The 144,179-nt window shown below is 42.2% G+C and overlaps 1 protein-coding gene, 1 long non-coding RNA gene and 1 pseudogene across 2 annotated transcripts; 1 reads left to right on the top strand and 2 right to left on the bottom strand.

Moving 5' to 3' along the window:
- Nucleotides 1–41,965: 41,965 nt before the first annotated feature.
- On the bottom strand, nt 41,966–88,171 carry LOC126204451 (uncharacterized). Its single transcript, XR_007540511.1, has 2 exons — nt 87,885–88,171; nt 41,966–43,190 (listed from the first exon to the last, which is right to left on the bottom strand). It is a non-coding gene; the product is annotated as an uncharacterized LOC126204451 (long non-coding RNA).
- A 65-nt stretch (nt 88,172–88,236) lies between these two features.
- LOC126204450 (uncharacterized) lies at nt 88,237–127,695 on the top strand. Its single transcript, XM_049938837.1, has 3 exons — nt 88,237–88,383; nt 96,704–96,827; nt 125,872–127,695. Exons 2-3 carry the CDS (start codon nt 96,707–96,709, stop codon nt 126,186–126,188), a joined length of 438 nt encoding a protein of 145 aa, XP_049794794.1. The 5' UTR covers nt 88,237–88,383; nt 96,704–96,706; the 3' UTR covers nt 126,189–127,695.
- Nucleotides 101,179–101,296, bottom strand: LOC126204782 (5S ribosomal RNA; annotated as a pseudogene).
- Nucleotides 127,696–144,179: the final 16,484 nt, after the last annotated feature.

Here is a 144,179-nt window from a genome sequence, read left to right as displayed (position 1 = left end):
CTTAGAGGTGTCCAAATGTGAGGTGATCGTTGTGTGATGACTAATTTTGGAGGCAGCAATCTGGAGAAGAACTGCAGGATGTGGCATTTACTGCAGCTTGCTCTGCTATTTTTCGGCTAACGTTACGAGTGACGTCCCCGAATTCCATTTGGTACCACCATAGCGGGTAGCCGGAGTGAGGAGCAGGATGTGAAGTCCCGATGCCTGTCATAACATTTTTCTACGAGCATCTTGTGATGTGAAAGGTCTTCCCCGACCTCTTGCGAGACGTACTGCGGCTGGTTGAGGAGGCGAGGCAGCCATATCCAAGCAGAACTGCCAAATAGGTAGCACAATCCGTTCTTGCAGAACTGATGAGCTTGAGATGCTGTAAAAATTGATACATGCGATTCACATGCCAAAGTCTATGTTACAAATGTTCTGTAGCAAAGATAAGGGCTGAAACTGGGTGTCATATGGAAACCCGACGATCCAAATGGCCCACAAGGCAGCGTCTGGCAGGATGTTAGGATCGAAAACGACATGTAGGTGACGCCAGAGTTGAGAGGGAGTTCTGTCGCTGATTTTTACCACATGAATTAACTGATGAAGCGCTTCCTCTAGTGAGCGAGAAAGGCGGTCAACAACAATCTGCTTCGAATTGAGGTATCTGGTGGGAGGGGGTGGAATCAGGATGATATCACTGATAATTTCAGGTCGGCGTGTAAGTGCCCAATGAGGCATACAAAGCATGCATCGTCAATGGCGATGCCGCTAACATCCAGAATAGAGTCCACCAGGGTGAACCATGTGAGAGGGTTATCCTTGTTGAGAGAAGGCAGCTTAGTGAAGCAGCCAGGGGCGTGGGGATGGCCTGAGCCAGCACCGGAGCACAAAACAATGTACCAAACAAGGGCAGTATGCTCGACGGACGACATGCAACAACGGTATGGTGCCCAATGTCTCTGCAGTTGAAAATCTTGTTGCTGTCCATATGAATAAGACGAAAATCACATTCAACAACCCAGTCTATGTTGGTATGAATATAACTGATTTACATAAAGATTTTCACTGTAGAGTTGTGAAACCAAGATGCAGTGAAAATGTTAAGCTTTGCTATGGAGATATAAACAGCTATATCTGCAACATACAAACTGAAGATTCTATTAGGACATGAAATCAACAACCGATGGCCTTTGTAGTCTGGACCCTTCAACCCCCACAAACCAACCTATCATGAAATCAATGATTGACGAATTTAATAGTATTGACTACCCAACTGATAATATACCCAATATTCCACAAATAAACAAGAAAGATTTAGGAGAAATCAAAGATGAATGTAATGAAAAAACAGTGGAATAATTTTGTGGTTTGATAGCAAAATATATGCCCATAAAGTTGATGACAAATTCGAAAGGTATCAACAAATGTGTTATTAAAAATAAAATAAGCTGAGAAGATAATGAAGATTGTTTGTTCAACAATAAAGAGCAAAGCAGAATTATGAAATTGATAAAAAGCATAAAAAATGAAATTTATTCATTTGAGGTAAAAAAAGACATTGAGTACTCTTAATGATAAAATATGTGTTTTAAAAATCAATACAGATGTATTGCCATATGGATATTTTCCATTGTTATCACATTCATGATCAAAGACTTTAATTCACATGTATTATGTATAATTTCTGCTATCTCTTCAACAGTACATGATATATAAAATTTAATAGAAAAATAAAAAATAAAATTCTAATAAACTTTTTCCTATATAAATCGAGTCCTTAGTCAAGAAGCTCAATAATGCAAGCAAAGCTAACTTGTTTAAGAAATTATTGAGCTATAGGTAAGTGTTTTTATAACATTGCTGGATGCAAATATTTTAATATCTGATATGGAGGAAAAAATTGTATGGAGCTTAACAACGAGTTTAAGGTTGTTTTGTTGGATAGATATTTGAAATTAATAACTTACTTAGTTTTTTAATTTTTGAGGAAGTATAGATTCAGTTGAGATAAAATGGATGAAAGAAAATGAAAAACTATAATGAATTTCATGATTTGGAATTTTTAGCTTTATTAATTTTTTAATATTATTACTCTTACTTCCAGCTGTGCTGCGCCATTTACTACTCTAGACAGATATTTTTGCTCAAATGAGTCAGATCTCGTTAGTTTCTTATAAATTCCTGATTTATGCTGCAATTATTTTTCTTAAAAATAAAATGATTAAACATTTATATATAAAAGCTCTTTTTACTATAAAAGAACTATTTTCCTTTATTTTCTTAAGTTGGTTTTTTAGGAAAATGGAATGAGAGAAACAATGTAAAATCATGAAAATTTAGCTGATTTTGTACATAATTTTGCTAAGATGGGCAGTAAGTAGAATTGGGACAGTACTTATAATTTGTTTGTTCTGAGTCATCTATTCAAAATAATACAGCATATAAGTTTTAAACAAGAATAGCTGAATTTTAAATATTTGGAGAGCATTCATAAAAAAATTGAAACTTATATAATGTTGAGTATATGAATCAGAGATTCTGCACATCCAAAGAAGTTCAAAACAGAAAGATCAGCAGACAAGATGCTTGCATCTGCCTTTTGGAATTAACTTGGAACCCTCCTTGTTGACTACTCAATGTGGTAAAACCATTTTGACAAATACTATGTTGAACGTCTCAACAAACTGAGGCAATAATAGGTTTCCAAATGTCGAGGAAAGCTGAGAAAAAGTATCTTGTTTGTGCAAGACAATAATCTTTCTCACAATACAGCCATCACACACTCAAAACTGGCATATCTGCACTCTGAAATCCTCAAACATCCCCCCTGTTCAACTGAATTTACCTTTCACACTACTATCTGCTCCGAAAACTCAAGGAGCATGTCAAGAGAACACTATTTCTGAACACTGAGGAATCCAGAAAAGCTCAATTGCAACACACTCGAAATCTTTTTCCTTAGAGGAGTTAAAGAGGCTGGAATAAAGATGCAATAAATGTGTTGAGCTCAAAAGAGTATAGATTGAGATTATAATTTTTTTCAAGCCCATAATAGCGTTTTTTCTTTATAAAGCCAAAGACTTATCAGCACTTTTTAGTATATATTGTTTAAAACGTTGTCTCACATTTGCAGCCTCATTATAGAGAGGTGGACACTTTCCCTGAATAAAACAATGTAAAGGTCCTATACAGTTTTAACGTAAGAGAATTTGTTTTTTGAACAGGAAATACAGTTTCATCTGAATACACAACGAGGCGCTCTCAACTGAAATGCAAACGGTCTCGAAAACAATTCAAAACCAGATGTAAGACTGACAGTGTCATCACACCTTTTAGAAAACTGTTCTTTTAATTGTTTCAACGCCACAACAAATTGTTCAAAATTCACTTTTTTTTAAACGCCAGTTAACTTAGGGAAGTGGACGGTGTGTTTTGTCAGAAGTTATCCCTTCCACACTCCGATTTTGTTTTTAAGTACGTCCTCATCAAATCAGAAATAAGTTTTTCTCACCTTGCAACGTCTTAGTGAGCAGTTTGTGGTGAAGTCTCAATCTATTCCAGACGTTTATCATGCTATAAGTCTATTTTTTTTATAATTATATGTTTTATGATTTTGGTTGGGGTGGCTTTAAATATTGTGGGTTAGCATGAGACTTTTAATTAACTTACACTGCGATTACACTCGTAAGGACATCGGCTGCCCCGAAGTACGCACGATATAATATTTTTTAAACACAGCGTGTGACTCACCGCCTTCTAATAAATAGTTTGTGTGAGCACTGCTATTCAGGAAAGAAAATATGCGCATTCTTATGCAAACTGTAATCATTAGTATGGGTCTCAGGGGCTACTGGTTATTCATGTACCACATTACACAAAGATTAACTGAGATATTGTGGAATGTAATGCTTTTCAATATTTCTTTTTCATTATTTGCAAGGCATAACTGGAGAGAATCTCGTCTGCCATTAGGTGGCCAAAATGAAACATACTGAACTCACTCAGTATTCTAAATATTAATAAATCAAATCTATTTTGACTCTTTTTAACTTTGAAATAAATGAAGGATCAAAATTGAGAAGTCTCTCGCATTTACATTTAATATTATGACATGATATTTTAATTAAATAATACTGTCAGCATAATGGCCGACTAAATCCTGCTAGGGGAGATGAGCTCCTGCATTATGAAGTCCCGTAAAAAACTTTGTTAATTATAATTAATGGTTGCAATCATGAGAGGTGACAACTAAGTCAATAATACACACTTTCTAATGACAATTTCTATTACATTTTTCAAAATACAGATAAAACTTACGTTAATTATCAGACAGCACTACAATGGGGGCCTACCGCTAGACGAAACAAAACAGGAGAGCTAGTTCAGTCAAAGCATTGTCTCTGATCTTCATGGCCTATGTTAGACAGAGATTATACAAAAAAACTGTGTTTTGTTAATTACATCGATATTTGTGTTTTGATGATAATAAGTTACATTCTTTACTATTTGTTATACATTGTGCACACGTACATAGTCTTGCCGGCCGAAGTGGCCGTGCGGTTAAAGGCGCTGCAGTCTGGAACCGCAAGACCGCTACGGTCGCAGGTTCGAATCCTGCCTCGGGCATGGATGTTTGTGATGTCCTTAGGTTAGTTAGGTTTAACTAGTTCTAAGTTCTAGGGGACTAATGACCTCAGCAGTTGAGTCCCATAGTGCTCAGAGCCATTTGAACCATTTTACATAGTCTTGAAATAATTTATAACTCACATGTCTCATAACAAAAACTTCCTTTCCCTTTCTCCAAATGTCCATTTATGTGACGTACCGTCACATGAGCCCCCTAGTGAGGGTGTACTTAACATGGTTTACTACTTTATATAGAGACTCACTACCACGTTACATCATTATTTAAGTCTTCATTTTTCCATGAGTAAGGTAGGTACATTTGTGTTAAAGTCACAGTTAAATGAATGGTTATATTCATACTCTATCGTTCGTATGTTTCAGATATGTTTCGATCTCATTGTTACAGGTGAGTTCATCTACTGGTTCCAACTCTATTTTTCATCAGCAATGTGAACAATCCGGAATCCTACAGACCCAGTACAAATTTGCTTACGCTCCCCCATTTGGGTCACAGGCGTAAGGAAAAACGGGTCAAAAACCTCACCCGGAGCCTTCAGATTGTTGACATTCAGTCTCTCTTTATATTATTTATGCTGATAATATGTCCATTGAATTAATCAACAAAGAAAAATATATATCTATATATACATATAACAAGAAATAGATGTTAAATTGAAATTATGTACACAGTACGTTTGTCTTGAACTATTAAGTTATCTTTGCGCAAAATGTCTGTCTGTGCTTTCACGTACACATCAGGAAAACAAGACAAATACACATATCGCAAGTGCTGAAAGAAATGTTATTAGTTTTCAAGCACTCCACAGTCATTCGTGTTTACTGTTTTTGAATGCACTGGTATAATGTACGAACATATGAGTCCAGTTCTTTAAATATGTTTCTGGCCCGAACTCACACATTTCACTACTCGGATTTAATCATTGTTTTCTTCTAAGTGATCACTACTCAGCACTCCACATTGTAACTGTGGTGTTTAAAAAATTTATATCGTGCATACTTCGGGGCAGCCGATGTCTGTATGAGTGTTATCGCCGTATAAGTTAATTAAATGTCTCCTGCTAGCCCACTATATTTAAAGCCACCCCAACCGAAATCATAAAATATATAATTATAAAAATAAAGAATATACACTTATACCGTGGCCCCCAGCAACATGAGGGCCCAAAATTTTATCTACCAATATTAAGTACACAGAAAATGACTGAGATATGGTTGTCTGTCTAGAAAACTATATTTAAAAGGAAATTTTATATGTACGTTATTATATATATGGGAAATTATTGCCATATATGTAATCTATTTCCATGTACCACAAAATACAAAGCTTGTACGAGATCCAACCAGTGAAGATATTTGGACATGAAGCTGACTAGATGCATACCATTCTCTAGACTGAGATAAAAACAACACCAAGCAACAATAACTAATAATGGTAAGGGTGTATATGCATGCGCTTCTGGGCTGGAAACTAAAGGAAGAAAGGATCCGGGGTTCATGCACTGTATTTATCTTCTTGAGTTAAAATTTGTTTTAACGTCAGCAGATAGGGAAAATTTGGTCAGATTCATTTACTATAACTTAGCACTAGTGAGTAAATCAGTGATAGAATTCTGAAACAGTGATTAGTGTTCTGGATTTGAGGTCACACAATCAGCTGTGTGAATCAAATAAATGCTAGTGCAGTTGATTGCCAAAGTAATGTTTTAGCAGAAGTAAAATTTTTCACAGTGCAACGGAAATATTACGAGTGCGAAAGTGTAACTATTAGTTTCAGTAGTAATAGTAGTAGGTAGCTTCTCTGCTTTACTTGATTTCAGTGTTTTGTATGTGCTTTGTGTAGTGTCATTTTTGGGGGAAAATAGATTTTGTGTGTAATCGTGTCTTACCAGTCAGGATTAATACTAGTCGAAATGGTGAAGACACGCAAGGACAAACGGTTAGAGGGGGAAGATCTGTCGGGCTATGACACAGACGAAAATATACAAGTTTCCAATGAGGAACCCATCCACAATGACAGGTTCTCAACTTCCAAAACCGGAAGCTGAGCAACCTGAAACGGACAAAATATTAGGCACTTATCAGGATCAAGCTCAATTGAGCAAAGAAATCAACTCGATTACTGATACAGGGAAGGAGGATGCTACTGCGTCGACAGCGAATGTTGTACAAGTACCTGTACCAACGACTGATTTTCTAACGGTGCTGATGGCACAATTAGACATGAGAGACAAGCAACGGGATCAGGCATTAATTAACCAAGTTAAGGACATTTTCGCGGAAGAACGTCTCGAATGTGAGGAAAAGGAAAGACAGGAACACCTTCAACGCGAACGCAGGGATCAGGATCGTCATGCTCAGTTCCTGGAAAAAAATGAATGTAATAGTCGAACAACGTGACAAGGCGCTAGTGTCATATTTGTCAGAGAAGATCGATGTAGTAAAACAGCAAGTGGCTGAGTTCGTAGACCAGAACAAAGACATTCCACAAAAGGTCACGCAATTGGACGAGCGCGTGAGTCAATTAGACAAAGCTCACACTGTGTTGGAAAAGCAAGTGAAATGAAAGACATTGTTAAAGCCATTGATGAAATATCCAACTCACTCGAGCAGCGAGTCGACGACTGCGTAACACAGGCGGTAGCTCGATGAGAGCAGGCCGGACGGTCACCGATTCCTGCGACACCCAATAGCAAACACAGTACGGATATGTGTCGATAAATGTATGCCGAGTGGAAAAAGCTGACTGCGAGAAAGTGCAACCGTACCCGCCAGTCAATTGTTCAGGCGTTGTCACCGCGAACGGAGAGGTAGCGGTACCAACTGTAGCGCAAGCAAAGCACGGGGAATCACTATTAAAACACAGGCAGTTCCAGACGTTTAATGATGAGAAAAAGAATGTCCATCCGGTAATATTTATAAAAAGTTTCCGGAATGTACTCCCGGCATCATGAACTGAGCACCGAAAGGTTCAGTTTGTGATCTCTTTCATCACAGGCGACGCGGCCCTGTGGGCGATGGAAATCGCGGAGCAGTGTCCGTCGTTGTCTGAATTCGAAAATAGATTTCTTGCCAGATACTGGTCCAGGTCTGTTCAGGAGCGTCTCCGCAAACAAGTGTATAACCCGGAACCATTCAATGCCCGTTCAGGTAACTTGAGAAAATATTTTGAAAGATACCTGAACAAGATACTGGGACGAACCCATGCTTGCCAGGAACGTTCTAAGAATTTTGAAGGGTAATCTGCCTATAACGATAAGAAGGGTAATCTGCCTATAACGATAAACTCGTACACATCCCTGACACGGACTTGGAGTTGTTCATGGCAACCATAGACTCCCTCGATTTAATACACGAGGATGCCAGGCAGGGAGATCAGGGGAGTACAAACAACGGACAAGCGAACGGTAAAGGAAAAAAGCAATCCAATAATAGCCCTCGTAAGAGCGGGTATTCAAAGAGTGACGCATATTCGCAATGGGAAAACTTAACTAAGAAAGGTACAATATGTACGAGCATGGCCAGTCAAACTCGTCTTCACCAAAAAGAGGTGGAGAAAACTACAATCGAAAGAGACGAGGCAAAGGGGGAGGAAACTCCAACGGGCAGGGCCAGCAAGCTGGCAGGCACATCAAAACATGCCGTCAGGTCATGTGCCTGTTAATCACATCAATGTCATCCCGATGCCACCGCCTCCACCTCAGCCTCCGAACAATCAGTCACACGTGTACGCACCGCAGTGCACGTCACCAATTGTGACAATGTTCGGATAACCGATGTGTCTGATCACGTGTCGGCAGGGTGCGACAGGCTGTCAAACTGTGGCCGACCTCTGTAGGCCCCCAGACGGTCGGCAAGATGAAAGAGGGGGGCCGACAGAATGTGGGGGTGAATATGCTGGCCATAGTGACGGATGCGAGATGAAAGATGAACTGACAGTTGATCTGCGATCTGCGGACCAACAAGAAATAGAACATGTGTAGGCTGCCTTTGTGGCAAAGATAAATGGGGTCGAAGTAATAATAATATTGGATACAGGGGCGAGTGCTTCTTGTATTGACGAGCAGTTATTCAAGTGCTTGGATCGTGTGAAAAAGTTACCAAGCCTGCCAGTAGAAAATTGTAGGAGAACCAGGTGCAGGCAGAGATTGCCCTGGAAAACTAAGCCATACTGTGCTCATTCCTGGTGGTCAAAAATCTCACAGTACATTGCATCCTGGGCCTAGACGCGCTTAGGGAATTGAAGGCAAAAATTGACCTCTCCCGAGCCAGATGCACCTTAACCTATCCAAACTGACAAATTGATCTGGCATTAATGAGGACTCTGGACGCGTATGTGAACTACTGCCGGAACGTCCGGGTAACTTTACAGGATCCTGAGGCGTTCAATCACAACGACTGTGTTGTAAATCAAGACAGCAGCGAACAGGAACCCGGTTGGGAACGGGAAAATGCTATTATTAAGCAACGTATTGAATCAAAAGTAGCCGAATCTTCGTACCTGAGCCTGTCACAGCAATCTGATTTGAGTCAAGTGCTGAACCAATTTGTACAAGTGTTTTCAGAAAAACCGAGGATAATAAAAGACTATGAGTTCGACATGCAAGTAAAACCTCATCAAACTTTCTGCCGTGCCTCCTATTCAGTACCGTGGTCGAAAAGACAAACCGTGAGGAGAGAAATTCAGAGAATGCTGCAGTCGCAAATAATACAACCGTCAACATCACCATACAGTAGTCCGCTGTTAGCGGTTACAAAAACAGACGGCAGCGTTCGGCTGGTGCTGGACGCGCGGGATATTAATAATATAATAATACCTGTTCAGACCCGGTCGGAAAATATAGAGGAACAAATTCAGAAATTTCAAGGTGTTAAGTACTTAACAAGCCTGGATTTAAAAAGATCGTACTGGCAGGTGCCGTTAACGTCAAATTCAAGAAACAAGAAAATATACTGCGTTTATATTCGCCGGTACAAGCTATCAGTTTCGAGTTATACCGCTTGGGCTAAACATAAGTGCGGGCGTGTTCATTGCAGCTCTGGACACCGTGTTAGGACCTGACCTTCTTGAAAGGGTAACGGTGTATGTCGATGACATTCTCATGGCCACAGAAACCTGGTCTGAGCACATCGAGATTTTATACCGTGTGCTGGCAAGATTTGCAGCCGTCAGGGGTACTGCCAACCTCGAAAAGTCAAAATTTGGCCGGCAAGAAATAAAGTTCTTATGACATATTATTTCTCCGGTGGGGATTCTACCTAGCTCAAGAGTCATCCCAAGTCATCGAGTATCAAAAAAGTCAACAGAAAGTGGCAACTCTTGTATACACGACCACATAGGATTTTAGAGATACCACATGACGGGTGTTACCTGTTGGCACACCCGGACACAGGAAAGATAAGAGGGTTGTTCCCGCACAAGGACTTAAAACCGTTTGTATACTTAAGGGTTTAAGTCTAAAATGTGTAGTGTGTAAAGGTAGATGCAAGTTGTATGCCTAGTTAGTAAGATTTATTTAATGTTTATTTCATTTTATACTTGTGCTTGTTAGATATGGAGTGGTTGCTAAGTGTATGTATGAGTGAGTTGTGACAGAAGGAGAATACTACACTTAAACAAGTGCCGTGACAGAAAAGAGATTAGCAAATGAATCTGCGTAAGGACGCTCTGTACATGATAAACCTTGAAAAGGGAAGAAGCATTGTGCATGGTCGTCGGACGCGCAAATTAACAGCGAATCGCTGTACAAACGCGAGAATTCGCGTAATAAAAAATTTCAAACAGAATATGTCTTAACTTCCACACTGATTCTAGCTTGAAGGCGCTTGCAGGTACACCCGAGCGTAAGCAAGGCAGCTGCAAACGCAACAATGACAAAAGTTTCTGAATCAGTGTTGAATGAATATAAAGAATATATGTAAAAAACCTACTGAACTCACGAGTCCAGAAAGACCAATTGGTCCACACTTTAAATAACAGGTGCCAACTAGATCAATCACTTAGTACAGAGTGATAAGACATATCTAGAAGGAACTCTGATTTGTGTCACGTATGAAATACGATTGTGTAAAGTGAGAGCCATATTTCTTATGTAGCTCAATTAATAGGTGTTAAAATATGTTCCAATTTATAAGTGAGACTATCCGGACGCTTAGTTAGTCCAAGATGGATAAACTGAATCACTAACTGGAATGTGATGGAAAAAGTGAACAGTAAACTGTGTGATAACACAGTAAGTGTTGACTGTATTTAGCAGTGAAAAACTGTTGTTTGAGTACAGTGAACTAAGATAAATGAAATTAACAGTAGACATGGTGGTGCCTTGTGCAAGAAACAATTTAATATGCGAAATAATACTGACATCCATAGTGTGGAAAAATGTTTCTGTGAACGGAATACTCACAGTGGACTGTGAATGGACGCTATGGGTAGCGCACAGCGAACTGCGGATTGCGGGGCCGACAAACGCACGCTAGAAGCGACGCACGCCAAGCATAGTCATGTGAAAAGTGTCACAGTAAGGTACTCGCATGAACACTCACAACAGTGACAATGTGAAGTGCTGAGTAGTGATCACTTACAAAAAAACAATGATTAAATCCGAGTAGTGAAATGTGTGAGTTCGGGCCAGAAACTTATTTAAAGAACTGGACTCACATGTTCGTACATTATACCAGTGCATTCAAAAACAGTAAACACGAATGACTGTGGAGTGCTTGAAAACTAATAACATTTCTTTCAGCACTTGCGATATGTGTATTTGTCTTGTTTTGCTGATGAACTGATACGCAGTCAAATGTTTTCAAGTTACGCGAGGCGAGCGGCCGGCAGATGTTCGTGACTGCACAGCTGATGCGCCGCGCCTGTCGACTGATTCTCAGCTGTTTGAGCGGACGTCACAGCGGAGGTCAACGAACTGTCGCTAACAGTGGCAGGGTGCCGCACATGCTTCTGTCGTCGCCAACAACGATCCACCGACAGTTCAACAATACACCAGCGTCGACAACTCTTACTTCGATGACATTTCGAAATGTATTTACGGTTGACGAAGTATTAATAAATACCGACTAGAATGTAAATTTGTAACAGACATAATGTGCAAAGGACACAGAAATTAAATACAGTGACTATATGTCTCTTATTGTAATGTATATGTGTACGTGAAAGCACAGACAGACATTTTGCGCAAAGATGACTTAATAGTTCAAGACAAACGTACTGTGTACGTAATTTCAATTTAACATCTATTTCTTGTTATATATATATATATATATATATATATATATATATATATATATATATATACTCCTGGAAATGGAAAAAAGAACACATTGACACCGGTGTGTCAGACCCACCATACTTGCTCCGGACACTGCGAGAGGGCTGTACAAGCAATGATCACACGCACGGCACAGCGGACACACCAGGAACCGCGGTGTTGGCCGTCGAATGGCGCTAGCTACGCAGCATTTGTGCACCGCCGCCATCAGTGTCAGCCACTTTGCCGTGGCATACGGAGCTCCATCGCAGTCTTTAACACTGGTAGCATGCTGCGACAGCGTGGACGTGAACCGTATGTGCAGTTGACGGACTTTGAGCGAGGGCGTATAGTGGGCATGCGGGAGGCCGGGTGGACGTACCGCCGAATTGCTCAACACGTGGGGCGTGAGGTCTCCACAGTACATCGATGTTGTCGCCAGTGGTCGGCGGAAGGTGCACGTGCCCGTCGACCTGGGACCGGACCGCAGCGACGCACGGATCCACGCCAAGACCGTAGGATCCTACGCAGTGCCGTAGGGGACCGCACCGCCACTTCCCAGCAAATTAGGGACACTGTTGCTCCTGGGGTATCGGCGAGGACCATTCGCAACCGTCTCCATGAAGCTGGGCTACGGTCCCGCACACCGTTAGGCCGTCTTCCGCTCACGCCCCAACATCGTGCAGCCCGCCTCCAGTGGTGTCGCGACAGGCGTGAATGGAGGGACGAATGGAGACGTGTCGTCTTCAGCGATGAGAGTCGCTTCTGCCTTGGTGCCAATGATGGTCGTATGCGTGTTTGGCGCCGTGCAAGTGAGCGCCACAATCAGGACTGCATACGACCGAGGCACACAGGGCCAACACCCGGCATCATGGTGTGGGGAGCGATCTCCTACACTGGCCGTACACCACTGGTGATCGTTGAGGGGACACTGAATAGTGCACGGTACATCCAAACCGTCATCGAACCCATCGTTCTACCATTCCTAGACCGGCAAGGGAACTTGCTGTTCCAACAGGACAATGCACGTCCGCATGTATCCCGTGCCACCCAACGTGCTCTAGAAGGTGTAAGTCAACTACCCTGGCGAGCAAGATCTCCGGATCTGTCCCCCATTGAGCATGTTTGGGACTGGATGAAGCGTCGTCTCACGCGGTCTGCCCATCCAGCACGAACGCTGGTCGAACTGAGGCGCCAGGTGGAAATGGCATGGCAAGCCGTTCCACAGGACTACATCCAGCATCTCTACGATCGTCTCCATGGGAGAATAGCAGCCTGCATTGCTGCGAAAGGTGGATATACACTGTACTAGTGCCGACATTGTGCATGCTCTGTTGCCTGTGTCTATGTGCCTGTGGTTCTGTCAGTGTGATCATGTGATGTATCTGACCCCAGGAATGTGTCAATAAAGTTTCCCCTTCCTGGGACAATGAATTCACGGTGTTCTTATTTCAATTTCCAGGAGTGTATATATTCTTTGATGATTAATTCAATGGACATATTATCAGCATAAATAATATAAAGAGAAACTAAATGTCAACAATCCGATTGCTCTGGGCGAGGTTTTTGACCCGTTTTTCCTTACGCCTGTGACCCAAATGGGAGAGCATAAGCAAATTTGTACCGGGTCTGTAGGATTCCGGATTGTTCACATTCCTGACGAAAAATAGAGTTGGAACTAATAGATGAACTCACCTGTAACAATGAGATCGAAACATATCTGAAACATACGAACAATAGAGTATGAATATAACCATTCATTTAACTGGGGACGTGAACACAAATGTACCTACCTTAATCATGAAAAAATGAACACTTAAATAATTATGTAACACGATAGTGAGTCTGTACATAAAGTAGTAAACCGCATTAAGTACACCCTCACTAGGGGGCCCATGTCACGGTACGTCACATAAATGGACATTTGAAGAAAGGGAAAGGAAGTTTTTGTTTTGAGAAGTGTGAATTATAAATTATTTCAAGACTGTGTACGTGTGCACAATGTATAACAAATAGTAAAGAACGTAAGTTATTATCATCAAAACACAAATATCGATGTAATTAACAAAACACAGTTTTTTTGTATAATCTCTGTGTAACATAGACCATGAAGATCAGAGACAATGCTTTGACTGAACTAGCTCTCCTGTTTTGTTTCATCTAGCGGTAGGCAGCCATTGTAGTGTTGTCTGATAATTAACGCAAGTTTTATCTGTATTTTGAAAAATATAATAGAAATTGTTATTAGAAAGTGTGTATTATTGATTTAGTTGTCACCGCTCATGATCACAACCATTAATTATAATTAACAAAGTTTTTACAGAACTTCACAGTACAGGGAGCTCATCTCCCCTAGCAGGATTTAGTCGGCCATTACGCTGACTGTATTATTTAATTAAAATATCATGTCATAATATTAAATGTAAATGCAAGAGACTTCTCAATTTTGATCCTTCATTAATTTCAAAGTTAAAAAGAGTCAAAATAGATTTGGTTTATTAATATTTAGAATACTGAGTGAGTTCAGTATGTTTCATTTTGGCCACCTAATGGCAGACGAGATCCTCTCCAGTTTTGCCTTGCAAATAATGAAAAAGAAATATTAAAAAATCATTACATTACGCAATATCTCAGTTAATCTTTGTGTAATTTGGTACATGAATAACCAGTAGCCCCTGAGACCCATATTAATAATTACAGTTTGCATAAGAATACACATATTTTCTTTTCTAAATAGCAACGCTCACGCAAACTATTTATTAGAAGGCAGTGAGTCACACGCTGTGTTTAAAAAATATTATATCGTGCGTACTTCGGGGCAGCCGATGTCGGTATGAGTGTTATCGCGGTATAAGTTAATTAAAGGTCTCATGCTAGCCCACAATATTTACAGCCACCCCAACCACGTTGGGCGCCACTTATCACGGTATAAGTGTATATTTTTTTATTTTTATAATTATATATTTTATGATTTTGGTTGGGGTGGCTTTAAATATTGTGGGCTAGCATGAGACCTTTAATTAACTTATATCGCGATAACACTGGCACAGACATCGGCTGCCCCGAAGTAGGCACGATATAATATTTTTGAAACACAGCGCTTCACTCACCGCCTTCTAATAAATAGTGTGTGTGAGTGAATCTCGTCTGCCGTTAGGTGGCCAAAATGAAACATACTGAACTCACTCAGTATTCTACATATTAATAAACCAAATCTGTTTTGACTCTTTTTAATTTTGAAATTAATGAAAGATCAAATTTCAAAGGTCTCTCGCATTTACATTTAATATTATGACATGATATTTTAATTAAATAATACAGTCAGCGTAATGGCCGACTAAATCCCGCTACGGGAGATGAGCTCCCTGCATTACGTAGTCCTGTAAAAAACTTTGTTGATAATAATTAACGGTTGCAATCATGAGAGGTGACAACTAAGTCAATAATACAAACTTTCTAATGACAATTTCTATTATATTTTTCAAAATACAGATAAAACTTACGTTAATTATCAGACAGCACTGCAATGGTGGCCTACTGCTAGACGAAATAAAACAGAAGAGCTAGTTCAATCAAAGCATTGTCGCTGATCTTCATGGCCTATGTTACACAGAGATTATACCAAAAAAACTGTTTTGTTAATTACATGGATATTTGTGTTTTGATAATAATTACTTACGTTCTTTACTGTTTGTTATACATTGCACACACGTACACAGTCTTGAAATAATTTATAATTCACACGTCTCATAACAAAAACTTCCTTTCCCTTTCTCCAAATGTCCATTTATGTGGCGTACCGGTACACGGTCTAATTTTTATTTCTGCTTTCCTTTTTCTTTTAGAAATGCAACAACTGCGGCACTTATATCGAAAATTTCGCTCTAGGTATGCCCTCTGATTCAACAAATGTACTTAGTTACATATTATACCTCCATACTCTTCATTCAGTTTCATCAAAAATTGTTGCAGCTGACGTTATAGTAATGGGTATGACTTCAGAAAATTTAGTATTCGTACCACTAATTCCATCTTGTGCTCCATGCCTGCAAATTTAGCACAAAGTGCTTCTTGATGTACAAAACAATGTATCCTGTAAAAATCGTCTGGTCGATCTTTGTAATTTTCTGTTGGTTCATCGCCAACTAAGTCTTAAATTGCTCTCTACATTGTTTCCATAGGAAATTTGCGGTATCCCTCGATTATGCGACTGCATAATACGTATTGAGAATTCCATCCTTCTTTTCAGTGACAACCTTTTAATTTTTAAAGCGTTGTGACACTAGATCGCTAGACTGCCCCTTTTAGCGAAAGCAGCCACTGGACCTGTGAACTTCCTTTACATCACGAAGAAACAGCGAAATACAAACAGTGATGACGTCACGTATTGCCGAACTGAAGAAAGTCATGCCGGCCGAAAAAGTCTGCACCATATTCCGAAAGAAACAGTGTCTTATTGCGCTGTTAAATGAAATGTCGCGTTGTACTGGGCAGTTTCGAAAAGTACTGACTAAAGCCGAGACGAACCGAATAGTGTCGAGACAGGCTGAGGCTTGGACCACACGTTTCCATCTGGGGCCCACGAGAAATATGGGCCCAGCAACGAACATGTAATGTCACACTAACTGCCTCGCCCAACGTACACTGTGAACACTTAGCTTCGTCTGGGGCCAGGAAGTAAATCAGTATGTGAATAAAAAGTACCCCTAAAGTCCTTACCTTTGTCGTTTGTCATCGATAGCTTGACTGTAATTAAACACACAGCTATGAAGAACTAAAATGGTGCGAAATAATAATAACTTGTTTCCCGCCAGAGATGTCACTGTTGTTGATAACATCTGTACCGTCATGTGCTATGACGCACGCCACAGGTCTCGTATATCTCGTTGGAAGGCACATTCTGCAGATACGTATTTTTGTCTGTCTTGCTATCTCTAGTGCAAACATTTTTCTGTTATGCTTATAAACCAGCGCAAGGATTGTAGATTCATTTCACCTGAAAAAGTGAATTGTGTACATTATTTCCTCTTCTGTGCTTCCTTTTGTTTGAGCATTTCGTATTTCTTGACACTTTCACGTAGCATAGCACCCAGCTCTTCACTGGCTCATTCTGCTACAGCATTCCTCTGTTTACATAAGAAATTTTCATTATTATGTATTTACCGAGACTGCTTCTTTCTCAACAAAGGGACTTTAGTATTCCTGTTCCCTTTTAATGAGGTATTTTATACTTTCTCCAGTATATGTAAAAATAAGCTTCTCAGATCTGTAAAGTCTTGCAGCAGAGCATATGAAATTATGTGTAGCAGTGCAAGTAAGCATATTACTAGTAAAAGCTATATTGAAGAAAAATATGAATGGAAAGAAAATTTTCTGAGCCTCACATAAAGAGTCCTAAAGAAATACCTGCTCGTAATGCTTGAGAAAGGAGACCCACAGAAATATAGAAGGCAAAGTAGTGAAGTCGGAACAGGGTATTATGGCCTAAACCATTCACCTCCAAAGAATAAGATACAAGAACACTTATGAGAATGATTAAATTTTTGATACAAATTTATTATTCTGAGTTTCTAGCCAGATTGACTATTCCACATAACATCAGCAACGTCGAGATATTTAAATGCTGTGATGAGTAATTGATTGGAGTGGCAAGTGGGAGTAGTAGAACAAAGTTCGTTTCAGCGCATTTTGTTAGTAGGGGTTGCCTACATCAGGGGCAGGAATGTACTCAGGGGCAAACCTAACGATCTCCTTTGACTGACAGGTACTTAACCTATTGCTCTCCTTTGAATGACAGGTACTTAACCTATTGCTCTGATAAAAGGATCTTTCGTTTTGGTTGACAGGTCCTAAACCTATTTCCCCTCCACCAGGAAATCTCCAACCCACCCCCCTCACCCTCACTACTACAGGTAAACTTTTGATATCAATTTGATTGACTATTTAATTAAACTTAACCTCCTCCCGTCCCCTCCTGCCACCCCTCACCAAGAAAATGACATTCAAATTTTGGTGGGAAAAAATGTTACTTGGGCTACCTACACTAACCTAAGAAAATGGCGGGAAAAAGGTCATTTGGGCTACCTCCACTAACCTAAGGGATCTGGCTGCCACCTCTTCCTTGGAACTGGTGGGGAAAGGACTAAGCCTGTGGTGGGCTGCTGGATAGGATGGATGTAAATCTTTATTTTGCATGCAATGTTTATTTAAACAATTTGAGGTAGTAGCTCCATTCAGTGTGACCACCATGAGGTCTGGAGTCCATCTGACCTAGTATGCAGTACCGCCACCAGAGGGCGCCATCGCCCCTCCCTTGATGTAATCGAGCATGGCGGTCTGGAGGGAAAAATGGCAGTAAAAGGACTCAGCCGGCTCTGTGCTGCTGCAGAGAGGAATGAATCTACTTTATTTATTTTGGAACAATTTATTTCAGGACAGATACCATACTGGTACAAAACTCTTTCTCTGACATGCTTGGGGTCACAAAACACAGTTAACAAACCTGCAAACTGCTCCTAAATAATGCAGTACACTGATGTACAGAAAAGCAAACAACTCATAAATTGTGAATCTTCAGGTTTTGGCGGCGCAAAGACTGTTCCATTAAGTTTCGGGTGTGCAGCCGCAAGAAATCTCCTTCTTCTTCTAATATTTCGGCTGTATAACGTTCAGCCATCTTCAGAGTGAGCCGCAAGACTGTCGCTCTAGTGCTCGCTTCGTCCCTTTATACTGTTGTACCGCGCGACTGCGCATGCGGCCACAGATGCAAATGCGCCAGACACGTTGGTCGGCGGCAGAGACGTGCATAATTTGCGAGTTGTATCTATGACTCTGCAGTTGATCTGTGTTGGCATATCGATATATCATTGTGAGCTGCACTATGACGACGTCTTTGCGAGTTTATTACAGCAAGTGCCGGATTCCATGATTTATCAAGATTGAAACCACTATCTCTGTTAATTAAATTCGCCGTCAAGCGAATTTCAATTGCCTCCTTCATTATCGAGTCCCAAAAGGATGATGTAGTTGCCAAAATTTCGACATTGTCATACAACATACTGTGACCGTGGTCAATACAGTGCTCTGCCACTGCCGACTTGTTAGGTTGTAAAAGTCGTGTGTACCTCCGGTGTTCTGTACATCTTTCTTGGACAGTACAAGTTGTTTGTCCGATGTAAGAAAGGCCACATTCACATGGAATTTTGTAAACTCCAGATTTTCGGAGCAGCAAATTATCTTTGACGGAGCCCACGAGTGCAGCTGTCTTGGGTGGAGGACGAAAAATCACTTTTACTTTGTGTCTGCCGAGAATGTGTCCTATTTTTGATGAGAGGCTACCCACATATGGCAGGAAGGCCATCGATTTATAGGTTTCTTCATCTTCTGCTTTCTTTGTGGCCTCTTTCGGTTTCATTTTCAGTGCCCTCTGTATTTGTTGTGGAGAGTACCCATTGTCTTCAAACACTCTTTGTAAGTGGGGAAGTTCATCTTGCAGACTGCTTTCGTCAGAAATGATATGCGCTCTGTGAGTCAAAGTTCGGAGAACACTCATTGTCTGGGCAGGATGGTGGCAGCTATTTGCACGTAAATACAGATCGGTGTGCGTCGGCTTCCTATACACTTCATGTCCCAAAGTGCCATCCTCTCTGCGCCGAACCAAAACATCCAAGAATGGAAGGCATCCCTCCTTTTCAATTTCCATTGTGAACTTTATTTGATCGTGCAGGGAGTTCAGATGTCTTAAGAAGTCTTACAAGTTGTCTTCACCATGGGGCCAAACTACAAAGATGTCATCAACATACCTCCAGAATACCGTGGGTTTCAAGTCAGCAGATTCAAGCGCCTTCTCCTCGAAGTCCTCCATAAATAAATTGGCCACAAGAGGGGATAAGGGACCACCCAAGGCGACTCCGTCCGTCTGTTCAAAAAATTCGTTGTGCCACTGAGGACGGGAGCTTGAATATTAGAGCGTGAAATCGATTTCCAACCAAGCAAAATCTCACCGAGTGCCATGTCGATGTAGTAAATGCACAATTAGTATCCTGCGCCATACAAAATGGGCCCTTTTGCATCATTCATATAGCTATTGACTGTTAGACAATCGAACATATACCGTGGAGATTGACAGCATAAGCACATGCACCGTAGGACCCAATAACACTGTTCTGCCACTGAGAACGGAAGCTTGAATATTAGAGCTTGAAACCGATCTTCGCTGGTTGCGGTGGTGGAGCAGTTCAAGGTGCTTCAGTCCAAAACCACGGAGCTGCTACAGTCGCAGGTGCGAATCCTGCCTCAGGCATGGATGTGTGTGATGTCCTTAGGTTAGTTAAGTTTAAGTAGGTCTAAGTCTAGGAGACTGATGTCCTCAGATGTGCTTAGAGCCATTTGAACCATTTGAAACCGATCTCTAACCTGGCAATATAACCATGTCGATTTGGTAAACATACAGTTCGTGTCCTCCACCATACAAAATCGCCCCTTTTGCATCATTCATAGAGCTATCAACAGCCAGACACTCGTACATATACCACAAAGATAGACAGCACTGTATATAGTCCTCACAGCACTAGATAGTTTCTCACAGCCTACAGTCACAAGTCACACACCTCCAATACATGATCAGAGTGCCCTCGGCAGATTGAAGTAACTCTCTGAACTGTTGTTCAAAGACGGGCTCATTTCTACACCAATCTCCAGACTCTGGGGATTACAAGATCACATGTATTTTCACACATGGCTTGTCATAATATTATACCACTTACTTGATACTTCTATATATCACTCACATGGCAGTATCATTTGCATAGCAGAATTGCTCACATAACATAATTCGAAGATATAGACTGGAAATTATTTCTCCCGAAACTCGAAACTTTAGCTAGGTGTAGCGTGCTGTAAACCACTAACTAGAAACTTATCTTGTCTGCAAAAACCTTTACGTGAAAACTCGACAAAAATAGAGGATACTGATATTTCCGCTCGCGATTACCGATGTCAGTGATGTAACAGATTCCTATTCATCCCTACAATTTACAAAGTCAACTAAGGTGTTTCTCATGTTCAGAGAACCAGCAAACAGGTCTTCCATCTGTCTTTCACCTGCTAGATGCGCAAACAAGAGCCGATGTTCTCTCAACTAAATAAAGGCACATTATGTGCAATCACACGTCTTTACATGACCAACATCGGTATTCGTGAGTGGAAATACCAGTTTCCTTTATTTCTTTCGAGTTTTCATGTAAAGGCCTTTGCAGACGAGATACGTTTCGGTAATATACGAGTTGCTTGCTTGTCTGTACATCAATGTACTGAATTATTTCGGTGATTTACGAGTAGTTTGCCGGTCTGTTTGCTTTGTACTACATTATTTCGGTAATTTACGAGTTGTTTGCGTCTCTATACGTCAGTGTACTGTATTATTTACGAGTAGTTTGCAGTTCTGTAAACTGTGTATTGTGGCCCAAAGCATTCAAAGCGAGTATTTTGTATCAGTGTGCTAAATATACTATGACAAATCCGTCCTGAAGTAAATTGCTCCAAAGAAATAAAATAGACTAATTCCTCTCTCCTGCAGCCCTGCTCAGGCTGAGTCCTTTTCTGGCCATTTTACCCCTCCAGACCGCCATCTTGGATTACTTCACGGAAGGGGCGATGGCGCCCTCTGGTGACGGTACTGTGTACTAGGTCAGTTGGACTCTGGACCTCATAGTGGACACACTGGATGGAGCTACTGCCTCAAATTGTTTAAATAAAAACCGCATGCAAAATAAAGACTTATGCCCATCCTATCCAGCAGCCCAGCACAGGCTGAGTCCTTTCGCCACCAGTTACAAGGAAGAGGTGGTGGTCGGACGACTTGGGTTGGTGGAGGTAGCCCAGGTGACCTATTTTCCCGCATTTTATTATGATATTGGAGGTTGCCCAAGCGACCTTATTTTCCTGCCAAAATTTGAACTTACTGCCATTTTTTTTTGGAGAGGTGAGGTGAGAGGGGAGAGAGGAGGTTAGGTTTAATAAAATTGTTAATCAAATTGATATCAAAAGTGTACCTGTAGCAGCGAGCGGTTGGGATGAGGCGTCCTGGGGGAGGGGAGTGGGAGGGGGTGGGGAGACAATAGGATAAAGACCTATTAATCAAAAGGAAGCGTCCTTTTAGCAGAACACTAGGTTAAGGACCTGTCAGTCAAAGGAGAATAATAGGTTAAGTACCTATCAATCAAAGGAGAACAAAAGGTTTGCCCCTGAGTGCATACCTGCCACTGATGTGAACAGTGGATGCTATACATATCTGGAAAGCTATATTGTGCATCTATCACACAGAGCCACTCTTTTAAGGAAGTAGTTTTTCATTTTATTGTTTGTTACAATAGTTTAACATAGAGAAACCTGCGAGATGAATATGTCATGCACTGGAAATATATTTCTTACACTGGAATATTAACAGCGTTGCATTCCACATGACATAGTTCGGAAGCTCAAGCATCTAACATTATAGCCTGTTTTAAGTGCAGAAACGTGTAGCCTTAGGAGTGCTTGTGTTCATGTTCTCTCTTACCAATACCCTCCTGGTACTGATCCCTGACACAAGAACAATACATTAAAATTGATAGTGTAGTTGATTTACATAAAATCTACATCTACATCTACATCCATACTCCGCAAGCCTCCTGAAGATGTGTGGCGGAGGGTACCTTGAGTACCTCTATCGGTTCTCCCTTCTATTGCAGTCTCGTTCGTGGAAAGAAGAATTGTTGGTATGCCTCTGTGTGGGCTCTAATCTCTCTGATTTTATCCTCATGGTCTCTTCGCGAGATATACGTAGGAAGGAGCAATATACTGCTTGACTCCTCGGTGAAGGTATGTTCTCAAAACTTCAACAAAAGCCTGTACCAAGCTACTGAGCGTCTCTCCTGCAGAAACTTCCATTGGAGTTTATCTATCTCCCCGTAATGCTTTCGCGATTACTAAAGGATCCTGTAACGAAGCGCGCTGCTCTCCGTTGGATCTTCTCTATCTCTTCTATCAACCCTATCTGGTACGAATCCCACTCTGTTGAGCAGTATTCAAGCAGTGGGCGAACAAGCATACTGTAACCTACTTCATTGTTGTTGGATTGCATTTGCTTAGGATTCTTCCAATGAATCTCAGTCTGGCATCTGCTTTACTGACGATCAACTTTATATGATCATTCCATTTTAGATCACTCCTAATGCGTACTCCCAGATAATTTATGGAATTAACTGCTTCCAGTTGCTGACCTGCTATATTGTAGCTAAATGATAAGGGATCCTTCTTTCTATGTATTCGCAGCACATTACACTTGTCTACATTGAGATTCAATTGCCATTCCCTGCACCATGCGTCAATTTGCTGCAGATCCTCCTGCATTTCAGTACAAAAAATTGGCTCTGAGCACTGTGGGACTTAACTTCTGAGGTCATCAGTCCCCTAGAACTTAGAACTACTTAAACCTAACTAACCAAAGGACATCACACACATCCATGACCGAGGCAGGATTCGAACCTGCGACCGTAGCGGTCACGTGGTTCCAGACTGACGCGCCTACAACCGCACGGCCACACCGGCCAGCTTTCAGTACAATTTTCCATTCTTACAACCTCTCGATATACCAGAGCATTAACCGCAAAAAGCCTCAGTGAACTTCCAATGTCATCCACAAGGTCATTTATGTATATTGTGAATAGCAACGGTCCTGCAACACTCCCCTGCGGCACACTCTTACTTCGGAAGACTTCTCTCCATTGAGAATGACATGTTGCATTCTGTTTCTAACTCCATCTGTCTGGAACTCCATCATGCATAAAAATCACCCATTTCTTGTTCTTCTTCACCATCTGCTATGGCATCACAACACTTTCAAATCTGTTACTATACATCGATAAGGAGTGCTAACCTCTTTGGTATGGGCGCATCCAGAGAAATCTTGGATGGGCGAGGACTCAGCATACTCCATTCATTCACGAGACGTGGAATGTAGCGGTGTACTTCTGGTCGGCTGCAGATTAAATCGGCAACCGTGCTGCAGGGTGGGCTGGTCAATAACAGTTCGAGGAGGTCTTTAAGTCTCTAATTTTATCAGAACACTGTGAGAATGCTGTGTGACTCCCATACGCATTGATATAGACCATAAATTATGCAGTATGCTCGAGGTTTTAGAAATATGTAGAGCACTGCCTGGTATACTTTCATGATGTATGTGTTCGAGAATTAATAATGAGTGGACGTACTGCATGGTCATCTATCTACATTCGCAACAATACTCGCAAAGTAGAGAAGGGGTGGTTTAGCTATGATACTGAAATTGGGGAAACATGCTGTCGCATCATTGGTTAGTGTTGAAATTACTGTAAAATTGCTAAAATTCTTTGCACTATCAACTGTAATGCTTATTATTACAGTACATCGATGGTGTCTTTCCCATCACATCCGTCCACTGGCACATTGTTGGTTATCACACAATGATTGACTGACATCGCTTGTTTGAGTTGGAGGAAGAGGTTTGGTGGAGGGGCACCACCTTCTGGAGATGACTAACACCTAAACAGTGATCACATACATGACTGCAATATGAGGAATCAGTCATAATGGAACACAGACCCATCAGCTATTCAGTTACTGTGACAGATGAGTTTAAATTTAGAGGTCATCAATCACCTTTGGACTGCAGTTTGGAAACTCTCCACAACGCCGCCAGACTCTTTCATTTTCTTTAAGTTGTAACTGTCTTTTACTTAAAATCATCCAGCGTGTGTGGTATGTTATGGTAGCAGCAGTAACAACATGAGTTTTACTGTGCAACGTCTAGTTTTCTGTGAGAAACAATGGATCAGAACGTGTTAATGTCAGTTTAGAACCTGACACAGACCTAGAAGTCATGGCAGAAAAAACAAAATGTATGGCAATGTACAAAGCGTGTTACAGTAGAAAAAACAATGGTTCAAACAACGATACAGTGTCACAGGGAGGGTCTCTTCGACTTATAGTATAGTTTGTGGAATATGGTCATCCTCCTACAGTACATGTGATGAAACTTTAAACTGGTCTGTTAAGTGGATCAATACTTGTATATTTAGTATGATCGTCACATGTGCTCGATGCCAGCACGTAGATGGTGTTTGTTTTCGACATGTGGGTGGGGAGAGATGCTGTAAAAGTCTTATTGAGTTCTCTATGGGATGAAGTTAGTGGAGCTTTTATAGTTCGTAATTTTTCTCAGTTGAATGGTTCAGAATAATGAAGATAGCATGTTGGGCTGATAGACGTGAATGGGCCCTGAGGAACGCGGATCTGCTTCGAACTGTAATATTTGTATGTAGGTTGGGGATGCACCACTGTGCAGTAGTAAAATCCTCGTCATTCTCCCAGTTCCCATATTGTCTTTTATACTATCTAGTGCTGCAGAAGCAGGCTTGGTTTTGCGCTGACCTTACACATCGTATACTGTTGGCAGAACTGCGACAACTTGTTCCCATTTCCACAGAATGGTCAAACCATGGACCTGTCGCACTAACTCAGATCACTCTGTTTCTACAGGGCTCGCAGAAGGTAGTGGATATGGCTCTTTCCAACTTCTGCTCAGTTCTGACTTAAACTGGAACAATCTCATGCACAAAGCTTCAGAAATGGCAGCAGTTGCAAGATGCATTGGGACTGCCTAAAACCACATTGGAATTCTACTGTAGCGAACAGGTTCGAGAAAGGTGACTCATTTCGAGATATGAGAGTGCCAGAAATATGATTCACTAGTGGCTGTAATCATTAAAGGACTTCTCCATAGGATCCAACGCAGGTATGTGGCTGAATGGAAAGACTTGATTCCAAATCATAGACATCATTTCTAGCGGATAGCGTAACACTAGAGATCTGAGGATTCTGTGTGTATTTCTTACAACCTCAGTCAGCACACCATATACTGTTTGTAATCCTTCTCAGTCAGCCATCGCCTAAAATCCAATCGATATTTTGTGGAACCTCTGACATGGTATCGAGACAGTATACTTAACAAATACTGGAGAAATATCTACTGGTGGCATGAGGGAGTTGCAAATAGCGGTTTCATACCACATTCCTTAGCCGAATCACTTTAAAAATTCATTGATTTTATCACGACGTCGCATCGTGGGCTACATATAACCGCACTGCTTGTTTGATAATATACACTCCTATGATCATTGTCTATATTCAGTGTCGCGGTATTTGTCTGGAAAAACCAATTCATTCCAAGGTAATGCCATACCTGGATTTATAAAGCCAGTATAGCTTTTACATGGATACCTGTGTGCTTCTGTAAACCATGACCGCTTGTGATCGCAATATGGTCTTGTTTTTTAACATCTGGCGGTTTGTAAGACGATTACATCCCTCTTTCTAAGACACAGTAGTACCACTCGCAAGAAAAATTATGAGACATGTCCATCCGTCATTGATTATTGGTCAGTATTATTTTGTATCACCAGCAATCAGTTACTGGCGAAGTATTATACTTAGTAGTAGGGGATGCGTGATAGGTTTGCCTTGAGCATCAGGCTTATAAAGTATCTGTGTTCTGACATGTGCGAAGGAAATGACTATTTCCAGTCATAAGGAGGGTATAGACTTGACGTGTAATATTGTGATAGCAACGGAAAGAATGTGTCAAGTCATAAGGAAGGTACAGATATTTCTATTTCCAGAGCCACAGCCCTCAGTAGGGTGTATTTCCAATACTTCACTCACCATCGAATGTCGTTAAGCTGAGACCATCATCGTAATATTTAATTGTAAGTACAGTGATAAAACATATATGTGAGTGGTTTCCTTGAAAGACTCTCTGATTGTGGGTGCGTGTTGTGCAGCGCTGGTGGCCTGTGTCGGAAATTATTCACGTTTCTGGCTAACGGTGCAGAGACCTGTTTTGATGCAGGAAAGTAGCTGAGTTAACCGTGTCGTACTCTAGACAGCCGAATAGCGAACTAATACGTAGTATGTGTTGGACAGCTTTCGTGATCACGTGGAAATTTGAGAAGATTCAATATGGACGTGTGTTTGCTCTGGGCCATTATTCCTTCCAATGTAAATTGTCCGATTGAAGGCTTCGTCACATTTCCCATCTTTATCTATTTGAGTGAACATCCATTGTGGTGTGCACATCTAGCATGTAAAAGACAGGTGGAAGGTACGTGTGCTGGTTCTCTAAACATGAGAAACACCTTACTTGACTTTGTAAACTGTAGGGATGATTTGGAATCTGTTACATCACCGACGTCAGTATTCAAGAGTGGAAATATCAGTTTCCTCTATTTTTTTCGAGTTTTCACGAAAAGGTCTTCGTAGATGGGATACGTTTATAGTTACTCAGTGGTTTCCAGCACACTACACCTAGCTGAAGTTTCGGGTTCCTAGAGAAATAATTTCTAGTCTGTATCTTTGGAATTATGTTGTGCGAGTGATACTGCTATGCAAACGATATTGCCATGCGCCTGATATAGAGAAGTATAATATTCTGGCAAACCATGTGTGAAAATACATGTGTTCTTGTTATCCCCAGAGTCTAGAGATTGGTGTAGAAACGAGCCCGTATTTCTACAACAGCCGGCCGCTGGTGGCCGAGCGGTTCTGGCGCTACAGTGTGGAACCGCGTGACCGCTACGGTCGCAGGTTCGAATCCTGCCTCGGGCATGGATGTGTGTGTTGTCCTTAGGTTAGTTAGGTTTAAGTAGTTCTAAGTTCTAGGGGACTTATGACCTCAGCAGTTGAGTCCCATAGTGCTCAGAGCCATTTGTACAACAGTTCAGAGAGTGATTTCGATCCGCCAAGGGCGCTCTGGTCACGCATCGGAGGCGTGTGACTTGTGAACGTTAGCTGCGGGAAAAATCTCATGCTGTGAGGACTATATATGGTGCTGTCTGTCTTCGTGGTATATGTACGAGTGTCTGGTGGTTAATAGCTCTATGAATGAATGATGCAAAAGTGGCGATTTTGTATGGTGCAGGATACGAATTGTATGTTTACTACATCGACATGGTACGTGGTGATATATTGCAAGGTTGGAGATGAGTTTCACACTCTAATATTCAAGCTTCCGTTCACAGTGACAGAGCAGTTTAATTGAGTCCTATGGTGCATGTGCTTACGCTATCTGTCTTCACAGTATCAGTACGATTGTCTGGCAGTCGATAGCTATATAAATGATGAAAAAGGGACCACTTTGCACGGTGCAGGATACGAATTGTATGTTTACTACATCGACATGGTACGCGGTGATATATTGCCAGGTTGGAGATCGATTTCAAGCTCTAATATTCAAGCTCTCATTCTCAGTATTACAGCAGTGTAACTGAGTAAGAGTCTTTCTGTATTTGACGATATGTAGGGCACTTTAGCAGGGTTTAACTGTCAGTGCAATATGGGGATTTGCAGAAAATAGTCTTTTGCCGCTGATAGTCTTGTCTGCAGACACATTGGCAGCAGTCTGATGGGTAAATTCAGTGATGAATGGGCTGGCTCATTATTCTGGAACAGATTTCTATAGTGGGTCCAAAGGTCGGACTTACCTGTTATTTACATAGTGACATCAGTATAATCCGCACCAGCAACACTGTCTAGGTGAACACGTGTTTCGACAGGAATTTCTCAAGTGTCAAGTATGAAATGGACACCACCTGATGCTTGAAGGACCCGAGCAGACACCTGTGCGAGTTTCGGCAGCTAATGGCCTAGTCGTCACTTCGCAGGAGCCGCCAGTGCATCCCAACTCCTGGGAGTTTGTGCGGTAGTATCCTATACTTCCAATGGACAGGAGACAGTGGTCGGTGCGTGCATACTTGGGAATTCTGTGACGTCGATGTTACACTCGAGTAACTCTAACTGTAGAAGCAACTTCCACCTGCTGGCTGCTGTTAGCAGCGGTGGTGCCTCGCAGCAGCGTCGACACTTGTGCGCATTGGAGCCTCTGATACATCGTGGTTGATGATAGCTTGAAAGTGTTTTTTACGTGCAATGAGTGTTTCTGTACTGCATTAGTTTCGGCTGTTTAAGCGTGGTGAGCATGTTTGTATAGCATTACACATGCATTATTTTTTTACATTTTACGATTTGCTTGCATGTCTGTATGCTGTGTATTGCGTTATTTCGGTAATTTAGGAGTTTTTTGCTTGTCTTTACATCCGTGTACTGCGTTATTTCGGTGATTTAGGTGTAGTTTGCTGGCTGTACGCTGTGTATGGCACTATTTAGGTAATTTACGGGTTGTTTGTGTGTCTGTACATCAGTCTACTGCATTATTTATGATTGGTTGCAGGCCTGTAAACTGTGTATTGTGACCCCAAGCAAAGTCAAAGTGAGTGTTTTGTATCAGTGTAATAAATATACTATGTCAAATCCGTCCCTAAGTAAATTGTTCCAAAATATGTATGTAATGTTGACTCGTTCCTCTCTCCAGCAGCCCAGCACAGGCTGAGTCCTTTCCCCGCCAGTTTATCCTCCAGACCGCCACCTTGGATTATATCAAGGGAGGGGCGATGGCGCCCTCTGGTGGCAGTACTGTGTACTAGGTCAGTTGGACTCCGGACGTCATGGTGGACACAGCTGATGGAGCCACTGCCTCAAATTTTTAAAATAAACACTGTATGCAAAATAAAGACACACCCAGCCTATCCAGCAGCCCAGCACAGGCTGTGTCCTTTCTCCATCAATTCCAAGGAAGAGGTGGCGGTCGGACGACTTAGATTAGTGGAGATAGCCCAAGTGAAAATAGGTCTATTTTCCCAGTTTTTCTTAGGTTAGTGGAGATAGGCCAAGTGACCTTTTTTCCCACCAGAATTTGAACTCCCATCATTATCTTCAGGACGGTAGGGGGTGGGAAGGGGAGGAGGTTAGGTTTAGTTAAAAAGTTAATCAAATTGATATAAAAAGTGTACCTGTAGGAGCAAGGGGGGTGGTTGGAGGTTTCCTGGGGCAGGGGGTTAGGGCACAATAGGTTAAGGACCTGTCAAACAAAGGAGAACAGTAGATTATGTACCTGTCAATCAAAGGAGAACAATAGGTTAAGTACCTGTTAATCGAACAGTACGTTTGCCCCTCAGTGCATACCTGCCACTGATATAGGCAACCCGCACTAACTAAATGCATCAGAACGAATTTTGTTATACTACTAGTGGGTAGGAGGTTGTGTTGAGCCAACTTCTTAAGCTAAGGTTATTACGTTTATTGGCAAATGTGAACAATCCAGAGTACTTGAAGAATAAGCAACAGTCAAAGAACTCGTAAAAGAACTTACGAACGACTATGGATAATGTACTTTTAATTAACTTACCCCAGTAGAATTAATTAGCTTTACAACACAGAGATAGAAAAGGAAAATAAAATTTAATAGCTGACTAGTACCTAATACAATAAATGGTTCCCTGGTAATTCATTCAGGCAGCAACACAATGGCAGATACACAGACATCAACGCACAGTGAAAAAAATCAAAACACTTAATACAACTTCACACCCCAAACCAAAAATGAGCAAAGCTGACATCTTATGTAATACTTAACAGACAATACAAGAAATACAAAATTCACATTGGAATCAACTTTCTATGTTCTCTGTGCAACAGAGAATATACGAACAGCGAACCAATGAAGTCTAACAGGAATTTAATTTTCGCTAGGTACAGGACCAACAGCTTCCTCTTTTTATTTCACCAATTAATCAACAAGCAAATTTAAATGGGCCAGCCTTGTGTCACTCATATCCATTACAGTGAGCACTTATTACAGCAGACACACACTCCTCTAACTGCTGTGCCCAGAAACACGGCATAATATTGAGCTCTTCACCCCTGGCTGCGCTGCATTCCTTGTATTTGCAAAGCCCAACACCATCCGCTGCTCCAGGTGGAACAACACCCTGCGTCGACATAAAAGTGTATCAGCCTCAACCATCTGTCTGCCAGGCTGCCCCGCTGCTTGGCCACACCCTTTTGTGCTTCATCTGCCCAGGAGGCGCTCCTCGATTTCAACACTACTAGTAGTGTTTCCTTTTGTGCGCCGATTCTCATCTGTCTCCACTCCACAGTTGCTGCCTGTTGCTGTGTCGCAATCTCCTCATGGCCTCTCACATGATCAGTTTGAACACATACTACCAGTCTTTGGAAAGATGGGTGTCCCACTGTTCATGGTCTGGTATCGTAGCCTGTCTTCGGCGCTCTTAGTAGTGGTTCCGCTGTTGTCCGACAGTGTCAGTGACAGCGACGTGTGTCACCAAAGGCTGGCCACACAAGTGCCACGACTTCGAGGTGAGACGCCACCAGCACCATGGATCACGTGTTTAAGACGTCACCCGACCGCAGATATTTCCAGTTGGGTAGCTCCAGTCTGGCAGCAGTCAAATATCGTCGTAGTTGCTGTCGCAACTTTCCTTATAGTTTAGTCCAACAGAATTGGTATCAAGAATTATGTTTAGTTCTGTGGATTGCAACCCAGACGTGAATTATAAACTGCTTTGGTGTTTATCTTGTACTGCCATTGAGCAAGGACACGTGTAAGAATTTCTATGATGATTTTTAGCGCTTAGTTTAGTATACTACAATATTTATTACAGTGATTGTGTTCCCTCATTCTTTTCATTTCTGCCTCAGAAAACCACACATTATCCCAATGAGACACATCATAATTTTGGCAATGACACATTAGTTGAAATGCTTACATACACAATGCCATATTGTGCTTACTATTACACTGATATTTGAAATATACGAGAGATGACGAAATTATTGAGGTTTATACACATTTATTCTGCCATTGACAAATTTATGAGAACATTTCAGACTGTAGCATTATGACACTGCACGTTGTGCACCCAGTGGCATGGTTGAATCAGGGTACATTGTGAAATGTTCTCATAAATTTGTCGATGACAAATGACAGAAACGAAAAAAAAATGAAATAAGACAATCATGATCTGCTAATTTTACACTCTAAAATCCAGGAGTTTCATAACTAACACACACACAATTTGCTTTCACAGAAGCATTGGCAACGTTCCTACAAACTAGTTCACAGCTATACAGTGTAGAATATCTTAAATTTCGTGTTGAATTTATGAGTTGGAACTCATATGTTTTATGATGTTAGTACAAATGAAGATTACTCTCAGTAAGAAAACTCAGGTTATCAGAATTTTCTTTGTCACAGGCGTTAAGCCCTTAATCCCTTTATTGCATTCATTGCCATATCCCCAAGTACAGTACATTCTCGTAATATGAGATTCGTTGCATTCTATAACTTTTTGCAAATTCTATAACTTTTTAATGTACTACAGTCTGTACCCATGAGGTATTTTTAGAAAATCTTTCACAAGTTTCCTAAGTTTTGGCTTTGATACATTCAAGAAGTTTGCGTGAAGCAGGTTCTGATTGTTATCGAAATTTATAGTTCGTAGACTGTCCAGAAATGATTTATTGACTTGATATTGTTTAACTGTTCTTTTATATTTTTTGTTTTCCACTCACATCGGTAGAAAATATAAGTATTTCTTTTAATGGTTTATCTTCACTAATTTTAAAAGTTTCATCTTCATTTTCAATTGCAGAAACAGGTAATTGTTTAAACTGTTTACGAAGATTTTCACTGAAATAAAAATGTAATGGGTTAAAATAAAACATGTTCATGAGTCTTCAGGCTGCAGCCATATTTCTTATTTTTGAATGTACGTCTTTACATTATAGCTTTAAATAAAAGCAATCTAAGTCTTTAATTTCTTCATAAGTGATACATTTTTCTTGCATTATCACATCCAGTTTGTTGTTCATCTTTTCTCATCAGCAACAATTTCTTTGAATATCCTTTGCTTTGAACTGGTTTCAAATGATTTACATAGTAATATACAGAAACGATTTTTTCCACACCGACAAGTAATTCATTTACTATTCTCCAATGTTTTATTATATTCAATTACACATACCTACACATTGTCCTATAACTATCTTTCATGTATTTCTGTGAAATAAAATCATCAATTGACTTCTCAGTTTTGCAATATTTACACATTCAGGATGGGACACAATCTGAAGACTACTTCAAGTGTTGCTTGATATAGCTTGATGCTTACATTTAAGTAGAAAAAAGTTCAATAGGAAAGTTAAAAAATTTATATGGTCTAGTTTCTGTAACATATCTTTTAATGTATTTATTAAATCAATACCAAATAAAGTTACATCGCCTATACCAGCTCTAACACTTTTTTGTGCACTCATTGTATTCATAGGATGTACTATCCCTGAAACATACAATGTCACATTAATGTAGCGAACCACAGCATTTATTCCTGCAAGATATGTAGAATATTTACTTTAAATAATTCCTCATACACTAAATTTAAAATTACACTCATCCAATTATGCAAAGAAAAAATAATTAAAGAATAATAATGTTCTACCAGAATATGTGTAGTCTGCACCATTTAATTTAAAATTTTGATATAATCCTGTACATGATAGTGGTTTTGGATATCCTGAGGTTAGTTTTAATTAATGTAAATTTGTGATATCTATTATACTGCCAACAAATAACACAACTACACCACTTGGTCTTTTCATATACTCCATTTATTTTTTGTAAAATTTGTGGTAAAAATGTTAACCAATCAGTTTTTAACCATGATTTCACACCATTACCTATCCAGACCACTTCTGATAAGAAATATACGATATATGCATATAATAAATCACATAACTTTTTAATTTGACATAATAACTCAATTGGATCTATTGATGTGAATAGTCGGTCAAGTTGATGTTTTACCATACAAGCTTTGAATAGCATCAGTATAATTTTAAGATAATTCAGAATTAGAACCTTGTAATATGGAGACAGTATTGCTCTATGATTATCAATATATTCTTACCATGAACAAAATGCTGCCACTGTTACTTCTAATAATCTATGTTTGCCCCTTTACAATTCCATTTCACACTTTTATTATTCCATTTATGTATAGTAGTTCTATAGCTACCAAATGTATCTTTTACATCGAGTCCTATACATAGATTTTTAATGTCTCTTCACTTAACTCACATTTCTCTTCAGATTATCTGTTAGTTGGAATAACATTAATTTTTTTTTTAATTTTGCATCACTCGCTGAAGTTACTTCACCTGTCGATGGAAAATCAAAATAACCAAAATCATTCAAATATTTTACTGCTTTATTCCTGTTGTCTGATATTACTATTTTCTCAAACAACAACCATAGAAGTGCCTCCATTTATACACACTTAAAATATTATAAGGTGTGTTGATTCTAAATAACATGTCTAATCAAAAAGTTTTCTATTAAATGAAGTCATTTCTGGACAAGGGCCTAGTCTAAAGGCTGCTTCCTCATCAACAAGCTTGTGTACAATGGTAACCAAGTATTTGTGATTCCTGATGAATAGGATAATCTATGGTTTTATGGAAATCAAGCTGCTGATTTTTAGAATAAACACACTCCAGGAAAGCAATTCAAGACCATATTAAACAAAAATATTTTAAAAGGTTATGAACATTTCAGTAGCATGGTGTTGCAAAGATATTCATCCTCATGCAAAACTTAGCAATGAACCTAGTATTTATTATTTAGTTTTGACTTTGATGATGCCTTTTGCAGAAAATTTGCAAGATTTTCTTTATGAAGAGGTTTTACCATCTATTGAACAACATGCAGAACATAAGATTCAAAATGAACTGAAAGAAATATGTCAAGGTCAAATAACTTACCTGGAAAATTTAAATAAAATTCGAGAAGATCACCTACAAAACATATGTGGAATAGTTGATAATGGTAGAGAAATGGTATGTAAAAGAAACAGAGACATGATTGGAATTTTAGATCAACTTCTGTTCTTTTAAGATTATTTGAGGATAATTCTGGATACAATTATTATCTCATTAGATAACAAAAAAGAGGCCTACAAAAACAATTGTGTAATATTAGAGGGATACATTCAGTTTTTGAAGAATTGTGAACACTTAATTAAGCTCCTAATTGAGAGAATCATAGAACATTTGCACATTGGTTACTTTTGTAATTATTTTAATATTTTGAATGAGTACATAAAATAAGAATTGATTAATAATATATTTAGTCTTCATCTGATTACATAAAAGAAGAATTGATAAACAATATATTTAATCTTCATCAAATTGAGGTACGATAAATTTTTTAATAACATATTCACAAAATGGACAAGGAGAATAATTTTCTAACCATTTATTGAGACATTCTTTATGAAACACATGATTACATTCAGTTTTTTGCAAACGGATGAATTTGATTAGTTAAGCATATAAAGCAGTCATTGCCTTCAGGCTGCTCCATTATTTCATAACTTGTTGTTATTCTCCTTCGTTTGGAAAATTCAGATAAGTTTGGACAGACCAAAATTACACCACAGCTAGATTTATCTTTAAATTCTATCATAAATCTTGGTACAATGCTTCATTACTTGAGATGTCCTCTCAGTTTAACTTATCTGGAAATTGTCTCATAAAATCCTCAGATAAATCTTGCATTACTGGTATAGCACTACAATTTAGTCTGCAATCTTGCAATCGTCTCCTAATATCTTCTGATAATTCTTGTTCTCTTGAAGAATCATTCCAATCTAATTTGTCTTGAAGTTCTTTAATAAATTCCTCAGCTAGCATTTGATTAAATTGTATATTTTTCCAATCTATTTTAACCCAGTATTCTCTCATAATGTCTTCAGACAATTTTCAATTCCTTGATGTGTGTGTGAGTGTGTGTGTGTATGCGCAATCTAATTTACGTTGAATTCTCTTATGGAATTTTTAGTTAAGTTTCACTGAGATATCATATCTCAATTACTTTTATCTTGAAATTCGGTTATGAAAACCTCTGTTAAGTTTTTATGTTGTAGCGTATTCCAATTTATTTTGCCTTGAAATTCTCTTATAAAGTCTACATACAATTTTGTTTACTTTATATAATATTCCAATAATTTCATACTAAAATTCTCATGTAAAATCTTCAGACAATGTACAATGTCGTGATATAAAATTCCATTGAGCTTCATCATATAGATGATCATCCTTTTTAATATAATCAGCAACTTTATTTTTATATATCTCAGTTTTTGAACACAATGTACAGAATTGTTCAAAACACATATTTGCAAATTCATATTCAATTCATACATTAAGTTCTATTCTTAAGTGTCTTTTGCAATAGCTATTAGATCTTTTACAGTAGAATTAGCCTGTTCATCATAGTTGATAAGATCAATAAGTTGTCGTTACTCTCATTTTAGAATATCTTCTGTGTCCTAAATCTCTTGGTCCAGCTTTTAATTCGTTATCTTTCAGTGCTTATAGGTTAATCATTTATAAAATTTATTTTTAATAAAATAATGAAAACCTTGTATTTCCAGGAATTAATACAGAAGACGAAATATCTGTTGTTGTTGTTTGTGTCTTCAGTCCTGAGACAGGTTTGATGCAGCTCTCCATGCTACTCTATCCTGTGCAAGCTTCTTCATCTCCCACATACGTACTGCAACCTACATCCTTCTGAATCTGCTTAGTGTATTCATCTCTTGGTCTCCCTCTACGATTTTTTCCCTCCACGCTGCCCTCCAATGCTAAATTTGTGATCCCTTGATGTCTCAGAACATGTCCTACCAACCGGTCCCTTCTTCTTGTCAAGTTGTGCCACAAACTCCACTTCTCCCCAATTCTATTCAATACCTCCTCAATAGTTATATGATCTACCCATCTAATCTTCAGCATTCTTCTGTAGAACCAAATTTCGAAAGCTTCTATTCTCTTCTTGTCCAAACTATTTATCGTCCATGTTTCACTTCCATACATGGCTACACTCCATACAAATACTTTCAGAAACAGCTTCCTGACACTTAAATCTGAACTCGATGTTAACAAATTCCTCTTCTTCAGAAACGCTTTCCTTGCCATTGCCAGTCTACATTTTATATCCTCTCTACTTCGACCATCATCAGTTATTTTGCTCCCCAAAGAGAAAAATTCCTTTACTACTTTCAGCCTCTCATTTCCTAATCAAATTCCCTCAGCATCACTGGACTTAATTCGACTACATTCCATTATCCTCGTTTTGCTTTTGTTGATGTTCATCTTATACCCTCCTTCCAAGACACTGTCCATTCCATTCAACTGCTCTTCCAAGTCCTTTGCTGTCTCTGACAGAATTACAATGTCATCAGCGAACCTCAACGTTTTTATTTCTTCCCCATGGATTTTAATTCCTACTCCGAATTTTTCTTTTTTTTCCTTTACTGCTTGCTCAATATACAGATTGAATAACATCGGGGACAGGCTGCAACCCTGTCTCACTCCCTTCCCAACCACTGCTTCCCTTTCATGCCCCTCGACTCTTATAACTTCCATCTAGTTTCTGTACAAATTGTAAATAGCCTTTCGCTCCCTGTATTTTACCCCTGCCACCTTTAGAATTTGAAAGAGAGTACTCCAGTCAACATTGTCAAAAGCTTTCTCTAAGTCTACAAATGCTAGAAATGTAGATTTGCCTTCCTTAATCTATTTTCTAAGATAAGTCATAGGGTCAGTATTGCCTCATGTGTTCCAACATTTCTGTGGAATGCAAATTGATCTTCGCCGAGGTCGGCTTCTACCAGATTTTCCATTCGTCTGTAAAGAATTCACGTTAGTATTTTGCAGCTGTGACTTATTAAACTGATAGTTCGGTAATTTTCACATCTGTCAACACCTGCTTTCCTTGCGATTGGAATTATTATATTCTTCTTGAAGTCTGAGGGTATTTCGCCTGTCTCATACATCTTGCTCACCAGATGGTGGAGTTTGGTCAGGACTGGCTCTCCCAAGGCCTTCAGTAGTTCCAATGGAATGTTGTCTACTCCCAGGCCTTGTTTCGACTCAGGTCTTTCAGTGCTCTGTCAAACTCTTCACGCAGTATCGTATCTCCCATTTCATCTTCATCTACATCCTGTTCCATAATGTTGTCCTCAAGAACATCGCCCTTGTATAGATCCTCTATATACTCGTTCCACCTTTCTGCTTACCCTTCTTTGCTTAGATATGGGTTTCCATCTGAGCTCTTGATATTCATACAAGTGGTTCTCTTTTCTCCAAAGGTCTCTTTAATTTTCCTGTAGGGGGTATCTATCTTCCCCTAGTGAGATAAGCCTCTACATCCTTACATTTGTCCTCTAGCCATCCCTGCTTAGCCATTTTGCACTTCCTGTCGATCTCATTTTTGAGAAGTTTGTATTCCTTTTTGCCTGCTTCATTTACTGCAATTTTGTATTTTCTCCTTTCATCAATTAAATTCAATATTTCTTCTGTTACCCAAGGATTTCTACTAGCCCTCGTCTTTTTACCTACTTGATCATCTGCTGCCTTCACTACTTCATCCCTCAAAGCTACCCATTCTTCTTCTACTGTATTTCTTTCCCCCATTCCTGTCAATTGTTCCCTTATGCTCTCCCTGAAACTCTCTACAACCTCTGGTTCTTTCAGTTTATCCAGGTCCCATCTCCTTAAATTCCCACCTTTTTGCAGTTTCTTCAGTTTTAATCTACAGTTTCTAACCAATAGATTGTGGTCAGAGTCCACATCTGCCCCTGGAAATGTCTTACAATTTAAAACCTGGTTCCTAAATCTCTGTCTTACCATTATATAATCTGATACCTTCTAGTATCTCCAGGATTCTTCCATGTATACAACCTTCTTTTATGATTCTTGAACCAAGTGTTAGCTATGATTGAGTTATGCTCTGTGCAAAATTCTACCAGACAGCTTCCTCTTTCATTTCTCTCCCCCAATCCATATTCACCCACTATATTTCCTTCTCTCCCTTTTCCTACTCTCGAATTCCAGTCACCCATGACTATTAAATTTTCATCTCCCTTCACTACCTGAATAATTTCTTTTATCTCATCATACATTTCATCAATTTCTTCATCATCTGCAGAGTTAGTTGGCATATAAACTTGTACTACTGTAGTAGGCATGGACTTCGTGTCTATCTTGGCCACAGTAATGCGTTCACTACGCTGTTGGTAGTAACTTACCTGCACTCCTATTTTTTACTCATTATTAAACCTACTCCTGCATTACCCCTATTTGATTTTGTATTTATAACCCTGTATTCACCTGACCAAAAGTCTTGTTCCTCCTGCCACCGAACTTCACTAATTCCCACTATATCTAACTTCAACCTATCTATTTCCCTTTTTAAATTTTCTAACCTACCTGCCCGATTAAGGGATCTGACATTCCACACTCTGATCTGTAGAAAGCCTGTTTTCTTTCTCTTGATAACGACGTCCTCTTGAGTAGTCTCCGCCCAGAGATCCGAATGGGGGACTATTTTACCTCCGGAATATTTTACCCAAGAGGACGCCATCATCATTTAACCATACAGTAAAGCTGGATGCCCTCGGGAAAAATTATGGCTGTAATTTCCCCTTGCTTTCAGCCGTTCGCAGTACCAGCACAGCAAGGCCATTTTGGTTAGTGTTGCAAGGCCAGATTAGTCAATCATCCAGACTGTTGCCCCTGCAACTACTGAAAAGGCCGCTGCCCCTCTCCAGGAACCACACGTTTGTCTGGCCTCTCAACAGATACCCCTCCGTTGTGGTTGCACCTATGGTACGGCTATCTGTATCGCTGAGGCACGAAAGCATCCCCACCAACGGCTAGGTCCATGGTTCATGGGGGTAGGACGAAATATCTACTTGGTTCAAATATATTAGAGCAGAAAAATGTATTGATCACAAATTATGTTATTTTGCTTTATTTATTCAGATTTAAAAGGGGACAAACATTAGCCCTTTTACAATGATATAGATTTTCAGAGTCATAAAAGACATTATAAGACTTTTCTACAGAAAAATGGTATTCATTTCTTTAGTTATGGATGAGAACATCCAAAGGGATGCACTGAAAACATTAAAGTTATTATGATGAATTTCATCAAACCCTTAAAAAACTGCAATCCAGATTACACTGAAATTGGATATAATGATCCTCTTCTTTTGGAAAACGAATACATTCAAAATATGTTTTGCTATTATATTGTATTTCTTTATAAATTGACCAAATTCCTGTTTTAGAATTTAGGAATACAAGAGAAGCAATATTAGATCCTGTGAGACAAAGTTAGAGAAAAAGTTATAAAGATACAGGTAGTAGCAATTTGCTGTCCCTGTCGAACATACAGCCACATACTATTCATTAATGAATCAGGATTATATTCATTATTTATGAAGTCAAAAATGAGATTTCCTGAACAATTCCACTACTAGCTTTATCAACAAATTTTGCCATCCATTAGCCAACATGTTGAATATAAATTACAACAAACTACTGAAAACTTAATTTCAGGCATATGTTTGTTATTTTAGAATTATTTGTTGGGTACTGTGGATATGGTTATTGTGTCATTAGAATACAAAGAATAAATCTGCAAAAACCATTGCTCATTATTCAAGATAGACATCCAGACTGTGAAGAAACATAAAGAATTAATTGTGATCCCAGTTCAGTGAACTTGTACCAGAGAATGGATGAAAATTTGAGGACTCTCTACTATCACACTTATTTCAGTATTTTAGATGTCTGCACACAAGAACAATTGATTAATGATAAATGGGTCTCTGGCATAATATAAGGCTGTTTTTGCTGCAGCTTCATCAGGTTGATATAGCATACAAATTTGATTCCAAAGAACAAAGATTCGTACCCTGCGTTTTTTTATAAGTTCTTGAAATTCTTTATTGTAGAATTCTGTACCATTATCTGTCTGTAGGTTTGTTGGCATTCTCTATCTAAATATTTTTTTCAAAAGTATCAGCTACATTTTACCTATCTCATCATTAACTAGAATAGCCCAGCAAATTTTGAAAAAAATATCAATAACAGTTAATAAATTTTTAAATCTTTTATATATTTTTGAAATTCCTTTTAAGCTGCCTGACTTCATTTCTACTACATTGGCTTGTCATAAATAATCTATATGAAAAGAAACAACATTTATTTTTTAAAGGTTTTTTCTTATTGGTTTATGTAATTCATTAATAATTTCTTGTCGAATATTTATGGTTTTCATGTTGCCGTTTGCTCCCTGCACTGCACTAGCTGATGGTACTCCATGACCTGTAACCATCCATCATCGTGCTTGGGATCACAGCACAAAGTTACCATACCTGATGATGGGCTTGTAAGCGCCTGAAGCTGGTCACGGTTCAAGCATTGGACAATAAAAAGAATCTTACAAATAAAAGCATTTTCAACCTTGACTATAAAGTGCTGTTGTGGATGTTCCTGAAGATTGCTTATACTTTTTTTAAAAATCCTAATCTAATTAATTGTTCACATTCATATTAAATGTTGTTTACAATTAGTCTCTTCTGAAAAAACGGAGTAATGTAAAGAAAATAAGGTATTTTCTTCTGAAATAAATAGATGAAAATGTCTCAACCTGAATGAAATTTATCAACCAAATACCAACTATACATACAAGCTTGGACACACTTTATTCTGTGGAACTCTATGTTTGACAGTATGTTGACTAAAGGATTTTGGTGATTATCTGATAGTCTTAAGTGCATCAGATGTGGAGAGAATTTCACAAAATATTTTGTACCCTTGCTTCTGTATAACTCATTGTCATCCCTTGGTGGGCTTGATATGTGTCCTAAAGATGGGATGGCATGTGTCAGGCCAAAGTAAAGGAGCACTCCTGTTAATTCAGAAGTTAGACCCAGTGATGCATAAATGTATAGGAGGTCAGAGGCTAGAAGCTCAGTCTATAGATATCACCGAGTTCAAGGTGTTCATTCGGAAATGTCTTGCACTTTTTTAGTGTGTGACATGCCACAGTCTGAATAAAATTCTCTCTATATAAATGAACCCTTCTACTCAAAAAGCTCAGTAATGTAAGCAATGTTAATTCGTTTAAAAAATCAGTAAACTGGAAGTAAATGTTTTGTATAGCGCTACTGGATGCAAATATTTTAAAACTAGATATGGGGAAAAAATTGTGTTGAGCTTAATAATGAGTTTAAGAATATTTTGCCAAACATATATTTGAAATTAATAACTAATGGGGATTTTCAAATTTTTTGATGCAGAGCAGATTAAAATGAGATGAAATGGATTAAAGAAAATGAAAAATAATAACAATGAATTTCAAGATTTGGAATTTTCAGCTTAATATATTCTTTTAGTATTATTACTTCTAATCTCTGCTCCACTGGAGCCCTATCCCCACTTGCTACTCCAGACAGATAGTTTTCTCAAATGAGTCAGCTCTCATTAGAGCCTTACAAAATCTTGATTAATATCCAAATTATTTTTTGAAATAAAAATATTAAAAATGTATACACAAAAATTGATTTTATAATAGAAGAATTCGTTTCCTTAATTTTATTAGGCTAATTTAGGAAAGGAGAATGTGAGAAAGGTATAACAAATTGAAAATGTAGCTATTTCACACATAATTTTGATAATGTGAGCGAGGAATAGAACTGGGACAGGAGATATAATTTGTCTGTTCTGAGTCACCTAGTCAGAATTATATGTAAATCATGTATAAACATATATGATTTTTATTCTTGAAAAAAATTAAAATTTAGCTCTTTTTAGATATAATTTATACATAATTTTGAGTAGGTGACTCAGAACTGACAAATTATATCTACTGTGACTCGATTCTTTGGGCTGTTCTTCGGTCTCTGGATCGTAAGTGTATATCCATGTTTCGTCCATGATCACTAGAGACTCCAAAACTCTCGCTGGATTCCGACGAAACTGGACCAAAATGAACAATGAAGCAACCACTCATTGATGCTTTAGCTCTGCATTGACATATTTGGGAACCTGTTTCACTGAGAGCTTTCTCATGTCCAAAATCTCATAAATAATATGATCCACATGTTCTTAGGATAATCCCAGGGCCTCTACAATGTTTTTAGAAGTTACTATTTGATCTTCCAGGATCACAGAATCAACATCTTCCATGGTTTCTGCAACTATGACTTGAGTTGGCCTTCCAGGGTGGTCTTCATCTTCAGTGCCGAAATGCACTGTTTTAAATGCATCAACTCAATTCTTAATAGTGGAGTAGGAAGAGCAGTTAGAACCAGTGTACTAGACACACCATCCAAAATTTGTTTGATTGTGTGTTTTCTTGAAAAAAAATGAAAATAAAAAACAACAGAATAGGTACCTAATCACAGCGCGAATCTTGCCACTGTGAATTATCTTTATTCTTGCGCCATTTTCACTTGAAACCTGCACAGAAAAATAAAAACCAATATTACTGCTATGCAATTACAATTATATATATATATATTGTTTTGGTTTTATGCGAAAACATCAGAATAAATCCACATCAGCTCTGACTAGGAAAAGCCAAGGACTAATCAGCAATCAGCATTCTGTCGTCTGTGTGTGAAATACATTTTTAGATTATTAAATTAAATAAGACAGGATTATGTGGGAACCTGAATGCCGAAAACCTGTGAAACTGATAGCATATGTTCGTATGCCGACAGTCGGTAACAGATATAAATTTATATTCCATCTTCAGTGCGCCAAAAATAATTAAATAATAATGAAATATTTTTGTGATCTGTGTTATTGAGAATAAAATATGAACCCAAACCACACGCAAGCCATTCAGTGTTCCTAGTGCAACTGTATCGCCATGACGAACGTTCCAGTTTCACTCTCTCTTTCTTCTGTTTGTCCTCTTCCCATGCATGGAGTGGTAGATGGGGAAGTGTGTATTTGGGCGACAAGGAATCGCGCATATGCAAGAACTGCACACATGTGCAGAATTTTTTGTTATCTTTGTTGTAGACAGTTACGGTATATGGAAGATGTGAAAGATGCAATGCATTTCGATAATTTAGATGCACTAGGTAGCAGAAAGATGCGGAATTCAGCCACTGAATTGTCATAGTCAAACAACAAGTTGGCTCTAGGTGTAGGAGGAGTTGTTAAACTTGTGATTAGCAAGAGTCTTGAAAGAACTCTGACAGACGCCCGAACAACAGGGAACTGACATGCGTTGATAGTATGAAATAATGCACTGGTAATGTCTAGGCACTAGCCGAAATCTAGATTTGCCAAATAAACCCGCAAGAAAAGACGACTGATTGCTGTACTCTATCATTTGTAAATCTCACTGCGTCTTAAGAAGGTCACGTAGCAGGGCTACGAGAAGCTGGATGTTCCTTCAGTGATATTGCAGACAGACTTGGCAGGAATGTACCCACTGCACACGATTCCTGGCAGCCGTGGTTACGAGAATGTACGGCTCCCGACAGCCACGTGGCACTACCGGGAGGGAAGACTATCGCGCTGGGCGTATGTCTCTGGCGCATCGTTCTGTATCTACAGCAGCAATGTGACCAGCAGTTTGCACCACAGTGACAAAACTAACTGGCACAAATCGGTTACTTAGCCGGCCGCGGTGGCCGACCGGTTCTAGGCGTTTCAGTCCAGAACCGCGCGACTGCTACGGTCGCAGGTTCGAATCCTGCCTCGGGCATGGATGTGTGTAATGTCCTTAGGTTAGTTTGGTGTAAGTAGTTCTGAGTTCTAGGGGACTGATGATTTCAGATGTTTAGTCCCATAGTGCTTAGAGCCATTTGAGCCAAATCGGTTACTTCAAGGATAGCTCCGAGCCAGACGCCCTATAGCATACATGCCACTTACCCCAAACCACCGCTATTTACGGCTTCAGTGGTGTGAAGCGTAAGGGAAGAGGTCTGTTGTCCTTTCTGAAGAAAGCTGGTTCTGTCTCGGTGCCAGCGATGACTGTGTGTTGCTTACAAGGGAACCTCCCCATCGCATCCCCCTCAGATTTAGTTATAAGTTGGCACAGTGGATAGGCCTTGAAAAACTGAACACAGATCAATCGAGAAAATAGGAAGAAGTTGTGTGGAACTATGAAAAAAATAAGCAAAATATACAAACTGAGTAGTCCACGCGCAAGATATGCAACATCAAGGATAAACTAAGCGCAGTAGCGCCGTGGTCCCGTGGTTAGCGCGAGCGGCTGTGGAACGACAGCTCCTTGCTTCAAATCTTCCCTCGAGTGAAAATTTTAATTTTTTTGTTTTCAGACAATTATTATCTGTCCGTCCATCCGTCCGATGCGAGGTAACTGCGCCGTAGTATGGGGACGCTACACCTAAACGGAAAAATTTGAAAACGTTAAAAACATATGTTTTGACAGAGCACAGGAAAAACTGTGCGACTGTTAAATTGTTGCATTCATTTGTTGCAGTTTATGTGACAAACTCTTATGTTTTCATCACTTTTTGGGGAGTGATTATCACATCGACAAGAAAGCCTAAATCGGGCAAGGTAGAAGAATCTTTTTACCCATTCGCCAAGTGTACAAGTTAGGTGGGTCGACAACATATTCCTGTCATGTAACGCACATGCCGGCGCCAGTGTATAGAATATATCAGACGTGTTTTCCTGTGGAGGAATCGGTTGACCTATGACCTTGCGATCAAATGTTTTCGGTTCCCATTGGAGAGGCACGTCCTTTCGTCTGCTAATCGCACGGTTTTGCGGTGCGGTCACAAAACACAGACACTAAACTTATTACAGTGAAGAGAGACGTCAATGAACGAACGGACAGATCATAACTTTGCGAAAATAAAAAAAGGGAAGTTTTCACTCGAGGTAATTACTTGAACCAAGGACCTCTCCTTCCGCAGCTACTCATGCTAACCACGGAACCACGGCGCTACTTCGCTGAGATTATCCTTGATGTTGCCTATCTTGCGCATGGACTACTCAGTTTGTATATTTTGCTTATTTTTTCATAGTTCCATACAACTTCTTCCTGTTTTCTCGATTGATCTGTGTTCAGTTTTTCAAGGCCTATCGACTGTGCCAACTTATAACTAAATCTGAGGGGGGTGCGATGGGGAGGTCCGCTTGTTAGAAAGATGCCAGTTGAGAGCCTTTGAACAACCTGTCTGCGTCCTCGAAGCACTTGACCAACACCTGGAGATATGGTCTGAGATGCGATTTCGTATGAATCTGTTGATTCGACCTGTTGTGTTGCCACTCACGAACGGTATTCCAGGGAGTGTTTTCCAACAGGATAACTCTCGCCCACATTCAGCTGTTGTACCCCACATGCTCTACAGAATATCAGCATGTTGCCTTGACCTTCTCGATCACCAAATTTGTCTCCAATCGAGCACGTATGGGACGTCATTGGACAACAATTCTAGCTTCATCCGCAAACAGCATTAACCGTCCCTGTACCGACTGACCAAGTGCATCAGGCGTGGAACTCCATCACACAACCTGACATCCTGTACCTGTACTACACAATGCATGCACGTTTGCATGTTTGCATCCAATGTTCCGGTGGTTTCACAGGTTATTAACGTACCAGTATTTCACATTTGCAATCGTTTAGCTCGCGCTTACATTAACCTGTGACATTGCAATGTTAATCACTTAAATACACTCCTGGAAATGGAAAAAAGAACACATTGACACCGGTGTGTCAGACCCACCATACTTGCTCCGGACACTGCGAGAGGGCTGTACAAGCAATGATCACACGCACGGCACAGCGGACACACCAGGAACCGCGGTGTTGGCCGTCGAATGGCGCTAGCTGCGCAGCATTTGTGCACCGCACCGCCGCCGTCAGTGTCAGCCAGTTTGCCGTGGCATACGGAGCTCCATCGCAGTCTTTAACACTGGTAGCATGCCGCGACAGCGTGGACGTGAACCGTATGTGCAGTTGACGGACTTTGAGCGAGGGCGTATAGTGGGCATGCGGGAGGCCGGGTGGACGTACCGCCGAATTGCTCAACACGTGGGGCGTGAGGTCTCCACAGTACATCGATGTTGTCGCCAGTGGTCGGCGGAAGGTGCACGTGCCCGTCGACCTGGGACCGGACCGCAGCGACGCACGGATGCACGCCAAGACCGTAGGATCCTACGCAGTGCCGTAGGGGACCGCACCGCCACTTCCCAGCAAATTAGGGACACTGTTGCTCCTGGGGTATCGGCGAGGACCATTCGCAACCGTCTCCATGAAGCTGGGCTACGGTCCCGCACACCGTTAGGCCGTCTTCCGCTCACGCCCCAACATCGTGCAGCCCGCCTCCAGTGGTGTCGCGACAGGCGTGAATGGAGGGACGAATGGAGACGTGTCGTCTTCAGCGATGAGAGTCGCTTCTGCCTTGGTGCCAGTGATGGTCGTATGCGTGTTTGGCGCCGTGCAGGTGAGCGCCACAATCAGGACTGCATACGACCGAGGCACACAGGGCCAACACCCGGCATCATGGTGTGGGGAGCGATCTCCTACACTGGCCGTACACCACTGGTGATCGTCGAGGGGACACTGAATAGTGCACGGTACATCCAAACCGTCATCGAACCCATCGTTCTACCATTCCTAGACCGGCAAGGGAACGTGCTGTTCCAACAGGACAATGCACGTCCGCATGTATCCCGTGCCACCCAACGTGCTCTAGAAGGTGTAAGTCAACTACCCTGGCCAGCAAGATCTCCGGATCTGTCCCCCATTGAGCATGTTTGGGACTGGATGAAGCGTCGTCTCACGCGGTCTGCACGTCCAGCACGAACGCTGGTCCAACTGAGGCGCCAGGTGGAAATGGCATGGCAAGCCGTTCCACAGGACTACATCCAGCATCTCTACGATCGTCTCCATGGGAGAATAGCAGCCTGCATTGCTGCGAAAGGTGGATATACACTGTACTAGTGCCGACATTGTGCGTGCTCTGTTGCCTGTGTCTATGTGCCTGTGGTTCTGTCAGTGTGATCATGTGATGTATCTGACCCCAGGAATGTGTCAATAAAGTTTCCCCTTCCTGGGACAATGAATTCACGGTGTTCTTATTTCAATTTCCAGGAGTGTATATTCGCTAGACAAATGTATTCCCGAAATTTCATTACTCTAATTATTTTTTGGTGTTGCGGCTTTTTTTCCGTCAGTGTATGTGAAGTCACATATCGTTTCCATGTGAATGTGTAGAACAAATACAATCCAGTAGTGCACTAGATTACGTCCATTAGTAATGGTAGTAACAGTAGTACGCACGGAAATAGCTAATAGCACAGACAATAAATAGATGACAGCCTGCTTGTATAACATATTCGTTCTTAGATCATATTGATGTTATAGACACCCACAAGAACAAAATTTTAAATTCCTGAAATTGGCTAGCCTGGCCAGAGTCCCGGCCTAAGACTAAGGGATCAGTAGAACGTTGACTTCGCTTCAGACCCCAGCGTCCTACATCGCTACCTTCACTGGTTTCCGTTCTTGAGGAAGAATGGGTTGTCATTCCTTGACATAAATTCTGCCTTCTCTTTGCAAGTGTCCCCAGCAGAATACGAGCCGTCATATACTCGAAAGTGGACACATCTCACATTAATGTCCACTAACAGATGGATATTTTTGATCGGGCAGTGTAAGAGAAAAAGGTATGAGACACAGCGGATCGTGAGCTGTGTTTAGTTACCTCAGTCGGCATTCCCTAAAAGGCCAAGCTTAAGTTCGGATTCGCCACACAGTTTTAACTTGTGAGGAAATTTCACTTTAGTGCACACTCCAATGCAGAGGGAAAAATTCGTCCTCGACAACCTCCATGTGTATTTACTTTCTCTGCCACTGCAGTAGGTGACGATTTCACTCTGAAAGAGAGAAACATCCTACCACACAAGGCCAGCCAAGTGCGCATATATAACCAACAGCCAATAATTCAGCATATTGTCCAGCTCGATCTCATCGAGCATGCTGGGGAGACGTGTTGACAGCTAGCCCCAGTCTGTTGCCTCGCTGACAGCAGCTTTGCGAAAAGAATGCGTTCTCGTTTTTTGAGTCTCATACATACCATCAAAAAAAGTCTTCACACGTCGTTATACGTGTGCAAACAGTGTTAATCTTGGTCTGTAGTGAAATCAGTTGTACCGTACCAAACTAACCCACACATTTTGCACATTTCGATCAAGCTATAATTTCTACCATTAATTGTTGTTTTTGTTGTTGTTGTTGTCTTCAGTCCTGAGACTGGTTTGATGCAGCTCTCCATGCTATTCTACCCTGTGCAAGCTTCTTCATCTCCCAGTACCTTCTGAATCTGCTTAGTGTATTCATCTCTTACCATTAATTATTTGTCTAGAAAAAAATGTTCAAATCTGTGTGAAATCTTATGGGGCTTAACTGCTAAGGTCATCAGTCCCTAAGCTTACACACTACTTAACCTAAATTATCCTAAGGACAAACACACACATCCATGCCCGAGGGAGGACTCGAACTCCGCCGGGATCAGCCGCACAGTCCATGACTGCAACGCCTGAGACCGCTCGGCTAATCCCGCGCGGCCTTTGTCTAGAACTGAGCTCTGTACGCTATTAGTGCCATATCATGTAGTTCACAGTTTACCTACTTTCTTCATATTTGACACTCAACTTTTTTATTATTTATTATTGTAGGTTTGCTTTAATTTATGGAAACCAATATATCTGAATTACGATTGAAGAATGATACATTCTAGCACACATTTTAAATGTAGGAACTACTGCCTTCGTTTAGAATAATTACTATGTTAGGAGCGCACACTGAGGAAGCAGCACTTCAGTTGGTTTCTTTTAGAAATGGCATACTGTAACAAGCTGCTATACAACTTATTTGTAATTGTACGACCAATTCCGTTCAGAGTCTACTTTCCGGTACAGATTTTTGTTAATGGCAGTTGTTACACTTGTATATATCATAGAGCAAATGTCGTACAATTAAAAATAAATTATACAGCAGCTTCACGTGTTACGATATGTAATTTCTACGACTTATCAAAACTGTGAAAACAACCAACAAAAACTATTTCGGTTTATTTTACGTTCATATCACTGAACGGCGACGGAGACTGAGTAGATGCAATGGAAATAGTAATACACAGCATGATACGATCTCACATTGTTGGCGACAGGTACTATATCGAATTTGCAGCCGAATATAATGTTGCAACGGACGGAACAGTAGAGTTTAACGTCCTGTAGATGACGGGCTCATAGAGATGGAGCCCAAGATCATAATGGACAAGGGTGGAATCGGAAATCGGCCACGACTTTTCTCAAAGAAACCATACCGATGTTCATCTTAAGCGATTTAACGAGACGACGACAAACCTTTATAAGGGCTGCCGAACTCGGATTTGAACCTCGCTCCACCCGAAAATACTGTAGATGTAACGATATCTAAGTGCTGGAGCTCGGAATTCAAACCACTGGAGGACTTTGCTCATTCTACACCGGTTTTTCGCGAGAACTGACGGATTTCTTGAGGAATTCTTGTGTTTAACTACGATGGATGTTCAGATAGGTCACTTAAATAACACCAGGATATTACGAGAGGTATAATTGCAAATGGCGTCAATAGTCTGAAGTGTAAAGCATTCTGCAACATATCTACATTGTCGGACAAGAGTCCTCCCATACCAGTAATCATGTCGGTATCATGTTATTTCATTGCGACTCAAATGCTCATGACCACACCGGCAGCATCGTAAACGACAATCCTACAACACTCCGGTGGTAGAGACGCCAATGTCTACATCTGTTCCAAAGTCGCCAGATGCTTTTTAGAATGGGGTTTAACGTTCCGTGGACGACGAGTTCATTACATGTGCAAGACAAGCTCGGCTTGGGGACGAATGGCTAAGGAAATGGACTGAGTCCTTTCAAAGGAACCATCCTGGAATTCGCCTGAAGTAATACAGAGAAATCACAATAACCTAAATCTGGATGACCGTATGAAGATTCCAGAATTTATGTCCAGTGTCTTACCATTACAACTAGCTCGGTAAGCTAAGGAAGATGCGTTGCCACTGAATAATTTGGTGAATTACCTCTTTATGTTCTGGGACAGCAAACAACCCGGCGTTAAAAAGTCATTGCACTGTTTGGTCGGTGTGCCCTTGTTTTGCAACCCGCCCTAGCTCACACTGCAGAGCTACTCCATGCAAACCCGCTGTTGACCTTCAGCTATCGTCTGCGCATCTCACGACAACTTCCTCCACTCTTCGCTGCCTTCACGACGTTGGTCTCGGAGCAGGTGCAACCACGTAATTTTATTCACAATCCTGGCTTCTTCCTCGAACGATGTAGCAACTGTGCTGCTTAAACTTAACAAGTCTCTCCTTTCCACCTTCCTCTCTTTTATTTTTACCTGAGCTTCAGGTCCAGTGCGCGTTTTTCTAACGAAGTACAAAGAGCAAAACAATTTTTTTAATGTATATCTTTGTTGTAATGTAACATTTTCGGTAATATCTGTATCCGTTGGATTACGGTCTGCTTCAGAGCGCGTTACATCGGTGTCTGTTGGCGTCCAGTCATCAGATACGACAAAGTGAGTCAAATTGTTACGTCGGTGCCATTTGTTACGTTATATATATAAAAAATTACATATATATTTTATATATTTTTAATTTATCAGCATGAATTTTTGTTTTGTCAGTGCATTATTCTTTCTCTCAGGGTTATTATCTTTTTTATCACTTTTACTTACGTGCATAAGTAAATATGAAACGGGTTCTTGAAGGGCCGATGTTATTCGTGTACCAACTTTAGATTTTGAATGTGATGACAAAAATATAGTTGCCGTTAACTGAATTGAATGTAATTTTGTTAATTTCTATTTATTGATTGCAAAGCAAGGCTCGAGAGAATTTCGATTGTTGCCGTGGAGCGGCCAAGATAAAACTTACTGAACTCATGGAATCTGTATAATTTAAAAAATGAACTTTAACGTAAATCAATTGTCTGTTGCAGTTTAAAAAGATTCTTATAACGAAATCTCTTGCATTTACAGTTACTGTTAACACTTTAAAAAATAAATTAATACTTCGGCGCGTAATGGCCGACCAGAGGCTGCATCGGAAGATGAGCTTCTCGCAGCACAAATTACTGAAAAAATGCTTATTAAAAATAATTAGCCACTGCGAGCATTTGAGGTGACAACTATTACAAGGAAATTCATTTTTTGATAACACTAATTAGTTTATTTTAGCAGACTATCGAATAACTTACATAAAATATGTGTAGCCGCTCAATGGCTGCCTTCCGCATCGCGAAACGAAACAGTGTGTGTACCATAAAGCACGTCCTTCCTCCTCGACCGTACAATCGCGTCTCTTTTAGATCCTTTTTTATTTTCATAGACATTAAATAAAGATGCTACTCTTAAATTATCGCTACATATCAGTTGTTTCAATAACATTAACTGTATCTTTTATACTAATTATATTCATAAAATACGTTAACTACGGTTTACAACCGATAAAAATGTCAATATTTATGTGACGTACCGTCACAAAATCCAACTATCTTTTTAAAGTAAACAGCAAATAAAGCACAGTCCAACAAAGGACTGGGTCGCCACTGGGTGGAATCCAGAAGCAGAGTTCAGAGCAAGCTCCAGATTACCCAGGTTAGTGGAGACCCTAGACAGCACGGATAAGCGAAAAACACGGATAATCCCAAATTAGCATTCACTTCAGTCCGAGAGGCTAAAGTTCGCATCGGCGTGCCCTTTCAATACAATCCACTTTCATCAGTGTTGTAATTCCATTACAGGAGAAAACTGTTCTGTCGTTGTACCTAAGGTATTCATCGTAAAAGAACATCAGTTGTGTCTTTGTCAGCAGCAAGTTTATCGCTATGAACAGCAGCTTCCCGAATCTCGTAGCGATGTTTAAATCTTCAGCTATTTTATGAAGCTAATCCGTCAATCTTTAGAGTTCAATAGAACTCTTCCGCTTTCACTGTGAACATCCGACATGATATGAGAACAACTATTGTTCTGCCCTGCTGGACTGTCAACTGCAGTGCTTCATCTAAGTCATGTAAGCTGAAGTTTTCAGGCACTTAACACTGTGACAGTCTGGCTTGACTTTCAGCTTTGGTTGTAAGACTCCTTAGCTTTTCTTTAATTTTCTCTGAGTCTGTAACTGTTTCTGTCCCATAACCCTGACAAAGATTTACTGCACATTCATAATTTTCCAACTTATCTTTTTCTTGGTGGCTATAACAGCATGTTTGTCCTTATCTGTCGAATTTCTAGTACTTGTAAACTGTTCGTAGAGAATTTGGTCAGTTATAGACCGCTTAGTGCCTAGGATAGAAATCCTTGGGTAACAGAAGAAATATTGAATTTAATTGATGAAAGGAGAAAATATAAAAATGCAGTAAATGAAGCAGGCAAAAAGGAATACAAACGTCTCAAAAATGAGATCGACAGGAAGTGCAAAATGGCTAAGCAGGGATGGCTAGAGGACAAATGTAAGGATGTAGAGGCTTATCTCACTAGGGGTAAGATAAATACCGCCTACAGGAAAATTAAACAGACCTTTGGAGATAAGAGAACCACTTGTATGAACATCAAGAGCTCAGATGGAAACCCAGTTCTAAGCAAAGAAGGGAAAGCAGAAAGGTGGAAGGAGTATATAGAGGGTCTATACAAGGGCGATGTACTTGAGGACAATATTATGGAAGTGGAAGAGGATGTAGACGAAGACGAAATGGGAGATAAGATACTGCGTGAAGAGTTTGACAGAGCACTGAAAGACCTGAGCCGAAACAAGGCCCCCGGAGTAGACAACATTCCATTGGAACTACTGACGGCCTTGGGAGAGCCAGTCCTGACAAAACTCTACCATCTGGTGAGCACGATGTATGAGACAGGCGAAATACCCTCAGACTTCAAGAAGAATATAATAATTCCAATCCCAAAGAAAGCAGGTGTTGACAGATGTGAGAATTACCGAACAATCAGTTTAATAAGCCACAGCTGCAAAATACTAACACGAATTCTTTACAGACGAATGGAAAAACTAGTAGAAGCCGACCTCGGGGAAGATCAGTTTGGATTCCGTAGAAATACTGGCACACGTGAGGCAATACTGACCTTACGACTTATCTTAGAAGAAAGATTAAGGAAAGGCAAACCTACGCTTCTAGCATTTGTAGACTTAGAGAAAGCTTTTGACAATGTTGACTGGAATACTCTCTTTCAAATTCTAAAGTTGGCAGGGGTAAAATACAGGGAGCGAAAGGCTATTTACAATTTGTACAGAAACCAGATGGCAGTTATAAGAGTCGAGGGACATGAAAGGGAAGCAGTGGTTGGGAAGGGAGTAAGACAGGGTTGTAGCCTCTCCCCGATGTTATTCAATCTGTATATTGAGCAAGCAATAAAGGAAACAAAAGAAAAATTCGGAGTAGGTATTAAAATCCATGGAGAAGAAATAAAAACTTTGAGGTTCGCCGATGACATTGTAATTCTGTCAGAGACAGCAAAGGACTTGGAAGAGCAGTTGAACGGATTGGATGGTGTCTTGAAGGGAGGATATAAGATGAACATCAACAAAAGCAAAACGAGGATAATGAAATGTAGTCGAATTAAGTCGGGTGATGTTGAGGGTATTAGATTAGGAAATGAGAAACTTAAAGTAGTAAAGGAGTTTTGCCATTTAGGGAGTAAAATAACTGATGATGGTCGAAGTAGAGAGGATATAAAATGTAGACTGGCAATGGCAAGGAAAGCGTTTCTGAAGAAGAGAAATTTGTTAACATCGAGTATAGATTTAAGTGTCAGGAAGTCACTTCTGAAAGTATTTGTATGGAGTGTAGCCATGTATGGAAGTGAAACATGGACGGTAAATAGTTTGGAGAAGAAGAGAATAGAAGCTTTCGAAATGTGGTGCTACAGAAGACTGCTGAAGATTAGATCGGTAGATCACATAACTAATGAGGAGGTACTGAATAGGATTGGGGAGGAGTTTGTGGCACAACTTGACCAGAAGAAGGGATCGGTTGGTAGGACATGTTCTGAGGCATCAAGGGATCACCAATTTAGTATTTGAGGGCAGCGTGGAGGGTAAAAATCGTAGGGGGAGACCAAGAGATGAATACACTAAGCAGATTCAGAAGGATGTAGGTTGCAGTAGGTACTGGGAGATGAAGAAGCTTGCACAGGATAGAGTAGCATGGAGAGCTGCATCAAACCAGTCTCAGGACTGAAGACCACAACAACAACAACAACAACAGCGCCTTGGACACAGATACAGTTTTTTTCTTCTTACGTTTCCAGAACTGCTTCACGCGTTGGCTGGTGACCTGCCTCTGTTCATTTGACATCGCCATCCTTGGTTATGAATTTCGTTGTTGGACAGGAATTTTTGCCATACTGATCAGTTGCCTTAAACGTTCCCTGTTCTGTATGGTGTCTTCTATGACGTTAAATTTTAAGTCCCTTCTTGTCTCTTCCAGAGTTCACATGGTGTTTTTCAATTTGGAATTGAAATTAAAAATTTTCTTCACTAGCCTATTGTGTCTGTGGTTGACCTTGTCTACGAACAGATTGAAGAGAATCGGTGAAAGCCCATCGCCCTTGCAAACACCTGTGTTAATTTTGAAGGGTTCAGAAACTTGTAGAAATTTAACTTTTTGAAACTGTGTCTGTGAGTGTCTGCCCGACTAGCTGTCTGTTGGTTTCGTCGATATCTGCTTCTTCCAGTGTTAGGAATACTGTCTGTCTGTCAACAGAATAGTAGCATTTTTTGACAACAATGAATATAACTGCTGTGTTAAGGTTGCTCATTGTTCTGATCCTGAGGATGGTTTTCAGCTTAAAAATTTGCTCTGTTCACGATCTATTTTTTATGAACCCCGATTGGTACTCGCCAAGTGTGTGTTCTGCTTGAGCTGCTATCTCATTCTGTAGATGTCTGGAAGCAGAGACATGCCTCGTTAATTGTTGCTGTCCGTCGTGTCAGTCTTCTTATGTAGCGGATGGATAATGGTTTCTTTCAGTCGTCCGAATTCTTCCTTTCTCTCAGAAATCTTTAATAACCTCATAAATGGTTTCAGCTGCCCGCTTCCCCCCCAGTTTCCACATCTCAGCCAATATCCCTTCACCTGGAGCTCTGTTGTTTTTCAGCTGGCAAATGTATTGTTCAATTCGATGCAGTGACGGTAGCTCCGAAGGTGGGTTTACCTTTTGAGGTGTCTGAAAACTGGTCGCTGTGTTGGTTCCTTGCAGTTTAGAAGAATATTGAAATATTATGCTAATAACTCACAGTCGTCTTTATTGTTGGTAATCAGTTTGCCTGATACCCGCTAGGGTAGCCGATAATGCTAATGCGCTGCTTCATTGGACTCGGGTAGGCGCGCCAGCCCTGGATCGAATCCGCCCAGTGGATTAACGACGAGGGCCAGTGTGCCGGCCAGCCTGGATTTGGTTTTTAGGCGGTTTTCCACATCCCACTAGATAACTACTGGTCTGGTCCCCATGTTCCGCCTCAATTACACGACTAGCAGACATTTGAAAACGTTTGCACTGTTTCATGGCTTACACTAGATGCAGACACTAATTCTGTCCCGGGGGGTTCGGGGTGGCGACAGGACAGGGCATCCGGCTACCCTCTGACACTAACAACGCTACATCCATAGTAACAGGGCCGATCCCATGTCGAAGAGTGACAAAGGCCCAAAGAAAATAATGATGAATCGGTTTGCCTGTTAACTCTTTGCAGTGTAGGTTCATCAGCTTGTACCCTGTTATTTCTTCTTTGAAAACTTTGTAGATCTCCCTAGCGCCTGTAACTTCGACGTTCTGTAGTGTCGTTCGATAACGTTCCGCCGGCCACTGTGGGCGAGCGGTTCTAGGCGCTTCAATCCTGAACCGCGCTGCTACTACGGTCGCAGGTTCGAATCCTGCCTCGGGCATGGATGTTAGCTAGGTTTAAGTATTTCTAAGTCTAGGGGACTGATGACCTCAGATTTTAAGTCCCATAGAACTTACAAGGGAACCTCCCCATCGCACCCCCCTCAGATTTAGTTATAAGTTGGCACAGTGGATAGGCCTTGATAAACTGAACACAGATCAATTGAGAAAACAGGAAGAAGTTGTGTGGAACTGTGAAAAAATAAGCAAAATATACAAACTGAGTAGTCCACGGGTCGCATAGGCAACATCATGGACAAAATGAGCTTAGGAGCGTCGTGGTCCCGTGGTAGCGTGAGCAGCTGCTGAGCGAGAGGTCCTTGGTTCAAGTCTTCCCTCAAGTGAAAATTTTATTTTCTTTAATTTTGCATAGTTATTATCTGTCCGTTCGTTCATTGACGTCTTTGTTCACTGTAATAAGTTTAGTGTCTGTGTTTTGCGACCGCATCGCAAAACCGTGCGATTAGTAGACGAAAGGACGTGCCTCTCCAATGGGAACCGAAAACATTTGATCGCAAGGTCATAGGTCAACCGATTCCTCCACAGGAAAACACATCTGATATATTCTATACGACACTGGTGACGGCATGTGCGTCACATGACAGGAATATGTTGTCGACCCACCTAACTTGTACACTTGGCGAAGGGGTAAAAAGGTTCTTCTACCTTGCCCGATTTAGGTTTTCTTGTGGATGCGATAATCACTCCCAAAAAAGTGATGAAAACATAAGAGTTTGTCACATAAACTGAAAATAAAAAATTAAAGTTTTCACTCGACGGTAGACTTAAACCTACGACCTTTCGCTCCGCAGCTGCTCACGTTACCACGAGACCACGGCGCTCCTGCGTTCTCAGTCTCCTTGACATTGCATATCTTGCCATGAACTACTCAGTTTGTATATTTTGCTTATTTTTTCACAGTTCCACACAACTTCTTCCTGTTTTCTCAATTGATCTGTTTTCAGTTTTTCAAGGTCTATCCACTGAGCCAACTTATAACTAAATCTGAGGGGGGTGCGATGGGAAGGTTCCCTTGTTAGAGCCATTTGAACCATTTGATAACGTTTCCGGGTACGGGTTCCTGTCCTCATTTTGTTCCTCAAGACATCTTCTGCATCCCGTCGAAGTTTGCCAGTGTAATTTTGAAACACTCTGTATAGGGAGTGGGGCGATTAAAATTGTTTTGGGAAACGTATGGGAAACTTCACACTGGATTACAAAAAGGGTTGTTTCATCTCGAAAGTAGACTTCCAGTGACACTAGACTCGCCCCCACCCCACCCCCTGTCCCACCCCTAGGGCGTGGGAGGGGACGTCAACTTAAATATCTTCAATACAAACCCCAAATTTTTATTGCTGACTCGGGTTATCTGGGAAAAGTACGTAATTTCTGTATGGAATAATTTTACCGTTGCGTGATAGCTGGCGCTGTAATCAACACAAAATGGGTTACAATCCGTTGGAACATGATAGTATTTCAGGAAACAACCCAACAGAATAGGATCCCAGGAGGGTGGAAGGACGGTATTCTTACATTCTGTACTGCGACACTGGTGTTTTATATCAAACTAATCACATTACGGTGTCCTCAGTATTGACGTAATTACCTTCAGAGATGGAAAGCAGTTGGAACAGGTCATTGGTTTATTTATCAATGCAGTAACGAGTACATTTAGCGTTACACGGGAACAACGACGTGGAAGTAGCAGTGTTTTGTTCCCTTTGGAGTGCTTCCTTAATGCGAGTCCCCTTGCCTCTCACCATCGGGCTGCTTCTCTTAGGTGCGTCCCCTTGCTTATCGCAAATCATGGTGTTTTACTGAGGCAAATGTTCGAAGTGCAGCCTGTTTGCTGCAATAGATATTGCAAACCTATTTCTGGAAGACAATCCTACGTCTCTAAGTGTCTCTCCACTAATGTTTGCACATTTAATGATAATTCGCTGTCGCATATTTGGAGGGGTTGTTATTACGTCCATGTAACATTTCTCTTTTAGCATTTCCCACAGAAAAGATCGGGAGGCCTCAAATCGGCTGAATGCACAGGCCGCTCATGAGGAACTCCTCGTCCAATCCACTGACAACGATAGAGTCGATTCAGAACTTCATAAGATACCCATGGATAATGCGCTGGACAGGCAATGTGTTGGAACCGCACAGCCAATCTTGTTTGCAGTGGGACGTCTTCCAGCAGTATTTGCAGAAGATTATCTAGAAGGTCGCCATACATCCGACTATCCACGTTACCGTCTATGAAGTATGGGTCAATTGTCCGGGTACCTAACACACCGCACCAAACATTGAGACTCCAGGGGCGTTGAAGCTCCACTTGCTTTAACCAGTGAGGTTTCTTCACTACGCAGTAATGCATATTATGCCGATTCACGTGACCACATTGCTCCACCAGAGAAAAATACCTGTAAGTGAAAAAAATGGTTCAAATGGCTCTGAGCACTATGGGACTCAACTGCTGAGGACATTAGTCCCCTAGAACTTAGAACTAGTTAAACCTAACTAACCTAAGGACATCACAAACATCCATGCCCGAGGCAGGATTCGAACCTGCGACCGTAGCGGTCTTGCGGTTCCAGACTGCAGCGCTTTTAACCGCACGGCCACTGCGGCCGGCCGTGAATGAAAAATCATCATTGGTTGCTAGTTGTTGATGTATCCAAAGGCAACCGTTCAAGCTGCTTTGAAAGTCACCTACATGCACGGCTTGGTGCAACGACTGGTGATATGGGTGATCTGTGTTCATGCAGTACGCGCAGAACACATCGTGGCGTAATTCCTGCACCTCGGGCGATTTGCTGCTAACTAATGTGAGAAAATGTATCATCCACTGTGGCGTTTTCGTTCGTCGTAGGGCATGGTCGGCTTTTTCGTGTAGGTTGAACACTTTCAGCTGCAGTACACAGTTGGATAACGCAGCGGAATGTCGTTGCCGAAGGAACATTCCTCTCAAGGGACAGGTTCGCATACCGTCGACGAGTTTCTCCCACATGACTATTTGACGCAAAGTACGAAGCAATATCTACCCTCTCTGTAATCTTCAACATCGCTGCACACGAAGGAAGAGATGTTTACGGTTCGAATGTGTGTAGTTGAGTGAACTGCGACAGCTTCACGCCGCCGTTTCCGCGTCCGTCGTTCGCGGTACGGCGAGAGTCTGATCGCGGGCGGGGCGGCAAAGCGTGTCACCGTTCACGCATCGCAGACGTTTATTTGAATGGTACAAAATGTATCGCATACAATGGCTAACATATCGAATATTCCCTTATCACTTTTCAACGATTTGTAAATTCACTTTGTCGATTATAACGCCATCCAAATGCAATGATAAAATTGTTTCATACACAAGTTACGTACTTTTTTCCGAAGAATCCGAATCCGCCATAAATATTAAGGGTTCCTATACCAGATTTCAAATTTGACCCTCTCCCACCCCCTAGGGGTGGAGCAGGGGTAGGGGTCGAGTTTAGTGCATTGGACGTCCCCTTTTAAGACGAACAACTTTTACACTCCTGGAAATGGAAAAAAGAACACATTGACACCGGTGTGTCAGACCCACCATACTTGCTCCGGACACTGCGAGAGGGCTGTACAAGCAATGATCACACGCACGGCACAGCGGACACACCAGGAACCGCGGTGTTGGCCGTCGAATAGCGCTAGCTGGGCAGCATTTGTGTACCGCCGCCGTCAGTGTCAGCCAGTTTGCCGTGGCATACGGAGCTCCATCGCAGTCTTTAACACTGGTAGCATGCCGCGACAGCGTGGACGTGAACCGTATGTGCAGTTGACGGACTTTGAGCGAGGGCGTATAGTGGGCATGCGGGAGGCCGGGTGGACGTACCGCCGAATTGCTCAACACTTGGGGCGTGAGATCTCCACAGTACATCGATGTTGTCGCCAGTGGTCGGCGGAAGGTGCACGTGCCCGTCGATCTGGGACCGGACCGCAGCGACGCACGGATGCACGCCAAGACCGTAGGATCCTACGCAGTGCCGTAGGGGACCGCACCGCCACTTCCCAGCAAATTAGGGACACTGTTGCTCCTGGGGTATCGACGAGGACCATTCGCAACCGTCTCCATGAAGCTGGGCTACGGTCCCGCACACCGTTAGGCCGCCTTCCGCTCACGCCCCAACATCGTGCAGCCCGCCTCCAGTGGTGTCGCGACAGGCGTGAATGGATGGACGAATGGAGACGTGTCGTCTTCAGCGATGAGAGTCGCTTCTGCCTTGGTGCCAATGATGGTCGTATGCGTGTTTGGCGCCGTGCAGGTGAGCGCCACAATCAGGACTGCATACGACCGAGGCACACAGGGCCAACACCCGGCATCATGGTGTGGGGAGCGATCTCCTACACTGGCCGTACACCACTGGTGATCTTCGAGGGGACACTGAATAGTGCACGGTACATCCAAACCGTCATCGAACCCATCGTTCTACCATTCCTAGACCGGCAAGGGAACTTGCTGTTCCAACAGGACAATGCACGTCCGCATGTATCCCGTGCCACCCAACGTGCTCTAGAAGGTGTAAGTCAACTACCCTGGCCAGCAAGATCTCCGGATCTGTCCCCCATTGAGCATGTTTGGGACTGGATGAAGCGTCGTCTCACGCGGTCTGCACGTCCAGCACGAACGCTGGTCCAACTGAGGCGCCAGGTGGAATTGGCATGGCAAGCCGTTCCACAGGACTACATCCAGCATCTCTACGATCGTCTCCATGGCAGAATAGCGGCCTGCATTGCTGCGAAAGGTGGATATACACTGTACTAGTGCCGACATTGTGCATGCTCTGTTGCCTGTGTCTATGTGCCTGTGGTTCTGTCAGTGTGATCATGTGATGTATCTGACCCCAGGAATGTGTCAATAAAGTTTCCCCTTCCTGGGACAATGAATTCACGGTGTTCTTATTTCAATTTCCAGGAGTGTATTTTAACCATCCGAACAATTTTAACCGACCCACTCTTTTATATATATATATATATATATATATATATATATATATATATATATATATATATATATATATATACAGGGTGGTCCATTGATAGTGATCGCGCCAAATATCTCACGAAATAAGCATCAAACGAAAAAACTACAAAGTAGGAAACTCATCTAGCTTGCAGGGGAAACCACATGGCGCTAAGGTTGGCCCGCTAGATGGCGCTGCCATAGGTCAAACGGATATCAACTGCGTTTTTTTAAAAATAGGAAACCCCATTTTTATTACATATTCGTGTAGTACGTAAAGAAATATGAATGTTTTAGTTGGACCACTATTTTCGCTTTGTGATAGATGGCGTTGTAATAGTCACAAACGTATACGTACGTGGTATCACATGGAGAGATCAATGCTGGGCTATACAAGAAAGGACAGGAAAAGGGCAGGTGACATCCGGTCTGTGACGAAGGTTAATGACATCTTAGAGACAGTAGGTTCCTTGAAATGGCAGTGGGCTGGCCACGTCACAAGAAGAAAAGACAACAGATGGACGAAGCTAGTACTGGAGTGGAGTCCGAGAGAGCACCGGAGGCCTAGAGGAAGACCACCAGACAGGTGGGACAAACACATCAAGATGATCGCTGGTAACACCTGGGAGAGAACTGCCCAAGACCGTCCCACTTGGAGAAGACTGCTGAATGCCTACCTGAATCCACGACTCGAAGAGGCCACATCATTTAATGATTGAACTGACCGATGATGATGATGATAATGATGATCGCGTAACATTCCGCCAGTGCGGACGGTATTTGCTTCGTGATACATTACCCGTGTTAAAATGGACCGTTTACCAATTGCGGTAAAGGTCGATATCGTGATGATGTATGGCTATTGTGATCAAAATGCACAACGGGCGTGTGCTACGTATGCTGCTCGGTATCCTGAACGACATCATCCAAGTGTCCGAACTGTTCGCCTGACAGTTACGTTATTTAAAGGAAACAGGAAGTGTTTAGCCACATGTGAAACGTCAACCAAGACCTGCAACAAATGATAATGCCAAAGTAGGTGTTTTAGCTGCTGTCGCGGCTAATCCGCACATCGGTAGCAGACAAATTGTGCGAGAATCGGGAATCTCAAAACCGTCGGTGTTGAGAATGCTACATCAACATCGATTGCACCCGTACCATATTTCTATGCACCGGGAATTGCATGGCGACGACTTTGAAAGTCGTGTACAGTTCTGCCACTGGGCACAAGAGAAATTACGGGACGATGACATATTTTTTGCACGCGTTCTATTTAGCGACGAAGCGTCATTCACCAACAGAAAATAACGTAAACCGGCATAATATGCACTATTGAATAGCGTATTTCATGACAGGTGGACTGGTCGTCGAAGCACCATACCACTGCCCGCACGTTCCCCGGATCTGACGTCCCCGGATTTCTTTCTGTGGGGAAAGTTGAAGGATATTTGCTATCGTGTTCCACCGACAACGGCTGGCAACATGCGTCAGCGCATTGTCAATGCATGTGCGAACATTACAGAAGGCGAACTACTCGCTGTTAAGAGGAATGTCGTTACACGTATTGCCAAATGCATTGACTTTGACGGACATCATTTGGAGCATTTATTGCATTAATGTGGTATTTAGAAATAATCACGCTGTAACAGCATGCGTTCCCAAAAATGATAAGTTCACAAAGATACATGTATCACATTGGAACAACCAAAATAAAATGTTCAAACGTACCTACGTTCTGTATTTTAATTTAAAAAACCTACCTTTACCAACTGTTCGTCTATAACTGTGAGGCATATGTTTGTGACTATTACAGCGCCACCTATCAGAAAGCGAAAAAGTGGTCCAACTAAAACATTCATATTTCTTTACGTACTACACGAATATGTAATAAAAAAAACGCTGTTGATATCCGTTTCACCTATGGCAGCGCCATCTAGCGGGCCAACCATAGCGCCATCTGGTTTCCCCCATCAAGCTAGATAAGTTTCGTTCTTTGTAGTTTTTTCGTTTGACGCTTATTTCGTGAGATATTTGGCCCGGCCACTTTTTTAGAGTTATTAATGAAAGCTGACGTTCACCGGCTTTCCAGGTAAAATCCAAGCACCTCCTTCATCTATGCACCCATTTGCTCGATTGTATCCTAGACGGTGTTCTGCTACCAGGGAGACTGGTTTACATTCATCGACTGTCTTCAACGTGTCCAACGTGTAAATGTAAAACAGGCAGTGAGTTAATCGAAAGCGCTGCGTTCAAAGAAGGCTTGAGCAGGCAGACATGATTTTTATGTATGGCCTCGGGAACGGTAACGGACAGGAGGCTGCAGGGCTGTATCACATGGCGTTTCCAGAACTAAGATACGCAAGTCATCCAATCTTTGGTGCTGTGTATCGTCAGAATCCGTAGCACGGCAGAATATTGACTGACGTACGATGAGTTGCTCTACTCCTGACGAGGAAGAGACGTTCTACGGGCTGTCGAAGAAGAGCAAGGCAAGTGGTCCTGGCATGCGGTACATCTCTAAGCTTAGCATGGAGGATACTTCACCAGAAATGAATGTATCTGTATCACCTTAAACGTGCGCAGGGCCTTACGCACGCCGATTACCCACCACGCGAGAAGTTTTGCCGATGGTTTGTTACACAACTTCCTATCCGTTGTTTCTCTCTTCAGTGTTGTCCAACGTTTGTAGGAGAACAAATTTCCACAACCAACACATATGCGCCGATCGCAATCCTCCAATACAGGCTACACATCAGCATCAGTTTAAGATTAACGTGTGGGCTGGAATTGTAGGCGGCTGTCTGGTAAAACCATACGTTCTGCCAGCGCGTCTTACAGGTGCTTTTTACAGGGACTTTATTCAGAACATCTTCCAAGACCTACTAGACGATATGACTCTGCAAATAATAGGAGACATGTCGTTTATGTATGATGGAATGGTAACACAATTCAGTCTCAGTGTTCGGAATGGCTGGTGTCTACCATAATAGATGGACAAGTAGAACAGGAGCAGTTCCATGGCATGCACGTTCCCCTGTCCTCAGTCCTTTAGGTTATTATCTCTGCGGGCAGCTGAGTCAACCGGTCTCTGCAGCAGACTGCCCAGAGGCAGAAACTCTTCATCAATGTCATGGAAGCCTGCAAAACCATTCAAAACAGTTCATGATTCGACGAGTGCACGGGTGTTTAGAAGCAACAGGAGGACAGTTCGAGTATTTGTTATGACGTTATGCGTTGATGAGCTCCAATCAACTAAACTGTAAATTTTCATAAATAGCTCTAAAACGAAGGATTTTCAGACATACGAACTTCTTTTCTTGTTTTGTTATAAGATCTCTAGTCCCAAATGTATTTGTGAATCATGCTGCATATGAAGGGTATACAGTCTAAGGGTCGTTAAGCGCGTTTTCTGTGGTATTTCGATAGGTAATTGTATTTTTGTTTTTGCAGTATGTAGCTGTAGTCACCCCAGACAAATACTGCCAATCACGTTTTCCATGCGACATACAGTGTCGACGGAAAGCATCGATTTGTTGATCGTTATAAACAAAATGATTTTTAAAAGATTTTACGCACCTCTTCGATAGAGCGGTTCCAGATAAGTCTAGGGCGTATTCGTTTTATCGACATGTGTTAAAAGGGATATATATATGAGACAGAGAGAAACGAATATATCTCATTTAAGAACTAACTTATTATTATTGGTAAACAATTATTGTTGTTGTTGTTGTTGTTGTTGTGGTCTTCAGTCCTGAGACTGGTTTGATGCAGCTCTCCATGCTACTCTATCCTGTGCAAGCTTCTTCATCTCCCAGTACCTACTGCAACCTACATCCTTCTGAATCTGCTTAGTGTATTCATCTCTTGGTCTTCCCCAACGATTTTTACCCTCCACGCTGCCCTCCAATACTAAATTGGTGATCTCTTGATGCCTCAGAACATGTCCTACCAACCGATCCCTTCTTCTGGTCAAGTTGTGCCACAAACTCCTCTTCTCCCCAATCCTATTCAGTACCTCCTCATTAGTTATGTGATCTACCCATCTAATCTTCAGCATTCTTCTGTAGCACCACATTTCGAAAGCTCCTATTCTCTTCTTGTCCAAACTATTTACCGTCCATGTTTCACTTCCATACATGGCTACACTCCATACAAATACTTTCAGAAATGACTTCCTGACACTTAAATCTATACTCGATGTTAACAAATTTAAACAATTATTATTATCGGTAAATAGTAGGTTCTTGTCGAATGTTAACAACATGTACCAACGCTCTGGTGAGTAATGTTGGAAGTTCCATGAGACTATTCTCCGACGATTCTGTTGTCTATACGAAAGTCGTAGCTCCGGAGTATTGCAGCGAAATGCAAGGAGACCTGCAGAGGATCAACGTTTGGTGAAGGGACTGGCAGCGAAGGTTGAACATTAAAACCGTTTAATGGTTTGCGCGTGAACTGGCTAAGAAGTCACAATTCTATGCGGTTTGCTGACGTGTAGAGAACAGTGTCCTTGTGAAATGAGAAATGTGCCACACTCTTAGTTCAAATGGTTCAAATGGCTCTTAGCACTATGGGACTTAACATCTGAGGTCATCGGTCCCCTAGACTTAGAACTACTTAAACCTAACTAACCTAAGGCCGTCACACACATCCATGCCCGAGGCAGGATTCGAACCTGCGACAGTAGCAGCAGCGCGCTTTCGGAATGACATGCGAAAACCGAATTTCGGTTACCGTTTTCCGTGTCGTGTTTACATGTGAACCCCTCAAGCGTATTTACGAGTGCAGTCAAATTTGACATCTGGAAAACAGCTGTTCTAGTTTCTGATTTAGTCAGCACGATAACTAATTCTCTTTAGTTATATACGAGGGTTGTCCAGAAAGTAGCCGGCCGCGGTGGTCTAGCGGTTCTAGGCACTCCGTCTGGAACCGCGCGACTGCTACGGTCGCAGGTTCGAATCCTGCCTCGGGCATGGATGTGTGTGATGTCCTTAGGTTAGTTAGGTTTAAGTAGTTCTAAGTTCTAGGGGACTGATGACCACAGATGTTAAGTCCCATAGTGCTCAGAGCCATTTGAACCATTTGAACCAGAAAGTAGTTCCGATCTGTTGCGAAATGGAAACCACTGGGAAAATCCGGTAAAGCTTTGCACAGATGTGTTGGACAGTGTCGCTAGTATGCCCGTCGATCGTGTCGCGTCGCTCTTTTCAGTTTTGAGTGAACAGTGAGCACGTAGGGAATAGCGTCTTCCGCCAGTATGAGTGCCTGGTAAGAGATTTCGCCTGTGTCATGCAGCCCACATAACACAACTGTCGAGCAGTTCCTTCTTCGTGCCAATTCTCGGCCGCACACAACAGGGGCAATGAAGACGCTCCTGCAGCGTTTCCGATGAGAAGTGTTTGATCACCCACAATACAGTCCGTAATTAATTCCCCCTGAGTCTCATCTCTGCTCACAAGAACCGCTGGTTATGAAGACAAAATTTTTCCACAGACAACGAGCTGCAGACCAGTGCAGGTAACTGGCCGAAAGCACAGGCGGCTGCTTTCTATGACGAGAATATTGGAAAGTTGATACAACACTACCACTATGACTATGTAGAGAAGTAGGTGGAAGATGTACCTAACTGTTGCAAATAAAACGTTTCTGGTTTTCACTGTGGATTCCATTTCACGACCGATCGGAACTTACTCCCTGGACAACCCTCGTATTAGAGGTAGAAAGCTTTATGCTCAGTCTAATATATCTTCTTCTTCTTCAGTGCAAAAAAAGTCATTCTGCCCTCACTAGCCGATTTTTTTTATTTTTTATTTTTTATTTCAATATTGGTTGTGCGTTTACATGAGGCGAAAATCGATTGTGGAAGTAGAAAACCGGCAGCCAGAACCGGATTTCCAGAATCGATTTTGGAGCGTTACACAACCAACTAGAAGCTGTATTGGAAAACGATTTGCGAAATCCGGTATTGGAATCCCCGCGTAAACACAGTGACAGATCCTACGCGTCCGGCCGGCGACTGTGAAGCAAGTGCTGCAGTAATCGTGACAATCAACTTTGCTGCATGCCTGCTATCAGGGGCTCCGCCGTCCATTGCGTGCCAGCTCATTCACGAGCGAAAGCGTCTCTTTGTAATGATTGGGGGCTACTTCAGTCAAAAAAAAAAGTGTGGAATATGAAGTTATATTCCGAGATCATTAGGGGTAAGGCACAATCTCTGATTATGAAGGAAAGCAAAAAGAGGCCAAGACGATATTTTAGAAACCATCCTACCACACGCCTCAGTACGTCTCCACTGTCTCTTCACTCCATTAATTCAGTTACTGGAATCTGTATTTTTCCCAAACAGTTTCATTCTATTATATGTCGATCCACTAGATAATATATAACAGAATAAATTGCAAACAGTAACGGCCCTGTTACACACCCAGGGGTACTCCCAAAATTAATTTCACTCACGTCGATTTCGTCCTGTTAAGAGCGACGTGCAGAGTTCTGTCTGAGGGGAAGTCCTGAATACAATCACAAAACCCATCCTATACTCGATATTCTCGTCCTGGCATTCGTCCTAATCGATTTGTTGATACCTCAGAAAACATAAATCTGGTTACCCGGACGTCACTATTTACTTAATTAAACTCTTAATAAAATCTGTACTCCTCCACCCAGTTTCACTTTATTTGCAAATACAAGAAGCAAGTACGTCTAAAATGAACGCCTGTAATCGTTAAAGAGGTCATAAGAGATCCGCACATCTTACTACACAGAACTGTAGCTGTTTTTTTTTTTTAATCTTTAGACATTTAGTATTGATCTACTTATGGAAAATTTAACCTGTTCTACTTTACTTAGATTTAGCTTGCTAGGCACGCATGGACTATCGTGGTACGCTGCAAGTGTTATTGATTACCGTATAGGCTATACGTCTGATGAAGGAAGGGGTCCAAACCGTGAAGACTTCGGGCGTCTGAAGGTAACACGTCTTCCGAAAAACTAGGCAGACGGAATCGGTATGCTCCCTCCGTGGGACTGTATGTTGAAACCAGAGGAAAATAACTATCAGTCGGTTATGTACAGTGTGTTTATTAGATTTTTCTGCACATTAATAATCGTGCGTTCTTGAAGCACACCAGTCCGTTTAGCCACGGATAAAACAATGAAGATTAGTGTAGTAGATGTATGAAACTGTGGATCAGTGAACATTAATATTCGCTGTTGCCGTGTCATCAACGCAGTGACTAAAAACAGAAATACAGACGTCTTAAGATCTATAGGTATGGTTCATGCAGTACTTGACTATTTCCTGCTGATCATAATGCCAATTTTGTGTGTTAACGATTACTAAGAAAGTTTTAGGTGGGTAATAAACGACGTGATGATTATCTGCAGTATTTGCTTATATATATGAGATAAACAACTGAAACTAATGGTTTCGTTTCATGTGGTACACGATTTGCAATTCTTGGATAGCCGTTGTTTCGGATTCAGGTATCTACAGTATTTTCGAGTAGCTTTACGCACTGTTGTGAGGCTACACTCCACGTTTGTAAATTAGGTGGCGTTTCACTTTTTTCAGTAACAAATAATAATTACTCGGCGCGTCTGCAGTGTTAATTCAGAAGGATGCCGTCACAACCAGGATTTATCGTAAACATGACTTCCACACCAAATTAGTGTCCTTTATGATATTAAGGTGCGGGAGTGCAATTAAAATTCAAGGTGATGAGATATCAGTGATGGGATTAGCTGATGGAATGGCTATCCTGAGTGAAAGCGAAGAAGAACTACGTGATCTGCCGAATGGAATGAACAGTCTAGTGAGTACGGAATATGGACTGAGAGTAAATCGAAGAAAGACGAAAGTAATGACAAGCAGAATAAATGAGCGAGAAACTTAACATCGGGTTTGATGGTTACGAAATAGATGAAGTCAAGGAATTCTGCTACGTAGGCACCAAAATAACCAATGACGGATGGAGCAAGAAGTACATCAAAAGCAGATTATCACTGGCAAAAAGGGCACTTCTGACCAACACAAGTCTGCTAGTATCAAATATAGTCCCTAACTTGAGGAAGACATTTTTGAGAATGTACATTTGGAGCACCGCATTGTATGGTAGTGGAACATGGACTGTGGGAACACTGGAACAGAAGAGAATCGAAGCATTTGAGATGTGGTGCTAACAAATAATGCTGAAAATTAGGTGGACTTATAACGTAAGGAATGAGGAGGTTCTGTGCGGAATCGGAGAGGAAATGGATTTGTGAAAAATACTGACAAGGATAACGGACAGGGTGATACGACATATGTTAAGACATCAGGGAATGACTTTCATGGTACTAGATGGAGCTGTAGAGGGCAAAAAGTGTAGAGGACGATATAATTGGAATACATCCATCAAATAATTGAGGACATAGGTCGCAAGTATGAGATGAAGAGGTTGACACAGGAGAGGAATTCGTGACGGGTCGCATCAAACCAGTCAGGAGACTGATGACAAAAAAAAAATGATATTAGAATCCAGAGACCGTCAGGAAAGACAGAACTTCTTGGTTCGTAGCAGTCGGCCATACATTCTGTAAGGCGAAGGTCACCGAACACCCATTCTTAGTTCCGGACTCCACGCAACTACTAACGTACACTCCTGGAAATGGAAAAAAGAACACATTGACACCGGTGTGTCAGACCCACCATACTGGCTCCGGACACTGCGAGAGGGCTGTACAAGCAATGATCACACGCACGGCACAGCGGACACACCAGGAACCGCGGTGTTGGCCGTCGAATGGCGCTAGCTGCGCAGCATTTGTGCACCGCCGCCGTCAGTGTCAGCCAGTTTGCCGTGGCATACGGAGCTCCATCGCAGTCTTTAATACTGGTAGCATGCCGCGACAGCGTGGTCGTGAACCGTATGTGCAGTTGACGGACTTTGAGCGAGGGCGTATAGTGGGCATGCGGGAGGCCGGGTGGACGTACCGCCGAATTGCTCAACACGTGGGGCGTGAGGTCTCCACAGTACATCGATGTTGTCGCCAGTGGTCGGCGGAAGGTGCACGTGCCCGTCGACCTGGGACCGGACCGCAGCGACGCACGGATGCACGCCAAGACCGTAGGATTCTACGCAGTGCCGTAGGGGACCGCACCGCCACTTCCCAGCAAATTAGGGACACTGTTGCTCCTGGGGTATCGGCGAGGACCATTCGCAACCGTCTCCATGAAGCTGGGCTACGGTCCCGCACACCGTTAGGCCGTCTTCCGCTCACGCCCCAACATCGTGCAGCCCGCCTCCAGTGGTGTCGCGACAGGCGTGAATGGAGGGACGAATGGAGACGTGTCGTCTTCAGCGATGAGAGTCGCTTCTGCCTTGGTGCCAATGATGGTCGTATGCGTGTTTGGCGCCGTGCAGGTGAGCGCCACAATCAGGACTGCATACGACCGAGGCACACAGGGCCAACACCCGGCATCATGGTGTGGGGAGCGATCTCCTACACTGGCCGTACACCACTGGTGATCGTCGAGGGGACACTGAATAGTGCACGGTACATCCAAACCGTCATCGAACCCATCGTTCTACCATTCCTAGACCGGCAAGGGAACTTGCTGTTCCAACAGGACAATGCACGTCCGCATGTATCCCGTGCCACCCAACGTGCTCTAGAAGGTGTAAGTCAACTACCCTGGCCAGCAAGATCTCCGGATCTGTCCCCCATTGAGCATGTTTGGGACTGGATGAAGCGTCGTCTCACGCGGTCTGCACGTCCAGCACGAACGCTGGTCCAACTGAGGCGCCAGGTGGAAATGGCATGGCAAGCCGTTCCACAGGACTACATCCAGCATCTCTACGATCGTCTCCATGGGAGAATAGCAGCCTGCATTGCTGCGAAAGGTGGATATACACTGTACTAGTGCCGACATTGTGCATGCTCTGTTGCCTGTGTCTATGTGCCTGTGGTTCTGTCAGTGTGATCATGTGATGTATCTGACCCCAGGAATGTGTCAATAAAGTTTCCCCTTCCTGGGACAATGAATTCACGGTGTTCTTATTTCAATTTCCAGGAGTGTATATTCTGTCCTTTACCCACTCTTGCGGCGATATGTCTTCGGAGAAGGCTTTCAACTAAATTCCTACACACTAATTCATGAAATTACTTCCGTTCTCTCTTAAACGTGGTGAATAGGGTTTTTGAACGAAGTAATCTTCCACGCCGTTGACGTCTGAGCTCATGTCAAAGATGTTGTATGAAGCTCTGAAGCAGTGACCTCTATACTACCTGAATGTGGAACTCTGATCGGAGAGCGTGGAACTTCGATGAGTCCGTAGATTCTTGTCTTCTGCTTAGTCCGCCATGTTGTAATTAGGAATAAATTTCAATCGGTCTGTACATAATAAAGAATTGTTTAGTTATTTCTGGCTTTGAACTTTATATCAACTGGCGATGTAATAGACTGAGGTGGGAGCAGAATCGAAAAATATTTTCATTTTATGTTCTCGTGACATTTCGTGGTAGCCATGTTGTTTTAAAGGAACAAACGAAATACGAGCATCTTTGGCCGGCACGCTGACACCGTTTGGAGTTCGACTTCGATATCCAGAGAGTATAGAGATCATAGCTTTGAAGCGACCAGGTAAACTAGGTGATTTTCTTTGAAATGTGATTCACTGGTGCTTGCTTCGTGGAAAGGGCCATTGTCATTCTGATATGGAAGCTCCTGTACCATACTGTTGCTACAATGTGGCAACTATTTTCATTAATATCTGTGTGTTTCTTTTTCGCAGACTACAACTAATATCCGAGTCTAAATTAAGACAGGCAGCCCTAGACAAAGGCACCATGTTTGTCATATTTCGCTGCCGTTATAATACACTTTCCAGCTCTATACACAACATTACGTGCAGCAGTTCTGGTAAAGTTTTCATGTCACGTTCATAGAATTAAAGGCCTAAAGTACTACAACACGTTCTATGTATGATGTCGTGCTTCGCGTGGTGTTTCTTCAAGACTGCATAATGCAAAAAGCTATCACAATGGAAAACGAAGTTGTGAAAATTAACACGGATACCAGACACATGTGAGTAGTTATTGTGAACCAACAAAGTCGTAAACCAATGTGTTTATCGCCTTGATTGTGCAGGTGAAAGTACTGTACGATTGCTAACAAAAACGTTACTCATCTGCCGTTAACAAATGAACTGTCCCAGTGGTTGGGGTACTGAGTTCTTTCCGGAGGGCAGAGTATTCAAGTACCAATCCAGCCATCCTCATTTAGTTTTACCGTAGTTTCCTTAAGTCCCTTGAGATGAATGGCCGGATGGTACCTTCAAGTAGTCCATGGCGGATTTTCTTCAGCGTCCGCGTCCAACTGAGCTATTGTGCTGTCTCCAGTGACGTCATTGTCGACGGTACAATGAATTACAACTCCTTTCCGCAATTAAACCACTAAATAGTGAAGTTTGTCACTTCAGAGTCACATAATACCGCAACAATGAAATGGACATCAATAGAATCCGAAACTTTGGAACGAAAAGTTCGTGTACAGCGACTTTCAAACTGATCCGCCTAAACGCACAGATGCTGCATGACGGGTTTCAGGAGCAGTGGTAAATGCCAAAGGATGTTCTACTGTGGACATACTCGAACTAAAAAGTTCAGATGAATATGTATCCAGTTTTCAGTGGATGCAGAGTTAGTTGTTAGAATGTTATGAATAAAAAGCTAGCAAAATCATCAATAGCGTAACATCCTGGAGCAACTGTTGATTGAAAGGAACGCTAATAATTCAGTTTAAATGAAATTGTTAAAATACACCGATAGCCAGGACATTATGACCGCCTATTTAATAGCTGGTATGTTCACCTCTGTTATGGATAACAGCGGCGACACGACGTGTCATGGAAGCAATGAGGCCTTGGTAGGTCTCTAGAGGGAGTTGTCACCACATCTGCACACACAAGTCACCTTAATCCCGTAAATTCCAAAAAGAGGGGCAATGAGCTCTGGCGCTGTGTTCAATCACATCTCAGATGTGTTCGATCGGGTTCAGCTCTAGCGAGTTGGGGGGGGGGGGGGGGGGGGCAGCACATCAGTTGGACGCCACTGTGTTCCTCGAATCAATCCATCTCACTCCTGGCCTTTTGACATGGTGCATTATCTTGTTGAAACATGCGACTGCTGTCCGGAAACATGATGTGATAAAGGGGTGCACGTCGCCTGCAATCAGTGGACGCCCATGAATGTTCCCTAGAGCATAATGGAGCCACCGCCAACTAGTGTCCGTCGCCCAGTACAGATGTCAAGCAACCGTTCCTCTGGAAGAAGACGGATTCGCGGCCTCTCATCGGCATTATGGAGAAGGTATCGTGATTCATCAGATCATGCAACGCTCCGCCACTGAGCCAAAGTTCAGTGCCGATGGTCATGTGCCCATTTCAATAGTAGTTCACGATGTCGTGGTGTTAAAAGTAGCGCATGAATGGGTCGTCGGCTGCGGAGGCCCATTCTTAGCAGTGTTCGGTGTACTGAGCCCAATATTAAAGTCTGAAGTTCGTTGCGCCACAATTCGCCGCCTGTCCTGTTTTACCGATCTGCCCAGCCTACAACGTCCGACATGTAAAGAGGGGTGGCCGGGCAACGTCACAAAGTATGGAGTGGTTTCGCCTTGGTTTCGCCACGTGTTGAAGGCACTCACCACAGCACTATTAGAACATTCGAAAACACTCAGATATAGGAGATATAAATATAAAAAATGGCATATTTTGCTTATTTTTACTCCATTATGTCATATGGCATCATATTTTGGGGTAACTGCACAAACGGAGAAAAAATTTCTAGAGTGCAGAAGTGTATAATAAGAGTAATGTGTAGTGTAAATCCATGAACATCATGTCGAAACTTATTCAAAGAATTGGGCATACTAACCACAGCTTCTCGGTATATTTATTCCTTAATGAAGTATGTTGTAAATAATACATCTCTTTTTCCAACTAACTGCTTACTACACAGTATCAATACTAGGAATAAGAACAATATACATAAAGATTTAAAATCACTTATCTTGCCCAGAAAGGAGTCCAATATTCAGCAACGCATATTTTCAATAAGTTACCAGCAACCATTAAGAGTTTACTTTCAAAAAGGCACAATTTAAAAACATAATTTAAAAGAATTTTTGGTGGACAAGTCCTTCTATTCCATCCATGAATTTCTCATCAAGTGCAGTAGACCATTTTAATGAAAATTTATTATACTTTAATTTTTGACAATACTTGGTTGTAACAGCCAAGTAACTACGTACTGTGTGAATGAGGGATGTATGGAAAGCAAATGTAAGTATTGAACCCGTAAATATTATAAGTTTAATTTTAATTAATGTACATAATTTTACTGTTTATTGACTGAGGATCGTTAAACGTAATGAAACTCAAATTTTTCCAATTTCATTTTTGTAATGTGTTTATCTGACATGTTCCACGCCCATGAGGATTCCCTCTCATGTGCGTCTATGGAATGAATAATTAATCTAATATAATCTAATCTAAAGTTTCCGAAACGCTCGTGTTTAGGCTGCGGCCCATCACAATCTGCCCTTGGTCAGACTCAGACAGATCGGACACCTTCCCCACTCTGTGCATGGACAGCACGCTCACTGATACTACATACATGATGCGTGTGTCTGACTAGCATTCATTCCTCGCCAGATGCTGCCACTATCGCCTTGACGGGTTGTATGCTGTGACTTTGAAAAGCTCTCTAGTTGTCTTTAAATTACCTCTTCTCAGGAGGTCTACTTTTGTAAAGACAGCACTGGTCGTAAATCGAGCTACTACTGTATTTATTTTTTGAACGTAGACTTTTTTACGAGTGCAAACCCATAGGTAAATTCCTAATGATAAAAGGTCCCGCGACATCAGTAGTCACTGAATGGGCGAATAGTATTTTCATGGTCTAAGAACGCGCATTCTCTCAAGACTTGTAACTAAGGAGCAATTTAGAATAACGACATCCACACTTTTCGCAGGAAATCACCATACGTGAGCCCTATTCGGTAAGACAACAGGCACAACCAAACGATAGTCGATCACAGTTCGAAACACTTTGAAAATAGTCTACACCATTCACATTTTGTTCAACGACACGATCGAAAAATATATAATCTGTGTGTGTGTGTGTCATTAGAAATAAAATGAAATTTTCACTCTACAGCGGAGTGTGCGCTGATATGAAACTCTCTGGCAGATTAAAACTGTGTGCCGGACCAATTCGAGTCTCAGTCCGGCACATAGTTTTAATCTGCCAGGAAGTTTCATTAGAAATACCAATATGCAGTCTTGAATCGGGTACGCTGCGTTTGAAAACTGTGTATGATATTCTCCAAAATCAGAAAGAACATTACAGAACTCATAAGAAAACACAATGTTGCGAAATTCAGCAGTTGTAAAGACGTGCAGCTTTGTTTTAAACTGTAATTTTGAGCTCAGTTTCCTTCGATCTGGTCACTCGACTCGCGTTTCAAAGTTATGCAACTGTGTCGAAACTTTAAACTAACTTGAATCAACCGTTAAAATCAACCACCTGAATTTTAGAATTGGTTGCAGTCATCATAACAAGTTGAAAAGTGTAAAATTTAGATGCAGAGCTTACCAGCATAACACATGGCGTAAAAGTAGATCACACTGCAGAAATGCATTCCTGAGACCTGCACTGACGATATAAAATCCAGTTTGGCAGCTAAAGTTGGTGTTAAAGCGCCACAAAATATGAGTGAAAAATGTTTTAGTGACCAGTCATAGAATGTTTTCTAGTGATAACAGCCCAGCAGGTGTACGTTGACATCTGACTGAAAATCAGATACTTGTTTTTATCCAGTTTTTAACGAGAAGCTGTCCACAGAACCTCCTCCTGAAGTTCAGTGAATTTCGACATCGTCAAATTGGAGCAAGGGATTTATTCGAAATACACTCTTTTATTCATAAAGTCATTATCGGATTCGGCAGATATTTTAGTTATCCAGTTTCAATTCTAATGAGTCATCATCAGGAGTAAAGATCTAAAAGAGAAAAAATGCAAAATTATTATTAAATACGAGTACATGAGTCGCCTGCCCATGCGCATGCGTCATACTTTAAAAGAAATATCAAGGAAACAAGTGCCCGCCTGCAAACCGAGAATCCTTGTTCCTACAATGAATATTTTCCACTTAACTCTATTTTTCATTCTATGGGCGGTTGTTGGCAAAATTCTATCTTTAACAATTATGTATTTACCAGTGCTTGGTTCCTTTTCTTTTTTAATGACGGTAGTTTACTAACATTTTATTTTATGTGTGATCCTCTTTTCTTCGAGTTCCTTTCAGTACTGTAAATTGTGGCTTATTGCTTATTATATTTTCAAAAACATAATGATTATGTTATAGTTGTTTTCAACATATCTTTTCACATTGTATTTTCGCACATGTGAGCCAAGCATGCGCAACGCCCTCTACGAAAGAAACCGTTCCAATCTTAAAGTCTACGCTGGAGCAGGGACCGCAGTTGATTTTAAGTGACCACAATGAATGCTTGAAGACGGCTTGATGTGTAATTCCGTAATAAGACACTGGGTTTATTTTAGTTTTCCTCTTCAGCTTGCATTTTGCAATTTTTTTACCTGTTTATATTTAACAACAATTTTGCATTTTCGTTTTTTTCTAGAGTTTGTGTTCTGATAACCCGCTTGCGCAGCCGAGGCGGCTAACGCACGCCTGTGCGGTGGCGCTCGACTCTTTGATTTGAGGGCTCTAATCGTAATGGTGAGAAATAAAATTCACCTGCAGTATTTGGCCAGCACAGGGAAGAGAGGCAGCAGCGTAAAGTTCCTGATCACCAGACTTCGCGCCAATCTCACGGATTAAATTCCAAACCACACGGCATTGTCCCATGAAATGAGGGCATGCGACACTGTAGATGGTGATGGGGACGTTCGGTGGCCCCTTGGTTTCGCTCGAGATGAATAGCTGTGTGCCGGGAGCGGGTTTCACCCTCTCCCTTCTCTCTTCATCTGTACCACACTATACACACACACACACATACACACACACACACACACACACACACACACACATTACACTCACCTACACTTAACGGATGCACTTAACACAGCTCTCACGCTTCGTGAAAGAAAGGTGCCAATGTGCGCGAAAGAGAACGAAAACCCATTTCCGTTAGGCGACTTTTCGAGCCAACCCTGCCATAAGGCTTTACTTTCTTCTTTAGTCCGGACGATGGCTCATTCGACCGGGGGTTTGTAGAGGCATGATATGCAACCTGTCACTTTTCGAATTTGATACAATATATTCTGCTATTAACTAGTTTCCGAGCCTCTAATGATCATAACCGGGTAGAGATATATTATTTTTGGTAGTATGTGCTGCTTGATGATAAGATCGTGGTGCTGTCGAAAGTAACGAAAATTTGGGCGTAAGTTAACGAAATATGTAGGAAATGAAGAGATCGTTATGTTTAAGGATGCTACATTGTATTGTATCCTAGTATCCACAATAAATTAATGTCGGTAATGTGCATTTTAACCATACATACTCACAACGTGTTTAGATGCACTTTTCAAGTAAACAAACACTGAAAGTAAACCCATAGAGTATGAGAATGCTACGTACTACACTTTGCCACTCCGTGATCTTTGAAATGCATATTAAAAAAAAAAAAAAAAAAAATGAACGCAAGTGAACATTCCGAGCTGTAGGTGTGTGCATACGTAGGTGATATATATGTGATACGGATCGAATAAGTTACAGATAACACACAGAATGAAATATTTATTACATAAACAAGAGCGAATGACTCGGTAGCATATATGACAGACATGTGACTATCGAAAACAGTAGGTGCGCGCGTGAACTAGTCTTCGTTTGAAGAAAGGTAGCAAAATGAGAAATTTTTTGATTCATCGTATACGTATGTTGACAACGTACGGACACAAATACAGCTTGCGATGTTCACTTGCGTTCATTACCTAGGCTTGTAAGTATTTTATTTTTTAATTTAATGCAGCTCTTGTCAAAGGTACCAACGGCTTTCCCACGTTCGATACATCAGCTCTCGCCCGATCACCGACGTTAAGCGAATTCGGGCCGGGTTAGTAAGAGGCTGGTTGTGTGTCTGGGAATACGGGATGCCGTTCGGTGAGGGACACGCAAGTCGTTGAAGTGGTGCCCAGTTGAAAGACTTGCACCAGGCCGTGGAGCCACACGACACTGAATTGTAATATAAGGTGCTCATATCCATCCATTTTTAAGAAGTATTGGATGCATTTACATAATACATAATTCTAACAAGTCCTGTCACAAACGAGGGCATTCTTTTAAGGATAATTAAGAAGGTAGTTCACGATAGAAGAACGCGTGGCAACTGTTAGTGTGCGATTGCGCTCTTTGTCCTATGTGCAGCTACAACAGGGGTTCAATTGGAAGTTTCACATGCCAGTACCAACGAAAGAAAACGCCCTGTTACTTCTCAATAAGTTCCGAAGAACTGGAAACGTTGCCGATGAATCCTCCTGGATGACAAGAGATTGTTCAGTAAATCAGAGAAGCAGTCGAAAGAGTAATCGTTTAACAAACGCGTTATACATTTTAAAATCAACGATTTTGAAAATTTTACACTTACACTAAAGAAGAAACCGAACCGTATTCGGGTGCTTCACAGAGTAGACCCCGAAGATTAGCCCAGCTTCGTGTTACCATTTGAAAGAAGCTGCACGCAACGAAAGCGTCATGGACCACATTTTGTTTACTGATGACGTCACGTTCTAGAATTACGGAAAAGTTAACGAACATAACTGCCGGATACGAGGTGAGGAGCCACATCAAGCTACCACTAAATGGCAAAAAGATATCCCAAGAGTGAATGTGTGGCTTCGATTCACAAACACTACAGTTTATGAACCTTCCATTTTGTAGAAGGGATAAGTACAGGAAACATTTACCTTGGTTTGCTGGAGCAATTCCTGGATGCACAACTTCAAGAGGAAGGCATTGCTGTTGTGTTCTAACAGGATGCAATATAACGGTTTTGCTCTGATAGTAATGAAGCTCCGGCTGGGGTGGCCGAGCGGTTCTAGGCACTACAGTCTGGAACCACGCGACCGCTACGGTCGCAGGTTCGAATCCTGCCTCGGGAATTCATGTGTGTGATGTCCTGAGATTAGTTAGGTTTAAGTAGTTCTAAGTTCTAGGGGACTGATGACCTTAGAAGTTAAGTCCCATAGATCTCAAAGCCATTTGAAGCACATAAATCGAAGATTCCCCAACAGATGGATAGGCAGAGGTTCAGCAAGAATGTAGCGATCACGTTCACCTGATTTGACACCAATGGATTCCTTCTTTGGGGGATACATAAAGTTAGGCATGACAACACAAAGGTAAGGGATCTTCAGAATCTAAGAGCCTGAATCGGGGATGCGGCATCGGCTGTTTGACAAGAGTTGCTTCAGAATGTATTCAGATCTGCTCTTCAACGATAGGATCGATGCTTCGAAACGTACAATAAACATACATGTGTATTATGTAAATGCATCTACACTCCTGGAAATGGAAAAAAGAACACATTGACACCGGTGTGTCAGACCCACCATACTTGCTCCGGACACTGCGAGAGGGCTGTACAAGCAATGATCACACGCACGGCACAGCGGACACACCAGGAACCGCGGTGTTGGCCGTCGAATGGCGCTAGCTGCGCAGCATTTGTGCACCGCCGCCGTCAGTGTCAGCCAGTTTGCCGTGGCATACGGAGCTCCATCGCAGTCTTTAACACTGGTAGCATGCCGCGACAGCGTGGACGTGAACCGTATGTGCAGTTGACGGACTTTGAGCGAGAGCGTATAGTGGGCATGCGGGAGGCCGGGTGGACGTACCGCCGAATTGCTCAACACGTGGGGCGTGAGGTCTCCACAGTACATCGATGTTGTCGCCAGTGGTCGGCGGAAGGTGCACGTGCCCGTCGACCTGGGACCGGACCGCAGCGACGCACGGATGCACGCCAAGACCGTAGGATCCTACGCAGTGCCGTAGAGGACCGCACCGCCACTTCCCAGCAAATTAGGGACACTGTTGCTCCTGGGGTATCGGCGAGGACCATTCGCAACCGTCTCCATGAAGCTGGGCTACGGTCCCGCACACCGTTAGGCCGTCTTCCGCTCACGCCCCAACATCGTGCAGCCCGCCTCCAGTGGTGTCGCGACAGGCGTGAATGGAGGGACGAATGGAGACGTGTCGTCTTCAGCGATGAGAGTCGCTTCTGCCTTGGTGCCAATGATGGTCGTATGCGTGTTTGGCGGCGTGCAGGTGAGCGCCACAATCAGGACTGCATACGACCTAGGCACACAGGGCCAACACCCGGCATCATGGTGTGGGGAGCGATCTCCTACACTGGCCGTACACTACTGGTGATCGTCGAGGGGACACTGAATAGTGCACGGTACATCCAAACCGTCATCGAACCCATCGTTCTACCATTCCTAGACCGGCAAGGGAACTTGTTGTTCCAACAGGACAATGCACGTCCGCATGTATCCCGTGCCACCCAACGTGCTCTAGAAGGTGTAAGTCAACTACCCTGGCCAGCAAGATCTCCGGATCTGTCCCCCATTGAGCATGTTTGGGACTGGATGAAGCGTCGTCTCACGCGGTCTGCACGTCCAGCACGAACGCTGGTCCAACTGAGGCGCCAGGTGGAAATGACATGGCAAGCCGTTCCACAGGACTACATCCAGCATCTCTACGATCGTCTCCATGGGAGAATAGCAGCCTGCATTGCTGCGAAAGGTGGATATACACTGTACTAGTGCCGACATTGTGCATGCTCTGTTGCCTGTGTCTATGTGCCTGTGGTTCTGTCAGTGTGATCATGTGATGTATCTGACCCCAGGAATGTGTCAATAAAGTTTCCCCTTCCTGGGACAATGAATTCACGGTGTTCTTATTTCAATTTCCAGGAGTGTATTATAGTTTTCAGTGGTATGAAGACTTTGTGACCACCTTGCACCTGCAAGGGCTATTCGGAAAGTAAGACCCGATGGGGTGCGAAATGGAAACCACAGTGAAAATCCGATAAAGTTTTCCATAGATGTGCGGGCAGTGTCTTTAGTGTACCCATCGATCACGCCACGCTCTCTTCAGTTCTGAGCGCACAGAGGGCACGCACAGATAACTAGAAAACAGTGCCAAGTTAGAGGGCGCCGTGAGCGATTTCGCCTGATGTTTTGCAGCCCACACAACATAACTGCCTTCGTTTCCTACTTCATGACAATTCTCGGCCGCATTTTGAAGATGCTCCTACAGCGTTTTCGATGGGAAGTGTTTGATTACCCTCAGTACAGCCCGTAATTGGTTCTCTCTGAGTCTCACGTCTGCTCACATGAACCGCAGACTATAAAGACATTTTGACACAGACAACGAGCTGTAGTCTAGCGTGAAGGATTAGAAGAAAGCACAGGCGGCTGCCTTTTATGACGAGGGAATTGGATAGTTGGTACAAGACTACGAAAAACGTCTAAGTCGGAGAGGCGACTGTGTGGAGACGCAGCTGGAAGATGTAGCTAACTGTTACAAATAAAGCATTTTTGATTTTCACAGTGTTTTCCATTTCGCGACAGATCGGACTTTACTTTCTGAAAAGACCTCGTACATCTACACTACTACTCTGCAGTTCACAATTAAGTGTCTCTCAGAGGGTTCTTCGAACCATCTTCAAGCTATTTCTCTGCCGTTCTACCATCCTCACAGTCTCTGTATTTACCTTCAATGTTGGTTTGGTTTACTGTAAAACCAAGTGCACCTAAATACTATGTGCATATCTGTGGAAACTGGCTAAAACGTACGTTATCGAAGTCAATTTACCACTGATACCAAAATGATGTGCAATGTAGCCATCCTAAAACATTACCATATTTTCATTTCGCACAAATTTCGTGAGGTTATGCCTATATTTCCGTTATTTTCGCCAACAACACGACCCTACATTCTATCTGCACATGATCCGAATGGAGCCTGCAGTGGCTCGAAAACTCATTAAAGCAGCCATCAATCCCAAGATTGTTTTGAACGACACGGTGCTTTAGTAGGTATGGAGGTGATGTGCCCTTACCTTTCTGTGGCCAGTTGTAGGGGACTTACGGTTGAACGCGGATTCCGAACCACCGTGAAAGCGGCAGTTTTGTATCGACAAATATTGTCAGACGGGAAAGAAATAAGTGGGAGATAAAAATCCTAGGACTGACAGGAGACTTCTAGATTTGTAGTCTGACACTTTTTCACTGACAATGGCAGGCCACGACGTTTGGAACACGGATTTACTGTAAACTTCGTACTCTCATAGTTCTCCACGAGGACAACAAAATTTGTAAGCAGTAGCGCGTACTTCTCAAGCGTTACTGAGAAAATCGCAAGATAATTTCGGTCGTCGACTATATATCTGTGCGTGGCCATTTTAACCTTGAAGCGACTGCAGCCGAGTGGTGACGGCACGGTAGTTCAGCGTGTTCGGTCAGCGCGTTAGCTTCTCTTCATAATAAAAAAATTGAGCGAGCGGATGAACGAACAAACTGAACGGGTGTCATCGGACTCCGCCCTGAACAAATTCAGCGAACAATATAGAACAAAATGTATTTTTTTTAAAAGTGTTTGGCGTTCAAGCCGCTGGTTCGCTGGATCGAGTTCCGTTCGTCAGTTTTTTTTATTTTCAACACAGACATTTTTTTTACTATTTATATTAAAATTGATTCAACGGGAAAAATACGTGTAACTTTTATTAAATTTACAATGTTATTCGGCAGTCTAGTAATTGTTATTATCACAAATAATATAATATTCATAACTATCGACCAGTAAACGACCAAACGCATAAAGTGATACTGAAAACGTATGCTGGTCCGTGTCTTCAAAACTGTTCGTATTTAATCGAAAGAGAACGAGAAATTGCTTCTCGGAAAACCCTATTAAAATACACTCGATACTGCATAACAAATTATCAGCGCCGATTTTTAAGGAAATACTGCGTTATGCATGGTTTGCTTCCAAACTATCGTCTGAAAGAGACGTTTTTGAAAATGTTAAGAAGTTTGTTTTTCCACAGAAAACGTCAAAAGACCTTGCGTATGCGGTGCCGTTTAACTTTATGTTTTCCATGTTTTTACGAAAAATACCATCCTGCAACTTGTACTAGTAATGTCGAAAGCGACGATTAACTGTACCGGGTGATCAAAAAGTCAGTATAAACTTGAAAACTGAATACATCACGAAATAATGTAGATAGAGAGGTACAAATTGACACAGATGCTTGGAATGACATGTGGTTTTATTAGAACCAAAAAAATACAAACGTTCAAAAAATGTCCGACAGATGGCGCTTCATCTGATCAGAATAGCAATAATTAGCATAACAAAGTAAGACAAAGCAAAGATGATGTTCTTTACAGGAAATGCTCAATATGTCCACCATCATTCCTCAACAACAGCTGTAGTCGAGGAATAATGTTGTGAACAGCACTGTAAAGCATGTCCAGAGTTATAATGAGGCATTGGCGTCGGATGTTGTCTTTCAGCATCCATAGAGATGTCGGTCGATCACGATACACTTGCCAATAATCGCACGGACTGAGTGAGGTCTGGGGACCTGGGAGGCCAAGCATGACGAAAGCGGCGGCTGAGCACACGATCATCACCAAACGACGCGCGCAAGAGATCTTTCACGCGTCGAGCAATATGGGGTGTTTTTTCGGTTCTAATAAAACCCCATGTCATTCCAAGCATGTGTGTCAATTTTTACCTCTCTATCTACATTATTCCGTGGTTTATTAAGTTTTCAAATTTATACTGACTTTTTGATCACCCGGTACATCTTTCGAAAGCCGTCTGTGCCGGTCAAAACTTGGATGTAACAAGTCGTTTCGGACTCCTTCCAGGTATAAGGGATTTCTCACATCACGGACAAGCACACATTTTCAGTATGACTTTATGCATTTGGTCGTTTACTGGTCGATAGATATGATTATTACATTATTTGTGATAGTAAAAATTAGTAGACTGCCAAATAACATTGTAACTTTAATAAAATTTCACCTGATTACACGTATTTTCCCCATTATATCAACTGTAATATAAATAATAAAGAAAATGACTGTGTTGAAAATAAAAATAAAAACTGACTAACGGAACTCGATCCAGCGATCCAGCGGCTTGAACGCTAAAAAACTTTTTTTTTTAAAAAAATGTTTTGTTCTATATTGTTCGTTGAATTTCTTCAGGGCGGACGTCCGATGACACCCATTCAGTTTGTACGATGATCCGTTCGCTCAGTTCTTTTATTATAAAGGGTAACTAACGCTCTGACCGAACACGCTTTTTCCTTTTTTTTGTAGTCTCATTTTGTTCGTTTCCTTCGTTTCATCTGCTCGGTGCGGACGTCGCAAGACTCCCGTTTCAGTTCGTCGTTGATCCATCAACTCAGTTTTTTTTTTTTTTATTATAGAGGGCAGCCAACCCTCTGCCCGAACACACTGAGCTACCGTGCCGGCACCACTCACCTGCAGCCGCTTCATGGTTAAACTGGCCACGCACATATATATATTCGACGACGACCGAAATTATCTTGCGATTTTCTCAGTAACTTTGATTTTATCCATACTGGATCAGAGGTCGTAGTTGTGAATGTCAATGTTAAAAATATATCGGCTCAACCACTTGTTTATAGTGTAAAACACGCGTTTCGGAAGTCAAGCTTCCATCATCAGAATAATAAAAAGTAAAAGAACCTGTTAAAACTCGCTAAAATGGAACATGCACCAGGCACAATGAAACTGTCTTCTCAAGCGTTACTGAGAAATGTTTAAAATATATCGGCTCAACCACTTGTTTATGGTGTAAAACACGCGTTTCGGAAGTCAAGCTTCCATCATCAGAATAATAAAAAGTAAAAGAACCTGTTAAAACTCGCTAAAATTGAACATGCACCAGGCACAATGAAACTGTCTTCTCAAGCGTTACTGAGAAATGTTAAAAAATATATCGGCTCAACCACTTGTTTATAGTGTAAAACACTAAGATTGACGCGTTTCGGAAGTCAAACTTCCATCATCAGTCTCGTGTTTGGCTACGTGGTGTGTTGTATCAACGAAGACGCACGGGCGGTTTACGACGATAGAGAGAGCCATGTGGTTAGATGTTGAACACCATAGGCGACACCATTTTAGAGTTTTTTATATTTTGACGACTATGTGGAGATGCACCTTGGAAGACACGGCTGCAACAAGGGAAGTAGCCGCGATGTTTTAATTTTATTATCAATTTTATTGTGCCTGGTGCATGTTCCATTTTAGCGAGTTTTAACAGGTTCTTTTACTTTTTATTATTCTGATGATGGAAGCTTGACTTTCGAAACGCATCAATCTTAGTGTTTTACACTATAAACAAGTGGTTGAGCCGATATATTTTTTAACATTTCTCAGTAACGCTTGAGAAGTACGTGCTACTGCTTACACATTTCGTTGTCCTCGTGGAGTACTACGAGTGTACGAAGTTTGCAGTAAATCCGCGTTCCAAACGTCGTGGCCTCCCCTTGTGAGCCACGCAGCCACACAGTACCAAATTTTAAAAGCGACAGGTTTCATATCATAATTATTGTGCCTAGATAAACAGCCATTTTAAACCACAGCTGCAGTTTCTCATCGATTATGGATGTAATAAATGAAATGAAATGCTCGTATGGCATTATTGGCTGGGAAGTTCGGCCGCCGTATTGCAAGTCCTCTTTAGTACACGCCACTTCAGCGACTTGCGAGTCAACGATGATGACCACACAACACCTAGTCATCAAGAGGGAGAGAAAATCCCTGACCCCGCCGGGAATCGAACCCGGGACCCCTTACCCAGGAAGCGAGAACGCTACCGCAAGACCACGAGCTGCGGCCGGTGTAATAAATGACTCATATGAATTGGACTTACAAGGGGAGGCCGCCAATTGTGAATTTCAAATTCGATTCATACTGCGCATAATAAAAGCTCATGGCCAGAGGTGTAATGTGGCAAAGCACCAAGATGCACTTCTCAGCCGTTGTCGAGAAAATCGACAGTTAAAAGAAACCGTTGCGGTGAAATACTCTCTACGATTAATAATTTTCCACAGCGTCGTGGCGCAGCGGTAAGCGCTCGAGTTCGTAATCCGTAGGTCGCCGGATCGAATCTCGCGTCATGCAACCTTTTTTTTTTCTTTTAGTATTTTTTTTGTAATTCATATATATATATATATATATATATATATATATATATATATATATATATATATATATTATTCCCGGCAATCAGTTGCAACAATTATGCATGTAATAAGTTGTTGTAAGTCGTTTGTCGTGGAAAAACTGGCGACTTCGAACATCATTATGTTTTCCGCAAACAAAGTTGTATTTCACAAATGTTATTAATTGTCTTCATAATGTTAACCACGTATAGTTAACGGAAGACGTAGAAACGGTATTCCGAAACGAATGCGTATAGCGTAAGTCAAACGTTCGAGTTAGAATAGAGACCCCACGAACATAAATTTGCTGCGGCAGGTATGAAATATAAACTCCGTTACTCGCTCGTTACACTTGAAGGACAGATGTTGAATGGGCCGAAACGAGCAGCCGCATAACAGCGTAGTTGCCTGCTAACTTCGAAACAAGGTAGATGCGGTCCCTAGCGCAACTTATAACATCGTCGAAAATCAGTGCGGTCGGGAGAGCTTTGGTACACCCTGTTAAAAAAACGGAAAAATGGAGGCGGTCGAATTGGAGATCGATCCGCCTTCACCAACATGCATAAGCAATTCATTAATTGCAAAAAACTAATAATAAAAAAAAATTGCACGGCGCGAGTTTCGATACGGCGACCTTCGGATTACGAACCCGAGCGCTTACCGTTGCGCCACGACGCTGAGAAAAATCATTAATCGTAGAGAGTATTTCACCGCAACGGTTTCTTTTAACTGTCGATTTTCTCAGACAACGGCTGAGAAGTGCATCTTGGTGCTTTGCCACATTACACCTCTGGCCATGAGCTTTTATTATGCGCAGTATGAATCGAATCTGAATTTCACAATTGGTGGCCTCCCCTTGTTAGTAAACTGTAAAATATCTGCTAAAAGCAATCGAAACATTTGTGAAGAAGAGAGTGTACCACCTGAAGTAGTCACGGCGCCTCCCGTGTTTCGAAAAGTGGCGAGCCGAGGCACGGGGAGTTGCGACAGGCGCGCCGGAAGCAGGTAGTGGGTGTTGCAGAGAGCGCCGAGCACCGGCCGTCTCGGCGGCGCGCCTCACAGGGTAGCGACTGGCGGCTCCCGGTCGCCGGCGGCGGATCCCCGCGCCAGCGGTCTGCAAATCCGCCGCCCCCACCGCCGCCGAGGCGCAGATTCGGAAGCCTGCGTAAGAGCGAGCGTACGTGTGTGTGTGTGTCCAGGTGAGGGTGTGTTCACGGTAGGAAACTGGGCCGCGGCGTTGCCGTCTCCGGCAGGAAGAGCCGCCGGGGCGGCGGTGGTGGGGCGGCCGGCCAGGCCGCGAAGGCTGCCGGCGCTGTATATAAGCGGCGCTGGCGCCGGCCGGCGAGCACCGCAACCGCCTGGCCAGCCCAGCCGCACCGCACCGCCCGCTGCCGCCGCTTCTGCGACCGCCAACTCGCCGCGGTAAGGCCAACCACGACACCTTCTGTGCTTCTCGTTGCTAGACCGCCCGGCCGTCTTCTCCTCGGGCCGCCAGACCGGATAACTTACTTACTTTCGCTGTCGTCTGCTCGTACTAGAACTTTGCCCTCTCGGGAGAGCGAAATGCAGCAGCTAAAGTGATGGTCAATCCCGATTGTGACTCGACAGAAAACTTGGTGATAGGTATAAGGCAGCACGTCATTTTGCTGCCCATAGCTATGAAAGCAAATACGGGTGTCCCACAAGGAACTGTGCTAGGGCCACTACTGTTCACGACAAGAGAGTGCGACAGCAAAGCTGAACTACTGCAAGTGGCAGAGCTTTCGACATCTAACAGTACAAGAATTGACCACATATTTGATATAAGCCCGACCGACAGTTGCTCCACAACCTTATGTGCTTGCTTTGCTTAGCCACGACGGCGTTTCTTCTGACCGCTAGACAGGAGAAATCACTTTCTCTACTGTCTGCTCGGACTTGGGGGAGTGAAATGCAGCTGCTAAAGTGACGGTTAGCCACGTTTGTCACTCTGTAGAAAACTTGTGATAAGCGTAAGGGAGCACCTTATTTTGGGGGCAGAATCGTCGACAGCCAAGAAAGTAAATGCGGACGTCCCCCAAATGGTTCAAATGGCTCTGAGCACTATGGGACTTAATATCTGCGGTCATTCGTCCCCTAGAACTTAGAACTACTTAAACCTAACTAACGTAAAGACATCACACACATCCATGCCCGAGGCATGGTTCGAACCTGCGACCGTAGCGGTCGCACGGTTTCAGACTGAAGCGCCTAGAACCGCTCGGCCACTCCGGCCGGTTGGGACGTCTCCCAGTGAGCTGTTGTAGGACCCCTATTGTTCATAACATACAGAGTGCGATATCCAAGCTGAACCGCTGAAAATATCAAAACTAAAGTTTCTACAAGTAATAGTATAAGAAATGGTCTCATATTTGATATAAGGTCACCTTCTGTGCTTCTTGTTTGCGTAGCGAAGAGGGCGACTAGACAGGAGAACTTACTTTCATTGTCGTCTGCTCAGACTAAGACTTTCCCCTCTTCAGAGAACAAAATACAGTAGCTAAAGTGATGGTCAGCCACGGCAGACATTTCATGATAGTTATGACGCAGAACGTCATATTGGGAGAAGATTCCTCTGTAACTATGAAAGTAAATGAGAGGGTCCCACAAGGAATTGCGCTAGATACAGTACTTTCCGTGACGTACTCGGTGCAGCACCTAAGCTACCTCTGTGCTTCTCGTTGCTAGACCGCCTGCCTCCCTTCTCTTCGGGCCGCGAGACCGGATAAGTTACTTACTTTCGCTGTCGTCTGCTCATACTAGGACAGCGAAATGCAGCAGCTAAAGTGATGGTCAATCCCGATCGTGTGTCTACAGAAAACTTGGTGATAGGTATAAGGCAGCACGTCATTTTGGTTGGACAGTCGTCCATACCTATGAAAGTAAATACGGGTGTCCCACAAGGAACTGTGCTAGGACCACTACTGTTCACGACAACAGAGTGCGACAGCTAAGCTGAACTGCTTCAAGTAGCAGAGCTTTCGACATGTAACAGCATAAGAATTGACCACATATTTGATGTAAGGCCAACTGACAGTTGCTTCACAACCTTCTGTGCTTGCTTTGCTTAGCCACGACGGTGTCTCTTCTGACCGCTAGACAGGATAAGTCACTTTCTTTACTGTCTGCTCGGACTTAGACTTCCCCCTCTTCGGGGAATGAAATGCAGTTGCTAAAGTGACGGTTAGCCACGTTTGTTACTCTGCAGAAAACTTGTGGTAAGCGTAAGGGAGCACCTTATTTTGGGTTCAGAGTCGTCCACAGCCAAGAAAGTAAATGCGGACGTCCCCCAGTGAGCTGTGCTAGAACCCCTATTGTTCATGACATACAGAGTGCGAAAATATCAAAACTAAAGTTTCGACAAGTAATAGTACAAGAACTGGTCTCATATTTGATATAAGGTCACCTTCTATGCTTCTCGTTGCGTAGCCACGAGGGCGACTAGACAGGAGAACTTACTTTCATTGTCGTCTGCTCAGACTAAGACTTTCCACTCTTCAGAGAGCAAAATACAGTAGCTAAAGTGATGGTCAGCCACGTTTCTAGCTCGACAGACATTTCATAATAGTTATGAGGCAGAACGTCACACTGGGAGAAGATTTCTCTGTACCTATGAGAGTAAATAAGAGGGTCCCACAAGGAATTGTGCTAGATCCAGTACTTTTCATGACGTACTCAGTGCAGCACCTAAGCTGAACTGCTGAAATTTTCAAAACTAAGTTTTCGACAGGTAGTTCTTCAAGAACTGGTCACATATTTCATGTAAGGCTAGCCAACAGGTGCTCCATCACCTGTGCTTCTCGTTGTTTATCTACCAGTGTATCTTCTCTCCGGACCACGAGGCAGGAGAACTTACTGGCTTTACCTGTCGTCTGCTGGCATTAACACTTTCTCCTCACGGGGCAGTGAAATGCAGCAGCTAAAGTGATAGTCAGCCACGTTTTTGACTCTATAGAAAACTTGCTGGTAGGCATATGGCAGCACGTCATTTTGGGTGGTGAGTCGCCCATAGCCTTAGAAGTAAATATAGGTGTCCACCAGGGTCAGATTCGATCATACGGAGTACACATCAAATTGCCTTGAGGAATATTTGACTAATAGATACACTGGACGGGAGATTGTCTACAGAATCGAAAGTAACCGTCGCTGCGCGCTAAGGAAACGTAATAGGACCTCCAATGTTATTTATATGCATAAACGATTTATAATATAGGATCAGCATCAATTTACAGTATGAATTTATAAAATTGTTCACTCACAGTGCCTTTATGTGCAGGGAAGTATCACCACTCGAAGATCCTAAGGAATTGCAGAAAGACTTCAACAAAATTTCCGCTTGATATAACGAATAGCAGCTCTCACTGAATATGGATAAATTCAAGATTATATCAATAAGAATGAGAAATAAGCGGATAGTATCTGACTGAAAGATTAGTGTTTAACATTTTGAGCATCCCATGTCGTATAAAAATTTGGGGGCAATAATAAGAAACGGTATAAAGTAGAACGATCGCGTGAAACCAGTATTAGGTAAGGCGAATGGGAGACTTAGATTTGATGCAAGCCTTCTGGGGAAGTGCGGTGCATCTGTAAATGAAATCGCACAGAGATAGGTTATTGTGATCGTAAAAGGTCGAAATAGTAACAAAAATGCTCTGAGAACTTGAATGAGTATCCTAGGTGAAAGACGACGTAGTTCTTGCCGACAATATATATCTCGCCTAGGTATCATGAGAAAGAGATAAGAGAGAGGCGCATAAGAGGCAAAGAGACAATCATTTATCTCTCAGTAAGCCAACGGAATTGAAGTGAAACTTGGTAACTTCGACAAGCACTCTACAGTGGTTTGCGGAAGTATTTTAGAACCGCTACTGCAAATGTTACACTGTGTGTGGAACCAATGCTGAACCGCTAAAATTACCTAAACAGAATATTCCGCAAGTAAAAGTTTAGAATCGACCATAGTCTTGATGTACGGTCAGTCAATACAGTTAACAACCCATACAGTAAAGTACTCACCCTTTGCCCGTTACCGATTGCCGAAATTCTTGAAGTATTTGTGAAATTTTAAAGAGATTCATTCCGCATCTTACAAGTGTTCATTCCCGAATGATTTAGCGGTTACTGGAGCCTCCAGCCTTTCGTAGATGGCGTGGTTGTACTTTATCTAGTATTATCCGATTAAACTTGTAACAAGGTCGGGCCGGATCTTCAAAGATAGTTTGTGGTAAACACTGATAGGCAGCCCTTAATGTATAAAACTATAGTAGGTTTCACGATTAATGACTCACTACTGGAATCTCCCATATCACACAAAACTTTGGAGTAACTACTCACGGAGAAACGAAGAGAAGTCTCCCATAGCTTCAGCGAGGTTCGATACAGCCTCATTAAAGAGATTCCTTATAAAGACCTCTAATTTGGGTGTCCATTTCGTATTGAATGAACTAGGGATATCGAGCATATATATAGAGGACAGCCTACGTTTGGATTGGCAATAGATGGTAACGAGAATACTGACGCGTTTTAACCAGCGGACACCTGAAGAAAGACGCCCAATATCTCTGGAAAATCTGCTTATGACGTTCCAAGAAAGATTGTCGGAGCAGAATCTAAGAACATCTATGGTCCACCTACATGTTGCTACCGCGGGAGCTGTGAAGAACGAATTACACTATTAATATTAAGACAGCGGAAAATAAATAATCATTCTTCCCACACTACATTCTTATGTAAAACAAGAAGAAGCCTTAGTATATTGTACTTTGAAAAACGCTCCATTCCACATCTTCAGACTGTAAATGCAAACTGACATTGATGATCAATTAAAGCTCTCTGCCTTAATCATTAACTAGGGACGACAGTGCGCCCCCAGTCGCACTGTATAGATGTAGAAGTCTTAAAACCTCTACCGCAAGACAAATTCTTCAGAGTTAACCGAATCAATAAGAGTGTACAACTGGCTAAAGGCCCACTCATACGGAGGGTTATGTTGATTCTGAGGGTTGCGTGAATAATTAATTCATGCTATAATGCTGTTACCTTTCCGAAATGCAATAAAGCAGTGCAACTAACAAAAAACGCTTCTAGACGATGCTTTTATGGCTACTGCCATTGGCTGTAAGGCCTTTCGTCCGCCTCTTTCTTAATTGATAAGTGGCTTGGCTACAAAAAATGTCATTCATAACGTTCGGTTCATCGCTATATCATTAATTCCGAAATCTGTAGTTATCATGCCACAGACGGACGAAGGAAACTAACTGCTTTCTTTGCTTCAAACTTAATCTCTTGGGAAACACATTCCTCACAAATATAGAAAGTTGTAATGAAGCTGTAAAAATGAAACAAAGGCAAAAAATAAATTATACATAAAGACTAGATACACTACGGACAATGGACTCCAAGTTACTATATGTCAGGAAGCATTACCTTGTTGTTACTTTGGGAACGGAATAGAATTCTCCTAAAGAAAACGAAGGCTCTTTTTTTTCACACCGTTGCACATTCGACGAAGCGGTACAGCATGAAGTAACATTATAAAGTTTATAATTTATGCTGAGACAAACGTGTGTATGTTCGCAATTTTTTTCTTATTAAACTGAAGTACTATTTTAGGAAGTTCTTATTCGTATTTGAAATGATTGTTTAAAATCTTAAAAGACATTCATCTTTAGTGACCACTTTTATAAGACAAACTAACGTTCTTCTAGATTGCTAAGTTTCTCTGTAAAGTTTTAAACGTAAACTGCAAATTAAGTCGTACGTACGTCAATAACAAAAAGCCGTTCGCTGAAGGTGCTCAGAATCAACAAGCTATCCTTTAGCAGCATGCGATTATAACTATTATAACTGTTGCATGCTATTATTAAGTTAAGAGTGTAATCACGCTGTGCAGCACTAATCATCTTGTACGTGACAAAGTGAGGTTGCTGTTCTGTGTGTGCATTTAAGTCTCCAGTCTACGTTATAGTCTCGTTTAGAAACGGCAGTTCAAGAGAAGTGCCACAAACCGAGTAAACTCTAAATTTAAAACGAGCCTTAAGGAAAATCTGGTGTTTATTCTCACCATAGCCAAGTACTATTAAAATAAATCAGATATCAGTCATCAGAAACATTCAACTTCCTAACTGTCGTTACGGCAGAGCCTTTTGCAAAGTACGCCATTCAGTTTCTGTATGCACCCGACGAACACCGTAAAATGGCATGCTCGGCAAAGCAATTAGTTCCGCTGATTCCAGCATTCACTACAACAGGAAAACCCGACCGCGCAATGCAGTTGTTTGTTTCACCGCTATGATCTCCTACTGTTTTCCTTTTTCCTCCTCCCCCTCCCTCCCCCCACACACACACCCGCAAACATCTTCCTCACGAAGCACTCCTGGTTTTCAGAATTATGACTGAATATCGTGAGAGTTTTTTATGAAAAATTATTATGGAAGCGGAGATATACGTGGAATGGTGTTTTTCAGAGAACGGAAGATTTGTTTCGTCGTCATTATGCCTTAAAGATGACTTAGACAGGGTAGTTAACAGGAAGAATCATAAACAACTGTGTTAAACTTCTCTACTTTTTGTGCGCTGACAGTAAATGAACAATAAAGGAAAAGGAGAAGGAGATAGTTCTTCGCATCTCTTTTGTGTACTGTAACCTACGTTTCTGTTACATGGAGTGTTCCTCGTATGCCTGTTCAGCGCCTTTCACCGGCGAGCTAATAGCAGGACCGGTCTTCAGAGGAGTTTCTGTCGGGACGTACGGTGACTTGTGCTTCTCGTTCAGATGCTTACGACGAAAGTGGAACAGCACTAAAAACTCTTGCCGACACACATGTCAGCGCTTTGTGGTTTCATACACCACCTCGTACCCTGAGCTCTTAATATCCTCTCTTTTTAGTGGTTAGTGGAGTTTATCTCTATATTCTCTTGAAGCGCTCCTGTCTTTATAGGATTCTTCTCAGACAGGGAAATTTGAGTTTCATATGTAACTCCGCGTTACAACAGATTAACAGTTTTGTTAGTAATGCCGTAAAAATTAAAAATAATACTCCATTTTGGCTGTAAGTGGCATTTTGGTTCTGACAGAGGAAATCTCAACCTGAAACCGTCGAGGTTCTGTTTCTGCTAGTATTGAAAAAAACGTTTTCCATGGTACCTTCGCAGGACGGAACAGTCTTCTGATGTTCTGGTTTTTCTGCTTATACAGCTGAAACGTTATGTTTTTCTTTCAGCAATGACGGATAGCCTCAACAGTCAACTATACAGGTATTACATTACGCTTTGTTGGATGTCAAGTCATCATTGCCGCACCAAAAATCGAAGAGAAAAGTAGGCGAGATGGCGCAGTCGTCAAGGTATTGGACACACACTCGGAAGGAGTGATGTTCAAATCCCTGTCAGATCATCAAGATTTAGGTTCTCCAAATAGTTTACAACGAATGCTCGGATGATTCCTTAAAACCGACGGTCATTTTCCTTCCCCATTCTTGCCTTGTTCGAGGTTGTCCTCCATCCCTAATGAAATCGTTGTTGAAGGGGCTTTCACCCTTATGACCTGAAAAATGCTTGTAATATCACTGAGATCCATTGTTTGAATTATCAGCAACTTATTCAAACAAAATTACTTGGCGCAGTATTTACAGTTAAATGAGATATTCATTTTCTCTGATACAGTCTAATTCCAAAGCTAGTCAGGCTATTTACAAACAGTCCTTGAAAAATAGCCTTTTGAAAACATTGAAATTAATATTAGTAGTCAAATCCGTTATGTCCTTCCTCAAAATCACATTCACGGTGGTTGCATGATATTTGTCTGTCAAATAGTCGCAGTACCACACTGATAAGTTTCTACGCAAAATTAGATAGGGAATTCAACAGTAAAATAAACCTCCGGTCATTGGTCATCTTTATTTAATACTTCGGTAGCCTTCCTAAATCACTCCACTCGTATGCAGGGATGATTATTTTAAATTGGATGCTGATTGATTATGAGGTCGTGCTCGTACTCAAATTTCCAAGCTAAAATGTAGTATTATCCGCACACAGTGCAAAAGCACGAAAATAAGGCGTTTCAAAGGCATGTATGCCCTCGTCACCAGCAATGCCTACAAACAAGAATCTCCATTGTGAGCAACAGATTTACGAACTTTAATCCACGCAATTTCCTCATAATAGTGTCATTATATAAAAGTAATGATAATGCTGTGAGGACAATGCGTGGATCAACGTTTCTATGCAATCAATATTCTTGTGTGTCGATACTTCTAAAGATGAGGTCTCGTATCGTCGAAAAGCGTTAAATTAGTGTTTTCGCACTGTGTGGCTGTGCCTACATATTAACTTCCAAATGGATGTAGTCTGTTTTCTCCCCCTTCCTTTTCCAGATGAGCTATGGTTCAGTCTCTAACGACTTTGATCTCGGCGGGATGGCAAACCTTAATCTTTCTTACCTGCTCCCCTGTTTGTGCAACAGAGCCTGTGTTCCGCCCCTAATGACTTACATGTTGACGCTACATTAAATGGTAACTTTCCTTCACTCCATATCAAGAACGGTGTTCTTGAAAAACAAGACATTAGTAAACTATCTGTAGGAGTAATGCTTTGTGTGTTAGTTGTTACTTCTACACTGAAAAACCGATGGAGTAATTCTCATCGGTACATAATTAATGTTTGTAAGAATTTCCATGCGACGGCACGAAATTTATCGGAATGTTTTGTTTCTTGTTGACAGACAATGAAGGTACTTTCCATCCTGGTGATCTGCCTTTCCGTGGCCGTGCTGGCGGCCGATGAGAAGAAGGAGGACGAGAGGCCCAAGATCTTCAAGAGGCTCATCCCCGCTGATGTCCTCAGAGGTGAGAAAGTGCCCGCGCCGCAGGAGATATTGGAGAACACGCGCGCCTGCGCACAGCTGGCTGGCTCCGGGAGAAACCCACGCTAGAGAGCGCCTCGCGTTGCAGTCTCACGAGGCGCCTTGTGCTGCTCTGCGTGAGAGTACATCCTGCTGACACAGTCGAGTCCGCGCACATAAACAGGAAAGGAAAAGGGGGAACAGCCGAGTAACAACGTGCCATTTACAGCGTGAAATCTCTCACTTTGCATAGCTAAGCAATAGCGAAAGAGCAGAACTGTGTGAGCTCTTCACAAGCAGCATTTTGCACAGGACCATGATAGTAAACCATGTGTCAGTCCACATCTTCGGCCTGGTAATATCGTCTTCTAGATTAGCAGATTCCACATTGCTCTACATGATTAGCATATTCGCGATATGTCGGTCAAGCAGTGACCTCTACTTGCTGAGTCCATAAATCAGGAGAGAGACAGGATGAAATAACGACCTCACTTTGAGAAACAATTGTTGTTCTTCATAATGGTCTGAAAGATTGTTACCTGTTGCAGAGGGTCACCGACGTAACGCGATCATCTGTAAACCTCGCAAACAGTACCAGATATCGGAGAACGATTTTCGGCAGAGTGATAGTACGCAAAGGATCGTTTGTTGTTCTGTATTAGCCTAGGTCACGTACCAGTTTAGATTAATAAACGAGATAGAGGAGATCCAACGAAAAGTGACGTGTTTCCTCACTAGAACGGTTAGTAAGTGCGAGAGCGTAAACATCATAAACAGTACCAGATATCGAAACACGAGTTTAGAAAAAAAACATAGTCCGCAAAGGGCTGTCTAATATTTTGTATTACTCTCGAACACCTACCAGGTTGATTAATAGGAGATATAGAGAAGAACTTCAGTATATTGCTAGGTAAGAAAATCCCAAGAGGAATGGTCTATATTCAGTGATGTGGCAGGAAGGATCATTCGAAGCAAAAAAGTCTAGTAAACATGAGCCCTAAACTGCATACCTTAAGAGCTATCAGCACTTGTTCAGTAGAAGGGATGCGTCTCACATTAGCGTAGATGAGCAAGTGTTTATAGTTTTAAGGTATGCATTTTAGAGCCCATGTTCGGTAGATTTCTTTGGTTCAAATTATCTTTCCAGTCATATCCCTCAATACTAATGGTTTCTTTTTGGATAGCCTGTATGGCATAATACTTCCCCATGAATTAACTATCATTCGCCTATAATGACGTTTCCAGTATTTTTTCTCCAACGATTCCCAACTGTCAGTCGAGACAATGCCCATTGTTGGGTAAAATCTTCAAGCCAGTGTACAGAAAAGCCTAATTGAGAGGAATAATTATATATCGCTGATAATTTACTTTTCTATAATGCTACTTTGGCACTGCTGTCAAGATAGGCAGGAACAAGAAAAGTACGCTACCCACTCCTTTTTATGGAACATTCAAGGATGTAGTTGGGGTTGTTTGGGGGAGGAGACCAGACAGCGAGGTCATCGGTCTCATCGGATTAGGGAAGGACGGGGAAGGAAGTCGGCCGTGCCCTTTCAAAGGAACCATCCCGGCATTTACCTGGAGCGATTTAGTGAAATCACGGAAAACCTAAATCAGGATGGCAGGACGTGGGATTGAACCGTCGTCCTCCCGAATGCGAGTCCAGTGTGCTAGTCACTGCGCCACCTCGCTCGGTAAAGGATGTAGTATCTCTCCCAGTAGTTAATATTGAGAATTATAGCCTCGACACAGATATTACAACTAAAAGACAAGAAAAGTAGGAGTATCGTCGGAAAGACGAGGGCCTGCAACGTATTATTGTGGAATCAAACACATTTTTCGCCAGGGGAGCAACTTCTGGGCAAACTTAAGTAACCAACGCAAGCAAGATGAAGCTGTCTAAAATCTCATTGATTAAATAAGGCTTACCGAGTACATGCATCAGTATTCTTTCGAAATGCGAAATACGTGCGATATCGAAAGGCAAAAAGTACTCGCTCAGTTGATTTGTTGACCCAAATCATTCTGCCACAAGGACTCATGTCTGGTCACAAATTAATGAAATCGTAACAGACTTTTGGAAGCACGGAAAACTTTAAACCATAGCTGAAACCGCCCGGAAGTGAGCAGCAGTCTTCTGAAATACTACTTGTCGCTGAACCATCGCGTGAAAGTGTGCACGTAAGGATGCGGAACGGCGGGTACCGGTTACGAAAGCGGGAAGATATCGCGAACTCGTTGCCGGGAGGCGTATCGCGCAGTGGCTGCTGGCCATTATGTCGAGTCGGCGGCCGCACAGGAATGGGCACGGTGTTGCGAAAGCGATACCTGCTGGGCCAGTCCGCGTACTTTCGCCAAGCCAGCCACTGCTGCAGCTGACCCCTCTGTCGCGCTCTGCAGCCGCCAGTCTAGTCGCCGGCCGCCGCGTCATCGCGGCCGCAGGAACGCTACGCCTCTCCGCTGGACTCGGCGGGTTCCTTTCACTTGCACAGTTGCAGGTCTGAAAGACGCATTCAGGTCGTCCGCTCGCCACGAGACGAGCCGTCCCTACTCAGATGCTGCCCCGTAGCAGTCGGCTGCTTATTGTGTGAAAGGCTTACCATTCAAACAAATGTGGAGGGTATGCGTCCCAGGAAGAGTCAGCACTGGCACATATTTCGCTGGATTACCACTACTGCACTGTTGGAGGAACTCGAGCTTATTCTGAATGTCTTGAAAGAATTCTCATTTCCACTAAAGTCAATACGTCTAGTACAGATGTGTTTGTAGGAAAATTATTGCAGAGTAGAGATGATTTCAGGAATGCCAGAGCATTTTCAAGTCAGAACTGATCTTAGACTAGCAGATGCATTATCTCCAGCACTTCTTAATTTAATTTTAGACAAAATAGAGAACACCAAACATTAAACCCAGCTGGAAGAAGACTGGGTAGTAACATAAAAAAATCGATTTGCATATATGCGGAAGATGTTGTTCTAACAGGTGGTAGCAGAGAGGACTTGCACAGCTCATGTCAAGTTCTTACAGAAATGTTGTAAGGGAAGCAGAGATAGAAATTAATAAGGAGAAACCTGTGTGCATGGTCGTGAGCAAGGCACCCAAAAATGGTACTCCATTGATAGCTGATAAAGTCACTTTCAAAACAGTAGACATACATATATATTTTTTAGGAAGAAGCACTCCATCTTCAGGCCACAAGTGGCCCATGGAGACCATCCGACTGCCGTGTCATCCTCAGTTGAGGATGCGGATAGGAGGGGCGTGTGGTCAGCACACCGCTCTCCCGGTCGTTATGATGGTTTTGTTTGACCGGAGCCGCTACTATTCGGTCGAGTGCACCCCGAAAAGTGACAACAGCGCATGGTCACCCATCCAACTGCCGGCTACGCCCGACAGCGCTTAACCAGTGATCTGATGGGAACCGGTGTACCCATTGCGAAATGGCCGTTGCCTTTTAGGAAGAAGAACAGAAGGAAATTGACACTGAGGCAATTACTGTAGCGGCAAATAGAGCGTATTTTGACTTACGAGACGTGCTGTGCGGTACAGGAGTTCCGAGAAGTTTTAAAATCAGACTGAACCAGTCTGATTTCTCCCGGTAGCCTTATACTTGTCTGAAAATTGACATTAATGAAAGCAGACGAAGAAAAGTTGCTTGTCTTCGAGAGTGAAAGATGAAGGAAAATAATTGGCCCCAAGAGGGACATGCAGACAGAGAGATGGAAGATATTTAAAAAACAGAAACTGGCAGACCTTTACTAAGAAGCTGATATTGGCCGAAGAGAAAAAAGACTGATGTGGGTGAAGCCCTAATTAGAATGGAAAAGGCTACTGTGAGTCGCGTTATCATCGTCGGGGAAATGTAGAGGCGGCAGAGGAAGCGATACAGAGACGATGGCCCGAGAAAAGGAGAGCCAGGAACAGAAATGATGGGTGGAGCTATGTAAAGAACGCATACGGTCATCCAAGTCAAAGCGACAATTAAGAAGATCGACATATGTCTTTTCAGTTCAGAAACTTCCCTCAAACTGCGACTATTGGATCAGTATCGGTGGGATGTTTCCGTTGACAAACTGATTTCCTTCTTCCCTGTCCCAATGACGTAGTGTCCTGTGAGCAGACTCTAATTGTCTGTTGCTAACAGAGCAGTAAAAGCACTCCGTCTTCAGGCCACGAGTGGCCTACCGGCACCATCCGACCGCCGTGTCATCCTCAGTGGAGGATGCGGATAGGAGGGGCGTGGGGTCAGCACACCGCTCTCCCGGCCGTTATGATGGTATTCTTGACCGAAGCCGCTACTATTCGGTCGAGTAGCTCCTCAATTGGCATCACGAGGCTGAGCGCCCCCCGAAAAATGGCAACAGCGCATGGCGGCCTGGATGGTCACCCATCCAAGTGCCAACCACGCCCGACAGCTCTTAACTTCGGTGATCTCACGGGAACCGGTGGATCCAATGCGGTAAGGCTGTTGCCAACAGAGCAGTAAAGAGCAGTCTTTATTCCATGCGTGTTCGCGGATATTGTGTTTCAATCGTAATCAGTTATCAAGCTGGACAATCAGCTCTGAGTTTAAACTAATCAGTAGAACTGCCTCTTGGTCTCACGAATGCGACACCGAGGTAGTAGCGTGGTCTCCTCTAACCTATTGAGAACAGCTTTACCTAGGGACTACAGCTCCACTGGTTAATTAACTGGAAATAAAAACAGGTGCTGCTGACGATATAGCCTGGTGACAGTACCTTTTCTGGCAATTTTGAGAAGGAAAGTATTGTCTAGCTTTAATTTTTATACATTTCTGTGCACCCTGTTATGCTTTATCTTAATGATCAAAGATTCACTTGCAGAACAGGTTTAAGGCTGCAGTCTCTGGGAAGGGTCTACTATTTTGTCGAGCAACCAGCGGAACACACAGTTTACTTCGCTTCTTAGCTGTGGAAGATAAGCTGTCGTGACCGCCGGTGTTACGGGAGAAGCCCACAGGTAATGACGTAGTTAAGTCTGTCGAGCGCACGGTAACCTTCCAGTGTATGAAAAACACCGGGATTTTCCCTGCAGTAATTCCACGTGGGGAGGCGTGGTAGCTCATGCGATGAGTTCTTGTAGCAGATGTTTTCGAAGGCACTTACATTAATTTAGTCATTAACCTTTTCAACCATTCATCGTTATTACACACTAATTCACTTACGTCACTGAAACTGCAGGTTTTTCTTGTTTTACGACAGTGTCGTTCGTTCACAAAGAGAGCTACGTCAACCGGATAGGGCTGAAGCGCAGAGAGAAAATGGGATTTGTGCCGTGAAGGATCCCGTTCGAAATCGAGCGTGGTCATTTCGTTTTACGTTTTTCCTGTTCGAACTGAACGATAACATGCCAGCACTGGAAAAATTTAGCACGTGAGACCATGGCAAAAACTTTTATTAACTCATGATAGAACGATGTTTATTTCTCTGTTAAATTTACTCTCCACGGGAAGTTAAAAACGAACGCTGCCCCCATCTACGCTTTTACAGGAAATCTATGTCATTGCTCAGCAGCCATCTATAGTTTACGACGAAATAGAATGATATATCAGGAGGCATATCGCGGCAGGTTTGAAAATTAAAGCCACAAGCATTTCATCCTTGTCCTTGAGCACTAAATGCACTTGCCTAAATCCGATGACACAAACCATTAGTCTGTTTGCTAAAATTGGAGAAACCGAGTACTTAGAGCACAAAGTAGCTCTTCATACTTTACTTCGCACATGAAGACATTGGTCGCTAATTTTTGTTAATTTCTAATACACACACGAAAACAACAGCTGTTATCTCAGAATAATGACGTTCTTGGTTGACTTTGGTGCGAAGGGATAATATCTTACACATGGAATCTGTTCGTGCATGTATTGCACACCGTTTCTTGTGATAGAAGAACCCTATGACTTCCCTGAAGTGCCTCATATGAATGACAAAAAAGCGGTTCTTTCCTAATTTTTAAGCAGTTTGTGCAAATCTGTAACGACTTGACTGTCGACAACAAATTTTAATGAGAGCAGAGTGGTTACTTCGAAGAGGTAATGGCAATTTCCTATCCCTTGCTGAAAGTGAATCTGTAACTACATTACTACCGAACCACAATCGCAAGTATTATTTAAAAAAATCGTGCTGTGGACAAACTATGACTCAGGCACTTTTGCCTATAATGCACATCTGGCGTGTCGGTGAGTCACCTCTTTTGATTTTTAACACGGTGAAGGGTTTCACGGGAGCGCGAATGTTGGTTAACAGGCGGAAACTGAGAACGACAATAGAGCCATTCTCTGTTGTCCGCGCAGCACGAGAGGAACATAAAAATAATGGGCAAAAAAAAGAGGAATGTGGAGCGGCACGCGTTAGAACAGGCTGCGGTTCTGTCAATAATGTCACCTTGTGGAGAAGGCCACGCCACGGCGGGCACCGGAACCTTGCTCCGCAAAGCACGCTGTCGCTACGAACCACATGTTTCTTCTTGACGTCCATGCAGGTTCGTTTTTGTACTTTCGAGCACCATTTTATGACTCTTCTGGGCAACACTGAGGGAGTGGGCTTATAAATGTCACATTATAAAAAACCGTTGGACGAGCAAGGCACCTCATAATAAAGAACAAAGTGACCGAGTTATGTTTCCAGTTTCTCTTTACTTCCTTAGTTGTTTCGTATAGAATTAATGAAACGAGTTAACTATGTACCAATGATTTTCTTTTTTCCTGTTGTTACGTTTAGGTACAAGTGAGCCATGCCCACTTTCTTTTACTTATTAATTATCCGTTTTTGCTCTTAGCTTGTATTTCGGAAGAATATTTTGTAAAAGATAACAGTAACACCATCGCGGCCATGTACTAGGGAATAATACCAACTACTCCATGAAGTGTTCTCGTTCTCATATTCCTGTAGTCATTGTCAGGAGCCATAGAAATAGGTCGATGTCAGCGAGCACACTTTCTCATACAATGCAGTGCTTTAGGAGGTGGAAACTTCGTTGTATTTCTTTAACCCTCTTCCTCTACTATTGGATCATCATATGATACCTTATGAAAAGAGTTCTTAACATTTAAATTTATATACTCGATGTTAACAAATTTCTCTTTTTCAGAAACGCTTTTCTTTCTACAGCTAGTCTGCATTTAATATCCTCTCTACGTCGGCCGTCATCACTTATTTTGCTGCCCAAATAGCAAAACTCTTTTACTACTTTTAGTGCCTCATTTCCTAATATAATTCCCTCAGCATCACCTGATTTAATTCGACTACATTCCATTAACCTTGTTTACTTTTCTTGACGTTCATCTTGTAATTTATTTTCAAGACACTATCCACACCGTTCAACTGATGGCAAATCCATTGCCCTCTCTGACGAAATTACAATGTCATCGGCAAACAGCAAACTTCTTACTTCTTCTCCCTGAACTTTAATTCACTTTCAAGATTTCTCCTTGGTTTCCTTTGTAGCTTGGTTATTGTTCAGAGTGAATAACATCGGGGAGAGACTAAAAACGTGCCACACTCCCTTCTCAGATACCACTTCCCTTTCATACCGTCGTATGTTACAACTGCTGTTTTGTTTGTGTCTCTGTATTTTGTCCCTGACATCTTCCAAATTTCCAACAGTGCAGACCAGTCAACATGCCCAAAGCTTTCTCTAAATCTATAAATGGTGCATATTTGGGTTTGCCTTTCTTTAACCTATCTTCTAAGATAAGTCAGTATTGTTTAGGTGTTCCTAAATTTCCCCGCAACCCAAATTGATGTTCCTCGAGGTAGACCTCTACATTTTTTCCATTACCTCCAAATAATTCGTGAGTTCGCTGTTATTAAGACACGGTACTGATAGAGAACGGGGTTTCCAATTGCAGTAAGCCCATTTTCCTCGATAACGTCGTGCGAATACTGGGATAGTAACTTCGCGTAGGCCGCAACAGATTTCCTTCCCACCCCTCCGGCAATTTTCCTATTTCTCCGTCTCTAAAGCCGCGACATGGAAAGAATGTTTCGAAATCGCTTTGACACCAATTGTTTGTAAAATCACTTGTTATTTACACTGTCTGCCTTTTAATGGACCTCGTTTCTGGACTTCTTAGCTGAGGAAAACGGCAATTGGTCACACAAATCGAACCTATCAGCAGCCAGCAACGGAAACAACTACACCTCGGAGGCGGACACTTCGAGGGTCATGGTAGGTTGAACTTCAACCGTGCTTGTTATCTCTTGCTGTTGCTGCAGATCTGTAGAGACTTTCGTGTTGTCTCACTGCCCAGTGCAGCCCCAGCAGAAGCTGTGACGCTCGTGAGTCGCTCGCTTCCCGCACCGGCCTGGCCCGATGCCACCCACGCAGTGCTCGCCTTCCGCTTGGCCGGCCGCCCCCGCTTCCGGCAGCTTTCTTCCTCGCGGGCCGTCAGTACCGTGCTCTGCGTCAACTGCCTCTCCTTCAGAGACTCCTCGACTTATCTTCTTGAAAATACATGCAACAGTAGTAACATTACGCTACAAACTCATATTCACACTCAACGGCCCTACACGTTAGTATTTAAATTTGACAACTAGATCGCAGCACTAGGAGCCTCATATATATGACTGCTATGTAGTTCACACTTCAGTGTTTCGCAGAATCTTCATGCAACTGCATACAGCCTACTTATCGATCGTTCCGCTCGCGAATAGCACTTGGGAAAAATTAGTACCTAAATATTTACCTGACACATCTGATTTCTCTTGTTTATTACGATGCTCGTTCTCCCTATGTTGATGGGAGTTTTTTTTGCATTTGATTTACTGTATATTTCAAAAGCTGCTGCCTATTTTAAAAATCAAATCGTATATTTTACAATTTTGTACCAACAAATGTTGTGGAAGAATCCCCATTCGGAGCAGAAAGTCGGTGACTAAAATGTCGTGAAAGGATCTCGTTGCAACGAAAACCGCCTTTGTTTTAATGATTGACATCCCATTTCGCGTATCATATCCATTGCACTCCCTCCCTTATTTCGCCGTAATACAACACGAGCTGCCCATCTTTGAACTTTTTTCGATCTCCTCCGTCAATCCTATCCGATAACGATCCTATACCGTGACTAAGGTTTCAGAATAATACCGGTGATCTGTAGCATCTTCTAATCGTTCAGGCAATAAAACACTGTCTTTGCTTCACATTCCCCTCAACTTACACATTTTCTATTTGATAGTTCCAGTTTAAATTCCAGAATGAGATTTTCACTCTGCAGTGGAGTGTGCGCTGATATGAAACTTCCGGCACACAGTTTTAATCTGCCAGGAAGTTCCAATTTAAATTGTTCTTAATTGAAATCCCTTGGGGTTTAGTCGAAACGCCAACCTTTAAATTTGTGTAATTTATCGTTTAACCGAAATTTAACGGATTCCTTTTAGAACTCATGTAGAGGACGTCATTTTTTTTATTTTTTTATGTCGACAGCCACTTTTACACCGTATAGATATGTCTAAATCACTTTGCAATTCGTTTTCATCTTCTGATGGCTTTACTAGACGAAAAACGACAGCATCATCTGCAAACAATCTAAGAGGGTTGCTCAGATTGTCCCTTAAATCGTTTATGCAGATTAAGAACAACAGTGTAAGACTTCCATGGGGAACGGCAAATATCCCTCCTGTTTCACTTTACGACGTTCCTTTAAAAACCTGAAGTGGGCAGTTCTGCACAATATGTCTTATTGTCTGTTCCCTCACAGTACATTCACATGAGCCACTTCTTCAAGACGTGGTCACGTCTCTCTTGTCCTGTCTTGATGCTTCTCGACCACGTGCTTTGGGGGGAGATTAAATCCTGTAACTTTTGGGATTCGGTTTTCAGTTAGGGAGGTGTTCTGTGGTGAATGTCCATTTGCAGTGCTCTTTTCACTTCTGGGTGACATCGGTCTGTGTTTTTGTTAATCGTTCCGAGGTAGGTTGCATGTCTTCAAGCGTGTAACTCATGGGTTCTGTAAATCACTAACTGGAACCATATTGTTACGGGAATCTGTCTTCTTCAGCTCTTCTTCTGCGATTCAGAGGAGCAATATTGGATAGAACAGGCAGCCAGTGAATGGGAATAAATATGACAGTCTAGGTAACAGTCCTCATTGTGGCGTGCATCTAAACATTACCTAGCGTATCTGCATTTGCTCCACAGTTGTTTCTGGCAATTTTGTTAAGTAGATTTACTTTTGAGTCAAGCCTCTTTGACAGGTTAGTGCAATGCTGCTTAAATGACAGTCTCTGATATTTAGAGAAGTTACCGGGTACTTGGACTCGATCAAATAGCATATGTAACTCCCTACGTGCCTATTATGGATATGGCACGTTGTGAGCTCTGTTTTACTGTGGCATGTCTGAAGCCACCATTTACAAAAATACTCTTTTAGTACGGTGAGGCTATAAGAGAGTACACTCTCACAATTCTTGACAGCTTTGTTCTGACGTATAAATGCCAGATCATTTGCAGACTCGATTTTCTTGTGGTTAGTAGTTAACATGTATGAGACATACAAATTAAGCAGAACTGGAGCCAGGGCTGATCCGTCAGGCCCAGATATAGCTCAGGACTTTCCATGTCCAAGCATCTATACAGCAACAGTAATGTGACGCGCACCGACGTCACAGATCAGAACGATTTCAAAAATAAAAGAGCCACGTTTATGTTTATGGGCTATGAACGGCGCTCTATGAAGCACAGTTGATCACGCCAGGAACACTCTGTCCGTGCTTCTGCGGCCGGACGTGAGACTGCAGGTGGAGGCGACATTTGTAGAGCCTGCGGACTTCAGCGGCCAGGAGAGAGAGGCGGGCCGTTGCAAGCGGCTGTTGCAAGCGGCAGTTTCCCTTTACGACCGGCCGGGCTGGCGGGCTCGTGCCGCGATACGAACCGCGGACTGCGAAAGCGGCGGCACAGTTTCCACACGCGCCGTGCGGCACCCAGCCGGTTCTGCGCCCGCCCTCCTCTCACACCCATCATCCGAAAACGTTCTGACGCAGTTGCGTCTTTGCTCTGCTAATCTGTAAAATGTGTGACGTAACACACGTTTCTGTCTAACCCGTTCATCGGACAAAGGGCGGAAAGAGTTTCTGCTTTCACGTCTCTCCCTGTGATTTCTATAAGCGCAGTGTTCATGGACTGAAATAACTCCTAGGTTCGTCATTGACAGTCCGCCTCCACAGGCGAATGCTCAGTACGACTGACTGACATATCGAGGGCACGGGTTCGATTCGCAGTACTGCCAGGATGACACAGCGGTCAGTCGCTACCGATGCATCTGCTGGTGCCTACAGATCGAGTTACGTTTACGTTCCTCACTGACAAAACTATTCGTAAGATAATAGGTATGTTTCGGTAGTATCTCTCTAACGCCCCCAAATGAGCCAAACAAACTGCGGAACACAGTCCCACGAAAATATTTTATCTCACTGAAACCACTCGTCGGATCTGAAAACAATCGACACTCGTACTGGATATTTATCAGCATCGCCCGTTTGTTACAGTTAATAAACATTCTTTTAATAGCGACCGTCTCCGTATCTGTCGCACTGCTATCCGGGGGATCCGTGTTCGATTCATTCTCGGTGCTGTCAGGGATTATTTTCTTGGTGACAGGACTGGTACGGGGTGCATTCAGACTCTTGAGGGCAACTGAGGAGCTACACAACTGATTAGTAGCGGCTCCAAAGTCAAGAAACCCTACAACGACGGGGAGAACGGTGTCTACCACAAGCCCCTCCAAACCACATCCCATGACACCATTGGGACAGGATAACATGGCAGTCAGCCTTACTTTTTAACAGCCGCTACCAATCACAATTTATTGGCTGATTACTTAAATTTTATTAATGCATAATAATTCCCCTTCCAGTCTCTTCATCACCATAAACACACCCTCGCTACTTTCTGTTTCAAAGCGCAGTTCTCGATCACATTTCAGAGCCCCCGCACACTGATCCTGCACACATCCATCACACCATCTTGTGCGCACACCCTGTCCATCACATTTTCCTACTCTTACAGTAATGGAGACCGACATACATGGACTTGCCAGGAGCAGCAGCTACATTTGCACCCTAGCCAACAACCACACTATTTCCATATCTGTTTTTCACAAAAATACCAAAAAATCATTTTCTACTGCATTTTCCGACCAGTATTTTAAACTGTATGCCAACGGCTTTGCCGCAGTAGAAACACCTGTTTTCGTCGGATCACTGGAGTTATACAGTTGGTTGATTTGGGGGAAGGGACCAAACAGTGAGGTCATCGGTCCCATCGGATTAGGGAAGGATGGGAAAGGAAGTCGGCCGTTCCTTTTGAAAGGAACCATCCCGACAATTGCCCGAAGCGATTTAGGTAAATCACGAAAAAGCTAAATCGGGATTGCCAGATGTGGGTTTGAACCGTCGTCCTGCCGAATGCGCGTCCACGCTAACCACTGCGCCACCTTGCTCGGTGGAGTTAAGCGCTGTCGGGCTGGGCTAGTGATGGGATGGGTGACCCTCTGGGTTTGCGGACCGCTGTTGGCAAGCGGGTTGCACTCAGCCTTTGTGAGTCCAATTGAGGTGCTACTTGATTGATAAATAGCGGCTTCGGTCACGGAAACTCACAACGGCCAGGGCAGCGTTGTTCAAGAGCTGTTCTGACAAAGTTTGTTTTTTAACTACAGGAACTATGTGTTTTTTAGCATAATTCGGTTGAATACGAGCAATATGGCTGCTGACAGCCTGTTGATTCTCACCCCCCCCCCGCCCCTCCCCCACGACACTGGATGACAAAATGACCAATCCAGAAACAAAACCCCTCCCCCATGACACTGGAGCATAAAATGACCAATAAAGAAACGAAACAAACGTGCAAAAGCACGGTGACGTTTCGGAAAGGGTACATTCGTGAACGCAGGGTTTGGCTTTAGCCTGTTGGGAACGGTAGATCGAAGTCAGCCAAAGCCGCCAGTCCCTGCTAAACAAAGCAGAGAACTGATAATCAGCGGATACCGGAATGGCAACCGCGGTGGGCCGTTACCTCGGTCTCCACGTCGCATTGTGTCGAGACTCAGCGATGCGCAGACGCAATATCGCTCAGGTGCACAGGTGACTAACCCTCCGACCTGTTGTTTGCACGCACGAAGCGTGCCCGCGATGTCAGCGCGCACCGAGGTCACAGTTCGGCTTACACGCTACTCTTCCGCACACTGCGTCACTAGCAACAACGCCGCCGAAGCTGGCGTCGGCCTTTGTTGCAGTTAGTATAGCGGGGAAGCCCCGCTAAGCATTTCTTCAGCCACTTGCTGCAAGTCTCAGGGTATTCCGTCCAAAATTAATTCAGATTTATATGCCTACTACTGCTCAAACTGTAACAAGGAAAAGCTTTCCGTATGGAGCAATTTGGGTCAGTATACGACTGAAAGTGTGTTCAACAATGAAATGATGGTCAACATACCTTCAGTTTTCAATTTTTTATTTATTCTTTCAATCGAACCTGCTTTGGTGTTGTGTAATCTTGATCACCGGATATTACTTGGTGAGTCGGGAAAGTTATTAACACTCTGGACTTGCCTTTGGGGGAAGTGCTGTTCAGACCACCATCTGGATACCCTGATTTACGTCCAGTGTTACTCCCTTGTAAGCGACAAAAGCCAGGAAGACTTTTTTCGTCACTTCTCTCTCCAGTATTTCTGCAAATGAGGTATGGTTCTGCTGCAGTTGCCTTGATGTTGATAGTATGTCAGACGTTAACCGAATTTCTTTTTGTTTCTCGCTTCAAAAATGGTATTTTTTGTTCTATTCTTACGAAAATTGCTCGTCAGCCATCTCCGCTTAACACGTTAGAGAACTACCGTTTTCAATCTTGTATTCGATTTTGACTAAGTGAGTATCTGTAATGTATGTTCGGATATCTTCGTAACAACGCGTGAATAATCGGAATCACAAAAGCGTTAGGTGGCATTAAATTTTAAGACTTTGAACTCGTATTAGAAAGCAATACCGTTGAAACCCCTCTCCTGCGACACGTATTTCCATGGTTTTCATCTATTACTTCAAGCAAATTCCGAAATTGTTGCTTCGATAAAGTTACGTAGACTTTCTCCCACATACGGCACTTGCCGATTTGCTGTTTCGCTAATAACTTCGACGTCGATGCGACGTTCTACTTCAGCCTTTCTTCTTTTCGCATTAACACTTTCTTCTAATTGATCACTTACGTTATGTTTCCTCTCAAGTCTGTATGTTTATAAAAGCCCATCCTTTACTGTGCATTATCAGTGGTTGGTAAAGTTATCTACGTTACACAAACCATATCCTGTTGCTTGCTCCCCAGATGAAACGAGCGTATTGTTTCGCACTGAGAACGCTACTTTTCATGCGTAGTGGCTATGGCTGAGAATATGGTGAAGTTCCACCCCCCTCCCCCCTCTCTCCGCTAGGATTACTCATAGGACAAGGTGAACGGCGATTCAACCACATCGTAAGCCACAGCCTCTGTTCACGAAACCATATCTTCGCGCAGCCATGCATTTGTTTTTTCAGTGTTGCCTTCACAGCGTCCTCACCTCTGCCTGCGGTCTGTAGTATTCGTTTCCAGTCTCCGATGAATCAGATGGCAGAGCCCAGCGATTCTATGCTACACACTGTCTTCCACATGGAGGTATAAGGAGGGGAGATGGCACTGTGGCCGTCTGCTGTACGTCTGTTTGAAGCCGGTGGGCCGCCATGTTTGATTGGTCAAAACAGTGACAGAGCTCTTGTTAGAATTGCGTGTTCTTCAGATTTAACGTTATGTCTGCGAAATAATTTCAGATGATGAGTGTTACAATGTTTACATGCATAACACAACGTCAGAATAGCTTTTTCAGGTGTTTTCGTTTTGTTTTTAATGCGTTTTTGCCCCAGCAATACAACTGATTTGGTCTCGTTAACTTAAGTGTTTCTTTTGTATACGAACTTCGAATGATGAAAAATAACAATGTACAAAGCTCTTTTCAAACTCAGATCACCTTTTACTGTATTTGTGTCGATGTAAACTGAAAGCAGAACCCGAAAGCTATGCTAGTTTACATACCGGATGATATTTCTTACTCGTTTACACACTTATACAAAATTTCATTTGTAAATACAAACATCGTTTGTGCTTTGTCAAGAAAAATAAGCATATGAACCCACAGAGCCCTACGAGCTTCATTGATCGGAAATCTGAAATGAAATAAGAAGAAAACAGTTTCACAAAACGTAAACAAGGCCGCACATCTCACGAATATAAACGACAATATTTTACGAACGGGGCCACTTACGCATGGAACGTGATTCCTTTTAACTTGGTAGCACTATTCCAACGGTTAGTACACCCGTAAACAACGCAAACCGGCATTTTAAAATGAAAAAACCTTCAGCAGCTCTAGACAGTAGCACAATCGGAAACGAGTCTTCTGACCAAACTGCAATGGCGGAGCTCGGTTTCTGTCGGCTTCAAGTTTGTGACGTCATGGCAACTCCCCTCCTTATACCTCCATGGTCTTCCACGTCAATGGTGTTCCTGTTTGCAAACTGACTTGTCGAATTATAAGCTAATTACGACACAGCTGGACACGATGCACACCGGATGAGATACAATGAGCCAGTCGCGGGCCCATTAGACAGTAAAACTCGCGCCGAATGGCTTCGTCGCAAACTAATTAGACGAGAAAGACACCTTGCGAGATGAAGTCGGCAACTGCATCGTTATCGTTGTCGTATAGCGCAGTTACAAATCACAAAATGACATACTAGCGAGCAAATATTCCACACTACATTACTTACACTCCTGCATTGCATAAGACCAGTATAAATTGTTGCAGCGAGGCATCATTAATTAATTAGTAGTACCACGTGATTTTCATTTAGAGCTACCTGTTGATATGTCTCAATTTCTTCCTCCTAGATGGCACAGTACGTGGCCATGTTGTAGAAACTAGTTCCGTTGTTCAACTCGAGCAGCATTACATGAGGTTGACGATGTTACTTCATATGCTTCCCTAATCGCTACGCTCTCCCATGGCTGCCAGAGGCCAATTTATCGCGGATGATAGAAGACTTCCGGGCAGCACATTACAGTGGCTGGAGAGGAAATGTCCTTAGTGCACAACTCCACACCTACACCGCTCATCGACAGAACATTATAAGCTGTACTTCATTTCTTCCTCACCTGCCGCACGATAGCAGTGGAATCCATACTTGAAACGGCAATGTTTTTTTTTTTTTTTTCGTTTTCTCGTGGTGTTTCTTCCTGTGGTAAGCGTACTCTCTGGTTGAGACAGAGCAGCAGATTAGCAACACGCCTTAACTGCTGCGAAACTGCAACTTTGTCCCAAAAGAGAGAACATTGGTCTATGCCATCTGCCTTTAAATCGCCTAGTCCGTATTCTCCTCGATATCGTACTGAAACATTACTTACTAGTTCGGTAAATGTATTACCGTTCAGTGTAAGAGCACGAGCAGACTGAAAGCTAAATGCTCATAAATTACGCCAGTCTGTGATTATTCGACGTCCTGTGTCATTCTCAATTTCTCCCTTATTAACGATGAGATTCTCTGCCGTTGCGGCAGGCCATATCACTAAGCCGTCGGAACACTTTTTCATGGAAAGGAGAGCCTGCAATTACGTATCTTAATTTACAGTTACCCTAACACTGTATGACACCGATTTCGTCACTTATCTTGAATAAGACTGGCAAGTACAGGGGTACAATTCAGTAGAAGTTCGAAAGCGATTACAAGGCATGGACATATAGGGAGCTAGCGTTTAAGTATAGATACTGTGATCATTGGTACCTTAGTATGTATCCACTTCAGTGCATTTGTGTGTCTAACAGTCTTCCCACAAAAATGTCACGTAATTTACAGCCTGATGTTTTCTGCACGGTCGTAAATGCAGCGCTAAGTGGACTACTCCTGTCAGTATACACTAACCGTATAGCGTCCACGTGTCCAAACTTCAACGTTTGACCTGCTGGCCAGTGAAAAACAAGCATTCGGAGGTCCTAACAAACCTAGGAACGTACTATTCCTAACAGCTACAATTATTAGTCTTAAAACGAAGTAAATACTGATGTAATGTTGTCTAGAACGCTGTCCTCAGTCACCAATAAAGATATCTCCACTTATACCTCTAACATATGTATATCAAATACACATATATTCTACACATATTCTGAGAGAAAAGCTAAGCGTGTCTCAAACACATGTATGGCACTTAGCTATTGACATGAAGTACATGTATTGTTTAAAATCATAAAAAAGTGCCATTGTGTACGTCAGAAATAATTTTTGTAAAGAAATGTACGAAATACGATTCGTCAATGTGTGATGCTGTTTAATTAAAAAAGATAGCAGACTGTTGAAAAATGGCGTTAGATAAATGCCATCGTAACGTTACCCATTGGAAGGTCTACGGCAACATAATCACATTTGTCGGTAGGAGATGATACACTGCGAAATGCGCAGTTAAATTTAGGCTGTGCTCTCAGATCCCAATCTAGCCATTGCCTCGGAAATCGCGCCATGTCTCTAATAACCGCCAAAATGACGTGACAACGAAAAACGTAACTATCTTTTGCTGTAGTAATATGAAGTACCACCTCAAACACCATCCCAGAAAGCGCTATATATTCCGAGTAAAATCGAATGTCATACATCACTTAGTAACGTCTCCCCGCATACCAAAGTTGTTGCATTTCTATATAAATGCATGTCCGGTCGAGCAAATGGTTCAAATGACTCTAAGCTCTATCGGGCTGCCGGCCGGGTTGGCCGAGCGGTTCTAGGCGCTACAGTCTGGAACCGCGCGACCCATACGGTAGCAGGTTCGAATCCTGCCTCGGGCATGGATGTGTGTTATGTCTTTAGGTTAGTTAAGTTTAAGTAGTTCTAAGTTCTAGGGGACTGATGACAGAAGTTAAGTCCCATAGTGCTCAGAGCCATTTGAACCATTTGAACTATGGGACTTAACTTCTGAGGTCATCAGTCTCCTAGACTTAGAACTACTTAAATCTAACTAACCAAAGGAAATCACACACATCCATGCCCGAGGCACGATTCGAACCTGCAACCTAGGAGCAGCGCGGTTCCGGACTGAAGAGCCAAGAACCGCTCGGCTACAGCGGCCGGCCCGGAAGAGCAGACACCAAGCATTCATATATAATTAACGCGTCTCGATGGGCTACGAATCCACACCCATCAGCGCAGCTGCACAATTCCGTTCGACCTCCAGCAGGAATCTAAAATTAGCGAGCATGGAGAGCATGGACGGGGATTGCGGATAAATGGTGGCGCAAGGAGGTCGCCCGAGGAGCCTGCCGAGATAGTCTGCGCATGCGCAGTAAACATTGTGTCCCGGTGGCGCAGTGGTTGACGCAACTACGCACATATTTTCGCTCGTCGCCACTGTTTCCGCTTGAAGTCGTGATACAGCTGATATTATAAGTTCATTCCCTTTGATTTCCTTTCTACCCTCTCCACCTTCAGTTTATATAATTTTTGCATTTCGTTACGAAACAATAATCCCAGCAAATCTCGTCTAGTTCATTGGCTCTCCGCCAGAAGCGCCAGGTACTGGTTCGTACATTATCCGGAAGAGACGCGACCTCAGCCCTTGCTGATCGTTACCAACATCCCTTCCATTCGGACTATAATACTGAAGGCAGTGTAGGAATCGAGCGCTGGGATGCAGCTCACGATCGCTTCGCCGCTTAGGACCCAGTTTGCCCACAAAGGAAACCAGTTAGGTGAGCGGGCCCGGCTGCGCACTGGAGCAAGCTCAGCGCCAACCAGACGGTGGGCGGCAGCGGCAGCGGCAGCCGCGCCCAAGGTCGCCGCTAACGGTGCTCGGGGCGTGGTCCAGATCCAGCTCTAGCAGCCACACCGCACGACGCCCTGTCCGCCCACACTGCCACCGCACCTCTTGTTTGTTGCTAGGAGGCGCCAGGCACTCGCCGACGAAAGCGAAAGGCCACCAGAGAAGGTCTAGCCAACAACGCTCCCAGTCGCTTCGCGCAGAATCCCTTCTCACTTTAGGAGTAGCTGTACGTTTCTCGGTTGCTCAGTGGTCCCAAACTGTACATAATTCACGAAACAAATGTTGGTAAGGTCTGGGGTTCGATACCACGTCAGCGCCAGAATTTTTAACTGCCAATCCTCAGTTCATCTACATTTATACTCCGCAAGCCACCCAACGGTGTGTGTCGGATGGCACCGCCATTACCCCCCATTTCCTGTTCCAGTCGCGTATGGTTCGCGGGAAGAACGACTGCTGGAAACCTCCGTGCGCGCTCGAATCTCTCCAATTTTACATTCGTGATCTCCTCGGGATGTATAAGTAGGGGGAAGCAATATATTCGATACCTCATCCAGAAACGCACCCTCTCGAAACCTGGACAGCAAGCTACACCGCAATGCAGAACGCCTCTCTTGCAGAGTCTGCCACTTGAGTTTGCTAAACATCTCCGTAACGCTATCACGCTTACCAAATAATCCTGTAACGAAACGCGCCGCTCTTCTCTGGATCTTTTCTATCTCCTCTGTCAACCCGACCTGGTACGGATCCCACACTGATGAGCAATACCCAAGTATAGGTCGAACGAGTGTTTTGTGAGCCACCTCCTTTGTTGATGGGCTACATTTTCTAAGGACTCTCCCAATGAATCTCAACCTGGCACCTGCCTTACCAACAATTAATTTTATATGATCATTCCACTTCAAATCGTTCCGTACGCATACTCCCAGATATTTTACAGAAGTAACTGCAACTAGTGTTTGTTCTGCTATCATATAATCATACAATAAAGATCCTTCTTTCTATGTATTCGGAATACATTAAATTTGTCTATGTTAAGGGTCAGTTGCCACTCCCTGCACCAAGTGCCTATCCGCTGCACATCTTCCTGCATTTTGCTGCAATTTTCTAATGCTGCAACTTCTCTGTATACTACAGCATCATCCGCGAAAAGCCGCATGGAACTTCCGACACTATCTACTAGATCATTTATACATATTGTGAAAAGCAATGGTTCTTTCGTCTCTGGCAGTATTTACTGTGAAAAATGTCGAATATGTGCTGCGGTTCCGGGTTCTATTCCCGGCCGGATCAGAGTTTTTCTCCGCTCAGAGACTGGATGTTGTCTTATTCTTATGTTCGTATTGTCATAATTGACATTCCACTGTTGAGATGGCTGTATACGCACGTCTCGAAAGGCAATTAAAAAAAACACACAATGGAATTGATTCTAAAGTGTGTGTAGGGGTACGACATCACGCTACAAGGCACTGAACAATATATCCATACCACGCCAGGAACTGCGTTCTAATGATCTGTACATCAGTAGAATCTACCCGCTGCTACTAAACAGGAACATATAACAGAAACATGAAACATACAGCCATGGTAGGTCAAGCTACGGTAGGTTTTATTTTATTGCACATAAAAGTGTATCGTGTTAGACTTACGGAAATACGGCACCAGATGACGGACCAAAAGTGTAGTGCCCATATAAACAATACAAACATTTAAAATACCAATTTTATTGGACCAGTTTCAGTCGTAAGCATGTAGGTAAATCTCGCTAACGAAGCTTATCATACAGAGCACAGAACTCCATGCGACTCTGCAGAAACCGTATACAAAGTCACAAATTCGTTGATGGATCTTTGTTTTTGTTTTTTGACTAGTGTAGCATTCACATGATCCTTAAAACCTGAAAATCTTCCAGTCTTTAGCGTGATTTATGCTGTGACGATAGAAAACTATACGCGCAACAGTGAACACAGTTCATAATTTTTCCACTTAAGATGACAATAGCTCTTTGTTTATTGGTTTCCAACTTTCAACTGATTTGACGCCATTCTCCGGCTCTTCATCGTGTACCGAACTTTTGATCAACTTCAGCCAACTTCTTCAATAATCTGTTTTAAACATTCTAGTCTCTGTCTGCCCGTACAGCTTTTCCGTTTCCAGTGCCACTTTAACTACTACCACAGCACAAAAAAACTGGACTATTCGTATGGATAAGCCGATCCACGTCGTAGCTTATAAAGCTACAGCTTTTTTTATATCTTGAACAGTGTTCTTATATTGTGTCCATAATCATCAAAATCGATCAGCTAAGCGACAATAGACTCCCAGTTTATGATGGAAGCGTTCTTGTACTCGGCTAAAAAATGCTGTGAACAAAGTTTGGAAAGAGGAAAGTGATGCAAAATGTATGTGCTTACCAAATGTGGTAATATTAGAGATGGTCGCCTTCAGAGTAGAATGCTTTAGAACCACATATGTCTGCTATAGTACGTTCCTCAAGTTAAGAAATTTCTGCGTGTCGGTTTCCGTAAGGCTGTGCGGAATCCTCACCTTTATTGTGCTCTGTAGGCACACAGAAGCACATTAGTACTAAACTGCCAGTTTACTGTAGCTTAACTGAGAAATCTTCATGAAATTTGTCACAGCGTGGGGTCGGAGTTCAACAACGAAAAACAGCCGTGGAGCAATATCCAATGCTCTCGATCTCGTTTCTTTTGTGTCACTGTAATATAAATGTTCCATTACCTTGTCCTTCCTACTCCACTAGCGCGTATAGTTTTCTATCGTCACAGCATAAATCACGCTAAAGACTGGAAGATTTTCAGGTTTTAAGGATCATGTGAATGCTACACTAGTCAAAAAACAAAAACAAAGATCCATCAACGAATTTGTGACTTTGTATACGGTTTCTGTAGAGTCGCATGGAGTTCTGTGCTTTGTATGATAAGCTTCGTTAGGATCGTACCCTAAATAACGTAAGGCGATTAATAATTTTATTTTCATGAACGGCGTTGTAAAAAAAACGGCCATTTGTACAACAAGAATCGACCAAGAAAGCTCTGACAGCTACACAAGTACAAGGCTGTATTTGGCGTAACTCAGGAGTCAGTTGCAGCTGGGAAAGTGTGCAGCATTCTGCGGGAGGTGTTCTAGAACTGACAGCGACGTGGCGCCTTAGCTCGCCGGCCATCTGGAGCAGTGAAACCCCAGACGAGAGGAACCCGTCAAGGACGACTATCGGCTGTGCAGCTACTGCTGGGCTTGCAGAGACGCCTCGGCGTATGGCGATTGGCCGCCGGTTCGCGGGAGGGGGAAACGTCTAACTTCTTGCGCTCCAAATGTCTTGTCAGCACTATCGAACTTTCATATCGATAGCCGTTGACGTTCGGCAAAGCTGCTGCTGAAAGTCACTGCTGTGTGTCGCAATTTTTTATCTTGCTGTACCAGCTACGATCGCTGCCCATCAGGAACAGATTAGTACTGTAAAACGACCCTATATCTCAAATTATAATTGTTCACCGACGTGGAAGTAAAGAAGGACTAGAAATTTTTGCAGACAAAACAAAGAGTGCTGATATAGGACGATAGAGACGACGTCAATATTAATCACGAAACTATCCCGTAGGAATACTAGCGGCTGATAAACTAAAAGGTACAATTTGCAACAACGAGGACATAAGAGTATAACCAGTGGAGATATAGGCAGTGGAATAATAGTAGAAAATGAAGAATACTTGGTTACATATTGATGTGTGAGATGTATACTGTGTTAGGCCATGAAGAAGTGACTCCACCGTGTTGGTCGTTATTTTTCTGCCGTCACTGTCAACCGCATCTCACAAAAAAAAAAAAAAAAAAAAAGCTGTCTGTATGAATACTGTCGTGGTGACAAACGTACACGAGTTATCGGCGCTATCGTGCAGAACTACCGACATAACTGTGCAGAACGTAACTGTGCAGCACAGAGGCTTCTGAGAATACCCAGAATATACACCCTTGTCCCTCTTTCTGTGACTAATCCGTCTCAGAAAAATAAGTAGTCTGTCGAAATGAAACTTCCTGAACGTCGCCCGTGAGAGGTAAACGATTCAGGTTGAAGCTTCAATCTGGGTGACTCTTATAATCTGCCACGAAATTATGTAACACCGTATATTCCGGTGCAGACGGAAAGATCTATTTGCTAAGCTGGAAAAGGACGGGAGCAGAAATATCTTGACCTTTTCAAGCAGACCATCTTGACAGCCTTCGGAAGTGACTGCAGGAAATTGCAGGAAATCTGAATCAGAATGCAAGTTCGGACTTTCGAACATCGCGTTCGGATGTAGAGTATGCCGCTGGGCCATCTCCTTGCATAATATGAATGGATGCATTGAAAGATGGACTCCGTATAGTGTCGTGATAGAGGCAAAGCAGTCACCCCCACCGCTAAACTCTAGCAATTTTATATTTTTCTGTTATTAATTCCGACAGCTTTCGAGACCAATTTGAGCGTAAAAAAATGTGGCAACAAACATGTTTGGTTAGCGTAGATGGCCCCAGCAGAAAAAAAGAGGGGTGTCCTTTGAGCTGTTTCAGCTGCAACACAGATGATAGGCAGTACTGGAACCAGTTGTTACAGAGATATGTAACGGTTTCGGTGTCTAGGAGGTTTCAGGGGTTGTTCAGATGTCATTTGCCAAACTGTAAAGGATTTCTGTCGCTTATCAGCATTAGCAGACATCCTTACCAACTGTGGATAATTTGTCTCTTGCTTAGTCGTTGAGGTAGACGTTTATGACCAAAGGGTTTAAAGTGTAATGGTACTTCATGCTGTTTATGATGTAGTAATGGAAAGAGAGAAGATGAAGTCAGATTCTGATGACCTCCTCGAGAAGCACCAAGTATCTTTTCAAGTTTAATGCTTCCGCGCCACGAATATTCTACTAATAACCAGAACATAATTTCACTCACTGGATAATGATCAGATGAGAGCTTTCCGATTAATCTAGGCAGTTCGTGTGCGAACTGGCAATTTGAGAACTGCAGACGCTATGATCTTCTTTCACCGGCCATGAAATTCTAGCTATGAAGAGACATTATACCAGTAGAAGCCGATCTAGCTACCTCGAACGTTAGCATAACTCCACTACTTACAAATCTCCCTTACGAAAGAGGGTTCATCATAAAAAAGACGTGAATGTAACAAGAGAAGGGTCAGATGTATCGGTATTATAATAAGGGAAAAGCGGTGTCGTCGTGCAGAATAGCGGGCCCCTTAGCCTCGGCGAGGGTGACATTTGTGCAGTGTTCGGTGGCCACGTATCAGACGTACCTCGCGCCGCTCGACCGCAGAAGCGGATTTTATCCTCTACCATATAAAAAGCGAAAGCGGATACCGCAGAGAAACCGCTCCCAGCGACACGGTCCCCGACTCCTGAAGGGCACCGACCAACCGTGTCATAAGCCGTGAGAATGCCGCTCCGCGGGCGACGAAAGGGAGCTCCGCGTTTGCTTCAGGAAAATTCGAGCATGTTGTTCCTTACAGTAGACACAAAGCAACGCCTTCAAGCGGAATTTTTAGTTTAACTATAACGCTAGTATAGTATTTTTCCCATTCACTGCACGTGGGCATCATACTATGTAAACTGTTATGTTCATTGTATACATTAAGTGTCAGGGCGAGAATATCATGGCTACTTTTTTTTATCGCTGTAACGACGTTATTGTTCTATTATCAGAATTCTTGCGGAGATGTCAATGAGACGCTATCACAGGTGTTCCAGCGTCGAGAGACATACGGCTGACGCTCACAGTGTTATATGAGTGACAGAGGACAGCTCCTCAGATTAAGTAGATCACGACAGTGGAACTGTGTACCAGCGTTTAATCGTTAGACGCCCGAGAGAAACTGTCGTGGCGCCTGTACAGTTTATTTATTTTTATTTGACGTTTTTCAGTCCCTCCTGATGAGAGCAGTGTGTATTGTTATACAACTTTGTTCTTTTCAGTCAAATAGCCCAGAGGCTGGGAGCGGGACAGAGGAATTTCCAATTAGAATTTTTGGGTAGGGATTTCCAGGTCCAGCATTCCCGTGATAACTAAGAGAAACTACCCGAAAACCTTTGTCGTAAACAGGAGATAGGAATTATTTTCACTTATTTCTGGCACAAAGGTGTTCATTGTCTCACACAAAAATTAATGTTTGTGTGTGTGTGCGTGTGTGTGTGTGTGTGTGTGTGTGTGTGTGTGAGAGAGAGAGAGAGAGAGAGAGAGAGAGAGAGAGCATATGTGGGACTTATTTCTACGAACTTGAACAGAAATGTACAGAAATGTAATTTGAGCGGATTTATCTTACAGTTCGATGTATCCTATTATTACTAGCTCATTCTCCATTAAACTAAAGGTAGAAATAATTTGATCTGATTAACCTAAAAATAATCTTTTCAATTTACTGATCAATGAATTTATGCGCTACAGAAAGTAGAGGTGTGTTACACTGACATACATTTTTCACGATACTTTAATTTTACACTCATATTTTTCCGTTTTAATCTGGTTTCTTGGGATAACAACATTTCAGACAAATACAGAGCACTTACAGCAACAAGAAAGCAAAAAAACTTGCACCCAGTATTCGGACTCAGATCTGATGGGGCGATACAAGCTAATAGAATTTTCCACAACTAACTTCGCTATACCGACATAACCATTTTTCTTGCTCTATTACAGAGTCGAGTAATGTAACACACAAGCGGCTAAAATCATTATACCAGAAGATCGACTAATATTCCTAAACCATTCTAAAATATATTTTATAACTATAGTCTTTGGGAAAATAGAGATCTCTGTTATGATTGGAATGTTTCACTAAACTCTTCGTGTCAAGTTGCTGGTGGTTTCTTCGGGTGTATGGTCATAGTCCATCAAACTTTATTGTTCCTGATGTTTCATCCAGAGGTGCGTTGAACATCTTCAGAAGTGCTTTTGGCATCACTGAGTCTTCACTATACGATCCCTGTCAACTCATTTAAAATGTATAAGGATGGATCTTAATTCTCTGTACTCAGTCAACTGCTCGTGGGAAGACTAGCCTTTTCCGAAGAGTGTTACGGCCAAATACCTTGTCCTCGCCGTATCCGTTACGTAACAGCATGGACAGCTGGTTTCGACCAAGGCCCCTAACGTAATCTTTTGTTCCCCGAAAGAGACAGATTCACACAGTTGTACGCGGTTTAGAACGTCTGGCAGCTTCTTACTATGTGAGAGATCTGATCGTACCTGTTCACATTCAATACGTCCAGCGTATTCGCAACTCGCAAACACCGGCTCGACAACATTCCAAACATGTCTCGCCCCCGGAGAGCGTGCAAGGGAAAGTGTAGCGGTAGCCGGCAGGTATATCGATTGCGACCCAGAAATTTCTTTTTCCTTTACTGGCCGAGGACCAGTCAGTGAAAGTGGAACGCCTAGCCCTCGGGATTGTATATCAAGCCTGTCTCTCTCCGTCTCTCTACTTCCCTTCTCTAGCAGACCTGCTTACACACACAAGCACGTATCCGTATGCATGTATTCTCACTCGCACATCGCTAGCGTCTAACTTTCATTCTCTGGTGCGCAACAACAGTTTGTCGTTGGCGATACGTATCAACCACTACACGTGAGGCGTGCGTCAGCAATCACCATCTCTCTTTTCCCAGTAGCGATAACACAAGTTGTCACTAAAGTTTCCGGGTAGCTGTCTGTCACGTATCAACCTTATCTTATGAGTCAGTACGTACTTTACCTCACGAATTTGTAGGCCAGGAACAGACCGTGCGGAAACTACTCAGCAAGGCAGAGCAACATCGTTCTTAAATGGCTCATGCCCAGTATTTTCGTTCATTCCTTCCACTTCCTTTATCAACAAACTGACAATTCCTTGATGCCACAGCATCTGTCCTATCAACCGATACCTTCTTTTAATAGTTAGTTGATTCACCTATTTAATATTCCGCATTCTTCTGCAGCATCACATTTTCAGAAACTTCTATTCTCTTCATGTCCGGAAAGATTATCATACGTGTTTCGTTTCCGTAAAAGGCTACTTTCCATAAAAATACGTCCAGAAAAGACTTCCTAACGCTCACATTTATATTCAATGTTAACAGATTTCTCTTAGAAAAAAGATTTTCTGACTATTGCGAGTCTACATTTCACATCCGCGCTACTTCGGCCATCGTCAATTATTTAACTGCCTGCTTTAAGCGTCTCACTTCCTAATCTAATTCCCGCAGTATCATCTGGTTTAATTGGATTACACTCCATTACCCTCGTTTCAGTTTCGTTGATATTCGCGTTATGACCTCTTTTCAAGAGGCTAACATCCGCTCAATTTCTCTTCCAACTCCATTGCCCTCGCTCAGAAAATTATATTGGCATCGGAAAACCGCAAAGTTTTTGTTTATTCTCCCTCAACTTTAATTCCCTTTCTAAATTTCTCATTGGTTCTCTTTACTGCGTGTCGTGTACAAACTGAATAACATCGGAACCCTTGCCTCACCCGCTTCTCAACTACCTCTTCCCTCTCATACCCATCGACTCTTTATAACTGTAGTTTGGTTTATGTACAAGTTGTAGATAACTTGCCGCTCGCTGCATTTTACACCTAATACCTTCAGAATTCAGTGTGTTCGAGTCAGCACTATCAAGATCTCTATCTAAATCTACAGAACCTATAAACGTAGTTCTGTCTCTCTTTCGCCGAAGGGACGGTACAGTCTCGCGTATTCCTACATTTCTGCAGAAATCCCCGAGCTAGGCGTCTTCTATTTTTTCCATTTTTGATGTGCAGATGACGGAGCCCCATTCTAGGGCCCCCCTGGAGATGTCCTGTAAGCCCCCACAGACCTTAACAACATATTACCTGTACTCTTCTCACTGTCATGGCGGGCACCACCCTCATGAGCCTGTGTGCCCAGACTGCCGAGCCGTAACCCACTATTGATGTTAGTATGCTATTGTGGTACAATTTTATCAGGTGAGGGGGATGGTGAAATCTTTTATGACCTATATAGCACTACGTCTTGAGGCCACGAGTAGCCTACCGGGACCATCCGACCGCCGTGTCATCCTCAGTGGAGGATGCGGATAGGAGGGCGTGGGGTCAGCACACCACTCTCTCGGTCGTTATGATGATATTCTTGACCGGAGCCGCTACTATTCGGTCGAGTAGCTCCCCAATTGGCATCACGAGGCTGAGTGCACCCCGAAAAATGGCAACAGCGCACGGCGGTTGGATGGTCACCCATCCGAGTGCCGGCCACGCCCAACAGCGCTTAACTTCGGTGATCTCACGGGATCTGGTGTATCCACTGCGGCAAGGCCGTTGCCCTTTATGACCTTTAGAGATGAGGTTATTAAGTAGTTGTAATGCTCTTTGGTTCACGGATTCAGTGTGCCTTCCGAAGTTCCACCTTTCATCGATGATAATTCCCAAGTAGCGTGTCTCCCGTCGGTATTTACGTTTTTTTTTTTTAATCTTTATTCAATCATTACAATTATACAAGTTAACCTACTACCTAAGTACATTAGTAGGTCATATTTCTAACTGTTAACAATTGACAATCTGCAGCGTTTAATTTCTAACACTACAGGTTAATGCTACAATGCCTTCACCACGGTATTTACGTTACTTCTATTTTGCCGGCCGGGTAGGCCGAGCGGTTCTAGGCGCTACAGTCTGGAACCGCGCGACCGCTACCGTCGCAGGTTCGAATCCTGCCTCGGGCATGGATGTGTGTAATGTCCTTAGGTTAGTTAGGTTTAAGTAGTTCTAAGTTCTAGGGGACTGATGACCTCAGAAGTTGAGTCCCATAGTGCTCGAGGCCATTTGAACCATTTGAACTTCTCTTTTCTCCAAAATCTAACTTCTAGAAAGTAGGCACTGAGTGTAATAAGAATTGAATGTATGTACCCACTGCTGACGAGACAAGGGTGCTGTTTCACATTTGAACACAAAAAGGAACAATTATTTGTGTAATAAAAAGCACTCCGTCGTCAGGCCACGAGTGGCCTACCGGGACCATCCGACCGCCGTGTCATCCTCAGTGGAGGATGCGGATAGGAGGGGCGTGGGGTCAGCATTTGTGTAATAGGTGTACTTGAAATCCCACAATACCTTAAAGCGTTCCTGAGCCGCATGTGAAACTGTGCGGTCCCGAGTCATTTCAAGTGCTGGACTTAACGTGTCGCTTCTATTGCAGACTTCCCCGGCATGTGCTTCGCGTCGACGCGCTGCGGCTTCGTGGAGCCCGGCCAAACGTGGGACCTGACCCCCTTCTGCGGCCGCTCCACGTGCACCCCGGGCGAGGGAGAGAACGCCGGCAGGCTGTTCGAGCTGGTCGAGGACTGCGGACCTCTGCCCAAGGCCAACCCCAAGTGCAAGCTGAGCGACAAGACCAACAAGACGGCGCCCTTCCCCGGCTGCTGCCCCATCATCGAGTGCGAGCCCGGCGTGAAGCTCGAGTACCCCGAGATCCCCACCGCCGCCCCCGCGGCCGACAAGGAGAAGAAGGCCTAAGCGGCGCCCGCGCCCGCCACACCGACAGTAGCACCCCCAGCCTCCGCGGCTCGCATCCCTCACCTTCGCCGTAAATCCTCGCGTCGCTGCCCGACGCGTCAGAAAACATCCTTCGCCTACTCTACGTGAATCTCGGATCGGCTTTCTTCGCCCTCAGTCGATTGACCTCGCGAGCAGAACCGACGTCTTGCTTCACCCGGACAGCACGCGTCGGGCAGCCAGCAATCTACGTGAAACACCGCTTCAGTTCTTTCCTACAAAAAAAAAAAAAAAAAAAAGACTGTCCTTTCTACTTCTGTCTTGCCTCACCTCTCTGTCCCTCCTATCCTGCCGCCTCGCGATTTTTCACCAAATGTGTGTCCGCTACTGTCTCGGAACCATCACAAAGCTTGCCTACTACTATCATATTTGGCCAAACTTAACAGATCGATACAACGCTAAAGTTATTCGAGCGTGAAAAATGTTAAAAAAACAAATATCCCTAAACTATGCAGTATGTCGTGTTTAACATCTCAGAAAGCACGCATTACGGTTATAAAGTAAATAGCGACGATCTATCACCGCTGTAAGTCACTCGACTCTAACCTACAACAACCGTAAATCGACAATACATCTGTAAAAATACCCTCTCTACCGTGACACGTTCTTACCTTAGCTCGCATAAATGTCTACGCTGTTGTAGCAAGTACGCCGTGTTGTCTTCACAGCTGTCCCACATATACGATATAATCCATTCATTCTAGATATTTATACAATAAATTTAATGCTTAGGTACACCTAGAGGCGCACCAAACAGTCAGTGCAGCTGAAATACGATCTTTAAAAGGTCATTTGTCGTGTATGTGTTGTGATTATTATTTCGTTTACGGCAGTGAAAATGATGTTTAGTCTTGTCTCGTTTAAGAGTAATCGTTCCTCAGTCATTTTCACTCACGCGTAGTACTTCGTAAAAAAGAAGACAGCGATAAAAGTCATTTACGACATCTAATATACCGAATGCTTACCCGGAAGGATTCGTTCGTTACGGTGTGTTACCGAATATCCGACCTTCCCCAAGCGCTGACAAAATGGAAACATATATATATACATATATATCTACGGAACAGCGCCATATCGATCACATCGTTAATTAAACTACACTGCTAAGTCATGCACAGTAAAAATATATTTTGTTTCAGGAAAGATCATCACTAGCGAACTACATCTCGCTTCCTGATCCATGTTAAAGGAATGCATTTACTTTGTGTTAACTATTACTGGTTGGAGTTTATAATTCTTCCCATAATAGTAGTATCAGAGACTAGAATTGTAATTATTAAACCAATTTACAAGGTAAATTTCAGCGTTATCTTTTAACTTGTTAAATGTATGTAAAACTTCTTACGTGTGAAGTCGAATGTGAAATTTCAGACTGAATTTTTTTTCTACAGTTCTTGTAAACATAGTCTCTTTGCTGCATGAGTGATGAATACAACTAAAAGTAATAAATTTCCTTACAAAACATGAATTCCATTGTTGTCTTACTCTTTGACTATCCTTTATCTCCAGTCATGACACGGAAATGTACTCCAAACTAGCGTGTGAAACAACGCTACAATGTTTATCTCAGGGTTCGTGACGTACCCACAGACCTTGCTTCCCATAAATATTCTTTCAACATCTTCTCGACCTGACACAGAGAAAACATGGATACCAGTCAAAAACATCTCCGCCAAGAGCACATAAAAAAAACGTTCATCCCATTATCCACTTAGTGGATGTTTACATGTTAGTAGAATTCTGTTTCGCACCTTTCATAGGTTTCTTACAGCCTCCACCAACGTATGCTAATATGGTGTCGAAACAAAAATCAAGTAAAAGAAGAAACAAAAGACGATCGAAGATAACTTAATAATAGCTGATCAGTTGCTCATTAGGAATTCTCATCAGATTCAAACATTTGGCAATATATTACTTATAGTGTCCAGACTGACAAAATACTTCTTGTTACTCAGAAGTACCCTACAACAACGCTTTCGACGGAATAAATCAAGATCCTGTGCCTTCTGGACTCGAAGGGATGTAAGAAGTGAAATTTTTTTGTTACTGGTCAACAACAAAATAATAGTCACATTTTTTTATCTAAAAGTCACAAATATGAAGAATCAAGAAGACAGTCGCGCCTAACGATTCCACTTTTTTATTCGCACTCCTGCGAACATATATTATTTTTGTTTATTTAAGTCACAGGAGAGGGTTCTAACAACATTAGTTTCCCATTAAATATAAATTCTTTCTAATACCACTACACAAAAAAAAATCTGTGTTTCTTATCTTAAGCATTAACTCTGAAAGGTGACATGTATGAAGATGCTTCGGAACACTCACTTATCTAACTACATCCATAGTGAATATTTACGAAACTCTGGAAACCGTGGCTTTAGTAATTAAAAGGGTTAGTAAGTAACGGTAGCAACTACCCATTAAAATTTATTTACAGAGTTATATTTTCATAGTGCTGGTTAGTCAGTATCGGCAGGTATATTTTACTATTGCAATGAAATGTTTGAATATTATTTGTACGTTTTAATTTCAATGTCATTGGAAAGGCAGGCAGAAAAAATCACAGTTAATAGTGCCCTTTACGATTCGCCTGAGATTTTCGTCATCATCTATAGTTTAGTACCGTCATTTATTCTCGAGCTAGAAGCATACAAATATACCTTCTGATAATCAAATCAGGGAGTAGATAATTTATACTGGTGAAATACAACACACATAGCGAACTAGTATCTTCACGTCCCATGTACCCAGAACATCGCAACCTCCAAGGCACTTGGATAGCATGTGCGGCATCATTTTCCGAGCAGGAAGTTGGGAGCAGAAGGCACTGAAGCAAGGGGCTTGTAGTTTGCTCTTGATCATATCCACAATCCGTGTCATCAGCACTGAAACCTCAGCAGCCACTTAACTGCGTACAAGGGGTGACGCTAGTCCAGCTACGTAACAAAGTTTATTTGTTGGAGTAGGCTTGAGACAACCTGTAATCAGCCTGCATATTTCATTGACGCTGTATCCAAATATGATATACGATGGTCTGTAGCAGATTGAAGAGGCATATTCAGCAGCAGAACAACACAGACGGACTGTTTAACGGCGTAAGCCATATTTCACACTACCAATTTAACGAATGAGATTTTTTGTGTGGATACTTTCATTTCATTGTTCTTACAATGGTTTCTGAGTATAAGAGTTCTGGCGAGCGTTACTCCCATATACACTCCAAGACATAAATAAACAAATAAAATATAAAATACGGAGGAATTATCCGAATGCGATGGAAATCAGTAGATGTGATGTACTTGTACAGACAAACAAAATGATTACAATTTCAAAAAAATTGGGTAACTTATTAAAGAGAAAGAACTTGGGTTGATCTGATGGAAGAGACCAAACAGAGAGGTCATTGGTCTCATCGAATTAGGGAAGGATGGGGAAGGAAGTCGGCCGTGCCCTCTCAAAGGAATCGCCCAGGCATTTGCCTGAAGCAATTTCGGAAATCACGGAAAACCTAAATCAGGATGGCCGGACGCGGGATTGAACCTTTGCCCTCCCGAATGTGAGTCCAGTGCCTTGAAAGACATCATATTTACGCCAGTGACTGTTAAACTTTCTATTTCCTCTATTGCAATTTCGGCCTTAGGCCATTATCAAGTGCGGATGTTTTGGCTTTAAGCCATGGCCGGCCGGAGTGGCCGAGGGGTTCGAATCCTGCCTCGGGCATGGATGTGTGTGATGTCCTTAGCTTAGTTAGGTTTAAGTGGTTCTTACTTCTAGGGGACTGATGACCTTAGAAGTTAAGTGCCATAGTGCTCAGAGCCATTTGAACCATTTGAACTTTAAGCCATGTGTACTTTATACAGGCTGACACATTTGGCTTAAAGCCAAAACATCTGCACTTGATAATGGCCTAAGGCCGAAATTGCAATAGTGGAAATAAAAAGTTTAACAGTCACTGGCGTAAAAATGATATCTTTCAAGAAATTTCATATGACTGTGAATCCCAGTTATGAAAAGTTGAGTCCAGTGTGCAAACCACTGCGCCACCTCGCTCGGTCCTCAGAGAGACCAACCACGATAAACCTATTTGGTGTTAAAAAAGGAAGTTGTTAGAGATCAGTGATTCATAAAACAATCTGTAATATCAATAAGATCTGTTTAGAATCAGTCACTTCGTACCGACCACAATTTTATGAAACACTGAAAGTGACGTCTTTAAAAACAATTAGCGAACAGTTTACTGTCGGCGTACTCATACGGTACATACAAATCAAGCATACAAGTGAACTGCTCATAGTACACAGATTCATAGAACTGGACATACGCTTTGAGATGAGTTGTGAAATGCTATCAATTGAGGCGCCTACAAACCCTTGGTGTAAGTGCAGTTTCTATGTGCATAACGTTCGTTGCACAGCTCAATGGGTATCAAAGTCTACCGAAAGAATGAGCAGGGTTTTGTTGCAGAAATAAGTATTCTTACTAAGAATGATTGCAGATGTATTGCTTGGTGAGCAGTTGAGACAACCATGAACCCCAAAATGTTGTCACTCACAAGCAGCTGGCTTTCATTCGGAAGTGATGAATATGGATGCTGAAATGAATTCTTATTTTGGAAATGTTTTTGCAGGCAAGATTTTCAGCAGAATTTTTTGGGGGGAAATCACTGAAAACTGAATGACACAATGAAGATTAAGAGTGTGCATGAACTTTATCGTGGTCGCTACGAATAAACTGTTGATTACTGAAGTTCCTGGTAGTACTACGTCTAGGTGCGGAGCACAATGAAATGTTTAGTGACAACTGTGTTGAGCAAAACGAAACCCACCATGTGGCGAAATTGTGACTGCGAGTTTTGAACAGTTTATCAATTGGAACTGATACCCATAAGTACTCGACGGGAGGACGCTCTTTTAACGAATGTGATCTAGATTGCACGATAATCGATAAAACCAAACATCAGTGTTTGCGAGATATACAGGGTGTCCCAGCTATCTTGTCCACCCAAAATATCTCTGGAACAATAACAGCTATTGGAAAACGACTTTCACCGGTATCAATGTAGGGCTGGGGCCCATGAATGTACATATTTGGGAACATTCTAAAACGAAAGCATATGTGTTTTTTAACACAAACTTATGTTTTTTTTAAATGGAACTCCTATATTTTTTCTTCAGCAATCCATAGCATGACAAAGCACATACACAATGGCGTTGATTGCATCGCAATATTTCCATTACATCCCGAGATATTGAGACGCGAAGTTGACGCTTGAAACACCCGACATGCGCTGCTAGCGCACGTCCTGAGGCTCAGGCGTGAACCCCACGCTGCCCGTAATCGCGATGTGATTGACATGTGTAATCACACCTCCATACTTATCAAGAGGGACACCATTGATTTAACATAAATCTCCCTCACGAAGAGGAGAGTCAAAGCGGTTATCGAAGACGACAGTAGTACCACAAACTAGAATGTAATGGAGAGCTGTTCGTACTTTTGCGGCGCAGCGTGAGTCAAAAGTGTAGATACTTCATATGTGAACGATTTTGGTTTTTTGCAGTCATTTTTGTGAGAGTACAGAAGAATCCTGTGTTTACCTGCTTTACATTGTCATATTACAATTTACAGTACAGGATCCAAATGAAATAAGTGGTATGCTCTATTAATGAATTTCTGAACGTGGACTAGTAGATATATATTCAGAGTATTTAACTCTTGGACGTTAATGTCGGTGTACAGACAAAATGGAAACTGTATTACATGCCAGATTAAATCCAACCACAGAAAGGGCCATTTGCTCAACTTTGCACTTAATTTCCTCAAATCGCGGTAAAGTACGTTTCATTGTGCTCCACACCTACAAAAAGGAATATTAGCGTTTAACGACCCGTCGACATCGAGGTCATTAGAGATGGATCACAAGCTTTGATTACTTTGGAACGATAGTGAAGGTAACCGATCATGTCTTTTCAAAGGAACCATCCTGACACTCGTTTGAATGATGGAAAACCTAAATCTCGATGGCCGGATGTAGATTTGTACCGTTGTCTTCCCGAATGCGAGTCCAGTATGCTAACCACTGCACAGCCTCGCTCTGTGCACTTTCGTCCCGTGGCTTCTAAGCTCCTCAGTTACTTTTCGTGCGTACAGTAGTTGCAGACCTTTTAATCAAACCTTTATAGTCCAGAAGTTCTCGCTGAACACTCCCAGATTTCATAGTGTTACAAAGTTGACGTCACTGACCACCCTGCAGCTCACGCTCTCTGGATTCCCCATATCAGTGCCCAGTGCCCGTTGTAAGCAAGACCCCTGTCCGCAAGAAACTGGTCAGTAACTAATACTTTTTTAGAGTAGGCTGCAATAAGTTCAGTATTTCACCCATTACTCTATGATGTCTGAAGACTTGTATAGTTCCCCCTTCCACCCAAGAAACTAAAACTTGCTGCACAAAATTGTTTCTTCACAGTAGTCCGAAAAGCACCCACAAAGGACTGTACGACCGGAAGGGCACAGAAGAAATGAAAAAATATAATTGAGAACAATATAAAAGGTAATGGAAACAGAATAATAGAATTGCTGAATAAAAGTTCCATCTGGCAATCAAACATTAACTTCCGTAAATCAAGAAATTATAAAAATAACGATCACTCAAAAATTTATGTAGCGGTTGTCACTAAAGACAACCAAAATGGTGAATTCATGACACAGATCAAAAGAGAGCTTATCTGTTATAAATGAAAACAAGTTGAAACCTACTACACACGAAAATGGTCTTTAAGGCCGAAATTGGCCAATCGCGCAAGGTACAATAAAGTGAATATTTATGAAAAACAGCCGAGGTGAATACTTTGAAATGTCCTTTAACAAATATACGGCTGTGGTGCCCCACACGAAGAAAATGAAAACAATATCACAGTTGCAGACATATTCACCGCGTGATAACAGCAACTACATTGATATTTAAAACAGTTCTAATATATCGATCTTTTTTTAGTCCCAGTAGCACATTTCTTCAATATGTGACTAGTTTAGTTCTCCTTGTAGTAGTAATTGCGTCAGCAAACAGTCGCGTCTCTGTCAGAACCACACATTATAAGCTCCTCAAACAATTATATTCAGCTGCTTTTGCCTTTATGTTATTGCTAGTCAGGTTAAGAAACGAATTAACTTCTTGACATATTTTGCACATTTCCGTTCAGTGATGTCTTATGGAACAATTTTCTGTGGTAACGCATCACTTGGAAAGATAGTATTTATTGCACAAGAGTCAGCGCAAAAATTAAATGTAACATGCGCCCGCACTCCAAAATGTCAGACAGGTAGAAAAACAAGTTTTAAATCTAACCTAATATAATTTCTTCTGGACAATTCCTTCAATTCCATGGGCAAATTTTTCTTTAAAAACTGGTAACCTGAGGAAAAAAAATTGTTTTTAAGTACAATTGGACTAAAAAATAATGTGCTCATAATGTTAACACAATTTGCGTAGTCATATAATGTAAACTGACTCGTTTCACGTGATTTCTATAGAATAATCGTCAAATGATATGTGGAAGATGTAACTAACTCACACATCACTGACGGTATTCTGATGTGCGATTCTGATTCAGATACGACTAATTGCTGACGCAACTACATAGATGAGAAGATGATGCAGGTAGGTCGAAACTTGTCAGGAAATTAACTGAAACTGAAAAATTAACAATATATTAGATCTATTTTTGAAAAATATCTATTTAAATTTTAAGCACACCGAAAAATTAATAGTTATCATCATGAGACACTGTGCTAATATCGCGTAATACCGTCTCTGCCCTCGATAATGGCCTCAATTCGGCGCGTAAGAAAGTCAACAGGTTTCCTCAGGTCTCCCATGTTCAGCTGAAGCCACTTGCCGGGTATCATACCTTGCTGCCATTCACCCTGGTGCACCCGCGTTTGCGAGTAATCGAAGAAAAAAATTCAGAATTTCGCACGATGCTACAAAGTTTTGAAAAAGTAATGTGCGTGTGTAGCATGGTGATAAAGGTATAAACATCGCATCCAAAAGGCTGTAGGTTCGAATTTCATTAGCTACTTTGAAATTTTTTATGTTTAAATCTTTATCGAAATGAATTTGATGATTATTTTTATCCAGTTAATTGATTTAAATCCAGTTTTTATTTTTATTCCTTTGTCACGTCACATAATTTTAATCACCATATAACTTTTTCTGTTGGTGTCTTTTTTTCTTTTCTTTTTATCACTCTTTTTCTACTTGGACTCTTGAAGATTTAAACGAAAGAAGAGGTTAGGTGTAACGAAATTCAAGCAAAATGAGGAAAAGAAATAATGAATGCAGTAGCTTGGACGAAAACATAGGATGATAAAAGAGAAGAGATTAAATCGAAATTAATACATAAAAATAATTAAAAACACATTAACGAAGATTCCAAGTGCAAATAGAATGATAGAAACAATAAACGATACTAACTGAAGAAATTAATATGCTGATTAAAGTGATGCAACGAAGGAACAGAAATACTAAAAAATTATTTTTAAAGAAATTAATAGAATATGAATAAAGACCAAACTCATTTTGTTAAATATTCAAATATAAAAAAAATTTGAAAATACCTGATGAGAATCGAAGCCAGAAGCCTTTGCATGTGAGGACTGTACCTTAACCATAACACTACTCAAGCAATCTGTACAAAACTCCTTTTTGTAAGGGTATACACCATCACATAAATTTCAAAATTTTTTCTTCGATTACTCGCAACCGAGGGCCCCCCTGCGTGAATGGCTGCAAGGTGTAATGTGTGGAGGTTGTAGCTCAAGCCAGAGAAGATTCAGTAATGTTTTCGGGGTGTTTTCCGTACCATGACTTGGGCCCACTCATTCAGTTTAGCAGGAACAGAGGCGCCTTATTGGACTTTCTTGGTGACCAAGTGTTGTCCTTTCTTCTACATCTTCATGATAAGTATGCTGTGAATGCTCCCATCTTCCAGGCTGACAACAGCCATGTTAACAGAGCTAAAGGCATACGTTCCTGGTATGAAGAACACTTACAAGGAGAGCTCCCCAGCAGTGGGACCGAATTTTCATCTCCACGCACGGTGACGTAGTTTAAGGCCCACTAAAGCTTGCAGGGGGTGGATATAAACATGGAAACATCTAAATCACAACACATTTCCCTGTCTAATGTAGTTTAGGAAACCCGTCTGGATTCAAAACTGCCCAGAATAGGTAAATACAGGACCTATATGGTTCTTCAAGGGAATCTTATCCCATTCTTCCCGTAAAATAGAGACACTTCAGGTACCGATGATGGAGGTGGATAGCGATCGCGAACCCTTCTCTCAAAAGTAGACCACAAAGGCTTGGGATCTGGTGACTATGGTGACCAGGGGAGGCTCTCAGACCCAGTCCTGGACAATGGGAGCTGTGTGAACAGGGTCCTATCATCTTGGAACACAGCTTCACAATTGGGAAGCAAACACTGTACCATGGGAAGGTTATCATCAGCCAAAAAGGCTCACACAATCCTTGACAGCCTGACAGTAATGGGACCTTGCAGAGCAACACGAGAACCACGGAACACCACTGTATGGCTGACCAAATCGCCATGGAATTCCCCCCCTTCCCTCCGCTGGTCATGTTTCACTCTTGGGATTTAAGCCCTCCCAGAAGTTTGAAGCAGTGTGAAGCTGAGTGATTTCCTTCCATTGATCTGTAGTTCAGGTTTTATGCCTATGGCACCATGTTTCCTGTTACGGGCATTTGTATCACTAGTGAGTGGTTTCGGATTTCTAGCTCGCCCTCAAATTCCCTATTTGGGGCTCCCTAGATATTTTGGTGCTGACAGGGTTCGCGAGTGCGACATTCAGTTTTGCAGGGACTTTTGCAGCCTTCGCCTCCTTATTTTTCATCGTAATACTCTTCAATGACGTTCCCTTACTATCAGTCAGCACTCACTTTCGTCCGTGTTGTCACTTAGCGGATGACGTTTTTCCGCTTTCCTGGTATGCGGTACAAAATTCGTTACGGTGTCTCTTGAAACGCCAAACATTTCGGCTACCTCAGTTACGGAAGCACCCACTACAGGAGCACCAAGAATTTCCCCACGCTCGCACGCAGCGTACTGAGGATATTGTACAGGTTGCGTTTCGTGATCAAATACAAGAGTGCAACCCGCAGGCTCGGCTAGCACCTGCGTTTAAAAATGAAATGACACAATTTAAGAGACTCTACTGGTCTCATACAGATATGATTTTGTGAATAGAAATTCAAGTGACGACTGACAATTTGTACCAAGGCGGGGAATTGAACGCAGCTCTCTTGCTTCCTAGGCGGATGCTTTAGCCACTAAGTCATCTTGACACAGCAGTTTACGCAGTCGCACGGATTACCCTGACACACCTCTCGCCTCCATCCGTATTCTCGGTGCCACCCCAGCGCACCTCAAAACTCCCCCTCTCACACAAACAGAACTGCCAACGCTCTTCATGTTCCGGAATAGCAACTAACCATCGAAAGTAAATGGGGCGGGAGGGGGAGGGGGGCAGTATCCACTCTGAAACCCAGGTACAGGGTACTTATGCATATGAAATGACATCGGCAATTCTGTTGTGTGCAAGGGGGAATTTAATGTGGGCTGGGGTGGCAGTAAGAATTTGGCTTCATGAGCGAGGCACGCCACGGTAATCCTTGCAGCTGTGTGGACTACCAAGCTGGCTTAGTGGCTAACGCACCTGCCTAGTAAGGAGGAGACCCAAGTTAGATTCCCGGCTTTGGTACAAATTTTCACCCATCGCTTCAATCTACATACGTACAATCTGGATTTATGTTGAAGCATACATTTATTGCGGTGTTTCCACCCCTCCCCGTATGTGCTGCTCTGAACAATGACCTTTTGCGAGCTGCACGACCTCAGATGTCCATTAAATGCAGTTCTTTCGCAAACTTCGCTCTTAAACTGGTCCAAATGGACCTGCATTCGCTGTCGATAGCAATTCCTGTTGGATTTGAAACCGACTATCATTGACAACGTGTGACAGTAGACTCCATTTGAGATGTCTAGGATCTTTCAACGACCATTGTTCTTACACAGTACTACAGGACTGCGAGTGGTACAACTTTCCTTCAATAAACGTTGAACAGATGACATCGACACATCAACAAATCCGACAACTTCATACACGTTGTGGTCCAGTGTACGTCCAAACACGCTACATCCCGAATGAAATTGTCATTCTGCAATGTGTGCTGTTATGAAACTTTCCAGTAGATTAAAACTGTGTGGCGGACCAAGACTCGAAATGGGGACGTTTGCATTTCGCGACGAAGTTCTCTAGTGACTGAGATAGCCCAGCACGACTCACGACCCGTCCTCACAGCTTTACTTCAACCAATACCTCATCTTCTTCTACCTTCCAAACGTCAAAGAAGCTCTCCTGCGAGACTTGCGAGACTAGCTCTCCTGGAAGAAAGGATATTGCGGAGATACGGCTTAGCGGCAGTCCCTGGGGGATGTTTCCAGAATGAAATTTTCACTCTGCCATTGAGGGTGCGCTTTTATAAAACTTCCTTACAGACTAAAACTGTGCGCTGGACCGAGGAACTCGGGTCCTCACTTCGGAAACATCCCCCAGGCTACGCAGTATCCTTTCTTCCAGGACTGTTAGTCGTAGGAGAGTTGTTGTGAAGTTTGGAAAGTGGGAGAGGGGGACGAGCAGCGAGTCGTTCTTGGGTAGCTCAGTAGCCAGAGCACTTGCTCGAGGAAAGGTAAACCTCACTGTTCGAGTCTCAGTCCAGCACACAGTTTTAATCTGCCAGGAAGTTTCACTTCTTTTTTGCCATTCGAATCGTCTTACTCTGTTGACTCTACATACTGGCACATATGCACGAGTTTAGTGCCACAACTTATATTAGTGTTTAGGGTCACATTTTGTCTACTAATCTTATATAATGGCTGTATCAGTTCCATATAGCACAAGTATTGTCCACAAAGAGTCAGATTACCGTAAGCATCACACAGTGCTCGTACATATCGGAGTGTGTATGCTGTTAATGATATCTGTGAGCTCCATAGGTAGTGAATGTCATTCTGAAAAGCTCTTCTCGCATCAACACAGAAAAGATCTGTGCATGCACTGAAATAAGATGAAAATGTTGTTCTTACTGCAGACCATGCAAGTACAGAAATAAAAAGGAGTACCAGTCCTCCTACTGCAAACACAGAAGCGAAGTATTTGAAAACACCAACGAATGGTGTTTTCTTTGAGACCACACGTTGATCACAACCTTGATGAGAAACCACTTCATAGAATTAATAAAGCCCCTTAGTTCAGCTATTTATGCTGCTCATATTATTACAGGTATATTACTTTAAAAACAAACAGTAGTACAGCAAGGAGAGATACAGAAATGTACTCAGTGACCTGCCAAAGCATATTAAATGTCTTAAGGGTAATGATGTGAAGTTTAAGACTGATTAAAGATTTGTATTGGCTGTGATAATTCTGGGCCACTTCCCACATCACTAGTAACTGAGAGAATCTGCACCCCCTCTTCCTTTGACACCATCAAAGACACTGAAAACATGACATCACCAAGATGGTGACTAGCGGGAAATTGAAGTATTAAAGATGTTGGATGGAGTGAAATCAAAAAAATTAAAGATGGAGTAAGGCATGAAATTTAAAAATTGCAGGATGGTGGATGGCGGTAAATTTAAAAAAAAAATCAGTTATGCCACATAGCTGTAAATTTAAAAATTTGAGATTCAGCTAATCACACCACAAGATGGTGGCATCTGATTATTTATCAAACAGTTTTGTTATTAGAGACATACACACACACTATGACGTCACCTGGAAGCCTATCTAACGTATGACGCTATTTATTTACGGATATGAAGGTAATGCAAAATAAGAGAGTAGTAATATTTGTAATATATAAGTCATTTTGTCGAGTCTGATAATATTTTGTGACAAACATTGTAAATATTTTCCGTTAAAAATACTGTATCTCAATACATTCTATGAAAGCATGGAACTTCAAGTGTAATATATATACACAAGAGCCATGTTGCTCGCCCCTGTTTGTTCTGTGTTTTTCGTCTGTTTGTTCTTTCTCACCTGTGGGTCCGTGTATGTATAGTTCGCTGTCTGTACTTAAAAGTTACAATATATTGTTAACTGAAAGTATCTTACGTTTCCTTTCAAAAATACCTCTCACTCTGTGTGAACTTTATTTAAAGATAATAATAATAGTGCTGTCGATTGCCCATCTGGTTTCGACTGTTTCGGTGGCGCTGAGTCCGTCATTACGTGCACTAAAAAGTATTTCAGTGTTTGCAAGCTTCACTAGCAAAGGAAAATAATTCTAAGTGCTTTTATGAATTTTTACAGTCAGTTTTCAATATTAAAGTTAGTTCATATTTTTGATTATGAAACTTATTCAGAGATTTAACACTGCAAGGCTTAGATGAGGTTTCACCTGTGATTTAATATATTTTAAGTTAATTCAAAGGATTAAAAAGTTAACTCAGTTATTACAGTGATAAAGAAATTCTTTGCCATTATCCTAATAATGCGCTGGTGTTTGTACCATTCTTTATTTCTGTGTAAAATTGGATTAATTTGCTGGAAAAAAATCATTTCATGCTCTGCATTATCTTTGGGTTAGTTGCACGTTACGTTATGTTGTCATTCATTTTCCATTAATAACAAATAACTTTTTGACTGCATATTGAGATTAAGTCACGCTAAGTATATTTAAGACGCATCTACTCACGCCCAAAATATACGTTCCCAAAAACAATATGTAGAATTTAAACTGCTACATTACATTATCATTGCTGTAGGTTGTGACTGACACCTGCGCGGATATATCAAACCACACGTAGCAATCTACACTGACTTACATGGAATAACTATGTTAATTCAGCACCACAACAATTACGTAGAAGGGAGGTAATGGTACAACACTCATACACACACACACACACACACACACACACACACACAGAGAGAGAGAGAGAGAGAGAGAGAGAGAGAGAGAGAGAGAGAATTTTTTTGTTTTTTGTTGTTTTAAAAAGAATTCAGTATTTTCCATATGCTTCTTTAGCATCAGGTTATAAAGTACTGGATTATCTGTCAATAAGTTTCGCTAAGGAAATGCACATACAGTCGCTCACACACACACACACACACACAAATAGAAATGTTTACGCCAAATACTGAACTGTAAATTCCATCTGACATTGCATAATGTTCTCTCTGTTTTCATACTTAATGTTCAAATGTGTATGAAATCTTATTGGACTTAACTGCTAAGGTTATCAGTCCCTAAGCTTACACACTACTTAACCTAAATCATCCTAAGGACAAAGATACACACCCATGCCTGAGGGACGACTCCAACCTTCGCCGGGACCAGCCGCACAGTCCATGACTGCAGAGCCTTAGACCGCTCGGCTAATCCTGCATGGCACTTAATGTTTATATCAACTACTACAGTCTTTTTTTATACCCCACTAATGTTCATGTCAAAACATTGTACTAGATAAAATCATCAGTAAATTTCGTCTTTGTCTTTGTAATGCAATAAAGAAGGACTAAGAAAGGAAACACTCAAATAAAAAATATTCCTGATATAAAATTTATTACATTTCAATGAAAGTTACATGCACATGCAGCTGACTGAAAATTTACAAGCAACAAGGAATATTCAGAGATTAAATTGTACATTGTACTTTTTTTTACAATTTCCACACTTTTTATGTATTTTATATTTTTCACACTACAAAGATAACCAGTTCCTTATACTAAAATAGAATCACTTTTAATACTGTCACACACAGTGGAAAATATAAATTTAGTAAATATTCTGCTTCATCTTCAACCCTTTTTTAGAATATCATCTATTGCAAACAGTAGTTACTTCAAACTGAGTAAATACTTGAGGTAACTCCACCTTTTAAGTTTATACAACTGTATCTACCCTAATAAAATCGAAATGACATTGAATTGGATTTTGTGGGCAAAATTTATACAATATGAATAATATATTCTTAATGTAACAGTCAACCAGTCGGTTCTATTGAAACAGAATCACTTCAGTACAACAAATACATTCTTAATTTTCAACAAAATGTTCAGAATATGTAAAATATTCCTTCTTGAACGACTGTACTACCTTCACATTCATTTCTGAAAAAGCATTTAGGCTGGGACCAATTCCAGTGCCTTTTAATGTGAGAGCACAAACTCTTAATAATTAAAAACAGAGCCCTGACAATCTTCCTTTAGAGACTGAATACTAATATTTCCTGTAGTTCGGCTGTATTATACCTTATGAAAAACAGCCAACATTTCATATACGCACAGTTTTCCACTAAGCACACATGAAAATACTAGTTTTTCATATCACTATTTTTGAAGTCATCTGTGTCCATGTTATCTCTCTACTATGATATATCATGCACAAGCTGTCAATGTTGAGAAAGTCAAGTTCACCTTCGCTAATACCCAAGAAATGGTAGTGTAGTCGTCACCCCTCATGTCAGGCTTTTTAGTGGATATGGAGGCTGAGCGGGTTAGGTGGTGATGCTACAGGTGCAGGAGGCCAAACTCGGGAGCTGGAGTGGGGTTTATTGTATGCCCTAAGGCACTAGTTAAACTGCATTGCCTGGAAACGTACTTATTTCTTCTGTGCCTGCATGTCTTCATTGTACAACATATTGCAACACTGACTAACATCATCAATAGTTTAATGAGCATCCTCCATAGCATCTGCTTTCAATCATCATCTGCATCTCCATTCCATGCAATGCAAAAATTAGTGGCACATCTGCTTCCCTGTACATCTGGACCAGGTGCTACAGCCTCAAAACAACAACCATTATCAACGAATTGGCTGGATATTGCTGCATAAAATTCAATATCTTCCATGTTGTTACTCAATCACCCATTTACTTGTGTACGGTACACACATACTTCTTTTGTCACTTCAGATACTTTAGACTCCACATTTTCACAAGATCTTGGAGCTGTCTCTTCTATATTACCCTCTGTTACTTTCACAACCCCAATAATTTGTGTATCGAGTAAACATACAGGAACTACCACAACCTTCAATTCCAAACACCTTTCGGCACTTCCATAATATGAATTTGACCCTTACTACCCCAGCAGAAATAATGTCCATCATAAAAGCTCTAAAATCAAAAACATCTAGTGAGTATAATTCTGTCAGTAGATTTTGTGTCCACGTAATGGGTTTTTTCAAATGATATTTGTAGTCCTGTTCTGGCTGCGATTTCATGCAATATCTCTAGGGCTTCTCTGGCTTCTTTTCTGTCATTTGTAATGATGGCTATATCGTCGGCAAGGGCCAGACATTTTATGTTGACGGTTCTATTTTTCTCTCTCCCCATCTTTACCCCATTGACTCCTTTGTCCCACGTCCTGATTATTTTCTCTAAAACAGCGTTAAATAAAATGGGTGACAGGCCATCTCCCTGTCTCACTCCTGTCTTGATTTCGAAAGATTCTGAGATCTCGCCCATGAACTTCACTTTTGACTTTGTATTTGTTAATGTTTCCTGAATTAGTTTTCTGGTCTTATTGTCTACCTTCATTTCTTCTAGTGTATTAAAAAGTGTTTCTCTGTTTATGGAATCGTAAGCCTTCTTGAAATCAATAAATGTTACTGCGGTGTTTCTGGACTTTCTTGTTGTTAATAATGTTCTCAGACACCAGATCTGCTCACTGCATGATCTTCCCTTCCTGAACCTTCCTTCGTATTCTCCGATCTGTGGATCTATCTGAGGTTCTAGGCGATTTAACAGAGCTTTTGACAGAATTTTGTATGCCACCGGCAATAACGAAATTCCCCTATAGTTATTAGGGTCTGTTTTGTCTCCTTTCTTGTGGAGGGGGTGTATTAGGGCTGACTTCCACTCTTCTGGTATCTTTCTGTTTCCCAGATGTTTTTGATTATACTATGAATTTTGGGTGTATTGTTTTCATGGACTAATTTCCAGACTTCTGCAATCAGTCCATCTTCACCTGGTGCTCTGTTATTTTTCAATTATTTTATTATTTTCACGATTTCTTCATATGTTGGGGGTTCGGAGTCCCGGTTGGGTTCTGGTTTTGTAAACTGTAATCTCTGTTTTGGTTTTATCACAGTTAAGCAACGTGTCAAAGTATCTGGCTAATATTTCACAGTTTTTCTTCGGATTTGTCTCCAGTGTTCCATCTTGTCTTTTGAAGCACAAGCTTGGTGGCTGATATCCTGTCATATTTTCTCGGAATACTCTGTAAAAATTGCGTGTGTTGTTTCTGGTGAAGTCTTCTTCTATCTCCTTCAACCTGCTGTTTTCGTAACCTCTTTTTTCTCTTCGGATTATTTTTGAAGTGTTTTTCTGTATCCTGTTGAAGTCCTCCCATGTTTCATGCGTTTTATGGCTGTTAAATTTTTTCCAGGCTTGTATTCTTTCATCTATGGCCCTGTCGCATGTCATGTTCCACCATCGGTGTTTCCTTTTTCTCGGTGGCTGCCCCAATTTTATCAGTTCTTTTATTTTTTCTGACAGTTCTGTCCAGTTGTTGCTTTTGATTTTCGTAATTTCTTCTATTATTTCTTTCTTGTTTATTTGTAGGTACTCTGGATCTGTTCTGAAAGGTCTGTTGGTTCTCTTGATTTGTCTATTGGGTATAAATTTTACTTTAATTTGGAGAAGGTGATGATCAGATTCGAAAACTCCTTTCCTTGTTCTTACGTTCATTATTTCTCTGGTGTTTTTTGTGGATATTGCTACGTGGTCTATCTGAAATTCTCCTAGAGCATGGTTGGGGGATTTCCAACTTACAAGTTTTCTGTGTGGTTTCTGGAATTGCATTGACATGATTTTCAGATCAAAATTTCTGCGGAAGTTCATCAAGTTCTCTCCATTTT

This window comes from Schistocerca nitens, chromosome 9, assembly GCF_023898315.1.
Source record: "Schistocerca nitens isolate TAMUIC-IGC-003100 chromosome 9, iqSchNite1.1, whole genome shotgun sequence".
Taxonomy (NCBI): domain Eukaryota; kingdom Metazoa; phylum Arthropoda; class Insecta; order Orthoptera; family Acrididae; genus Schistocerca; species Schistocerca nitens.
The sequence above is the reverse complement of the archived record's forward strand: the minus strand, read 5'-3'. Positions and strand labels throughout refer to the sequence as shown.

Coding starts and splice junctions, on each gene's coding strand:
- LOC126204450 (XM_049938837.1), top strand. CDS start 96,707: ATGAAGGTACTTTCCATCCTGGTGATCTGCCTTTCCGTGGCCGTGCTG. Junction 96,828..125,871: donor CCCCGCTGATGTCCTCAGAG/GTGAGAAAGTGC, acceptor CTTCTATTGCAG/ACTTCCCCGGCATGTGCTTC.